The sequence below is a fragment of the Monodelphis domestica genome, chromosome 4 (genome assembly GCF_027887165.1).
Source record: "Monodelphis domestica isolate mMonDom1 chromosome 4, mMonDom1.pri, whole genome shotgun sequence".
NCBI lineage: Eukaryota > Metazoa > Chordata > Mammalia > Didelphimorphia > Didelphidae > Monodelphis > Monodelphis domestica.
This window is the reverse complement of record NC_077230.1, coordinates 34,477,955-34,607,689: the sequence shown is the minus strand read 5'-3', so window position 1 is coordinate 34,607,689 and position 129,735 is coordinate 34,477,955. Positions and strand designations below refer to the sequence as shown.

General features: G+C 34.2%; 2 protein-coding genes and 1 long non-coding RNA gene across 3 annotated transcripts; all 3 read right to left on the bottom strand.

Moving 5' to 3' along the window:
- Nucleotides 1–10,187: 10,187 nt before the first annotated feature.
- On the bottom strand, nt 10,188–37,928 carry LOC103104116 (uncharacterized). Its single transcript, XM_056793274.1, has 10 exons — nt 37,772–37,928; nt 35,647–35,754; nt 35,093–35,198; nt 31,574–31,656; nt 24,038–24,134; nt 22,746–22,878; nt 13,351–13,453; nt 12,457–12,553; nt 12,105–12,242; nt 10,188–10,862 (listed from the first exon to the last, which is right to left on the bottom strand). Exons 5-10 carry the CDS (start codon nt 24,107–24,109, stop codon nt 10,782–10,784), a joined length of 624 nt encoding a protein of 207 aa, XP_056649252.1. The 5' UTR covers nt 24,110–24,134; nt 31,574–31,656; nt 35,093–35,198; nt 35,647–35,754; nt 37,772–37,928; the 3' UTR covers nt 10,188–10,781.
- An 11,532-nt stretch (nt 37,929–49,460) lies between these two features.
- Nucleotides 49,461–59,079, bottom strand: LOC130453623 (uncharacterized). Its single transcript, XR_008911064.1, has 3 exons — nt 55,463–59,079; nt 53,241–53,451; nt 49,461–50,143 (listed from the first exon to the last, which is right to left on the bottom strand). It is a non-coding gene; the product is annotated as an uncharacterized LOC130453623 (long non-coding RNA).
- A 43,348-nt stretch (nt 59,080–102,427) lies between these two features.
- On the bottom strand, nt 102,428–112,582 carry LOC130453622 (neurabin-1-like). The gene is made up of 5 exons (XM_056793273.1): nt 110,217–112,582; nt 109,970–110,081; nt 109,069–109,165; nt 106,096–106,275; nt 102,428–103,263 (listed from the first exon to the last, which is right to left on the bottom strand). Exons 1-5 carry the CDS (start codon nt 110,245–110,247, stop codon nt 103,162–103,164), a joined length of 522 nt encoding a protein of 173 aa, XP_056649251.1. The 5' UTR covers nt 110,248–112,582; the 3' UTR covers nt 102,428–103,161.
- Nucleotides 112,583–129,735: the final 17,153 nt, after the last annotated feature.

The following is a 129,735-nucleotide window of genomic DNA, read 5'->3' as shown; positions in this document are numbered from 1 at the left end:
AATTGACCATTGATCCTTCTTTTTTTGTCAGTCAGTTGTATCTGACTCTTTATGACTTGATTTGGAATTTTCCTCGTGAAGCTAATGTTCCAGTTTCTTCTCCAGCTATCTCTTCATTACAGAAGAGGAAACTGGGGCAAACAGGATTAAGTGACTTGTCCAGCATTTCACAACTAGCAAGTGTCAGAGACATGTTTCTTAAACTACACTAAATAATTTAGACAATTTCTGCTTTGTAGACTATTTTGAGTTGTGAAATAGCTAATATCTTTTCTTCCTTCTAAGCTTTGGATGCAGCACTATTTTCTTCTGATTTTAAGTCTTCCCGGGCAACAAAATTTCTTTCTATGGTTGAGGGTTTTTTGTTATTGTTGTTTGCTCATTTTCTGTAACTATGTAGAAAGAAGTATGTTCCAAGATTCAGGTTCTTTGTGCAGCTTCATTGAGAGTTCTTAGTGTCCAATTTTTTTTTTAATTCTTTCAACATTGTATAATGTAATGACAAGTGTGTTTAATACTCTCCTGGCCTGTGGTCAGGTCAATGAGTAACCATGTGAATTCTTTTCCATCTGGTAACTGTGACCAGGGTCCTCTTGTCCTCTGAGGTTGCAAGAATTGGGATGTGCTAAGTGCTCCCAATAAGGTCTGCCACAACTGCTGCCTGGATCTGTGTATGGGTACTCCGTCAAGGCAGCAAAGGGTTGTGGCTGGGAGCTCTGGCAGCCCCTGTTGATGATTCAGGAGTGTCCAAGGACTCTTTAATTATCGGAACCTGCCTCGTTCTGTTGTTTTTGCACTCCTCTTCAATCAAAGAACTTTTCTAATGGCTTTCTAAGTAGTTTTAAATAGAAAAATTATTTCACTCCATTTTTCTGTAGATTATGGTGCTCCAATATTTCTTTTTAGGCATTTTATCCTATTTTAATTTGGTACGTAGAGGAGAGATGAGTCTGTGTAGCTTCTCCACCATCTTAGTTCTGCCCTCCCTACATCCACCTTTTGTATTGATGAATAGAATTCTAAATAAACTATCATATTATCCATAAAAGGCAACGATTTTATTCTTACTATGCTTTTACAGATTATTCCTTAAAATTTTTTGCCTTATTGCTATAACTCACCTTTTTGACACTATTTTAAAAGTCATGATATCAAAAATATTTATCAGTTAAAAATACACTCTTTAATCTTCACTTGGGAGTTATTCCTAATATTTTTAATATTCTCTAATTGATGTTTATTGATATGAAAAACAATCTTAATTAAAATAAAACTGATGAAGAATGGCATACATGTATGAAATAAGCAATTTTATAGTTAAAGCTTACCTTTGTCTATTTGACAGGAAAATAAATCGAGGTTCTGGACTCTTCTTTGCATCATTTTTTCACAGAGATGATTAAAAGCTATCAACAAGCTTCTTGAACAAGAAAAATTTCTATCTTTATTTGAAAAAAATAAAAAAAAATTTAAAGTGCATGGTCAACAAAATATAAATAATTTCAAAGTACAGTGGTGTATTAATTTTATTAAGAAAAATTAGTTTTCTTGATCAGTCTTTTGACATTAATTGATATCCTCCTTAAAAATTCCTTTTATCTTAGTGTTCAACCCCAATATACACAAGAATAATATTTCCTCACACAATGTATCTCATATCTTCAAATTTACTCCTATATATTCATTAAATTTGAGGGGGAAAAATCAGCATTATACCTAATGGAAGGGGAGGAATTCTAAAGGTATATACAATTTTGCTATAGCCTAAGTAATGTTTATGGTAAGTGGTACAAGGCACATTGACTAACATTCTTTTCTTTATATTCTTTATATTTAAAACAATCCTTTAACATTAATTAAATATTAATATTAGTTAATGAATTAAATTATTAATGATCATTAATTAATTATTATTTTCAATTAATCAGAATTTATAATAAAATAATTATGTTATACGTATACTTATACAATATAACATACTGTATTATAATAATTTAATTATTATATAATCAAATACTAATAATTCATCATTAATAATTGGTATTAATTGACTATTAATCCACAATATTAATTAATGATTGATATTGATTACTTATCATCATTAATTATTATAAAGAAATTATTGATTAATTATCATTACTTAATAACCAGTTAATTAATAATTAATACTAAAGATTAAAGTGATGGTCACTAATTAATAATTAATATCAATCAATATTTAATGATTAATACTTTAATATTTTAATAATTTAATAAATAATTTATATAAATTGATTTAAAAGTTACATTAAATAAATTTATAAATAAATAAATTTAAATTTAAAAATAAAAAATTTAGTAAAGAAAATATATTTATGTATACATATATAAAAATAAATTTTTTTTAAAAATAAATTAATTAATTAAATAAACACTAAACTACAAAAATTAAATAATCAATAATCAATAATTAATATTAATCAATTATTAATTAAGGATAATTACCATTTGATGATCGTTAATTAATCAATTTATTAGTGACAATTATTAATTGATGATCATTATTAATTATTATTTAACCATCATTATTAATTAATATTAAACAATTATTTATTAAAGATTAATTGATGATTATCAATAATCTGTTAATAGTAATTATTAATCATTATCACATAATAATTGGTTAATATTTGTTCACCAAATAAATCAATAATTGTTTGATGTTATTAATAATAATGAGTATAAAATAATTAATATCAATTATCATTAATAAAAATAACCTAATATTACTTAATAATTATTATAATTAATAACCATTATCAATTATTAATTAATGATCATCCATTAAAAATCACTTAATTTAATTATTAATCAATGACCAGGAATAGATCCATTAATGTTCATTAATTACTAATTGATTAAGATTAATTATTAATCAATCCTGATTAATCAATAATTGTCTAATATTAATTAATGGTGGTTAAAATAATAATTATTATCAATTATTAATTAATGATCATCAATTAGTAATTGTCATTAGTTAATAATCGATTAATTAATGATCATCAATTGGTGGTTGTCACTAATTAATATTTAATATTAAGTAGTATTTTAATATTTTAATAATTTAATTAATTTCAATTAATTTTAAAAATTAAATTAAATGAATTCATAAATAATTAAATTAAATTAAAAATTAATAAATTAATAAATAAAATATATGTATATAAATAAATAAAAATAAAATGTATTAAAATAAATAAATATATTAAACATATATAAATAAAAATAAAATAATTCACTTATTTAGTGATTTATAATAAATAATTGATTTTAACCAATTATTAATTAAGGATAATTACCAATTGTTGATCAATAATTAATCAATTAATTAGTGACAACTACTAATTGATGATCATTAATTAATAATTCATTTTAATTGTATATACTATTTATATTCAGACTTATATATATTTATTTAAATGTAGTACATATATATATATATATATAGATATAGATATAGATAGATAGATAGATTGGTTTATGTGTCTAAATATTTATATAAAGAAGAATTTCCTCCATTTATCCCACTCCTTCTTTCCCCAATATTCTTAGATTTGTTCACTAGAGGACTGACCAAAATTGTGAAAATCATATGAAACAGAAAACTTGAAATGATGTTTAAAAGTTAAAAAGAAAAATAATTAAAAGAAAAAAGAAAACACGTTAGAAGATATTGGTTAGGATATATTTTCCCCCTGGAACCTCCTATAGTATTTTATAATATTTATAGATTCCTCAATATTCTTAAATTCCTTTGAAAATGGACAAAATCTCTGAGGTCCCCTTTAGAATTCTGTTTATCAATATTTTTTAAAAATGTATACATCAAAAATCACCAATTCCATATCAAACCATTCCACAACAAAAAGAAATTCCCAGCAACTACTCTAAAACAAATAATTCCACAATTTATCAAACTGCCACCCTTCCAACCCTTAACACATCCTACCTCCTTGGTTTCCTTTGCAGGAATGACCTCCCCAGTCTCCTCCCTTTATTTATAATCCTCCTGATACCTTGGTAACCTGACAGTTGTTCTATGTTCTATGATCTCTTATTGGCTGTTGAGTGTTTGGCCCTCTTAAGGGAACCACCAGTCATTTCTTTTGAATCAACTCTTCAGTTGCCTTGAAACTCAGAATGGTCAGCCAGCAGTCAAAAAGCAGCAGTAAAAGTTAACAGATACCTCACTTAGGCCTACCAATCTTTCCATTTTACCACCTTTATACATTTAATATTTAGACTTCTTTCTCTTTCTTGAGACTTACATAATTTTACTTCCTAAGTTTCAAAACAAGCTCCCCTAGCAATGAGTGTGTAAACAATTCCATTTATCAATCCAGTTAGCCAACAAGTATTTATGGTGGGCACCGAGCTTGAGAGAAACAACCAGCCCTCAAGGAGGATAATATGGCTTAGCCCAGAGGTAGCAAGTACAGAACTGTCTCTGCTTCCTCAGACATATCATATATATAGAAATATGTGTTCTTACAAATTCATGGACTCCTTTTTCTGGCATTCTTTAGAATCTGCTGTTATTGTTTCCCCACAGGTGACTGGGTAAGTTTCTAGGGAACATTTTTCTCATGTTAGCTTCAGTTCCTCAGAAACCATCTAAAAGAATTTATGAGTTTCAGGGATACTTGGATGACTGGAATCATTCATGTAACTCATCAAAAGAAAAGTAACTTTTTTCAATTTTCTTTCAAGAATGAACCAGTTTGGAGGCAGTTGGGTGACTCGGTGAATTGAGAGCCAAGTCCTGGGTTCAAATGTGTCCGCAGACACTTCCTAGCTTGGTGACCCTGGGCAAGAAGATTAAACCCCATTGACTAGCCCTTACCACTCTACTGCTGTGGAAACTATACACAGCATTGATTCTAAGTGAGAAGGCAAGGGTTTTTTGTTTGTTTTATTTTTTAAGTGAACCAGGGCTTTTAAACTAAGGCTCTTGTAACTATGTAAAATTAAAAAGAATAAAAACCTTTTATGTAAATGTGAAAAGTGTTGAGAAAAAGATTTTTTAAAGGAATTTTTTAATGTAATCAACTCAGGGACCCAAACCACTCTCACGTTTCCACATAGCTCCACTCCCAACAGCTAATGTGAATTATTGCTGACATCAAAAAGCATGTTTTCTCTAGCTCTATGACAGCAGCAGTAGACAGAGTGGTGAAGGAAGATCAGTCCTGATCAGAGGACAGTGAAAAAGAAGTATATTGGGGTGGGTTGTTTTGTTTTTTTTTTTGGTTCTCCAAATATTTGGGCTTTAATCTTTGGGTGTTGAGATTGTGGTAAGCTTTCCAGATCCCAGTCTAGAATTTTTGGTAGGTAATGCCTCTCTAAATTATACCATTGTCCTATAAACATCTGATATTCAGTATTTCCAAAGCTGAAATTCTTATTTTCTAATCAGAAAATCTCCCCTCTTCCTCTTCTCTCTCTCACTATTTCATCACCCTGCCTCATCAAATATTGTCTTCTTCACAGGCTCAGTCCATCATTCCTCCTCCATCCAGCCAGTTGCCAAAGCTTATCTGTGGAGACGTTTCCAACATTTCTCTCTAACATGGCCTGCCCTTCTTTCACACAAAACTTCTTAGCAGGTCTTTCTCCCCTGAAGCCTGCATTATTGCTGCAAAATCTGCCATATCCTTCCCTAATCCAGTGCTTCCAGCATTGAGCTTTCAAAGAAAGGTATAACTATGTCACCTTATGTCTGTCTTTCTACACAGTAGTCTGTAAAGATTTCCTATCTCCTCCTAGATTTAGTATTAAATATTGTTTGCAATTGAAAATGATTCAAAACACACACACACACACACACACACACACACAAAGCTGCCACCTTAACTTCTTATTAAACTTACCTTTGTGACAGAATTTATTCACATGTAAAAGGGAATCAGGCATTCTTGAATCTCCTATTGTTTTAGTCCTGTTGAACTGAAATTTGATTCTTCTTCCTAGGCCACATCATGCCTACAGAAGTCGGTCCCTTTAGAAATACACAAGTCCCTATCTCTGGCTTTAGCCTTTAGAATAAAACTGTCATTGGGTTCTCAAGTTTGTCCTTACTTTCAGCAGCAGCAGTCAATGGAGATCTTCCTGTGGATTATTATTCTCATGGACATTCTCAGATCCCAAGAAATTATCTTGGATCATTTATATTTCCATATGCACTAGGGAAACTTAGATGACACATATGATCCTCTAAACCAAGTAACTTTTCCTATTTTCTTTCCTAGTGCACATGGCTCCCTCAGGCCACAGGTCTAAAAACAGAACTAAAACAAATGATCCTTGTGTCTATTAAAAGCTTATAGTAAGAATTAAAAAACAAAAAGATTCTAAAGCTAAATAGCTCAAGGGTGCTATAGCATATAGTCCATGCATGTTTCTATAGTTCTTCACTCTTTACAACTATTGCTTCATGTTGTCGATGTCCTAAAGCACGGTTTTCTTTTATCTCTTTGGGAGCAGAAGTGGGCAGAGTTGTTAAAGAGTATTGTCCTGGGAGAGGACAACAAAAGGACCTCGTTGGCCATTGGTTTTCAAAGTGGCTCCAGTGAAAGTGGGATAGTTTTTAACTTTTTTTCTTGTTTCCATTTGGGAATTTTTGGTTGGTCCCATATATATCGGAAACTCAATATTTATAAAAACAGAACATGTCTTCCTCTCCTTTCAGTCCTCCCTCTCAATAAATAATCTAAATTATTCCCTCTTTCTAAATTCTCTCATTGTTGAGGGCACTGCCATGCTCCCAGTGCCCCAGAATCACAACCTAACCCAGCCTGCACTCCTCATATCCAATCAGTTGCCAAGCATGCCAGTTGATTTGTCCTTTGTAACATATCTCCTTCATGCCTTTTCCTTTTCTGACACACTGCCCAAACCCTGGAGCAAGTCTTCTACTGCTCCAGTAGGCTGCTGGTTGTTCTACCTGCCACAAGCCTCTCTTCCCCTCCAGTGCATCTTAGTAATCCTGCAGAGTACCCTTCTCCTCATGTCTGCCTTTCTTCATAAGCCCCAGAGATTCCCTAATTCCTCCAAGGTTATCTGTGAAATATTATTGGATGTAGAAAAGACTTGTAGCATCCTACCCATGTGTACCTTTACAGACTTACTTTTCTTAGATCCTAACTCTCCAGTCCTACCCAAAAGCTCTTATCACTCAAATGTTTTTGTCTTCTAGTGATTCTGGTCCATTTCTTGTCCTTAAAAGATGATTCATCAACTGACTAAGCATTTTTCTTGGCTGTCTCCTCATGCCTAGAATGATTTCCCCCTCATCTCTGCTGCAGATCTCCCCAACTTCAGCATGCAGCTTCACAAACCCACTTTGAAATGCACCTTCTGCAGGATCCCTTCTTTCTATCTGTTGATTGACTTCAAACTCATGCTCTCAGCAGCTTGTTTATGTGAAATTTTTACATATTGTGTCCCCCGATAATCTTTGAGCACTTCACCTCTAGGAACTGTCTTTGACCTTCCTTCCTGGCCACAGTGTTTATCACTGTTCCTGTCAAGTTAGTGACTTAATAAAGGTTTATTGGCTGGCTGACTGATTGACAAATAGAACTATTAAATCTATTTCGTAGCTTGAAATCTTACTGGAAATACTGCCTCAGTTGCTTGGTTGATTTGCCTGTACTTTTTAAAGTAAGTATCATCAAGAAATGGATCTAATATTTTCTCCTCTACAATTTATTTAATATCCTTAAATCTTTTTATCTCTCCTTAAGGCATTAATAACTCATATGGAATTATGTAAGATAAAATATACTAGATCAACTTCACCTTTCCATTCCTCATACTGAACAACTAATTTTCTAGTATTTTCTTATGTCAAACCCGCCAACTCCTATTAAGATACTGTTTAACCGTTTTTTTCCAAAAATTGTAAACTTTTGCTCCATAGAGTTTTTTTACTTTGCCAAAGACTTAAAATATTGGTTGAGATAAATGTGATTTGGGTGTCTCATTTTAAATATTTTAATCATATAAATTGTTTTCCAAATGTCAAATTTTTACATCTCAGGTACATATCCAAATCAAATCATTTTCAATGCTTTTGGGGGTTAAATTGATATAGCTTTCCCCCCAAGAATTTAATTGAAATTTTTAAAAATCAGTATGTATGAATAGTATTAATTAGTCTATAACTTACTTGCTTCATCATTCCTATAAAGTTATCTGGAAAAACTATATTTTCTGAAAAAAAAATTGGAAAATGAGGGGATGCCCTTCAATTGGGGAATGGCTGAACAAATTGTGGTATATGTTGGTGATGGAATACTATTGTGCAAAAAGGAATAATAAAGTGGAGGAATTCCATGGAGACTGGAACAACCTCCAGGAAGTGATGCAGAGCGAGAGGAGCAGAACCAGGAGAACATTGTACACAGAGACTAATACACTGTGGTATAATTGAATGTAATGGAGGTCTCCATTGCTGGTGGTGTAATGGCCCGAAACAATCTGCAGGGATCTAGGAGAAAAAACACTATTCATAAGCAAAGGATAAACTATGGGAGTGGAAACACCGAAGAAAAGCAAATTCCTGACTACAGCAGTTGAGGGGACATGACAGAGGACAGACTCTAAACGAAACTCTAATGGAAATATTGACAATATGGAAATGGGTTCGAATCAAGAACACATGTGACACCAACTGGAATCACGTGTCGGCTATGGGGAGTGCGGGGAGGAAAAGAAAATGATCTTTGTCTTTAATGAATAATGCTTGGAAAGGATCAAATAAAATATTATTTTTAAAAAATCAGTATGTATGAATAGCATTAATTAGTCTATAACTTACTTGCTTCATAATTCCTAAAGTTACCTGGAAAAACTATATTTTCTGAAAAAAATTCATATGGAAAAAAATGATCTCTTTTTGAAATAATAATTTTTTGTTACTTTCTCCAGAAATCAGTTCTCTTTTCTGAGTTAGTTTGTTTCAGATTTGTAAAGAGTATTACATACATTTGGATCATTTATGTGGTTACTGGTAGGTAATGTGTCTCTTGGGTTTTCATTTGTTTTGGCAGGAAACAAAGGTAATCTGGGATACAACCAAGTAATATCAAGGAGATATAGGGATGATTTTTATGGCTTCTGACATTCCTGTTCTTGTTTCTTATTCAATTTCACATTTTATTCCACATCACTTTTGGTTTGTTAGGGCTCAAGATCTAACCTTTTTTCTGGCACTTTTGAAGAATCAGTTTTTCATTTTGTTTACCACTTTGTGGAACATTTTGTTTCTCTGTGTCTTTTCTAATTAAAAGTTTTTGTACATGTTAGGTTTAGCTAACATGTGTATTGATTTTCTATTTTTAATGTGCTGTCCACTTACTTCATCTTAACTCTCTGTCAATTTTAGGACATAATTTTTTCAGTGAGAATCATCCAAGCATCATCAATGCAGAAATTTTGCTATGCTATTTTATTATCATCATTATCCATCACCCTATACTTAAATCATATAATTTGTTGTTTGAGGGGCCTCCCTTTATTGTGTACTTTGCTTATAGTCCTTTAATTATTATTTTGATTGTGTTATGGTGTCATAAAGGAAGTTATGTTAGAAATTGCTGAATCCCAACTACAAAAACAATGCTTTCAATTCACATATGAAGAAACTAAAAACCAAGGAGATAGTTCATTGTAACAGATAGTAAACAAGCTTCAGATACAACATTTGGACCCAGGCATACAGTACATAGAACAATCATTGTTTTCAATATGTCCTGTTCCTTTGTTGTTTTCATTATTGAATTATTCTAAGAAACAGAGAAAGGCAGAAGTAAAAATAGATACTGAGAGAGGCATGGAGACATTCTTGATAAGATGAGAGCTAGAAACAACCATAGAGCTAGAAACAATCAACTAATGTAGTTGCTTTCATTTTAGAGATGACTTTACTGACTCTCAGAGGTATTCACTAAAATGTTTAAAATTGCATATACTTAAAACAAATTGCAGACCTCTTAATTACTTGTCAAAGAATTATTCTATAAGGTTACTGTCCTCTATGTATATTTAACAATTTAGTTGTAGTTCCTGAAAATTTCTTATAATTTGAACCATTTTTCTGAAAAAAAAACAAGATATAATGTCAATGAGTCATGAAAGTTTTATGAGATTGCAGCTCTTTTTTTCTTTTTCTATGATTATAATTCTACTGATTGATTTTTGTTATTTGGGCAACAAACGTTGATATTCTTTTTTCTGACCCAATTCTATGTGGATTGGGGTAAATCAACTTTCTCTCCTAATGGAAGGTAGGCATCAAAGAGCAGACAGAGTTTTTATTTTCAAAATTGCATAGTGAATTAATTGGGGATATACATCATGGTAATTATTCTCTAAGGTATACACAACATAAGAATTGGTAGACAAAGGCTGAAAAGCCTAGGTCCAAAGATAAAAAAGGAATCCAGAGTGCAACAAACAGGATGCTCTTTCTCAGGCTAAGGCAGAAATGAGTGAATGAATGATCATCTTTGGAACACCTTGATCAGTGGTCCACCAAAATCTCTTGGCTTATATGGTCATTCCATCCATCACTGCTCCTCAGTAAATGTGTGCTAGATTCATGGCAGAAGAATCAGAAGGTTTCAATAATATGTTGAAGTAGTAGAGTAAAGGTAAATATCATGTAATTATATTTTTCTCATTTTTGCTGTATCTTCCAGAATTATCTTTTTGATATATTTAATTGTTAGATTGTATTAATTTTTTTCTGTCTGTTGAATTTTCTTAATTCCCTTAAGGATTTTCTTGCGATCTCTCTTCTTAGTGATGCCAATGCACTTTGGAAAAAAAATTAAAGCTGTTACTTTACATGCATGCATTCAAATGAATATATTTTATAACTCTTTACATAATGAACCTGAACATTAAATTAAGTATCATTTCTGAAGAACTCAGATTTTACAACATTAGGAAAATATTCCATATCTCTGAATGAAGTAAAAAAATTACATTGTAGAACTCTAAAAGGCATTAAGGAATTCACATAAAAACTATCTTTTCTAAGAAGAGTGTTGGTACTTCTTATTGGTATCATAATTATACTTGAAGCTACATTTCTCATCTATTAATTTTTATTTGCTTAACTGGTTGGGAGCCCAGAGATGGTAGCATTTGAAACACTATATATTTTTTTATTATTTTTAATTGCATAATTTTCATTTGTCTTCAAATTGAAGAACCCAGAATATCAGAAATTTACAGCTTAGAGGTACTTAAATAGAATACATTAGGAACATTTTAGAAATAATTGTGAAAGAAGCTACATTTTAAAAAATCCTCCTAATATTTTCTTATGTGGCAAATGAATCCAAGTAGAATATATTTCAGGGTTTTGTGTAGTCAATTATCATATTCCTCTAGTACCTCTGGTCAATGACAAAGATGTTATTCTAACCAATATTTGCTATTTAAAGCTTAAAATATTGATATTTTATTTACTATAAATGAAATGAAAGCTTGCCATTTCCCATGATTACTGTTTTTTAATCTGTTTCAGTGAAGTTAATCTGCCTGGTACAAAATTAAAATATTGCTTTTCTGCTTTCCAGTGTTTGTTAATAGATAGAATTCTAAAAAAAGAAAAAAAAGAATGGTGGCTCAATAGATTGAGAAGCAGACCTAGAGAAAAGAGGACCTGGTTTCAAATGTGACCCCCTAGAAGTATGATGCTGAGACAGTCACTTGCCTCACATTGCCCACCCCTTAAAATTCTTTTTCTTTGGAAACTTACATGTTATATATTCTAAGATGGAAGGTATAAGGTTTCAATAAATAAATAGAAATGAAAAGGAATATGGCCTGAATACTAAAAAAAGGGGGAGCAAATCACATTAAAAAACATTTCTTGAAACTACATTCAAAAAGGTAGTTAACATGTTTTCCTTAAAACCATAAGGTTGTCAAATGGGCCATATATAGGAATCCCATTATTTGTACTGTTTTTCATCCAATGCCCACCATAAAAGAAGTTAATATATAATTGTATGTAGCATATATAAAGAGCCAATTCTGAAGCTTACTTTTAATGCATCATTGTCTAATTCAAGAAGTTCTTGACCTCTTATTCTTTTATAATCAAATTTCAGGATATATTTTTTCATTCCAATACTCTTTAACCAATGGCCAACTTGAGTTTCTGTCCAGTCAGACACCAGCAGCTTTGGGGTATAAAAGAAGCAGAGGCGTCATCAAATAGCTAGAGATCAAGAGAGACAATATTTAAAAGCTTAGATTGGCCTATGTTAATATAACCCTTGACAGTGAAAACTGCGAAAGGGTCTTAGAGATTATGTTAAAAGCTCATTCCCTAGTAATTAAAATGGAGATACGCACATAAATCTTTATGACAAATTTCACATAATGAAAATTTACCTTTAGGTCAGTTTCTTCCTGCTTGCGCACATTCTTTACTTGTTTATCATGTTTTTTAAAACAAAAGAAGTTCCTCCAATTGTATCCTTGGACATTGCTAGAATCATCCAAGATTTGAGAGGGAAATAATTAAAGCACAAAATACATTCTATTATGATGCAAAAAGTTACCTAAAGAGAAACACACTATAAAAATTCATAAATTTCAATTCCATAAGAAAGATAAAGCCATATGTTAAAGGAACATTAGTTTTTTATAGGGCACATGTCTATGTTGGAATATATCGAAGAGAATAGGTATAACCTAACCTGACTTTTATGTTAAAAAAAAGAAACAAACAAGAAATGGAAGTCAATTAAGTTAAAAGTTTTGTGCATGTGGCATGGTATCATCTCTCTACCGCTTCCTCCTCTACATTAAACACAACTAATACATGATTTGTCTTGTAAGGAGTTGAAGTTTCCCTGATGTAGATTTGAAAGTAACACTGGATGTCAACTTGTGCCATCCCCTCATTTTATATAGATGAGAAATCTCAAACGTATTGATCAGAAATCACATAACCTCAATCACACAAGTTGAAGTGACAAAGCTCCAATTTGACCCTAGATACACTCTATGTCCTATATTTTTTCCTCTATGTTGGTGTTATCAAACTCAAAAAGAAATGGATCTCTTGGGGCCACATCCATAGGTTGTGAGTTGGATACCTCTATGCCAGAGTCCATTTGAGGAAGATGTGAACAACTGAGAAACCATATAGAAATAATGAGGTTCTTTTATATAAAGGAAAAACACTGCAAAATGGTAGCCAATGGGGTAAAATCCAGCAGAAATAAATTATTTTGTCTGTTAAGAACTTTGTTATCCATTTATAAAAAGCACATCTCTTACCAAAACCAGGAAAACTGCATTATAGCTTTTCCCATTGCAGGTTTGCCACTGCTGATCTCCTCTTCTACTAATTCTTCTACTGGTTCTTTTTTAATTGTGATATCTAAGAATATGAATAATTCAATGAGTAGAACAGTATAAGTTTCTTCCTAGGTTTAACCAGAGGCAACAGCAACCTTTAATTGCTTCCTATTGCTAATGACCCTCTATATTATCATGCAGAGGTAAGAATATAGAGCATTGGATTTAGAGGCAAGACACTTGAAGTCTTAGCAGGGGAGCTAGTCATCTATATGTATTCTCTGGGCTTCATTTTCCTCACCTACAAAATGAGTGGATTAAATAGATAATTTTTGAGCTTCCTCCTGAAAAACTGATCATTTGGAATCTACAAGAAAATATTAGCCAGCTGCAAGGGCAGTTTAAAACAAAGCTAGATTTAAGAAGATAAAAGGATGATTCAGTCAATAAAAAATATGTTCCATCAATTGGTGGTGGTGGTGGTGACCCTTCATTTCAAAGAATACCAGTGACATCACAGGGTAATATATTAACTTATGTGTGAATTGGATTTAAGTGAGTTGCCCAGAGTTGTCAGCCTCACTCTTTCTTCCAGAGTCATCTAAATCCTGTGGCAAGACAAAAGTCAGGATGACTGAAAATGCACCTAAATGATGTCAGTGTCTCTAATAACCATCCAAGTTTTAAGCACTCGAAAGTGTTTGCTTCAGCCACCTTCATGGCTACTGAAACAAATTGCCTCATCCATCTGTTCTCGCAGGAGAGGTCTTCACAAGGCTAGGGTTAGACATAAACCCAAGCTTAACGCATCTGCCTGGACAGCTTTAACAGCCTGCTGCTGAAAACTATAGCTTGGAGCCACAAGTAAGAGCTGGGAAAGAGGTAGACACCAAACGGGGATAAGCAGCCCTGAAAAGCATTCAGCAAGCTCTCACAGTAGAGGTCCTAACCCTCCCTGAACACCAACTGAACATATCACCATAATAATGGTACTCAGCAGCCAAAAAAATAACAGCCCCTGATGTGCATCATCCACTTTCCCACTGTGACTCATTCACCCCAGACTCAAAAGGCTGAACCAGATTGCCTACTGTTAGCAATGGCAATGATGCTCCAAAAGTTGTCATATTCACAATACCAGACAAATTCAGGTAAATGATGACACCCAAGAAAGTGATTTCTAATGAACCTTCTATATAGATAGGTTGTCTAACATCTATATAGGTTGTCTAACATCTATAGCTAAGAAAGGAAGCCATCTCTAACTTATTTGCCAACAGTTAAATTAAATGGACAGTCATATAGATCGAAAGAGATAGATACAGATATATCTAAAATAATATTCATTTAAAACATTCAAAAATATATTTTCCATAGTACTAGGTTTGGGAAAATTATAGCTAAAACAAATTATTTGCAAATTTCATATGGAATCTATTATTTCATCTATGTCAGTGATTAAAATGTTTATTAATATCAAACACTGATGCTTATAACATCATCACTGTTCCATAATATCCTCTCTGTTCCATTACAACCACTTTTTCATGATCTTTTCCTCTTCTTGGCACCTGGGCATTTGTTGTTCCAAATTCACCTGTACTTTTAAGCCTTTGCCAGAGTCAAAATAGGATCCATTTCTCTTTTCTCTATTGTGTCATTTTTGTTCTGAAAGAACTGTATTCTTTGGAAACTTCACTAGTTGGTATGTAGAACTCGTTCTTTTCCAAATATGTATATATGTATATGTATATGTAAATGTATATATAATATTTCATTATTTTATTTGTCCAATATTTTTTCCAAGCATTTCTCCTTTGAAACTATGTACACCAAAAGGTCAGATTGGTGTTCTCACAGTAATACTTTTCATATGAGATTTAAAGAACATGAGTAGTTAAGTAAGTTGTTCAAAGTTCCAAACAGCTAGTAAATGGTATAGTCAAATCTGCAGAAGGTGAAATAGACTGAATCCTCCCCCACCTCACTTTTCTCAAAAGAATCTTGACCTGCCTCACTTTCTGCATAACTCTGACAAAGGTGATGGTGAATCTCATTAGAAAGGCAGCTAGAGACTCAAGCTAGAATTTACACATTCAGTTTAAGTAGGGAATTAGAGTGAGTCCCACTCTTAATAAAATCTTAGGGTGACACAGATTAACTAGGGAGAGAATGTATTCCATTCCTTCTTACAATTTGGATTCTGTAATATATCTTTAAAGTGACAATGCATTCTTTCTACAGAATCTTGGCTTGTCCATTTACTAGCTGGGTGTACTTGAACAAGTACTGTCTTTTTCCCAGAATCTTCCTTTTTTTTTGTTTTCTGTAAAATCTGGAAAGTATTATTTATGTAACCTTCACCACAGAGTTGTCATGAAGATAAAACAAGATAATAAGCCTTACAGAGAGTATTTTACATTAAAAGATATCAGATACATGTGACATTGTATAATGCACATCCCTTAAGAGTATGGCAGCGTTGATCTTAACGATAGGTAATTTATAAATTTATGAGTAATTTTCTGTTTTTGCAATCTTTTCCCCCCTCACTAGCTTCAGTTCTTGCAGCAGCCTAGATACCATTTGTATGTGTATTTGTGTTTTGTCTGTATGTGTGTGTGTATGTCTATATGTTTCTTTTTCCTAGAAAATTTACTTATAATCAGGCAGAGTATAAACTTGGTGGTAAGGCACATGGGATTATTCTTGGCACAGAAACATATAAGCCAAAGGTAATCATCATCTCTGATTCTTAGGTTCCTCTTGTAGTAATAGGGATAATAAAGTGTCCTATCTCATCCTTTAGTGTTATAGTTCAAAAACTTGAAAGTCTTTGAAAAATGCACATTCTTCTTTATATAGATAATATATCTTAAAAAAATAAATTCTAGGTTTTGAATAAGTCAACAATCATTAGTAAGTGCCTCAAGTGTTCCAGGTACAGCACCAAGGATACAGAAAAAGACAAAAAAGTCAATCTCTGCTCTCAAGGAATTCTTGGTAAAAAAAAAACATTTTCAATGTCTATGAAAAAAATCTTTAAAATGCGGAAGCCATTCTATGTTCACACATGCATACATGTACAGACATATAGATATGTATATATGGATGTATATATGTGTACATATGTGTATATGTGCATTTATATGTATAGATACCTCAGCAGCTTCCTCTCTTTAGAACTGCCCTCTTCAGTTTTATTCAGATTTTGCATGAAGACAAAAGTTGCATGCTGAAAGATAAGATGTAGGAAGAAAAGGCACTCCATTTCCTCAATGCAAAAACTAAAGAAAACAAATTGCCTCAAAACAAAGAAAAGCTGGAGCAACATCTCACTTTAGGTAAGAGAAGAGAGCAATCTGATAGTACTGGCAGATCTTGGAACCCAGCTGGGGTCACTCTATACAGGTAGAGAAGGTAAGGAACCTTCAAACTCTCATGTGACATCAGAGCCTTGGGACTCCAAAGGAGTAAAGATGGAACTAGAATTAACAATGAACTATCCACTTCCAAATAGCAAAAGAATCTTGAGGTTACAGGGATGCAAGAAGGGGGAACTAGAACTACAGTGAAGTAATTTGCTTACTTACATGTGGTGGGGTAAAGCCTGGGGCAGTAGAAATCAAAGCAGGGAGCCTTCTCCACCCAGGCTACTTGGTAGGGGCAGTGAAGTAGCATAGTGGGGACCAGACTAACCCACAAAACAATGGGGGAACTGGTAAGTCATTATGCTAAATATAGTTGAATGAAACAGTTGCCAACCACCCCAGAACATGCCAGTACTGCTGTCTCCGTGACAGACAAACCACGAGGAACAAGGGCAGCTAGTCCTACACCAAATACCAGAGAAGAGTACTCTGTAATCTTAGAGCAATATACCCTTTTACTCCAGGAACAGAGAAGGATCTCAAAAGATAAATATGGTTACAAAGGAAAGAAAAAATTGAAAAACAAGTAAAATAAGAAAAAACTGACCTGGGAAAGGTACTTTAGTGACAAGGAAGATCAATATATGGACCCAGAAGAGGACAACAATGCCATAAAGGAGACATGTCAAGCCTCAAAAGAAAGTGGGCAAGGAGTTTAGATCTTAAAAAGAATCCCTGGAAGAAGTTAAAAAATATAAGGGAACTAATTGAAAAACTCAATATCTGGGGGAAAAAATCATTGAAGAAAAAAACTTCCTAATTAATTGAATCCACCAAATGGGAATAGAGGCCAAAAAAAAAACAACAACCCAAAACCAAAACAATAAAAATCAAAACGAAACAAAACATGAAGAAAACAACCCTTTAAAGAAAAGACAGCCAAGTAGAAAAGGAAACCCAAGAACTCAAAGAAGAAAACTCCTTAAAATTAGAATTGGACTGATGGAAGTTAATGAAACTATAAGCAAGAAACAATAAAACGAAATCCAAAATTTAAAAAAAAAAAGAAGAAAGTCTGAAATACTTCAATTGTAAATATGACCAGCCTAGAAAATAGACCCAGGAGAAGTCATCTAAGGATCATCAGAATACCTGAAAACCACGATCAAAAGAAAATCCTGAATTCCATAGTAAAAGAAGTCATCAGGGAATATTACGATATCCTCAAACAAGAGGGGGAAATAGAAATAGAGAGAATCCACCTATCTCTTCCTGAAAGAGAACCCAAAATAAAATACCCCAGTACTACTATAACCAAATTCTAGAACTCCCAGGCCACAGAAAAAGTGGTAGAAGCTGCCAGAAGGAAACATTTTAAATATTGAGGAGCCATAGTCAGGATTCTCCAGGACATAGCAGTTTTTACATTAAAGGACTGGAAGGCACAGAATATGACATTCTGAAAAGTAGATTCTAGGACTGAAACCTAGAATTATACACTGAGTAAAACCAAGATTAATCTTCCAAAAGGTAACAATTGCTCTTTAATGAAATAGAGAAATTTCGGACTTTTCTCACGCAAAAAAGTTGAAAGCAAAATTTGATACTAAGTTCAATACTCAAGAGAAGAAGAATACTTGATAGTTTTGCAAAAGTTGAATTGAGTTCATTCATACCTGGCAAGATGATCATTGAAATAATTAAGACATCTATAATATTTCAAAGGCAAGCTAAAGCTAAAGAATCTAAAATACTTAATATTGAAAATAATACTTAAGATTAAAGTATCTAAAATACTTAATATTGGAGCAATAAAAGGGGTATGCATCAAAGAAAGGAAGCTAAATAAGATGGGATGATATTAAAAGGGAGGGAATGGGAAAGAGGAATAAATGGAGAAGAGAGAAAAGGAGATCTAGAAGTGTAACAGTTAAAATTTAGGGGAGATGGGGAGACTGAGGCAGGTAGAAATTAGTTTCTCTCTGCAAGGAATATATATTTTTTAGAGGTTTATTAAAGGTTAAAGATTAAGAATATACAAGTAAGAAACATGTGCCTAGGCCAGAGGCCTAGACAAAATAACCTCACATCATGGAAGAGACGCCTCTGCTCCAAAAACGGAAGTCCAAAAAGCCGAGCCCTTCAAAAGCCTTTGCTTAAATATCTTCTCGATCTCGGCCCAGGTGAGATTACAAGGCATTCTGGGGAAGTGGAGCAAAGGCTCATGGGGATTGTAGTCCTGTATTCGAGTCTATTTTTTACAGAAGGAGGCAAACTATTTCTCCTTAACAGGCACATAAACAACAAATCCAGTGGAGGAGATGTGCTTTAACTCTGATTGGACCTTACTCTCATCAGAACTAGCTCAAAAAGGAAATAACAGCCATATTCATCTGTAGAAACTTATCTTACCCTATAGGGAAGTAGGAGGTTAGAGAGAATAAGGGATTGAGGGTGAACAAAAAAGGAGGGTTGAATTGGGGGAGGTGATAGTCAATAACAAAACATCTGTGAACATGGAAAAGCTAAGAAGAGAGAAAGAGAAAAATAAACGGGGAAAATAAGATGCATGAAAACACAATTAGTAATGATGTATGTGGATTCATGAATGGGCTGAATTTACACATGAAACAGAAAAGGATAGCAGAGTTGTTTAAAAAAACCAGAACACCACATTATTCTGCCCACAAGAAACACATTTAAAACATGGAGACAACACACACAGAATAAAAGAGGCTCGAGTAGCATATACTATGCCTCAAATAAAGTAATAAAAGCCAGGATAGCAAATCTGATTTCAGACAAATCAAAAGCAGACTGATCTGATCAAAGGAAATAAGGAAAGAAAGTACATAACGATAAAAGGTATGATAGATAATGAAAACAATATCATTATTAAACATTTATGCATCAAATGGCATAGCATCCATATTCATAAAGGAAGAATTAAAGAAGTTACAGAAGGAAAAATAAAATAAAAATATTACTAGTGGGGAATATCTCAACATTCCCCTCTCAAAAGTAGATAAATCCAACCAGAAAATAAACAAGAAAGAAGTTAAGAAGGTAAAGAGATCTTTAGAAAACCCAGACATGATAGACCTCTGGAGAAAACTGAAGGGAAATAGAAAGGAATGCACTTTTTCTCAGCAATATGTGTGACTTTCACAAAAATCAACCACATAAGTGGTCATAAAAGCCTCACATCCAAATGTATAGAAACAGAAATATTAAATCCATACTTTTCAGACCAGAATGCTAGAAAAGTGACACAAAATGCAGAAGTCTAAAAATAAATTAGAAACTAATATTTAGAATTAGAAACAATCTTTTCCTAAGAGCAAATGGATCAAAGATTAAATCATAGAAATAAATAACAATATCATTAACAACATTTATGGAATGTAAACAAAATTTATGGGATGCAGCCAAGCAGTACTCAGAAGGAAATTCATATCTCATTGCTCATATTAATAAAATAGAGAAACAGAACATCAAGTGGTTATGCAAGTAAAAAACTATGAAAGAACAAATTAAAAACCCATAATTAAACAGCAATTTGGAAATCCTGAAAATCAAGGGAGATATGAATAAATTGAAATAAAATTATAAAACTAACAAATAAGAAAAAAAAGTTGGTTTTGTGAAAAAATAAATCAAATATTATAAATCGTTGCTTACTTAATTTAAAAAGTATTTTAATTTAATTAAATTTAAAAGATTTTACTGAAATAAAACCAATGAGAAAGGAAACAACAAATCTGGGAAACAACAAATATGGGGGGGGCTTTATATCAAGTATCTGACTAAAGCCTCATTTCTCAAATATATAGAGAACCAAGTCAAATTTATAAGAATACAAAACATTCCCCAATCAAGAAATAGATATTAACAGGCAGTTCTCAGAGGAAGAGATTAAAATTATCCAGTTATATGAACTGTGACAAGGAAATCACTTTAAAAGACTGATATATATTAATTTAAGGTAGCCAAGGAATTCAGCTATGTAATTCCTAAATGAAAACACAAGTCAGCCTTCAACCTTTTATAGAGTTTAATTACAAACAGGAGGAAGAAAGGAATTAGAGATAGAGAGAGAGAGGGAGAGAGAAAGGGGAGAGAAGGGAATAGGGCTTAAATACCCCTTCTGTTTAGGCTGGGCCAAAAGGCTCAAGCCCTTAGATAGCTGAGGCAAAGAAAGGAGATCAGTCCCTATCACTCACGTGACCAAAATGGAGAAACAGTCTCAGGGGCCTCCACCTCCAGCTTCCTTCAGAGCAGCTTCCTTCAGAGCCAGCACAACCTCTCAGAGCCAAAACCTCTCCAACCAACCACCACCTCAGTCCTCAGACCCCTCTCTTTTTAAGGAAACCATTCAAGTTCCCTCCCCTCAGTTCTCACATCTACCAATCACTGTCCATGTCTTCCCTGTGCCAATGGTGGCTCTAGCTTAACCCAGGACCGCCCAGAGGTCTGTGGCTTTGCACATGTCTGTTGAAGGTCATATTCTCAAATAATTAAATCTTGACCCTTTGCTACATCCCTTCCTAAATCCTGTTACCCTGAGTAGGGTAGAGATTGGAATAATTAAATTTTGATCTATGCTGCAGCCCTTCCTAAATCCTGTTAGGACTGAGTGGGGTGGAAATTGTATTTTCCAAGACCTGGTTCTGTCATTCCAAGTATCTCTATTGTATCAATTCTAAAATCAATCATGAGTCAAAAGAAATTCCTCTTCTGTGCTTAAGCATAGGTCAAAGCCCTTTCCATTGTTCAGCAAAAGGTTTCTGTCCTAAAGTAATCTTAAGAAGGGAGGAGGAGGAACCTCCCATGCCAATGGGGTTCACATTCCAATAGAGTTTCCACTATCAATAGGAAATTTTTCAAGTATGAAATTTCCCAATGGTGAAATTTCCAACATTTATAAGTCTAAGGAATTTTAAGGTTTACAGAACAAATGGTCCAAATCACTACTGATGAGAGAAAGTTAAATTAAAACAATTCTGAGAAATGCCTTCTTAACTTTTATATTAGCTAAACTGACCTAAATAGAAAATGATAAATGTTGGGGGAGACATGGCAAAATTGAAACACTGATATGCTATAGGTGGAACTGTGAACTGATACAACCATTCTTGAGAGCTATAGGGAACCATACCCAAAGACAACTATGCATACCCTTTGAGCCGGTAGTCTCATTACAGGCTTAGTATCCCAAATGGATCAAAGATAGAATAAAAGGAATTAACTGTACCAAAATATTATTAGCACCTTTTTTTATAGTGGCAATGAATTGGAAACTATCGGGTTATTCATCACATGGGAGAAGAATGAACAAGTTCTTCTATATAGTTATAATGAAATACTATTGTACCATAAAAAAACAGTGAAAGAGTGAGTTCAGAAAAAAGAAAGCAGAACCAGAAGAACAATGTATATAGTAACAGAAATATTTTCCCATGATCAACTGTGAAGGACTAAAACCATTATCAGTAAAGTAAGTCTCCAAGATAACTGCAAGGGATTCATGAAGAAAATAGTGTCTGTAGCCAAAGACAGAACTATTAGAAGCTAAGGACAGATCAAAACCTGACATCTGCTCCTATAATATAACCTTCATGAGATTTTTATTGTAAGAGTGATATGTCTTCTATCATCTATGGACAGAAATAATATGGAAGTATGTATAACATACATACATGTAACATGTATAACACCTTGTCTGGGAGTTGGAGGAGGGTAAGTAGCAAATCTGAATTTTAAAACAGTAAAAAAAAAGTTGTCAAAAATTGTTCCTCCATGTAACATTTACATTTTTTTTTAATTTTTAAAATTTTTTAAATTTAAAATTAAAATTTTACAATTAAAAATTAAAAATATTTGTGGTAATAGACCAACAGAATGTTTACCAGCTAAAATTCCATATTTACATTATAACCTCTGCTGCCTCTTTTCTTGACACTAATTGATTCCTTTTAGCCTAATCAAGAATCAATCTCTTACCTAAACTGATATCCTCTGCGGCCAATAATTGCCCTGTTGTTATATCTTCTTTTACTGTCTCCTCAGGCTGATTTCCGATATTCACTTCAGATATGTTCACATATTTTTTAAGTTTCTCTATCAAGTTGTTAGTCTGAAATTTGTGCAACCATAATAATTCTATTAATTTCAATTTATTCAATCCTTTTTTTCTCCAGCATTCATAACTATTCTATAAATAACTCATTTGTACCTGCTAGCCACTTATCTGACCTCTCTACTCTCCAATTAACCCCTTAATACTATACATGAAAAATACTTATACACAAATTCCATGAATAGGTTGTCAGGGAATAATAATCAAAATAGATTTAAGGATTAACATGAAGTTAGGGATAGGGATAGATATTGGTATAGAGATCAAAATGGGAATAGGAAAGGGAAAGGGGATAGGAATAGTCATAGTAGATGAGGTTAGGGATAGAATTCAAGGTGAAAAGATCTCCCAGTGAAGAATTAACTTTTTCAAGGAAAGTGTCACTTCCATTGCTCTCTAGTTGCAGAGAGTTTCCCAGAGCACTAAGATGTTACCGACTTGGTGAGGTTTAGACATCCAGGATGGACATTAGAAGGAGGACTTCATTGTAGGTCTTCATTCTTAATATTATAAAATGAAACCTCTCTCTGTGTGTAGTATTGTATATGAAAGGGAAAAGACAGATTCTGTCTCCAGGGAGGTTATAATTTTGTAGCATGGACTAGTAAAGATGTTCAAAGACAAAATTAGTGAAAGTGCCATAAGAACTGGGAAATTACAGTGACCAGGCCATTTGCAGTTAGAATGATGTTAGGAGAGGTTTGATAAAAAAGTATCCTGGTCTTTGATAGAGGTGTATATATAGATGTAAGTTACACACACACACACATATATAAATGTGTGTATGTATATATTTATACATCTTGTCATGTGTATATAGAAAGAAAAAAATGACCTTTATTAAATGCTTTTTATGTGTCTGGTCCTTTGCTAAGCTGTGAGTATATGAGACTTATATGCATATATGTATATATAATAAGATTTATTTCAAGGTATGCTGGATATTAATTGTTAAACTCTCTGGTTTCAGTTTGGAAGTCACAGGATTTAGATTTTATTCACAAAGAAGAGGGAAAATATGTGAGCCAGACACTGGGTTTTTAATCATAGATATAGTTTATATATATATATATATATATATATATATATATATATATATATATATATATATATATATATATATATATATATATATATAAATGAACTGTACTCTCACCCTTTCATCAATTTCCTTGAGGTCTTTTTTATATTTCTGACCTTCTTCTTCTATTATTCTTTTCAATTCCATCTCTTCATTTTTTAATTCCAGTTCTCTGTGGAAGAAAAAGGGATAGTTTGATACAATGGACAATGAAATCATCTTGGAATTAAGGAGACATGACCTCTATTTCTAGTTCTAGAATCTAGTTGTAGTTTCCACTAACTATTTGTATTAATTTAGGCAAGTCATTTATAGCATTTCTGACCTTCAATTTACTACACTGATCAAATGAAAGCCTTGGACTTGAACCATGAGGTTTCTTTAAATTAAATGGCCATCACAAAGTCCAAGATATGAAAAAGGCAGTTTTCAAGAGAGTAGTCCATTTTAAATAGTCCAAAATCACTAAATAAGTAGAGAAGTATAAATTTAAGCAACTCTGAGCTTCTACTTCATATTATTCTGATTGACAAAGAATGACAATTGACAAATAAAAATGACAATTATTAGAGGGGTATTGGAAAGTAATAGTATTAATATTGGTAGAAATGTGGGTTTTTCTAGGCATTCAGTAAATACTTTGGTCCTAGGCCACATTAAACTGTCATTGAACTAACTCTTTGATTTAGCAATTGCATTTCTAGACCTATAATCCCATAGAAGTTCAACAATAAAAATAAAAAGGACCCAATAGATAGTAGTAGACTTTTATAATTATAGTAGACTTTTAAAAATTTTTTTCAAAGGTAAGAAATTGGAGACTAAGGATGTTCACCACTGGGAAATGGCTGAACAAATTATGCATAATAAGAAATTATTACCAGAATGGTCTTAGGAGAAACCTGGGCAGATTTCTGTGAACTGACACAAAGTGAATAGAACCAGAAAAAGCATTTGTCATGATCACATGAAGAAATTTCACAATATCATGAGGGTTTTACCATAATAACATCATGAAGAAAAAGAAATTTGAAAGATTTAAGAACTCTATTTAATGGACATTTATTTAATAGACTCTATTTAACCACAATATTTAACAATCAGCCACAATTCTAGAGGGTAAAGATTAAACAATGATACCCACCACATAAAAGGGGAAGTGATAGACTGATAAAGCAGAATGAGGTATACATCTTTGTTGGGCTAAATATATTTGATATTTTTCACCCTTTTAATGTTTTCCTCTTTATTTTTGGGGTAGGGGTGAAAGGCAAGAAGTGAGGATATAAGGGAAAGGGGTTGTTAGGTATAGTGTTTCAAGATTTAGTGTTCAGAGGCAGAGTCAAGATGGCCACTTAGAAGTAGCAAAATTTGAGTCCTCTGTGTAAACTCTTCCACATAATAAAAAACAAAGTGCTTCAAGGGCGATAGAAAAACAAATCAAACAAGACAGAGCCAGGGGACCCTCCTGCTCAATTCAATGTAAAAAGTACACAACAGAGAAGCCTGAATTCTCTAGTTTAAGGAAAAGAAATAAGGAAGATCCCCGGATTCCTCCCCTACCTACTGCGCTGAGATTTGGGTGATTGCTGGGATCTTGGGGTGAGAGCTCTGGCCTGGAGAAAGTGCTTGCCACCACAGTTACTTGAGATCCAGGACTCTGACAACTGGAAGGGACATAGCTGAAGGAGAGGGGCAGAGAGGAGGGCAGCTGGGTCACTGCCTTCAGCCACCACTCTCCATATCTTGGTCCTCTGCCTCTGGAGGTTTTGGCCTTAAGGCACATCCACATCCAGCTTTGCAGATCAGCTTGGCCAGGCTTTATCCCATCTACCAGTAGTGCAAATAAGAAGCCTTCAAAGGGCAGGGAATCTCAATCTCCAACACTCTTCCTCCCACTTACATGCTGAGACCCACAGTAAGAATCCAGCTGACTGGGATCCCAGGGTGAAGGCTATAACTGTGATAGAGTACCTTGGTACCACCATGGGAAGCTCAGAACTCTGACTGGGCAGCTGACAGGGAGGCTGCTGGCAGACAGGAGTAGAAAGGAGGATGAGGGTAACTACCTTCATCTTCACCTTCAGCTTCTGTTGGAAACTGAAGAAGATCTGGTCTCAGGGCTCATTTAATACTCCATCAGTCTAATCTAGTTAATCAGCAGAGCAGAGAAGAAGCCTCTTCAAGACAGAATAGCCCAAACTCCACAGATCCAACAAATAAACAAAAGTGTATGATTACAGCCAACAATGGGGAGGGGGGAGAGGAGAAGGAATATAAGTAAACAACAGAAAAAGAAAAAAGAAATTACAATCAACAGTTTCTATATGGGTACTGAACAAAGAACAAATGGAATGGAGGAGGACCAAGAAACACCAAGCAAAAACTTAGGAACTCCAGAGAACTGGACATAGGCTTTGGAAGAACTCAAAACACAATTCCAAAAACAATTAAGAGAGGCTGAAGACAATTGGGAAAAGATCTTAAAAAGCAAAATAGGTCATTTGGAAACAGAGGCACATGAACTAAAACAAAAAAATAGTGTTTTAAAAGGCAGAATTTACCAGCTTGAAAATGAAGCAAGGAAAATGAAAGATGAACTACAAAGAAAAAAAGACCAAAAGGAAAAGGATAACCAAAAATCCAACAACTAGAAGCAAATGAGTTCACAAGGCAATAAGAGTCTATAAAACAAAGTCAAAAGAATGAAAAATTTGAGGAAAATATGAAACAACATGTTGGAAAAAAAAGACCAAGAAAATAGATCCAGAAGAGATAATTTAAGAAACATTGGACTACCAGAAAATCATGACCAAAGAAAAAAGTCTGGATATCATTCTACAGGAAATTATTCAAGAAAACTGCTCAGGCATTCTTGAACAAGAGGATAAAGTAGAGATTGAAAGAATCCACAGACCACCTGCTGCATTTAATAGCTAATTGACAACACCAAGGAATGTTATAGCCAAGTTCAAGAACTTCCAGATTAATGAAAAGATGCTACAAAGAAACCATTCAGATATCATGGATGCACAGTTAGGATAACACAGGAACTGACTGCATCCACTCTGAAGGACTGCAAGGCAAAAAATATGATATTACAGAATATGAGGAAACTGGGTCTACAACCAAGAATCAACTACCCAGCAAAATTGATTATAGTCATGCACTGGAAAGTTTTGTAATTTAATTTTAAAAAGACTTCCAAGCATTCCTAAAGAAAAGACCTGACTTATACAGAAAATTTCATACCCCAAAACAACTCAAGGGAATCACCAAAAGGTAAGAAAGGAAAAAAAAGAAAACAAAACTTTTTTAAGGGACCCAATGAGGTAAAAATGATTTGTATTTCTATAAGGAAACATATTGATAACTCTTAAAAATTGTTATTTTCATCAGGTTAGCTAGAAAAATGGTACTTAGAGGGTACAGTGACAAACTGTATAGGATAATATATCAAAATGTATTTAAAACACTAGGTGTAAACATAGGTTAATACTAAGAGAAATTGGAAAAGAGATAAAATGGGGTAAATATATTTTTCATAAAGAAGCTCATGGGGGAGGGGGAGAAGATCAATTCAATGGAAGAATGGAAGAGTTTGGCAACATATAATACTTAAATCTTACACACACTAAAATTGACTCAGAGAGAGAACAATCAGATCCATTGGGGGCAGAGAATTGTATTGTTTCCTATGGAGAAGTAGAAGGATAATAAATGGGCATGTGGGGAGGGGAGCTACACAAGAGAGGGAGAGGTTGGGGGGTCATTTAAAAGGCACTATAGTAAGAGGGGAATAAATAAGAGGGGAGGACATTGGAAAAGGAGTAACATTAGGGAGGGGAAAAGAGAGAGACTGACTAAAATTGAAAAGTTAGGGGGAAGAGTAAGAAGGCTATTTGGAAAGGAAACAAGACTGATAGTTGGTGGGGGAAGGGGCAACTGGGTCTTGTGACTTGCACTTCCTTCCTGCCTGGTTGTTACTTCCTTCCTGGTGTTGGAGGTGGGAGGAGTGTTGGCTTCCCAGTCCTGATTCCGAGTGCCTCTTCTCAATTCAGCCCAAAGACACAGGCCCAACCAGTTTCTGAAAGTTAGAACTGTTCTTGTTTGCTTTCTATCAACTGCTAAGATTCTGAAATCAACAAAAGTAGCACAGAGGATGGGAGTGGGAGAAACCCTCTGCCAGCCTGTGAGGCCTGGCCTCAGCTCCAAAAGCTGAAACAGAGAGGTCTCCACTCTTCTCTATATATACTGAAAGACCAAACCTTTCGGTCATTACAATCTTAGTCCTGCCTATAGAATAATTCATTATGGAGAATATTTCCTAAATACCTGAATGAATTCTATATTTCATGCATAGAGACAACCTAGTGTGTGTATGTGTGTATATGTATGAAATCATACCTAGAGAGTCAGCTTTACATAGCATATAAAGAGCAAGTCAAGAAAATCTGAGTTCAAGTTTGTTTATCAATACTTTTAATCAATTAAGTTGCAGAGGTGTCAGCCAGCATTGGTAGGGGAAGTTTCATTACCTATGAGCATTTCCTATATATCAATGAAATCATGAATCCTTCCCATATCTGTACTTACCCAAATATGATTTAATGAACCCTAAAGATAAAATAAAAACACACAATTCCAAATTTATGCCATGTGATTCTCCTAGCAATATTGAGCATTATAATGTAAGGCATGACAGTACTTTAAATTGTAAGTTCAATAAAGAACTAAGCTTGCATTTAAAAGAAATGTGATCAATGAATTTCACTTAAAAGGCTTTTATGTATTTATGTCTACCTGTCAGACTCTCTTTTCATGTCAATGGGGACGGTAATGGGGATGGAACATTCTTAGAGCTGCCCTGTCTACTTCCTCTGGACCACATATGTGGCTCAGTCCCACAGAGAACCAGCGCATGGAACCTTGGTCCTTTCCCCAACCTGTCAGAGAGGAAGGTGGTGGTGGGGTGTTGTATCTGTTAAAAAGGAGAGGCTCCTTCTGGCTTGTTCTCTTTGGTTTTCTATGGCATGTGGCAAATAATTCTCTTTTGAGCAGTAGGAGGATGGGCTGCCCTCACCATCCTAAGGGTTTGGCAGTTTCTTCCATGAGGTTGTGGTTTTAGGGATCAATTAGGCAAACTTGAACCTAATCCTCTGACTGCCTGTCCCTGCAGACATGATCAAACATCAGTCTTAAAGTTGTGTTCTGCATAAAATCAACATTATGAATTTCAGAGGTCCAGAGATCCTGAATTGAAATCAGATCTTGTATTTATTAAGCCCATCTTTTGTAAAGAGGAAATAAGTAGCTGTCTCACAGAGTAGACTGAGTACCTTTCTAGTTCCTTATTTAGCCAAATTTTCCTGTTTAGTTTTCTCTTGAGACACAGGGTAGAGGAATAAAGAGTCAAAGGCTGTGAGATAGATGCTTGACCTTTCAGGTCTCTCCAAGGCTAAAGCTGGTCATTATGTGCTTAGATCAAAACCAGAGAGACTCCTTAGTGGAAAGGGAGAGGGCACAAACAGCATCATCCCAATCCTCTTGATTGGAACATCCCTTGTCATTGTTATCCTATTTTGGAAATTCCTATCACTATACCATAGGTAAATGGCTGAGGTATATTTTATTGTTCCTCCTTACATTGCAAATACTAATGGCAGTTAGGGGTAGTTAGGTGGCCCAGTGGATAGAGTACGAAGCCCAGAGTCAGGGAGGTCTCATCTTTGTAAGTTCAAATGCAGTAAAATCAAAAACTAGCTGTGTGACCCTAGGCAAGTCAGTCAGCCCTATTTACCTCAGTTCTATTCTTGTCAAATGAGTTGAAGGAAATGGCAAACCACTCCAGTATCTGTGTACATAAAATCAGAGCTGGACACCATAAATACATGTGAAGAGTATAAAATATATTGGCCACTTTTTTTAAACCCTTACCTTCCTTCTTGGAGTCAATACTGTGTATTGGCTCCAAGACAGAAGAGTGGTAAGGGCTAGGCAATGGGGGTCAAGTGACTTGCCCAGGATCACACTACTAGGAAGTATCTGAGGCCAGATTTGAACCCAGGACCTCCCTTCTCTAGGCCTGGTTCTCAATCCACTGAGCTACCCAGCTGCCCCCTTGTATTGGCCATTTGAAAAAATTTGGTTCAACACTCTTAGTAACCTAAAGATTAAGCATCATACTTAGAGATTCTAGTCTTTTTATCCTGTTTATTTTGAACATTCATTTATATATTACCAAAGTCAGATAAACATTCTCCAAAATGACTTACATTTTAATATTCTCTTCTTGCCTATTGTTTTTTACTCATCCATTTATCTTTATAGAGTTTTCCTTTTAATTCTTGAAAATATATTCTCAGGGGCACCTAGGTGGTTCAGTGGATAATGAGCTAAGTCTGGAGATGGGAGGACTTGGTTTCATATCTGGCTTTAGACACTTCCTTCCTATGTGATCTAAAGTAAGTCACTTAGCTCTTACTGCTCTTCTACCTTAGAACTGATACTTAGCCCCAATTCTAGGACAGATGATAAAAAATTTTGAATTCCCTCTTGTAGAGTTATTTTGGGGGCAGTATTTGCTTTACATCAAAGTTCATTAAATTGTTTCCAATTCCTGATATTTACTGATTTTAGGGCATTACATTATTTCATTGTATTTATAAGCCAGAAACGGTTCAGCCATTCCTCATTTGTCACACTATTATAGTAATGACAATAATAAGAATCATTTATATCCTTTTAATACATGCCAGGAATTGAGTGAAGTGCTTGACTATTATTATCTCATTTGTTCCTCATATTGCTGGGACTTCTATTCAGATCCCTATTTTACAAATGAGGAAACTAAGACAAACAGGAGTTGAGGCTTGCCCTGGATAAATAAGAAAAAATATTATACAATAAATGCCCCAGAACATATATTTTTAAAATTTTCTGATTACAAAACATTCTCGGTAAGTGGATTATAGGATTAAAACCTACCATTATTTTATTATTAAACTTTCATTTTGTGTAGCTGTCCAGCAGCTACAAAATATTCTAACATGGGTTGACCACCTGAAAAGGGAAGTCGAGGACTGAGGGAATTTGGGTTGAAGTGTTTAAAGATTAAGAATGGAGAAGACATAGAGCAGGTAAAGAAACAGAGAGATGCGGGATATTTGAGCATGGCATTCAGTCTGTCTGTGCTCTTCTGATGGTATGAGAGAGCCAATTACAGGTGAATACAGTTTTTATTGAAGTTCCAAGGAATGGGGAATGGGAGATAGTTAGTCAAACATGTGACATGGTAGAGAACTTAACATTAGCTTAGTAAACAACAACAAAATCAAAGAGGTGAAGGCTAAGACAATGTCATAGCCAGCGCTTAGCGCAGAAGTTCGTTTTACCTTTGGTCTTCAAGTGTGGGAAATAGTCAGAATACTACAAAATATGAGTCCCAATTCAATTCAAGGATCCAGAAGTCTGGTACATGAGCACATTGCTCATAAGAGTCAGCTATTGAATGCATCTTTAATACTTTCATGATTTGTTCATACCTGGAATTTTACATTTTGTCTAAAAAATCCACTACTTTACTTTCCCAGTAGAAACTTATTGATATACCAGGTGATCCAGAGCCATGATATTTTCGGAGTTTTAGAATTTCTTGCTTTTCCTTTCACAATTTTGATATCTCCAACTTTTTCCTTTAAGGGGAGAAAATGTTTAGAAATGTAATTACAATGTGGACCCAAAGCTAATCAATTATAAGAACATGCTTAAAATAAAGAAACAAAATCCACTCCTGTTGTTTGCTCATATTTATGATTATATAATTGAACACAAATGATGTTTTAAGGGTGCCATACTGAAATTCTTTTACATTTTTCCCCAAGATGAACTATATGCAAGCATATATATGTATGTATATATATATATATATATATACATATATATATATATGTATTTTTTTTGGAGAATATATACTTTGATCTTGCTTCCAAAGATTTTTATTATAGTATATGAGATAAAGAATAGTCAGTTCAAAATGAGTGTATATATATTAAAGAATTCACCAAAACACAAAGCTAAATAGCAGTTAAAACAATTGAAAACAAGAGCCTATTATGCATCTACATAAGTATATAGCTCAATGCAGCTAGTTCTATCAGAATTTTTTAAAGCATCTATTAAATGTTAGTCCTGTGTGTTATACTTGAGATGAAATTAAAACACTTCCTGACTCCAGGAGCTTACAATGTAGAGAGGTCTGTTGGGGATAACATTAGGGTTAGGGTAGAGAAAGACACAAAAAAAATGATTGTTAGTAAGAGATTATTGTGAAAAGGTAAATAATACCTTAAATTTCCATTAAATAAAAATAAGAATAAAAGAGGTCTAGCATTAGCAGGTCTGAAACTGAACCTTCAAAAATTGATAATTATTCAAGATTACTTAGTAGTGGTTTAAAAGAAAACTAAGTTCATGGAATAGACTATATAAGGAAGTCCCAGAAGAAACTGAAATCAGCAAGCAATAAACCCAAAAACAAAAATGAAGAAAGGATTCTTTATTTTAGAAGAACTTCAAAGAAAACAGATAATCAGTGTGACAGAAATGAGGTTTTCAACAGTATATTAATTAGAATCTTGTACCCTTGGACTTCATTCCCTAGAAGTCCTTCAGTATTTCCCATAATTACTCTCCTCTCTCCACCACATTTGCAATGTCATGCTTGTATATAGTTTGCTGGAAGCCACACACTCTCTCTCTTCTCTTGCAACCTGAGCTGCGTTAGGCAGGTTTTACTCTAGCTTTTTATTTCAAGTTATTATTAATAAAACTTTTAAAATATAATAGTTATTGTATATTAATTTAAAAAACCCACATTCTGGCTTACCAAAAAGAGATAGAATTCTCAAATATTTTTTAAGATAGAATAGATGCATTTTTTCAAGCCTGCACTCCTGCCCACCCTCCTGCTTTAACCATTATGGTCACTGTTGCTGCTACTGCTGTTCCCAAGCGACTGTGGTTTCTTTTGCCTTAACTCCTCACTGAAGTGTGCTGGGAAGCCTAAGGAGCTACTCTGCTGCCACCTCTCACTCTGAGTCGAGTCTCTGTGCAGAGGGTGACATATAAAAATCTTTCCACCCAAATCCCTTTCCTCACACCCCAAAAAAGAAACCGCGTTATTTAGGCTGATTTTTAAAAGCTAATTCTGGGCTCCTGGTTTAGAAGGTTGTTATTCAAGGTTTTTCACAGGGAAGGTAGTTAGTCCAAATCAGTGGATTTAAAGTCAGTTTGGGGGAATAGACCTGCTTTTTCCTTCTTTCTATTGCCGAAAACACCAAGGAGGAGTACTCTTTCTCTCATATGTAAATACACTATTGTTTTCCCTCAAAGTTTTGCCCCTAATGAGGAGGTGAAAGAACAATACTCTTCCAAGCCTCTTAACTAATTCCTTTCCATTCCACTTTTTTTTTTTTGGAGGAAAAATGCTATTCCAAACCATGCTTCAAACTCTCAGAGAACAGTTTGAATCGCTTGAGCTAACAAAGTGCATATTAGCTCTGCTTGATTTTCTTACTAGCAGTTTGAATTTTCATTGGCTATTTCTCCTCTTGTTTATTTCTCCTCATAAATATGCAATAGGCTGGGGGCTGCTTAAACTATAAACCAAACTGAAATATTTTGACAAAGTTCTAAAACATGCAGAGTGGAGATTCTTCCCAGTGCTTCTATCAGAAACTTCAAATCTCTGACAAAAGAAATGCAAATGGATGATAAATCCTGGGGGAGGGGAAAAAAGAGATCAGGACATTTAGTGATGTTAACCTTTTGAGTTTTATTCCCCCTCAAGATAGTAAACATGTATGTTTGGATTAGAATAAAGGATATTTTGACTGCACTGCCTATTCAATGTCATGAATCTTTATATTTCCTGATTGTTGTAAGATCTAATTTCCTTTTAAGTTCATATATTATTAATCTAATCAATACTGTTTTGTTATATCATTCTTTATTTTGTACCTTTGCTGAAGAACAAAATATCATTGTAAAAGCCTATGAACATCTTGCCCCAAACCTTGTCACTAGATCCATCAAAGATCATGTTGCCTAAGATCACGTTGCCTTAAAAGCCTTTTCTGCCTTTTTGCCTTTGTTAATTATCACATAGATGATGATGGATGAACTTCAACAAAACTGGTTACATCTTGTATACAACCTTTAGAGAATCTAACTTTTAATTTTAATGGGTCTTCAGAAATGATTTTAGATAACTAATGGTTTCTGAATGGAAGGTTTATATCTATCTATCTATCTAAAATATAGAATGTTTTATTAAAGGTAGAGAACCAAATAGAAGTTCCTGCCAGAGAAAAAAGTGTTTATATAAAGCAGAAAGCCAAAAAAGAGATTCTGCATAACTCTTCAGCAGTTAACTTTACTTGAATCAGAACAATCTAGATTTCTTGGTTATGTTATAGACCCCCAAAAGATTTTCCTCATCAATATAAGAGGTTTGGTTTTTTTTTTCTGGACTCTTCTGCCAAATTTTGAAATAATGGCAGTTATTAAACAAAATGACTTTGTTTAAAAATATCTTTGCCAACATTGAAAGAATATCTACATCTGCAAAAATTGTGACCTAGAGGCCTAGAATCCATCAGTTCATAGGTTTTTAAAAATGTCACATAGCAACTCATGTAAAATATGATAGTGGATTTGTTTCCTATTTAAATTAACTGGACCATTGTGAATTTTGGGGACTTTGGTACTTTCTTTGATTATGCATTATCTACTCTACTACTGTTTTATTCTGAAAATCATTCACACTCACACAGTGGTTCATGTCCAAGTTAAAAAGGGACATGGTTCTCATTTTTTAGTGAGTAACCTTTGTGTTCTACCTCTCTTTGGCTGGCGGAGTGTGTCACTTATTGCTATATATTTTTTATTTTTAAAACTTTTTTATTATTGTTTTTCTTTGCATGTGCAATATAGTATTTGAGTTTTATTTGTTACCTCTGAGAAAGGAAACTATATTTAAATGTATATTTTTTAAAAATTTTGCTATCTTGTGATGGAATAAGTAAGAATTTTGAGTCTTTACATCTTTGTATTTGGTTGATATCATACCTGAACTATGACTGAATCTGTAAAAAATTTCTTCCTTTCCTCTGACAATTCAAGGAGTATGATGAGTTCTGTCTTGACTTCAGGTGGCTCTCGTCCAATTTCAATCCTAGGTTCAAAATATCCACATTTAATTTATGTATTTTGAAATAAGACATAGTTCATGCAAATAAACTGAGTGGGCAAATGCACCTAATCATTCTCTCTTCCAAAAAAACTCTTTAGGTTCAAGTAGCATTATTTGCCACGGAAATACTAATTCATTAACTAGAAATAAATCCAAATGGAAGTCAGGAGTTTGAGATTTGATAGGGCAATCCATTCAGAAGGGAAAGTGCAACTGGATCATAAAACATTCTCTGAACCACTGTACAGAAAAAAGAGGATTATTTCTATTTAGGAAATGAAGGTGAAAAAAGAAATTAATGTTTTGTTTAAAATTTGTCTTGTTTTCTCCCCAATTTTTCTGTGTGAACACCATTGCTCTAGAAATTTCCAAATAAAAAAATGGAGATCTAGAAATCACTGTATCTTAAAGAAATATACAATTTACTCACCGGAAAACACAATTTTCCATTTTTTTAAAAGTAGAGAAGATTTCTTCTTCATCTAATCCAATTAGATTGGTTTCACCTATTTTAATAATCTGGTCAAATAAATGGATACTGAAAAAGAGAATTGCAGGGTAATTAAAACTACAAGTAAAAAATGTTATGACCAAACAGACCAATGCATGTATGTGATTAGAAGACCAAAGGATGGTATTTAAGAGACAGACTTCAATGACTCATTATACCATAAGTATAACTTCTACCCCTTACAAATATTCCAACTGTTACCTCTTTACAAATTGATATGATTTAGAGGACTGGTGTGTCTAAATAAATTCATCATCCTGCAGCCTGTTTGGAGATCTTGCTCTTCCCTGGACTTTTAAAGCAGATTTCAAAGATGGTAGACAAAGTATTCATCACTTACTCCATACTCCAAGACTTTCTGGTTTAGGACTTATCCAACTAAAGACCACCTCCATTCTCCAGTAAGGCAATAAGGAAATGAGATTGGAAAAGGAAAGGATATTGGTAGAGATTGGAAAACAGGGTGAGACAGATCCAGGAGAAATTGTCCACAAACACAGAATCAGTGTGTTGTTCCAAATTTAAAATTCTTTGGAAATGGGCAATTAGAGTTAATGATTCCACTGAAGTGTCAGACAGTGTGCCTTTGAGAATTTGGGGATTGGGTCAGGAGACAAAATCATTCAAAAACAGACTTCCAGTTGATACATTAATTATAGATACTTTGGGTGACAATTAACAGATAAATGCCATCACATAAACTGAGGAAAAGACAACAATGTTGAGAGGTTGGGAGGAGAAAATTTCTACCATTTATTTGGGATATTCAGGGTGGGCAGCTAAAGAAATAGATTTTCTTACAGTCTAGGAAGCAGGAAAGGTTCTAAAAAGTGGGGGCTGGAAGAATTGACATCAAGAAGCAATGATATCAGGCTTAGAAACAAAATACTTAAGTTTTCCTTCCTTAAGAAGAAGTAAACTGAAGGTTAGATTCTGCTTAAGGTTTTTGCTTTTGCTTTTGCTTTCAGTTCTAAATAAAAGTGTAAATCTCAGGAAGAATTGTACTATAGAGTTCAAAATTGTATCATGAGCAAGGACTTCGAACATATTTCATTGCTGTTGTTTATCAAATTCTTACATTTTTAAGCTTACGAATTGACAATCTGTTGTCATTTCTTATTTTTTTCTATCTCAGGGCCCTTTATTACAGCAATTTGTAAAAACATTTTTAATGTACATTCCTATATCTAGGAAGCCCTATCTTGATTCAGGAGCTGGTTTATAATATTGACAAATTTCAGTGATCTTTGAAGATAGTTTCTAGGGACTCGTGGCTCCCATTTGTTTGTAAGGAAATCAAAGTGGACCATATACCCCCACTGAGATTATTTTTCATTGAACTTGTATAAGTAATTTCTATACACAATAGTAATTTGTTTGTTTCCTAGCCAATTTGTTTATTCATTTCTCCAGATTAAGGATTATTTCTCCCTATCTTTATATCCTTTCATGTGATAGCACACAGGGCTGGGAACTGTGTAGGCTGATAAATTCTTGTTGACTTGGAAATAGCTGAACCCCTGTTTAGAACACACTTATTATGGCAATTATTAATGATCAATGATAAAGTCAGGGACTGTTGCCCATGTGTTGTACAGACTACTTTTGATTGGCATAATTGGGATTATAGAATCTGTGGCAGGGTCAATTCCATTTTATTGCTAATTTGGTCATGGACATATTTTTAAAGGTGATATATTTCTGTGTTTTTCAGAGATTTTTATTTTGTAAATTATTTGTCATGCTTACAATATTAATACCATTTAGAATGATATTAAATCCTCTCTACAAAGTCAATTCTTTTTTTTTTAAACCCTTACCTTCCATCTTGGAGTCAATACTGTGTATTGGCTCCAAGGCAGAAGAGTGGTAAGGGCTAGGCAATGGGGGTCAAGTGACTTGCCCAAAGTCACACAGCTGGGAAGTGTCTGAGGCCAGATTTGAACCTAGGACCTCCCATCTCTAGGCCTGACTCTCAATCCACTGTGCTACTCAGCTGCCCCCTACAAAGTTAATTCTTATAAAATTATAAATTCAAACTCACCATCCAAGTTTGTGGGCTGCACCCCCTTCAGCAATTTCAGTAATAAAAACACCTGGATCCTTTTCATCCTCATCTGCTGGATCAAAGAAGATACGAGTACAAAGCCCTAATTCATTTTCACCTACAAATACAACAATAATAATAATAATAATAATAATAATAATAAAGCATCTAAAGCAACAGTAAGAATAAAATGTCCTCCCTGTACAGTTAGTTGTCCAGACTAGTCTGTAGTTTTGCACTGGAATTATAAGCCACCCACTGATACTCTCCCTGCAACTTTTCCTTAATAATTAGTTATATCTGATTCCCTTATAATGTCCTTAGACCAATGATTTTGCTGAACTTGCCACCTTCCAGCATTTAAGCCCATTTAAAATGTTTTAAGTATTTTATTCTTTTCTAATTACGTGTTAAAGCAATATTAAGTTCCAAATTATTTCCCACTCTCCCTCATCCCCCCACTGAATAGACAAACAATTTGATAAAGATTATACATATGCAGTCATGCAAAGCATTTTTCCATACTAGTAATGATGAGAAAGAAAAAAGAAAAAAACAAGAAAAAGTGAAAAATGTTTCCCTCTATATTCAGTTTCAATAACTTTTTCCTCTGGAAGTAGATAGGATTTTTTAGTACTTCAGAACTGTCTTTTGAACTTTGTATTTTGGGAAATAGCTAAGCCATTCAAAATTGCTCATTTTTGCTGTTCCTGTGCCCAGCGTTCTCCCACTTCTTCTTGCTTCACTTTGAATCAGTTCATTTAAGTCTGTCATGTTTTTTTTTTCTTTTTTTAAAGCATTTATAAAACCTTTATTACAGCCATATGAGAAGTAAAGAAACCAAAGGAGGTTAAAACAAAACAAAACAAAACAAAAAAACAGAAGGGTGCCATGGACTGTATCTGGTCATCTCTATGGTTGCAAGAAGTCCACCATTATGGAAATGCAAGTTATATCAAATGAGAATGTATACCATTAACAAAGAAAACAATAAAAATATTTCCAAGAATGTCACTTGTTACAAGCCAATGAAGTAGAGAATTTTTTAATGTTATCGTTATTTGACCAATTAAGAATCAGGATCATAAAGATTAAATGATTTCTCTTGCACTTAGTACATAATAAACATTTATTAAATTCTTATTGAGTGGTTGTTAACTGCCTGGAGTGAAATAGCAGGTAAAAAATGAGACAATATGTTATAATGCAAAATGCTCCTGAATAGAGCTGAGTACCTGGGTTCAAATCCCAGCTTTTTACATGCTACCTTTCTTACATTAGCCAAGTTACTTAATCTCTCTAGGCTTCATCTGTCCTCTAGTCTACCCTCATCTGCGAAGAGTATTGAACAAGAGGACTTCTAAGGTTCCTGCCAGCTCTAAAGCCATGAGTCCTCTGAGTGTTGGTGGATAGATTTGAACCTTCATCACAAATACTCTTTCTATGATACTACATGACCCATGACAGAATTTAATAAGGCAGAGAAAATAATGGGTATATCCCTGGTAAGAATAACAGCGTTACCAAAGGCAGATGAATATGCCCCAGGGTTGGAAGTATCATGATGGATTCTTAAGAAATATTTAGGTTGGGATTTTTTAACCTTTATTTTTTAACAGTATGATTCCTTTCCATCCAAGGACAATTACTTCCAAGTTCTTCCTCCTTTGAGTTTTTTTTCTTTTCTTTTCTTTTCCATTTTTTTTTTACTAAACTCTCACCTTCCATCTTGAAATTAATATTGGGTATTGGTTCTAAGGCAGAAGGGCTAGGCAATGGGAGTTAAGTGACTTGTCCAGGGTCACACAGTTAGGAAGTATCTGAGACCAAATCTGAACCCAGGATCTCCCATCTCTGAGCCTAACTCTCAATCCACTGAGCCACCCAGCTGCCCCCATTTCAGGTTTTTCTGAAAGCATCCTGATTGTCATTTGTTACATGTAGCACAATAACATGACATTGTGACAATCTATTCCACAACTTGTTCAACCATTCCACAATTGAATGAGTTCAATGGTTGGATTGGTTCACACCACCACCAATACATTAGTGTCCCAATTTTCCCACATCACCTACAACAGTTCTTATTTTATTTTCCTGTCACATTAGACAATATGAAAGGTGTGCGGGGGTAAGTCAGAGATGTTTAAATTTATATTCTTCATAAGAATTTAGTGAATTTTTATGTGGCTATAGACAGTTTTGATTTATTTTTCTGAAAACTAGTTATTCTTGAAAACTAGTAACTTGAGAATGACATACTTATAAGTATACTTATAAGACTTAATCTTATACTGTTGATTAAGTTTTCTTTATTTTTGAGAAATGAGGCCTTTATCAGAGAAAGTTATAAAAAAGTTTTTCCCAGTTTTTTGCTTTCCTTCTAATCTTGGCTATCTCCATCTTGTTTGTGTGAAAACTTTTAAAGGTAATCAAAAGGATCCATTTTATTTCCTGTAATGTTTGGTAATAATTTATTCATTAATCCATAGATTTGACAGATATTCGATTCCAGCTCCCCTAATTTGATTATGACATAAATCTTTATGTATAAAAGCATGTGCCCATTTTGACTTTATCTTGGTATATGGATATAAGGTATTGATCTACATCTAGTTTCTGCCAAAATGCTTTCCATTGCTTCCAACAGTTTTTGTTCCAATGAGTTCTTGTCCCCAATGCTTGGGTTTTTGCTTTTGTGAAACATGAGATTAATAAAGTCATTTCCTACTCTGTGTATGGCATACCTAATCTATTCCACTGTTCCACTGCTGGGAACCATCAGGCCATGATATCGTGACAAAGTCACTTGTAGTAGCTAAGGAGGCTACAAAGTGGCCCTTGGCAAGATGTGACTGCCCACTCTATCCCCTTTGCATAACCTCTCTCATTAACATCCCTTACCTAAGGAATTGACATGATTATTATTCCCCCTAGTCTCAGAAGGAATAATGCAAGAGCAAAAAATACTAGTATCCTAATTCTCTAAAACATCACCAAAAAATCAGACCCTCAAACCCGATCCCAAAAGACTATCATGGGTTAACTTTTACTCAGGTACATAATTCCCAGCAAAACCATAGCTACAAGTCAAGCCCAGAACTTTCCCATTTACAGAAACATATTCTCATGAAACCAGCATTCAAATCAATCATAAAGGCCCATACAAAACGTATAGGTACACCAAATTTCATCATGCCTCAGTGACTTGATTCTTCCCCTTGAGAAACTCCCTAGTAAATCCTGAAAAATGATCAATCTAATATTAAGTATGAATTGTGTTCCCAGTACCTCTCAACCTCAATAGTATGATTGTTGAATTGTCTTTAGGAATTTCTGATTAATTATTCCCTTTTACTAAAAATAATAAGTAATTTTCTTGATTGTGAGCTCAAAACTCCTCACAGGGTAATGAGAAAATTAAGCCACCTGTGACAAAATCATCTATCTTGTGTGAAACCCTTATGCTGTCAAGAATCTGTAACACAATATAAGAATAGAGAATGCTAATCAAGTGATTTGTTAAAAGTTGATGTATTACTTTTTCAATTATCTCTATTTAGACATATGTGATAGGTAATGTACCTGCGTTCCAAGAAAATGGACATAAAAATAAACACCAAGCCTGGGGATGGCAGAGCAGCTATCAGATGCAAAGCATACCCATGGCCATAAATATACAGCTGTCTTCTGTTTGTCATTTTCTTGAATGATCTTTACCACCTGTCAAGAACCCCTGGAGTCTCAAGTGAGGCTGGACCTTGCCTGTGGCACTCCCCTACTCTTTCTTCAACAGTAGAATATAGATGATCAGTATTTTATTATACAACTGAGATCAGGTCATCTTCCATTTTTTAAAAAAATTTCCTTGGTATTTTTGGCTTTTAGTTCTTCTAGATGGATGTTAATTATATGCGTGTGTGTGTGTGTGTGTGTGTGTGTGTATAAATATATATATATATATATATAAATATATATATATATATATTTACTATTTCTGGCTATATAAAATATTTTTGTTAGCAGTTTGATGGTTATAAAAATGAATAAGTATTTAATTGGGATAAAATTGTCATTTTTAGGATATTGTCTCAACCTTCTCATGAGCAATTAATATTTGTCCAGTTGTTTATTTCTTCCTTTATTTGTGCCAAGTGTTTTGTAATTTTGTTTATCTATCTATATATTCATCCATCCATCCAGGATCCATCCATCTATCCAACCTGGATTTGCCTTGGCAGGTAGACTTCCAAGTGTTTTATATTAGCCTTCATTTATTTTAAATGAGATTTCACTCTCAATGCTTTATTTGTGTTTATTTAAGATTCATATCCTACAATTTGGCTAAAGTTGTTAATTTCTACTTGTTTAGTTGATTCTTTGAGGCTCTCTATACATATCATTATATCTGCAACCAGTGATAGCTTTCTTCCTCATTGCAAAATCTAATTCCTTCAATTTCTTTTCCTTTTATTCTATTTGTATCTAACATTTCTAGAAGAAATAACAGTATTATGAATGGGTATCCTTGATTCATCCATGATCTTATTGCAAAGGCTTCTTAACATCCTCAGTACACATAATATTTGCTATTCATTTGAGTAAATGCCACTTATTATTTTAAAAGAAAGTTCCGGGACTTCCGATCAAGATGGCGGCTTAGAGAAAGCTAAAGTTCAGATCTCTGGAAACCCTTCCTTACCAATCTCAAACTATATGCTTCTAGGGCACCCAAATTCAAAACGAACAACAGCATAGACCCCAGGAACCCTCCTCCTGGACCTGGATCAAAAGGTATGGCCCCCCAAAAGCCAGAACCCAAGATCATACGGACCTAAGGGGTAGGCAGAAGGAAGGTCCCAGGACCCATCCCCCCCAAACCAGAGAGCTGAGTCCAAAGCAGTAGCGGGAACCTAAGAGCTTGCAAAAGGACCTCAGGGTCGGCTATTCTGAAGGCTGCATCCTGAAACAACCTGACTCAGTCGCTGGAGCACCCAACACAGACAGCAGGGAAACAGAGAGAGACGGGGGAATCCTGTAGCCCACTGGCTGGATCCTTCCATCTGAGTCTCATGGAAGGTGCCTGCTTCAGGGCATACTCAGTCCAACCAGCTGAGGTTAATCCTATCAGGAGCCCTCAGAGCTCCGGGAAGCCACGGCCCAGCCCCTCTCAGAGTGCAGGCTCTTCTGAGACAACAGTAACCCTCAGGGCCAGCAAAAGGACCTCAGGGCCGGCTGTACTGAAGGCTGCATCCTGAAAACAACCTGACCCAGTTGTGGGGGCACCCAGACAGCAGAGAAACAGAGAGAGATGGTGCGGGGGGGGGGGGGAGGCTCTAATAAAAAAAGGAAAGAAGAAAAGCAAATTAATAGCATCAAAGATGAAAAAGGGGACATCATCTCCAAAGAGGAGGAAATTAAAGCAATCATTAAAAATTACTTTGCCCAATTATATGGCAATAAATACACCAATCTAGGTGACATGGATGAATACATACAAAAATACAAACTGCCTAGACTAACAGAAGAAGAAATAGAATTCTTAAATAATCCCATATTTGAAAATGAAATCCAACAGGCCATCAAAGAACTTCCTAAGAAAAAATTCCCAGGGCCAGATGGATTCACCAGTGAATTCTATCAAACATTCAGAGAACAGTTAATCCCAATACTATACAACTATTCAACATAATAAGCAAAAAGGGAGTTCTACCAAACTCCTTTTATGACACATTATTATTCTGCTCAATTTATGACACTTATTATTCTGCTCAATTGGACCCAGTAGCAGCAGGAGCACCACCATGTCTTAGAGGAGTAGCTGCTACAGCCTTAATAGTGACAAAAACTGTTGATCTAGTATTGGGATGTCCATTAACAATTATGTGGGCGACTTCCGGTTAAGATGGAGGCTTAGAGAAAGCTGAAGTTCAGATCTCCGGAAAACCCTTCCCGACCGATCTCAAACTAGAAGCTCCTAAGGCGCCGAAATTCAAAACGATCAACAGCACAGACCCTGGGAACCCTCCTCCTGGAAATGGACCCGGTTCAAAAGGTACGGCTCCCCTTAAAAGCCAGAACCCGAGATCCCTCGGACCTCAGGGGTAGGAGCGCAGAGTCCAAGGCTCCCGGAAGCGGCAGCCGCGCCGGGCTCAGAGAGCAGGGTCTGAGGAACAACAACCCTCAGGGTCTTCTACCCAAGTCCCAGTCCGGGTGAAAGTTACTGCCTGGGGCTTCCGCTGCAAAGAGCCAGTCGGTCAAAGAGCCGGTCGGTCCGGGTGAAAGTTACTGCCTGGGGCCTCCGCCACAGAGAGCTGGTCAAAACAACAGCAACCCTCAGGGCGGGCAAGACAGCCTCACGGGCTGGATCCTGCTATCCAAGTCTCAGTGAAAGTCTGTGCTCTCGGAGCTTGGGGAAGCTGCAGCCCATCCCCCCGCAGGCCGACGAAACAGCCTCACGGCCAGGGATTCTGAAGGCAACTTCCGGAAATCGAGCCAGGGGGAAGAGTGTGGCCTCGTGGTCCGACCCTTCCATTCCAGTTCCAGTGAGGCATATTCAGTTTAACCCAGGGAAAGCTCATAGAACCATCTGCCCAGGACTGCCTCTGAACACCAGACAGAGGCAAGAAAAACTAATCCTCCACATTCAGAAATGGCAAACTCCACAGAACCACAGAAGCCCCAAAATACCAAGAAAAATAAGAAGAAAGGGGCGACTCTGGACACATTCTATGGAGCCAAAATACAAAATACAGAGCAGATAGAAGAAAATATACAAGAAAATTCTCCAAAATCTTCCAAAGGAAATAGAAACTCTCCACAAACCCATGAAGAATTTGAATCAGAAAGGACCAAAAAGATGGAAGCCCTCTGGGAGGAAAAGTGGGAAATGATGCAAAAGAAATTCACGCATCTACAAAACCAGTTTGACCAAACTGTAAAAGAAAACCAGGCTTTAAAGCAAGAACTAATAAAGCAAAGCCAAAACACCAAGAAATTAGAAGAGAACATAAAATATCTCACCGACAAGGTGATAGATCTGGAAAACAGGGGGAGAAGAGAAAATTTAAGAATAATTGGACTCCCAGAAAAGCCAGAAATAAACACCAAACTGGACATGGTGATACAAGATATAATCAAAGAAAATTGCCCAGAGATTCTAGAACAAGGGGGCAATACAGCCACTGACAGAGCTCACAGAACACCTTCTACACTAAACCCCCAAAAGACAACTCCCAGGAATGTAATTGCCAAATTCCAAAGCTATCAAACAAAAGAAAAAATCCTACAGGAAGCCAGAAAAAGACAATTTAGATATAAAGGAATGCCAATCAGGATCACACAAGACCTTGCAAGTTCTACGCTGAATGATCGTAAGGCATGGAACATGATCTTCAGAAAGGCAAGAGAGCTGGGTCTCCAACCAAGAATCAGCTACCCAGCAAAACTGACTATATACTTCCAAGGGAAAGTATGGGCATTCAACAAAATAGAAGACTTCCAACTTTTTGCAAAGAAAAGACCAGAGCTCTGTGGAAAGTTTGATACCGAAAATCAAAGAGCAAGGAATACCTGAAAAGGTAAATATTAAGGAAAGGGGAAAAATGTTATCTTCTTTTACTCAAACTCTCTTCTATAAGGACTACATTTATATCAATCTATGTATACTAATATGTGGGGAAAATGTAATGTATAAATAGGGGGTAAAGAAAGACCAAATAGAATAATGGTTCTCACACAAAGATTCACAGGGGAAGGGGAGGGGAAGAAAACTCCTATAAGAAGGAGAGGAAGAGAGGGGGGGGGGGTTTACTTAAACCTCAATCTCAGGGAAATCAACTCGGAGAGGGAAAAACATCCAGATCCATTGGGATCTTGAATTCTATCTTACCCAACAAGGGTAAGGAGAAGGGAAAACCAAGGGGGGGAGGGGGAGAGGGAGAACAAAAAGGGAGGGAAAGAGAGGGGGGAGGGGGAGGGAACAAAAAGGGAGGGACTAAAAAGGGAAACATCAAGGGAGGGGACAAGGGGGACTGATTCAAAGTAAATCACTGGACTAAAAGGTAGAGCCAAAGAAGAAAAGGTTAGAATTAGGGAAGGCAATCAAAATGCCAGGGAGTCCACAAATGACAATCATAACTTTGAACGTGAATGGGATGAACTCACCCATAAAACGTAGACGAATAGCTGAATGGATTAGAATCCAAAACCCTACCATATGTTGTCTTCAAGAAACACACATGAGGCAGGTTGACACCCACAAGGTCAGAATTAAAGGATGGAGTAAGACCTTCTGGGCCTCAACTGATAGAAAGAAGGCAGGAGTGGTAATCATGATATCTGATAAAGCCAATGCAAAAATAGACCTGATCAAAAGGGATAGGGAAGGTAATTATATTTTGTTAAAAGGGACTCTAGACAATGAGGAAATATCATTAATCAACATGTATGCACCAAATAATATAGCACCCAAATTTCTAATGGAGAAACTAGGAGAATTGAAGGAAGAAATAGACAATAAAACCATACTAGTGGGAGACTTAAACCAACCATTATCAAATTTAGATAAATCAAATCAAAAAATAAATAAGAAAGAGGTAAAAGAAGTGAATGAAATCTTAGAAAAATTAGAATTAATAGACATATGGAGAAAAATAAATAGAGATAAAAAGGAATACACCTTCTTCTCAGCACCACATGGCACATTCACAAAAATTGACCATACATTAGGTCACAGAAACATAGCACACAAATGCAAAAAAGCAGAAATAATGAATGCAGCCTTCTCAGATCACAAGGCAATAAAAATAATGATTAGTAATGGTACATGGAAAACCAAATCTAAAACCAATTGGAAATTAAACAATATGATACTCCAAAACCGTTTAGCTAAAGAAGAAATCATAGAAACAATTAATAATTTCATCAAGGAAAATGACAATGGCGAAACATCCTTTCAAACCTTTTGGGATGCAGCCAAAGCGGTAATCAGAGGCAAATTCATATCCCTGAAAGCTCATATTAACAAACAAGGGAGAGCAGAGATCAATCAATTGGAAATGCAATTGAAAAAACTCGAAAGCGATCAAATTAAAAACCCCCAGCAGAAAACCAAATTAGAAATCCTAAAAATTAAGGGAGAAATTAATAAAATCGAAAGTGATAGAACTATTGATTTAATAAATAAGACAAGAAGCTGGTACTTTGAAAAAACAAACAAAATAGACAAAGTACTGGTCAATCTAATTAAAAAAAGGAAGGAAGAAAAGCAAATTCACAGCATTAAAGATGAAAAGGGGGACAGCACCTCCAATGAGGAGGAAATTAAGGCAATCATTAGAAATTACTTTGCCCAATTATATGGCAATAAATACACCAATTTAGGAGAAATGGATGAATATATACAAAAATACAAACTGCCTAGACTAACAGAAGAGGAAATAGAATTCTTAAATAATCCCATATCAGAAATTGAAATCCATCAAGCCATCAAAGAACTTCCTAAGAAAAAATCCCCAGGGCCTGATGGATTCACCTGTGAATTCTATCAAACATTCAGAGAACAGTTAACCCCAATACTATACAAACTATTTGACATAATAAGCAAAGAGGGAGTTCTACCAAACTCCTTTTACGACACAAACATGGTACTGATTCCAAAACCAGGCAGGTCAAAAACAGAGAAAGAAAACTATAGACCAATCTCCCTAATGAATAAAGATGCAAAAATTTTAAATAGGATACTAGCAAAAAGACTCCAGCAAGTGATCAGAAGGATCATTCACCATGATCAAGTAGGATTCATACCAGGGATGCAGGGCTGGTTCAACATTAGGAAAACCATCCACATAATCGACCACATCAACAAGCAAACTAGCAAGAACCACATGATTATCTCAATAGATGCAGAAAAAGCCTTTGATAAAATACAACACCCATTCCTATTAAAAACACTAGAAAGCATAGGAATAGAAGGGTCATTCCTAAAAATAATAAACAGTATATATCTAAAACCAACAGCTAATATCATCTGCAATGGGGATAAACTAGATGCATTCCCAATAAGATCAGGAGTGAAACAAGGATGCCCATTATCACCTCTACTATTTGACATTGTACTAGAAACACTAGCAGTAGCAATTAGAGAAGATAAAGAAATTGAAGGCATCAGAATAGGCAAGGAGGAGACCAAGTTATCACTCTTTGCGGATGACATGATGGTCTACTTAAAGAATCCTAGAGATTCAACCAAAAAGCTAATTGAAATAATCAACAACTTTAGCAAACTTGCAGGATACAAAATAAACCCACATAAATCATCAGCTTTTCTATATATCTCCAACACAGCTCAGCAGCAAGAACTAGAAAGAGAAATCCCATTCAAAATCACCTTAGACAAAATAAAATACCTACGAATCTATCTCCCAAGACAAACACAGGAACTATATGAACACAACTACAAAACACTCGCCACACAACTAAAACTAGACTTGAACAATTGGAAAAACATTAACTGCTCATGGATAGGACGAGCCAATATAATAAAAATGACCATCCTACCCAAACTTATTTATCTATTTAGTGCCATACCCATTGAACTACCAAAATACTTCTTCACTGATTTAGAAAAAACCATAACAAAGTTCATTTGGAAGAACAAAAGATCAAGGATATCCAGGGAAATAATGAAAAAAAACACATATGATGGGGGCCTTGCAGTCCCAGACCTCAAACTATATTACAAAGCAGCAGTCATCAAAACAATTTGGTACTGGCTAAGAAACAGAAAGGAAGATCAGTGGAATAGACTGGGGGAAAACGACCTCAGCAAGACAGTATACGATAAACCCAAAGATCCCAGCTTTTGGGACAAAAATCCACAATTCGATAAAAACTGCTGGGAAAATTGGAAGACAGTGTGGGAGAGACTAGGAATAGATCAACACCTCACACCCTACACCAAGATAAATTCAAAATGGGTGAGTGACTTAAACATAAAGAAGGAAACCATAAGTAAATTGGGTAAACACAGAATAGTATACATGTCAGACCTTTGGGAGGGGAAAGGCTTTAAAACCAAGCAAGATATAGAAAGAATCACAAAATGTAAAATAAATAATTTTGACTACATCAAACTAAAAAGCTTTTGTACAAACAAAACCAATATAACTAAAATCAGAAGGGAAACAACAAATTGGGAAAAAATCTTCATAGAAACCTCTGACAAAGGTTTAATTACTCATATTTATAATGAGCTAAATCAATTGTACAAAAAATCAAGCCATTCTCCAATTGATAAATGGGCAAGGGAAATGGATAGGCAGTTCTCAGATAAAGAAATCAAAACTATTAACAAGCACATGAAGAAGTGTTCTACATCTCTTATAATCAGAGAGATGCAAATCAAAACAACTCTGAGGTATCACCTCACACCTAGCAGATTGGCTAACATAACAGCAAAGGAAAGTAATGAATGCTGGAGGGGATGTGGCAAAGTAGGGACATTAATTCATTGCTGGTGGAGCTGTGAACTGATCCAACCATTCTGGAGGGCAATTTGGAACTATGCCCAAAGGGCGACAAAAGAATATCTACCCTTTGACCCAGCCATAGCACTGCTGGGTCTGTACCCCAAAGAGATAATGGACACAAAGACTTGTACAAAAATATTCATAGCTGCGCTCTTTGTGGTGGCCCAAAACTGGAAAATGAGGGGATGCCCATCAATTGGGGAATGGCTGAACAAACTGTGGTATATGTTGGTGATGGAGTACTATTGCGCTAAAAGGAATAATAAAGTGGAGAAGTTCCATGGAGACTGGAACAACCTCCAGGAAGTGATGCAGAGCGAGAGGAGCAGAACCAGGAGAACATTGTACACAGAGACAAACACACTGTGGTATCATCGAACGTAATGGACTTCTCCATTAGTGGTGGTGTAATGTCCCTGAACAACTTGCAGGGACCCAGGAGAAAAAAACACCATTCATAAGCAAAGGGTAAACTATGGGAGTGGAAACACCGAGAAAAAGCAACTGCCTGAATACAAAGATTGAGGGGACATGACAGAGGATAGACTCTAAATGAACACTCTAATGCAAATACTATCAACAAAGCAATGGGTTCAAATCAAGAAAACATCTAATGCCCAGTGGACTTACGCGTCGGCTATGGGGGGTTGGGGGGGGGAGGAAAAGAAAATGATCTATGTCTTTAACGAATAATGCTTGGAAATGACCAAATAAAATATATTTAAAAAAAAAAAAGTGAATAACCTACCTATGGTATTGCTTTTAGAGCCAGAAGCCATGAAGTCACCGCTGGGAAGGTAACTATCTGAATATCTTCTCTGTGCCTCTTTTTTCACACCTTCAAAATGAAGGGATTAAAGTGGGTGGTCTTTGAGGTTCCTTCTAAGACTGATAATCTAGGATAACTATCAAGAAAATACTAGTCCCGCTGCAAGGGCAGTTAAAAACAAATAAAGCTAGATTGAAGAAGACTTAAAAGGATGAGACAGTCAAAAATGTTGATTAATCAGTTGGCAGTGGTGGTGGTGATCCTTATGTTTGAAAAGTACCAGTGACATCACAGAGTAATATTTTAACTTGTGTATGAATTGGATTTAAGTGAGTTGCACAAAATTGACTTTAGTGTCTTAGATGTCCAACCAAACTCTACGCACTCCACAGTGCTTACTTCAGCTACATTCATGTCTACTGAAGCATATTTTCTCATCCACCTATTCCAGGAGGAGGTCTTCACAAGCCTGGAGTAGATATCAACCTAACTTAACCCATCTGTTCAGTTTTAACAGGCTGCTCCACATGCTACAACTTCTTGGAACCACAGGTGAGAGCTGAGTGACAACTAGACACCAAAGGTAGATAAGCAGCCCTCAAAAGCGTTCAGCAAGCCCTCACACTAGAGGTTCTAATATTCTCTGAACAACAATCATATTAATTGTTGGTACTTGGCAGCCAAAAAAAAGTCAGCCCCTGAAGTACAGCATTCATTTTCCAACTGTTGCTCAATTCACCAGTATTCATTCTTGCAGATATCAGATTCATAAGGCTGAACCAGATTTCCTTCTGTTAGCAATGACAGTGATACTCCAAATGTTCACAGATTCACAGTGCAAAAGGAATGCAAGTAATGGATGGCACCCAGGAAAAAGGTGTTTTCTAATGAACAATTTATACAAGTGATATTTATAGCTAAAATAGGAAACCTTCTCTATTTGCCAATAAATAAATTTATGGCGTATGGCATATGATAGATATAAACAAATTTTTGCCTAAAGAATAAATGGGTCTAAGAATGAATCATAGAAACAATCAATAATTTCATTAAAGACAATGATTATAAGGAAACAACATATCAAATTTTTTAGGATGAAGCCAAAGCCGTACTTAGAGGAAAATTCACATCTCTTATTGCTTATATCAGGTAAAGTAGAGAAAGAGCAGGTCATAAGCAAATTGGTGATACAACTAAAAATCCTAGAAAAGGACAAATTTAAAAATCCTCAATTAAACAGCAAATTGGAAATCATGAAAATCAAGCAAGGGTAGAATAGATTGAAAGTAAGAAAATCATAGAACTAATAAAATAAGACAAATAGTTTGTTTTATGAAAAAATAAAATAAATAAATCATCGACATACTTGATTAAAAGGGAATTTTGATTTCATTAAATTAAAAAGGTTTTGCACAAATAAAACAAATGTACTTAAGATTAGAAATGAAAAAACAAATTCTGAGGAAAAATTTATAGCAATTTTTGACAAAAGTCTCATTTCTTAAATATATAGAGAACTGAGTCAAATTTATAATATACATCATTCCTCAATTGAGAAATGGTCAAAGGATTTGAATAGGCATTTCTCAGAAAGAGATTAAAACTTTACATAGCCATATTTTAAAAAATTCCCAATCACTATTGATGAAAGAAATGAAAATTAAGCCAACTCTGCAAAATGATCTCATACCCTTCAGATTAGCTAACATGACCAAAATGGAAAATGATAAATGTTGAAGAGGAGGTGGGAAAATTGGAAAACTAATAAACTTCATTGGTGATAGTGTGAATCGATACAACCATTCTAGAGACTTATATGAAACAATACCCAAAGGTCTATACAACAATCTCACTAAAGGTTCAGGATCCCAAATGGATCAAAGATAGAATAAAAGGAATTAACTGTGCCAAAATATTATTATCAACTCTTTTTATAGTGGCAAATAATTGGAAACTGAGGGGTTGTCCATTATTTAGTGGTTGAATGATCAAGCTGTGGAATATGGTTGTAATGGATTACTATTATGTCATAAGGAACAATGAACAGGATGAATTCAGAAAAAGTGAGCAGAACAACTATAACTAGAGACTATAACAGAAATATTATACAATGATCAACTGTGAAGAACTAAACCATTATCATAAAGCTTCCAAGGTAACACATGAACATACTATCAATGGTCAAGGAAGCTACAAAAAAAAATCTGAGTGTAGATCAAAACTTGACATCTTCCACTATAATAGTTATATTATAAATTATAAGTTATATTATAAATCTTCATGAGATTTCTATTGAATATGTGTGTTATGTGTCTATCATGATGGGAACCATATGGAAATAGGTATTACATAATAGTATGAGTATAACCTATATCAGATTCTTCACCCCCTCAGGTAGGGAAAGGGAGATGGGGGTATCTGAATTTTAAAATGTCAAAAGAAATGGCCAAAATTATTCCTATAAGTAATTGAATTAAAAAAAAAAGATTTTGTTGCAATGAGACCAACAGAATGTTGATAAACCAAAATGGATGTCATTAAAGTAGGATGGATAATAGACTCTAAACAAAACCATGTCCAAACGATGTAATAAGAAATCATATAAAGATTGTCTTCAGGCTAAACATGATCATAGAGATTAAAAAAAAAGTCTTAGGTGGAAAATAAGTTGATTTTATAGGTCAAATGGATAGTTATAGGGAAAGAGGAACAAGATCTTTTTCTGTATTATTTCAAAAGAAGGGAAAAGGACTAAATTATAAAAAAAAGCCTGAGCAAAAAAAATTGTACTGAAATCTTTTCTAAAAGCTTAAGTAATTTAGCAATAGTGTGGCCTGGATGTTGAGAAAATGAGTTTCCTATCACTGCATATTTTGAGGCAGAAGCTAAATGACATTCTGACATACATATAGGATAGATTTCTATAGCAATTAAAATGTTATAGTAGAATATTTCCAAGGTCCCATATAGTTCAATCACCAAGAGAGGGATCACCAATAGTTGAGAAAGCCTTATAAAGCAGCTAGCATTCTCATTATTAGAGATATGAAGGGAAAAGGAATAGACACCAGAGATTCGGTGAGTGATGGAAACATTTGTTGCAAATTTCTCTTTTCTATCAGAAAACTTTAGGGTCAAATGTTTTGAGCAAGGATATATGTCTTACCTGAATTGAAATCCCCTTGGGCTAATAATTGCCCTGGTGATAAATCTTCATTTTTTATCTCGTTAGGTTTTATTTTAAATTGTTCTAGTAATAATTCTTCTTCTGGGGCCAATGGTAAAAATGTGCCTTCTTTATTTGATTCATCAGGTTTCTGTTCCATATTCACTTTGTATGTGTTCATGTCTTTATATTTCTCTTGAAAAATGTTAGCCTGAAATTTACCAAATGAACCAACATAAATCTATTAATTACACGCTATTCAATCCTGTTCCTCTCCAACAGTCACAACCATCTCATTTATTCCTGCTAGCCACTTATCTGACCTCTTTATTCTCAAATGACCCCTTAAGATCTATTACATTCAAAAACATATGCACAAATTCCATGACTAGTAGCTATTGAGTAAAACCAATCAGGATAGGACGAGAGATTTACATGAGATTAGAGACAGGGATAGGTTTGGGAATTGAGATGGGGACATGGATGGGAATGGAAAGAAGGAAAGAGATAGGCATGTAGATAGGAATGAGGTTAGGGATAGAATCCAAAGCTTAAAAGCTCTCCCAGCTAAGAATTGTGTTTTTCAAGGCAAGGTGACACCTTCACTGCCATTTAGTTGCAGGAAGCTGCCAAAAGCAGTAAGATGTTACTGACCTGGTGAGCTTCAGACATCCAGGATGGACATCAGGGGGACCACTTCAATACATATCACTTCCTAACACTACAAAATGAAGCCTCTCTTCCTGCATAGTTCTGTATATACAGGGGGAAAGACAGTTTCTGCTTCTAGGAGGAGTATTATTTAGTAAAATGGACTCCAAGAGATGTTCAAAAACAGTCAGTGGAAATACCATAATAGCTGAGAAATTACAGTGACAAGCCCTTTTGCAAACTAGAAGAATGTTAGGGCAGGTCTGATGAGTAAGTAACCTGGCCTTAGATAGAGGTATAGATATCGACACATACACACATACACATATATAAATAAATGTGTGCATGCATTTATGTGCATATATATGTATATACTGACACACAGATTTACATGTGTATAGAAAAAAGGAAAAATGATATTCACTACTAAGAGCTTCTTCCATGTCTGGTCTTCTGGTCCTCAGCTAAGCTCTGGGTATATAAGATTTATATGACTACAAAGATATAGATATAGATATATGCATATATATATATATATATAATAAAAAATTTATGTCATGGTACTCTGGGAATTAAGTATGGAACCCTCTGGTGTCAGAATATGGAAGGTACTGGGTTTAGACTTTATCCAATAACAACAGGAAAGCCTTGATAATATGTGACCGAGACACTGGGTTTAATCCTCAAATACAAAAAGAATTTACTGATGTGATAGATGGCAGAACCAGTCTAACTAATCTTTGTGAAATCATTGCCAAATGGCTCTTGCTATCCATTCCATCCATTCTACCACTGAGACCCCAGGACTTCTGAAGCATTCCATCTTGTGCTTCAGCTGAACCTTATTTTAAATGTTGTACTTTCCACTTAGAGTATCGAGTAAGAGTGTCTCAAGATCAGGAAATGTTTCATTTTTTCTATTTATAACTCCAGAGCTTAGCAGCCTTTTGCACACATCCAGAGGTACTTCAATTAGTAGTTACAATGATAGCATAAAAGTAGGGGAAATCGATTGTAAAGCCTACATTCTAGCAGACTTCAGAGGCACATTCACAGAGAAAATAATAATAAAAAAAGCCTGGTGGGTCTTCTTCATTTCAGAAGGAAGAAAGCTACTGATTCACATCTTAAGACCTAAGAGTAGTTAATAGCTGCAACGGAGTAAGGGAAGCAAGGAAGAAGGATACCCCAGCCGATGATCCTTTCTCTTGATCAAGTAGACACAATTCATGGATTAGTAGTAGTAGTAGGCTGGGGTTCCCAAATGATTTCCATACTGGATTTTCTAAAGAGTGATAAGTAGAAGTAGGCAGAGAGTAGTGATATGGGAGTTTTGGTCAATTCACCTATCATAAAGCAGTCCTCTTAGGCCAAGAAGAGTTTAAGTAAGATTGAAAAGTTTTGTTTGGAATGATCAAAAGAATGGATGAATGAAATAGGAAGCATTTATTTCATGCATTATTATGGGCACCATTCTCACTGACTGCTTTGCTTTCCACCACTTTTATCACTGTGAACACAACTAACATTCAATAAAACTTGATTAATGGGGAGGAACTGTGCTGTCTTACCTGCTCAAAGATAGCTTGGATGTTTTTTCTACATCCCTGATCTTCTTCTATTAATATTTTCAGTGCCCCAATAACAAATTTCAGGTCACTGTAGAAGAAAAGGTAGCAGTTTCATACAACTGGCAATCAAACCATCTTGGAATTAAAGAGATTTGGACTCAAGTTCTAGTTCTAGAACCTAGTTGTTAGTTTCCACTAATTAGTTGTATTAACTTGGGCAAGTCACTTAGCCTTTCTAGGCTAGGTAGGAACATCTATTTGGTTCTCTACCTTTTAGTTCAACATTTTTTAAAATATATGTATGCATATATATTTTAAATATCATTCCAGAAATCTCCTAGATATCTAAAGTAATTTCTGTAGACCTCTTAAAATTGCAATTGAAATTCTTAGCTCATTAAATTCTCTAAAGGTTGTATACAAGTTGTAACCAGTTTTGATGAAGTCCATCCATCATTATCTATGAGACAAATGCAGCACACCCCTAATGAGTTATGATTTTGCCACTGAAAAAGGTGTTTATGGGCTTTCATAATGATGTTCTTCAGTACAGTCAGAGGGGAAAGGTACAAATACAAAAATCAATATAATAGAATATATCTAATAGGCAAAAACATTAGCTTGAAATGATTCAGTATATCAGAAAGATATTGATTAGATTAACATATGATCTTTAAAAAAATTAACTCTTAACACAAGCAATCAGCAAATAAAATAAGCGTAACAAAGACATAGTCAGGGACGTCAAAAATCCTTTTCTCCAATTCCAATAGACTTCTTTTACTCTCATGGAGTTTAATAAATTAAAGTAGTTAGGAAACAATAAACTTCCAGATCTCTTTTAAAGTTCATTCCCCTCCGCACTATTTATTAACTATTTGCACTTCATTTGTCAGAACTCGGAAATTTCTGATAGAAGCAATGGGCAGAATTCTCTACTCTGTGTGTTGAGAATATTTAAGAATATCAAAATTTTTGACATGGGCACTGTACCCCCAGAAACTCAGGCAAACTATTTTGGACAGAGACACATCTCCAGGCTACACCTAGATCCTATCAGGCTATATCTCAAGATATTTTTTTGTTAAGGAATCTTTATGCCTCCAAGCAGACCCAATTCAGATGACCACCTCAACCCCACCAAATGCCTGAGTGATTATTAACACTCTAGGTCATGTCCACACCATGACATAGCATCTGTTGTAAAGAGTATAAAATCCCCAGAACTGATGTCGTCTGGGGGGACAGCTTTTACATCTATACTGTCCTCAGGGGAGCAGCCTTTCCATTCATGCTGTCCTCCCAAGGAACTGCTCCCCATCTTGCTGCTCCACCTTGCTATCCTCCTGGCCATTCTCAACATTGCCTCCCAAACTAATAAATTTCTCTTTTTGTTTTTAAGCTAAGTTTTGGAGTCTTGCATTCTTGCCAAAGGTATCCTTCCTGAACCCCAGGGGTACACATCTGAACCCCATAACACTTTGTCAGAATATTTCAGTTTGGTCTCTAATTTAAGCAGTCTAGCCTGTTGCATATTCTTTTTTTTTTTAAACCCTTACCTTCCTTCTTGTAGTCAATACTGAGTATTGGCTCCAAGGCAGAAGAGTGGTAAGGGCTAGGCAATGGGGGTCAAGTGACTTGCCCATGGTCACACAGCTGGGAAGTGTCTGAGGCCAGATTTGAACCTAGGACCTCCCGTCTCTAGGGCTGGCTTGCAATCCACTGAGCTACCCAGCTGCCCCCTAGCCTGTTGCATATTCTTCAGAAGCAAACAAAATGGAAAATATGCAGTGCAAATACAAACTGCTGGTAAAAAAAAAAAACAAGAACTAATATGCACTAGTTAGAGATCAAGCAATTCAAACTGTTCTGTGAGAGTTCCTAGCATGCTTTGTAAAAGCATTTTTCCTCCAAAAAAAAAGGGAAGAATGAATGGATTTTATTTAAAGAGTAAACTCAAAGAAGGGCAAAACTTCAAGGGAGAACAATAGCATATTTTCATATGAAAGAAAGATTAGTCCTCGATGTTTGGGGTAGGAAGGAGAAAAATAAAATCTAAAATCCATTGATTTGTGTTGTGCCCTCAAAAAATAAAAACAGCAGAGGGGTCCCCTTTCCTGTGAAAAAAATCCTGAGTTGCAAGCCGGGTGCCAAGGGTCAGTTTAAGAAATTCAGCTTATAAACTAGAAGGGGGTGGTGCTGAATAGCATGGTGTCACTTTTCCTCACTGAAAAATGGCTAGCACAGGCTCAAAAACCCACCTGGAGTGGGGAAAAGACTGGCCAAAAATTGGGGAATCTCACCCTCTGTGCAGAAACTTGAATCAGAAATAGCAGTGGGAGACTGCAGCTGAGCACTCTTCCCAAGAGCATGCAGGGGGAGGAGAAACCACTCCCAAGATCTGGTGGTGGGTGGCAGCAGCAGTAGTGGGAGGAGAGCTGGTTCAAGCAGATGGTGGGGAAAGCAGGTGGGCGGGCAGAAAAGCATGCTTGAAAAAATTTATCTATTCTATCTTAAAAAAATATTTGAAAATTCTCTTTGTGGTAAACCAAAATGTAAAGATTAAAATTAATATTCTATAAATTTTATTTTTAAACTTTTATTAATTAATAACTAAAATAAAAGAACTACCGATACCCAGGACCAGTCATGAAAGAAGAGAGCAATTGAGAGGAGCTACAGAACTTATAAACAGTTATGTGAATTGACTCAAATGTGCACAAAGGGAAAAGTATTCTGGGTAATGTAGTAGGGTTTCAAGATTTTCTAACTATACACATGAGTATTCCCTATTTCAATGAAATTATACATCTAGCCTATATCTCTACTTACTCAAATATTATTTAATGAGCTCTAAAGATAAAATAAAAACACACAACTCCAAAATTATGCCACATGATTCTCCCAATCACTGTATCAAAAGTAATCACAGCTCACTTGAATTGTGATTTTTCTCATATTAGAGGTGCAAGAAAGGCCTAAACTTGCATTTAGAAGAAATGTGAATAATGAATTTTGCACTATGTCTGCCTGTCTATCTGCCTGTCATGATAATGTCATGTCATGATAATGGAGATGGAACATGCTCAGAGCTGTCCCAGCCCTGTGACAGGAGGAGGTATGTGTGTGTGGGGTGTTATCGCATCTCCTCCTTTGATTCTCCAGGGCAGTGATGGCAAAACTTTTAGAGAGCAAGTGACCAAACTGAAACCCTCATGATGCATGTAAGAACAACTGACTTTACTCCAGACAGGGGAAGGAGGAAATGTTCCCATTTGACTGCTAGGCTGAGGGGCAGGTGATATAAGAATTGTCCTTGCGCACATGGAGAGGGGAAGGGAGCAGCCCCTCCAGCACACCTGCTATAGGTTCACCAAAAAGGCTCTAGGATAGTGATGGCAAACCTTTTAGAACCTTTTAGAGACCATGCCACCCAGCAACCAAGTGTCCTCTGCCCTTACTCAGACAGGGGAGGGAGAAAGAGAGGAGAGTAGCCTGAGCACTCCACTCAGGAATGGGAGTGAGTACTGAGGGGTAAGGATGCACAGTGGAGAGAGGGGAAGGGAGCAGTCCCCCTACCCCAAGTTCTTCTACCTTTCAAGTAATTAACTCTTCCATGGAAGTCATATGTGTGTCCACAGAGAGGTCTCTCTGTGCCATCTTTGGCACATGTGCCATAGGTGTACCATCATGACTGTAGGGCATTTGGCAAATAATTCTCTCCTGAACAGAAGGAGGATGGGCTGTCCTCCCCACTCTAAGAGTCTGGCAGCTTTTTCCATGTGGACACAAGATCTTTAGGGCTCAATTCAGCAAACTTGAACCTCTAACTGCCTGTCCTACATAAATAATCCAACATCAGTCTTGAGGTTATTGTGTTCTGCATAAAATCTACATTCTGAATTTCAGAGGTCCAGAGAGCCTGAACTGCATTCAGACCCTGTGTTTATTAAGCCTATGTTTTATGAAGAGGAAATACATAGCTGTCTCACAGAGTAGATCAAGTACTTTTGCACTTCCGTATTTGACCAAATTTTTCTGTTCAATTTTCCTTGGAGCTACTGGGTAGAGGCAAAAGGAAGCAAAGACTGAGAGAAATGCCTGATCTTTCCTTCAAGTGGTCTGGTCTCCCCAAGACTAAAGTAGTCATTACATGCTTAGGTCGAAAACAGGAAAGACCTTAATGGAAAGGGAGAGGACACAGCATCATCCCAATACTCTGGACCCCAGTATCCTGTGTAAAGGGAATTCTTTACTGTCTATCCTGAGTTAACACTATTAAGTACCCCTATTTAGTACCTTCACTAGATGGAAAAAGCGGATTAACTCTCCTTTGTCTCCTTTTAAATTGAACCAACAAAAGATTAAACACCATACTTAGTACTAGATGAGAATCTAGCAAGGTACTTAGAGAATTCACACCTCAGTCAGCCAGGAATCTGTGAAGCTTTTTGATGAGAATTTAACCTTCAGAAGGTGAAAAGTTGATCCTACCCATACTGCCCCATGGGCAGGGCTAGACAATTTGGAAACTGTGACTGACCCCTGAGAAGAGGGGAGGGGACAAGAAGTCACCATAAAAAGCAAACCCTGAACTTCTTTAGGGCAGAGTGATTGTCTTTGAGAAGATAGTCTGAAGAGATTGTCTTCTGGAGATAGTCTTAGATAGTCTTCAAGGGAGCTTTGCTGGAGACTTGCTTGGATCATGGGTTTGGAACTACGCTTCTAATTGGACTCTGACTCTAGGATTATTCCCTTGGGTGAGTAAAAGGCTGATCCCTCTCCTAGATTTTAGAGAGCCTAACTTCCATCTTGGAGGAGGCTGCAAGGTTCCTGGTTAGAGCTAATTAATCTCTTCCTGGATTAAGCAGACCCAGAGAAAAGCATTTAGATTGATAGGATAGATAACTCCTCCATCCCCCTTACATTTCTCTTCTTTATTGTTTCCTCTCTATTTGTAAATAAATTCTGACTCAAGTTGTAATAAGTACTGGCAATCACATAATTTCATATAATCATCATCCAACCGCTAATTTTAAACTTTACAACCCTTTGTCACTGTTATACTTCTTTGGGAAATTCCTATCCCTATTTGATATCACAGGAACACAGCTGAGTTATATTTTACTCTTTTCTCTAGGTAATCCAACTCAAAATGTGAATATTAATGGCAGCAAGGATAGGTAGGTGGCACACTGGATGTGTCAAGCCTAGAGTAAGGAAAGTCTCATCTTTTAAGTTAAAATTCAGTCATCAAATCAAACACTTATTAACTGTGTAACACTAGGCAAGTCACTTAATCATGTTTGCCTCAGTTTCCTCACCTGTTAAATGAGCTACAGAAGGAAATAGCAAACCACTCTAGTATTTTTGCCAAGAAAACTCTGAAGAGTGTCCTAGGAAGAATTATACAACTGAACAACAATATGACAATAAGTTGTGACTCTAGGAAACTACACTGTCTTAACTTTGCATCTATCTTGTAGTGACCATAGATATTTGAAAAAATTCATCCTTCTATATGTTCAATAATGCTAGAAAGCAATGAGTGCAAAAAACTCTGAATTTTTCACTAAAACAGTGTCAATATTTAAGAAGTCCTGGAGAGATACAATCAGAACTGGACATTATCACTAGATGTATGAAGAGTCTAAAATATATTGTGCATTTGAAGAAACCTAGGGAGTTTCATGCTTGATTCAACACTTTTAGGAACTAAGGAACAATCATCATGCTTAGGAGACTCTAGCCTTTTTGTGCTATTTATGTTGAACATGAATTTACATAATAGGGAGTCAGTTAAACACTCTAAAATAACATTTTTAAATCTATTCTTCTGCCTAACATTTTTTTGCTTATCCATTGCTCTCTCTAGATCTTTTTTTGTCTTAATTCACAAAAAATATATTCTCATGAACAGCTAATTGGCTGAGTGTATAGAGAGATTCTGGAGATGGGAGGTCCTGCATTCAAATCTGGCCTCAGGTTCTTCTTTGCTATGTGATCCTGGGCTGGTCTTTTGACCCCAATGCCTAGCTCTTACTGCTCTTATGCTTTGGAACTGACACTTAGCTTCAATTATAGGACAGAAGGTAAAGTTTAAAAAATCATTCTTTTTGTTTTTGTTTTTATCTGTTCTATTTGCTTTACATCAAAGTTTATCAAGATGTTTCCAGATTTCTTCTATTCCTGATATTTACTTATTTTAATGCATTATATTATTTCATTCTATATATTTATGAGCCAGAAATGATGAGGCTATTCCTCATCAGGAAAATATTATCCAAAAAACCCACTGAATATATACATTTTTTAAATTGAGTCTCCAATATGGAAATCTTCCCAGTAAATGGAATTTAGAGGCAAAAGTATATTTTTATATTATTATTAATCTTTCACTAAGTTTTGTCTAAAAAAACCACTAGTTTACATACTCAATAAAAGCTTACATATATATTTTTATACCTATATATATGTATATATATATATATATATATATATATACCTGGCCATCCAGTACCATGGTACTCTTGGACTTCTACAAATACTTGTTTGTCCTCTCACAATAGTGATATCTCCAATTTTTTCCTTTAAATGGAGAAAATGTTTAGAAAGTGTAATTACAATATAGGCCTAAAGCTAAGAAATCTCAAGAACATGCTTAAAATAAACAAACAAAATCCACTCTCCTAATGTGCTAATGTTTAAAGATTTCATAATTGGATAGGAAAGAGGTTTTAAGGAGGCAGTAGTAAATACTTTTATACTTTTTGCAAAATGAAATATATACCAATATACCCATATACACACTTTGAAAGATTAAATATATTCTTTGATCTTTCTTCCAAAGACATTATCATTATTAGAGGAAGGATGGGCATTTCAAAATTATAGTAAAACATTTTAAAGGGTTTGCCAAAACATCTAGCTAAATAGCACAGAATAAAAAGCTAGAGCCTGCTTATGCATCAGCATAACAACATGAGCAACTAATTCAATCATAATTTCTTAAGCATCTAAAAAGTGCAAGCCCGTGTGTTGTCCTGGGGATATAAAGATAAAACATTCCTTCACCTCCAGGGGCTTACAGATTTGTAGACCAGCATTTTGGGGAAAGCCTTAGAGATAGGATACAGAAAGACATAAGGAAAAAGATTGTTGGTCAGAGATTGTTGTGAAAAGGAATCTTAATGGAAATGTTAAAAACGAGAATAATAAAAGAGGTCTAAAATTAACTGGTCCTCAAACTGAACCTTCAAAATTAATAAAATTACTCAGGATTACTTGACAATAATTAAGAGTTCATAAAATATTCTACCATGAGGAAGTCCCAGAAGATAATTAACTCGGCAATCCAGGGGTTCAAAAACCCAAAAACAAAAATGAGAGAGGAAGGATTCTGTATTCTGGAAGGCCTGAGAAAAACTGGAAATCATGTGATACAAATGAAGGTTTGAATAGGAAAGGGCTATATAATTTACCATAATGTATTCAAGTTGCATATACAACCTTAATATCAACTAATACCCATACAGCATTCAAAATTAGAAAAACAACAGGAATAAGACCTCTTAGACCAATATTTGTGAGGCATATTGATGGTAAAAAACTAGGGGGTTTGTGATCATAATAAAAGAAAAAATAGGAATTTTGCCCTACTGAGAAAGATTTAACATGAACAAAATCAATGCAACTAGAATAGAAGTGAAACCCCAAAGTCATCAAAGGCAGGAAATCAAGGGAATATGTGTACACTTACACATTCTTTGTCTGAATACAAAGTGTCCGTTAATTTGGGAAAACCTGAACAAATGCTGTGATATATTATATAATGAGATATTATTAAGTTTTTGAAATTAACAATAAGAATTCTACAAGACATTAAAAAAACCCATATTAAATAATGTAAAGTAAGCAGAAACAGAAGGCTCTTTAAAACTAAGGTAAATTAAAGCAGCATTAAAAGATTGCCATCCTCTGACTAATTGTAATGGAAAATCTTAGACTGGGACAAAAGCTAGAGATATAAAAATGTACATACACATACACACATGTATATATCTCCGTTGTTCAGAAAGGAGCAAAAACTATCAGATTCAGTTGCTGTATTTATTGTTCAGTTTTGCTTAATTCATTCTCTATACTACAAATGATAATTCAGTGGTGAAGGTTGGAGTGCATCAGAGAAGACTAGAATGGAAATCTCAGAGACATTGATAAAATTGCATAAAAGAGCAACAATAAAAAAGTATGTAATAAATTAAGATGAAGTTACTCAAGAGTAGGAAAGGAAACGTTTTAAAGAACAAAAATTTTATTTTAATATTGTTATGATAAAAAAGAAAGAATTTTGCGTTTCTGCACTTTTTTATTTGGTTCACATAATACCTGTACTATGAGCGAATCCATAAAATATTTCTTCCTTTCCTCTGACAACTCGAGGAGTTCGATAAGTTCTGACTTGACTTCAGGTGGTTCGCGGCCAATTTCAATCCTAAGTACAAAATATCCACATTTAATTTATGTACTTTGGATTAAGACATAGCCATGCAAAAAGCAGAATGGGGAAATTCAGCTAAGCTGTCATTCTTACAAAAACAAAACAAAACAAAACAAAACAAAAAAACCTCTTCAGGTTCAAGGAGCATTATTTGCCAAGAAAATAAAAATTCATTAACTAAAAATAAATGCAAACGAAAATTAAGGGTTTGCTTGAGATGTGATAGAGTATTCAGAAAGGAAGGTGCAAATGGGTCCTAAAATGTCTTGTGAACTGCTGAACAGAAAAAAAGAGGGTCATTTCCTAGCAAAAGAAGTCAAAAAGAGAAATTATTTAAACATGTTAATTAGGCTATCTTTCTCCCCAATTTTTCTGTTTGAACACATTGCTAAAGAAATTTCCAAATCAAAAACAATGACCTAGCAATCTCTGCATCTTTTTTTTTTTTTTTTTTTTTTTTTTTTTTAAATATATTTTATTTGGTCATTTCCAAGCATTATTCGTTAAAGACATAGATCATTTTCTTTTCCTCCCCCCCCCATCCCCCCATAGCCGACGCGTAAGTCCACTGGGCATTAGATGTTTTCTTGATTTGAACCCATTGCTTTGTTGATAGTATTTGCATTAGAGTGTTCATTTAGAGTCTATCCTCTGTCATGTCCCCTCAATCTTTGTATTCAGGCAGTTGCTTTTTCTTGGTGTTTCCACTCCCATAGTTTATCCTTTGCTTATGAATGGTGTTTTTTTCTCCTGGGTCCCTGCAAGTTGTTCAGGGACATTACACCACCACTAATGGAGAAGTCCATTACGTTCGATGATACCACAGTGTGTTTGTCTCTGTGTACAATGTTCTCCTGGTTCTGCTCCTCTCGCTCTGCATCACTTCCTGGAGGTTGTTCCAGTCTCCATGGAACTTCTCCACTTTATTATTCCTTTGTGCGCAATAGTACTCCATCACCAACATATACCACAGTTTGTTCAGCCATTCCCCAATTGATGGGCATCCCCTCATTTTCCAGTTTTGGGCCACCACAAAGAGCGCAGCTATGAATATTTTTGTACAAGTCTTTGTGTCCATTATCTCTTTGGGGTACAGACCCAGCAGTGCTATGGCTGGGTCAAAGGGTAGATATTCTTTTGTCGCCCTTTGGGCATAGTTCCAAATTGCCCTCCAGAATGGTTGGATCAGTTCACAGCTCCACCAGCAATGAATTAATGTCCCTACTTTGCCACATCCCCTCCAGCATTCATTACTTTCCTTTGCTGTTATGTTAGCCAATCTGCTAGGTGTGAGGTGATACCTCAGAGTTGTTTTGATTTGCATCTCTCTGATTATAAGAGATGTAGAACACTTCTTCATGTGCTTGTTAATAGTTTTGGCAATCTCTGCATCTTAAAGAAATGTGGGAAAATTTACTTACTGGAAAGGAGAATCGTCCATTTTTTTAAAAGTAGAGACGATTTCTGCTTCATCCAATCCAATTAGATTGATGTCACCTATTTTAATAATCTGGTCAAATACACGGATACTGAAAAATAGAATTGCATAGTAATTAAAATTACATTGAAGATTTTTATGACCTAAAAGTCCAATGCATGTGTATGATTAGAAGATATGGTACTAATTTAAGAGATAGACTTCAATGACTCATCATACCATTACTATAATGGCTGCCACTTACAAATTTTTCAGTCACCACTTCTCTACAAATTAATCAGAAGACTTAGAGGGCTGGTGTGTCTCAATAATTTCATTACCGTGCAGCCTGTCTGGGGATTCTTCCAGGGATTCATCCCTGAATATTTTTTTTTTTTAAGTAGGCTTCAAGGATGATTAGTGTTCATTACTGGGTCTGTACTCCAAGCCTTTCCAGCTGGCTAAGTCTCAATAATGAAATGAGATTGAAAAAGGAAAGGACTTTGGCAGATCTTGGAAAACACAGTGAGAAGGATCCAAGAGAAATCATCCACAAACACAGATGCCCTCCTACAAACAATTATCAGAGTATTGTTTCAATTTTAATATTCTTCAAAAAGTCAATAGGATCTGCAGAAACTAAAACAAATGATTCTTCTGAGGTATCAGACAATGCCCCCACTGACTGAAGACTGAGTAAGGAGACGATAATTCAGAAGGAAACTTCTAGTTGATATTTTTATTGTAGAGACCTTGGGTGATAATAAACAGATAAATGTCATCATAGAAACTGAGGAAAAGAAAACAACTTTGGGAGGTTAAGAGGAGAAAATTTCCACCATTTATTTGGGATATTCAGGATGGGCAGCTAAAGAAATCAATTCTGTTACAATCTAGGAAGCAGGAAAAAATTCTAAAACCATCTGGGCTAAGTGAGTTGGGGATGAAGAAGTAATGAGCCTCAGGCTTTGAAACAGAAAGCCTGATGGCGTTTTTTGCTTTCAGTTCTATGTAACAGAGTGTCATCTCAGGAAGAATTCTATTTTAAAGTCCAAAATTACATCATGAGCAAGGACATAGAGGGTACCATTTGACCCCAGTTGCATAGTAAATTCTTACAAGGTTAAAGTTATGATTTGGCAACCTATTTGCATTTCTTATTTTTTTCCTTTCTCAAGGATTCACTTTGGGCAGTTTATAGTAATATTTTAAATGTATATTCCTACATTCCTATATCTAGGAAGCCCTCTCTCAATTCAGGAATTATTTTATTGTATAGTCAAATTTCAATAATCTCTGAAGATAGTTGCCAGTGTCTCATGGATACCATTTTTTCTAATACAACCAAAGTATCCACCACACCCAGATTTTCTCACATTTATTTAGTATAGATCTTTTCTGCACACAATAGTAATTTGTTTGTTGCCTAGTCAATTCAGTTTTTCATTTCTCCAAATCAAGAACTATTTTCCCACTTTCTTTATATCCCTTCATGGAGAGCACAGGTTCTGGAATGGTATAGATTTATAAATACTTGTTAATTTGACCTGATTTGGAAATAGCTGGGCACATGTTTACAATGGGCTCATTATGGCAATTATTAAAGACCTTCTCAATGATCAAGAATAAAGTCATAGTTTACAGACCAAGTTGGAGTGGAATTATAGAATCTTTGTTTCCAAGCCAATTCCATTTCCTTACTAGCTTGGTCATGACAATATTTTTAAAGTTGATATTTCTGTATTTTTCAGAGATTTTATTTGTGTAGTCACTTTCCATGTTTACAATATTAACCCTTTTTAGAATGATGTTAAATCCTCCCTACAAAGTCAATTCTTATAAAATTACAAAACCAAACTCACCATCCAAGTTTGTGAACTGCACCTCCTTCAATAATTTCAGTTATAAAAACCCCTGGTTCCTTTCCATCCTCATCTGCTGGATCAAAGAAGATACAAGTACAAAGCCCCAGTTCGTTGTCACCTATAAATACAAAAATAATAATAGTAATAATAATGAAAGCCTAAAACATCTGAAGCAACAGTAAGAATAAAATTTCCTCCCAGTACAGTTGGCCTGGTCACTCTAGCTTTGCAATGGAATTATAAGCCATCCACTTATACTTTACTGGTATCTTTTCCTTAATAATTAGCTATATATATATATATATATATATATATATATATATATATATATATATATATATATATATATATCTGACTCTGTTTACAGTCTGCCCTAGACCAATGATTTTGCTGAACTTTCTAACTTTCAGCATGTAAGCACATTAAAATATTTTTAATGATTAAAATTTTTTCTAAGGACATATAAAATCTATTTTAAGTTCCAAATTCTTTCCTGCTCACCCTGGTCTCCAACCTCATTAAAAAGGTAAGCAATTTGATAAAGATTATACATATGCAGTCATGTAAAAAATATTTCCTTCCTTATTCATCATGTTGAGAAATAAAACATACCAGGAAAAAAGGAAAATAAAGTAAAAAAAATATGTTTTGCTCTGCATTTAGATTCCATCACCTTTTCCACTGTCAGTGGATAACATTTTTCAGTTCTTCAGAACTGTCTTTCAATCTTTGTATTTCTGGGCATAGCAAAGTCATTTACAGTTGATCATTGCATAGCATTGCTGTTCATGCACCCATTGTTCTGCTTCTGTTCCCTTCATTTTGCATCAGTTCTATATAAGTGTTCCAGGTTTTTTGAAATCATCTTAATCATCATTTCATGTAGCACAATAATATTGTTGCAATCACATACCACAAATTTTTCAGCCATTTCACAATTGAATGTTATCCCTGAAATTTTAAGTTCTTCAACACAAAAAAGAAGTGCCATAAATTATTTTGTACATATAGGGATTTTTGTTTCATCTTTTAAAAATTTCTAATCTCTTTGGGATACTGTCTTAGTCGTGATATTGCCAAGTCAAAGAATATGCACAATTGCATAGCTCCTTGATCATATGTCCACATTGTTCTCTAGAATAGATGAATCAGTTCACAATTCCACCATCTGTACCTTAGTGTCTCAAATATTCCCCCATCACCTCCAACATTTTTCATTTTCCTTTCCTGTCTCGTTAAGAAAATTTGATAGGCATGAAAAGTAAGAGTTGTTTAAATTTGTATTCTTCATAGTGATTTAGTGCTTTTTTATGTGGCTAGAGACAGTTTTTATTTCTTCATCTGAAAACTGATTATTCATATAATTTTAGGATCTATGAATTGGGGAACAGCCTGTATTCTTCATAAAGTTGATCCAGTGCTCTATATCTTTGAGAAATGAGGCCTTAATCAGATCTTTAAATTTTTCCCCATTTTTCTTCTTTCCCTCTAGTCTTAGCTATATTGGTTTTGTGTGGAAAACTTTTAAAGGTAATGAAAATGATCCATTGCACCTCCTATAATGTTCTCTGTCTTTATTTGATAATTCTTTTCCCCCTAATTTAAATCTGGCATTACCCTGAATGCATAAATCGAATGCCACTTTGACCTTATCTTGATACATGATGTGCGGCATTGGTCTACATCTAGTTTCTGCCAAAATGCTTTCTGGTTTTCTCAGCAGTTTTTGACCCAGTGAGTTCTTGACCCTAACATATGGATTTTTGCATGTAAGAAACACAACATTACTAAAGTCATTTCTACTGTGCATATTGTGTGTACCTACTCTATTCCACGGATCCACTACTCTTTCTTCATCAATAATAGATTAGTTTGAAGATAAGTACTTTATAATAATACACTTTGGTATCTGGTATGGTTAGATCATCTTCTATCATATTATTTTTCACTAAACAAGGACAAGAATATCAATGGAAATAGTGCCTTATTGCTATAACTCACCTTTGTGAAATTATTTTAAAAGTTATGATATCAAAAATATTTATCAGTTAAACTTACACTCCTTAATCTTCATTTGGGAATTATTCCTAATCATTTAATATTTTCTATATTTGATGTTTATTGATGAGAAAAACAAATTAATAAAAATAAAATTGATGAAAAATGGCATACATGTATGAAATAAGCAATTTTATAGTTAAAGCTTACCTTTGTCTATTTGACAAGAAAATAAATCGAGGTTCTGGACTCTTCTTTGCATCATTTTTTCACAGAGAAGATTAAAAGCTATCAACAAGCTTCTTGAACAAGAAAATATTCGATCTTTACTTGAAAAAAATAAAAAAAAAATTTAAGTGCATGGGCAACAAAATATAAATAATTTCAAAGTACAGTGGTGTGTTAATTTTATTTAGAAAAATTAGTTTTCTTGATCAGTCTTTTGACATTAATTGATACACCCCTTAAAAATTCTTTTTATCTTAGTGTTACACCCCAAGATACACACTAATGATATTTCCTTTCACAATGTATCTCATATGTTCAAATTTACTCCTGTATGTTGATTAAATTTGAGGGGGAAAAATCAGCATTATACCTAATGGAAGGGGAGGAATTCTAAAGGTATATACAATTTTGCTATAGCCTAATTAATGTTTATGGTAAGTGGTACAAGGCACATTGACTCACATTCTTTTCTTTATATTCTAAAACCATCCTTTAATGTTAATTAAATATTAATATTAATTAATGAATTCTAATTATTAATGATCATTAATAAATTATTATTTTCAATTAATCAGAATTTATAATATAATGATTATATCCTATCCTATCCTATCCTATCATATTATTATATTTATACAACATAACACATTATATTATAATAATTTAATTATTAAATAATCAATTATTGATTGATTATCATTAATAATTGTTATTAATTAATAATTGTTATTAATTGACTATTAATTCTCAACCATTAATTAATAATTGATATTAATTACTTACAATAATTATTAAGAATCAATCATTAATTATTCTTAATTAATTAATAATAAATACTAAAAGATTATTAATAAATAATAATTAATTAGCAATTGTTATTAATTAGTAATAATATCAATCAATATTTAATTATTAATTCTTTACTATTTTAATAAGTTAATAAATACTTTATATAAATTGATTTAAAAGTTAAATTGAATAAATAAATAAATAAATAAATTATATTAAATTTAAAAATGTATAAAATATATTTATATATACATATATAAAAAGAAAATGTATTTAAAAATAAATAAATCAATTAAATATACTCTAAAATACAATAATTTAATAATCAATAATTAATATTAATCAATTATTAATTAGGGACATATACTAATTGATGATCATTATTAATTATTATTTTCCACAATCATTATTATTTTTTATATTAAACAATTATTTAATAAGGATAAATTGATGATCATCAATAATCTGTTAATATTAATTATTAAACACTATCAAATAATAATTGGTTAATATTAATTCATGAAATAAATCAATAATTTTTTGATGTAATTAATAATAATGACTATAAAATAATTAATGTCAATCCTCGTTAATCAATAATTACTTAATATCACTTAATAATTATTATGAATAATAATCATGATCAATTATTAATTAATGACCATCCATTAAATTCACTTAATATAATTAGTAATCAATGATCATGGATAGATTCATTAATGATCATTAATTATTAATTGATTTAGATTAATTATTAATCAATTCTGATTAATCAATAATTGTTTAATATTAATGATGGTTAAAAATAATAATCATTGCCAGTCATTAATTAATGATCATCAATTAATGGCTGTCACTAATTAATAAATAATATTATATTGTATTAATTATTTTAATAAATAATTGAATTAAATTAACTTTAAAAATTAAATTAAATGAATTAATAAGTTATGTTAAAATAAATTAAAATAAACAATTTAATAAATAATATATAAATATATAAAAATAAAATTTATTAAAAATAAATAAATTAATCAAATGTATATAAATAAAAATAAAATAATTCAATAATTTAGTGGTTTATAATAAATAATTTATATTAACCAATTATTAATTTTTCATTATTACACATTGATGATCATTAATTAATCAATTATTGATTAGTGACATTTACTAATTGATAATCATTAATTAATAATTGATATTAATTGGATATAATCTTTATATTCAGACTTATATATATTTATTTAAATGTAGTACATACATATAGATTGGTTTCTGTTTCTAAATATTTATATAAAGATGAATTTCCACGATTTATCCCACTCCTTCTTTCCCCAATATTCTTATATTTTTTCACTAGAGGACTGACCAAAATTGTGAAAATCATATGAAACAGAAAACATGAAGTAATGTTTAAAAGTTAAAAAGAGAAAGAATTAAAATAAAAAAGAAAACACGTTAGAAGATATTGGTTAGGATATATTTCCCCCTGGAACCTGCCATAGTATTTTATAATATTTATAGATTCCTCAATAATCTTCAATTCCTTTGAAAATGGACAAAATCTCTGAGATCCCCTTTAGAATTCTGTTTATCAATATTTTTTAAAAATGTATACATCAAAAATCACCAATTCCATATCAAACCATTCCACAACAAAAAGAAATCCCCAGCAACTACTCTAAAACAAATAATTCCACAATTTATCAAACTGCCACCCTTCCAACCCTTAACACATCCTACCTCCTTGGTTTCCTTTGCAGGAATGACCTCCCCAGTCTCCTCCCTTTATTTATAATCCTCCTGATTCCTTGGTAACCTGACAGTTGTTCTATGTTCTATGATCTCTTATTGGCTGTTGAGTGTTTGGCCCTCTTAAGGGAACCACCAGTCATTTCTTTTGAATCAACTCTTCAGTTGCCTTGAAACTCAGAATGGTCAGCCAGCAGTCAAAAAGCAGCAGTAAAAGTTAACAGATACCTCAGCTTAGGCCTACCAATCTTTCCATTTTACCACCTTTATACATTTAATATTTAGACTTCTTTTTCTTTCTTGAGACTTACATAATTTTACTTCCTAAGTTTCAAAACAAGCTCCCCTAGCAACGAGTGTGTAAACAATTCCATTTATCAATCCAGTTAGCCAACAAGTATTTATGGTGGGCACCGAGCTTGAGAGAAACAACCAGCCCTCAAGGAGGATAATATGGCTTAGCCCAGAGGTAGCAAGAACAGAACTGTCTCTGCTTCCTCAGACATATCATATATATAGAAATATGTGTTCTTACAAATCCATGGACTCATTTTTCTGGCATTCTTTAGAATCTGCTGTTATTGTTTCCCCACAGGTGACTGGGTAAGTTTCTAGGGAACATTTTTCTCATGTTAGCTTCAGTTCCTCAGAAACCATCTAAAAGAATTTATGAGTTTCAGGGATACTTGGATGACTGGAATCATTCATGTAACTCATCAAAAGAAAAGTAACTTTTTTCAATTTTCTTTCAAGAATGAACCATTTTGGAGGCAGTTGGGTGACTCGGTGAATTGAGAGCCAAGTCCTGGGTTCAAATGTGTCCGCAGACACTTCCTAGCTTGGTGACCCTGGGCAAGTCGCTTAAACCCCATTGACTAGCCCTTACCACTCTTCTGCTGTGGAAACTATACACAGCATTGATTCTAAGTGAGAAGGTAAGGGTTTTTTGTTTGTTTTATTTTTTAAGTGAACCAGGGCTTTTAAACTAAGGCTCTTGTAACTATGTAAAATTAAAAAGAATAAAAACCTTTTATGTAAATGTGAAAAGTGTTGAGAAAAAGATTTTTTAAAGGAATTTTTTAATGTAATCAACTCAGGAACCCAAACCACTCTCACGTTGCCACATAGCTCCACTCCCAACAGCTAATGTGAATTATTGCTGACATCAAAAAGCATGTTTTCTCTAGCTCTATGACAGCAGCAGTAGGCAGAGTGGTGAAGGAAGATCAGTCCTGATCAGAGGACAGTGAAAAAGAAGTATATTGGGGTGGGTTTTTTTTTTTCTTCTCCAAATATTTGGGCTTTAATCTTTGGGTGTTGAGATTGTGGTAAGCTTTCCAGATCCCAGTCTGGAATTTTTGGTAGGTGATGCCTCTCTAAATTATACCATTGTCCTATAAACATCTGATATTCAGTATTTCCAAAGGTGAAATTCTTATTTTCTAATCAGAAAATCTCCCCTCTTCCTCTTCTCTCTCTCACTATTTCATCATCCTGCCTCACCAACTATTGTCTTCTTCACAGGCTCAGTCCATCATTCCTCCTCCATCCAGCCAGTTGCCAAAGCTTATCTGTGGAGACGTTTCCAACATTTCTCTCTAACATGGCCTGCCCTTCTGTCACACAAAACTTCTTAGCAGGTCTTTCTCCCCTGAAGCCTGCATTTTTGCTGCAAAATCTGCCATATCCTTCCCTAATCCAGTGCTTCCAGCATTGAGCTTTCAAAGAAAGATATAACTATGTCACCTTATGTCTGTCTTTCTACACAGTAGTCTGTAAAGATTTCCTATCTCCTCCTAGATTTAGTATTAAATATTGCTTGCAATTGAAAATGATTCAAAACACACACACACACACACACACACACACACACACACGCACACACACACACACACACACACACACACACACACAAAGCTGCCACCTTAACTTCTAATTAAACTTACCTTTGTGACAGAATTTATTCACATGTAAAAGGGAATCAGGCATTCTTGAATCTCCTATTGTTTTAGTCCTGTTGAACTGAAATTTGATTCTTCTTCCTAGGCCACATCATGCCTACAGAAGTCGGTCCCTTTAGAAATACACAAGTCCCTATCTCTGGCTTTAGCCTTTAGAATAAAACTGTCATTGGGTTCTCAAGTTTGTCCTTACTTTCAGCAACAGCAGTCAATGGAGATCTTCCTGTGGATTATTATTCTCATGGACATTCTCAGATCCCAAGAAATTATCTTGGATCATTTATATTTCCATATGCACTAGGGAAACTTAGATGACACATATGATCCTCTAAACCAAGTAACTTTTCCTATTTTCTTTCCTAGTGCACATGGCTCCTTCAGGCCACAGGTCTAAAAACAAAACTAAAACAAATGATCCTTGTGTCTATTAAAAACTTATAGTAAGAATTAAAAAACAAAGATTCTAAAGCTAAATAGCTCAAGGGTGCTATAGCGTATAGTCCATGCATGTTTCTATAGTTCTTCACTCTTTACAACTATTGCTTCATGTTGTCGATGTCCTAAAGCACGTTTTCCTTTTATCTCTTTGGGAGCAGAAGTGGGCAGAGTTGTTAAAGATATTGTCCTGGGAGAGGACAACAAAAGCACCTCGTTGGCCATTGGTTTAACTGAATAACATTCTTTAACAGATTGATAAATGTAAAACAGTATTTTGGAGCACTTGAGCTATGATTTGGAGAGTATTATGACCAAAAAACTATGGAGAAGTCAATGTAGTAGTTAATGGGAGAAGGTAAGAAGGAGGTCTCATGGGCAATATATATGTATGCACACACACATATCATATATACCTTATAGATATATATTTATTATATGTATACATTTTTATATACATTTATTTCTTTTGTTCATATTTGGATTCTGAAGCAAAATTAACAAAGAATAGAGAGGGCTGGACTTGGAGAGAAGAACATTAAGGTTCTGCAATTAATGTCTATTAAGGACTCTGGGACAATAAGAAAGCAACAATTCAATGTTTGAGGCAGATTTTTTACAGGTGGTCTAGGCAGAGGTAATGAAAAGTTGAACAAGATTGAAAACATCTAAGAGTTTCTGTTATACTAGGAAAATTGCTTTTAGCACTATTCCTTCAGTTGTACTGAGGAAATTCCATATCCATTTCCTACAAAAATGAGAGCATATGTGTATATTATAATCAGTTTATTCAGAAATACAGTATAATATGTGTAATGCTTATTATGGATGATATTAATAATTTTTCAACAATGAAAAATTATTCTATATCAAAATAATATGTTGAAGTAGTAGATTAAAGGTAAATATCATGTAATTATATTTTTTCTCATTTTTGCTGTATCTTCCAGAATTATCTTTTTGATATATTTAATTGTTAGATTGTATTAATTTTTTTCTGTCTGTTGAATTTTCTTTTTCCCTTAAGGATTTTCTTGCAATCTCTTTTCTTAGTGATTCCAATGCACTTTGGAAAAAAAATTAAAGCTGTTACTTTACATGCATGCATTCAAATGAATATATTTTATAACTCTTTACATAATGAGCCTGAACATTAAATTAAGTATCATTTCTGAAGAACTCAGATTTTACAACATTATGAAAATATTCAGTATCTCTGAATGAAGTAAAAAAATTACATTGTAGAACTCTAAAATGCATTAAGGAATTCACATAAAAACTATCTTTTCTAAGAAGAGTGTTGGTCCTTCTTATTGGTATCATAATTATACTTGAAGCTACATTTCTCATCTATTAATTTTTATTTGCTTAACTGGTTGGGAGCCCAGAGATGGTTGCATTTGAAACACTATACATTTTTTTTTTATTATTTTTAATTGCATAATTTTCATTTGTCTTCAAATTGAAGAACCCAGAATATCAGAAATTTACAGCTTAGAGGTACTTAAGTAGAATACATTAGGAACATTTTAGAAATAATTGTGAAAGAAGCTACATTTTAAAAAATCCTCCTAATATTTTCTTATGTGGCAAATGAATCCAAGTAGAATATATTTCAGGGTTTTGTGTAGTCAATTATCATATTCCTCTAGTACCTCTAGTCAATGACAAAGATGTTATTCTAACCAATATTTGCTATTTAAAGCTTAAAATATTGATATTTTATTTACTATAAATGAAATGAAAGCTTGCCATTTCCCATGATTACTGTTTTTTAATCTGTTTCAGTGAAGTTAATCTGCCTGGTACAAAATTAAAATATTGCTTTTCTGCTTTCCAGTGTTTGTTAATAGATAGAATTCTAAAAAAAGAAAAAAAAAGAATGGTGGCTCAATAGATTGAGAACCAGACCTAGAGAAAAGAGGACCTGGTTTCAAATGTGACCCCCTAGAAGTATGATGCTGAGACAGTCACTTGCCTCACATTGCCCACCCCTTAAAATTCTTTTTCTTTGGAAACTTACATGTTATATATTCTAAGATGGAAGGTATAAGGTTTCAATAAATAAATAGAAATGAAAAGGAATATGGCCTGAATACTAAAAAAAGGGGGAGCAAATCACATTAAAAAACATTTCTTGAAACTACATTCAAAATGTAGTTAACATGTTTTCCTTAAAACCATAAGGTTGTCAAATGGGCCATATATAGGAATCCCATTATTTTGTACTGTTTTTCATCCAATGCCCACCATAAAATAAGTTAATATATAATTGTACGTAGCATATATAAAGAGCCAATTCTGAAGCTTACTTTTAATGCATCATTGTCTAATTCAAGAAGTTCTTGACCTCTTATTCTTTTATAATCAAATTTCAGGATATATTTTTTCATTCCAATACTCTTTAACCAATGGCCAACTTGAGTTTCTGTCCAGTCAGACACCAGCAGCTTTGGGGTATAAAAGAAGCAGAGGCGTCATCAAATAGCTAGAGATCAAGAGAGACAATATTTAAAAGCTTAGATTGGCCTATGCTAATATAACCCTTGACAGTGAAAACTGCAAAAGGGTCTCAGAGATTATTTTAAAAGCTCATTCCCTAGTAATTAAAATGGAGATACGCACATAAATCTTAATGACAAATTTCACATAATGAAAATTTACCTTTAGGTCAGTTTCTTCCTGCTTGCGCACATTCTGTACTTGTTTATCATGTTTTTTAAAACAAAAGAAACTCCGCCAATTGTATCCTTGGACATTGCTAGAATCATCCAAGATTTGAGAGGGAAATAATTAAAGCATAAAATATATTCTATTATGATGCAAAAAGTTACCTAAAGAGAAACACACTATAAAAATTCATAAATTTCAATTCCATAAGAAAGATAAAGCCATATGTTAAAGGAACTTTGGTTTTTTATGGGGCACATGTCTATGTTGGCATATATCGAAGACAATAGGTATAACCTAACTTGACTTTTATGTTAAAAAAAAGAAACAAACAAGAAATGTAAGTCAATTAAGTTAAAAGTTTTGTGCATGTGGCATGGTATCATCTCTCCCTACCGCTTCCTCCTCTACATTAAACACAACTAATACATGATTTGTCTTGTAAGGAGTTGAAGTTTCCCTGATGTAGATTTGGAAGTAACACTGGATGTCAACTTGTGCCATCCCCTCATTTTATATAGATGAGAAATCTCAAACGTATTGATCAGAAATCACATAACCTCAATCACACAAGTTGAAGTGACAAAGCTCCAATTTGACCCTAGATACACTCTATGTCCTATATTTTTTCCTCTATGTTGGTGTTATCAAACTCAAAAAGAAATGGATCTCTTGGGGCCACTCCATAGGCTGTGAGTTAGATACCTCTATGCCAGAGTCCATTTGAGGAAGATGTGAACAACTGAGAAACCATATAGAAATAATGAGGTTCTTTTATATAAAGGAAAAACACTGCAAAATGGTAGCCAATGGGGTAAAATCCAGCAGAAAATAAATCATTTTGTCTGTTAAGAATTTTGTTATCCATTTATAAAAAGCATATCTCTTACCAAAACCAGGAAAACTGCATTGGAGCTTTTCCCATTGCAGGTTTGCCACTGCTGATCTCCTGTTCTAGTAATTCTTCTACTTGTTCTTTTTTAATTGTGATATCTAAGAATATGAATAATTCAATGAGTAGAACAGTATAAGTTTCTTCCTAGGTTTAACCAGAGGCAACAGCAACCTTTAATTGATTCCTATTGCTAATGACCCTCTATATTATCATGCATAGGTAAGAACATAGAGCATTGGATTTAGAGGCAAGACACTTGAAATCTTAGCAGGGGAGCTAGTCATCTATATGTATTCTCTGGGCTTCATTTTCCTCACCTACAAAATGAGTGGATTAAATAGATAATTTTTGAGCTTCCTTCTGAAAAACTGATCATTTGGAATCTATAAGAAAATATTAGCCAGCTGCAAGGGCCACCAACTGAACATATCACCATAATAATGGTACTCAGCAGCCAAAAAAATAACAGCCCCTGAAGTGCATCATCCACTTTCCCACTGTGACTCATTCACCCCAGACTCAAAAGGCTGAACCAGATTGCCTACTGTTAGCAATGGCAATGATGCTCCAAAAGTTGTCATATTCACAATACCAGACAAATTCAGGTAAATGATGACACCCAAGAAAGTGATTTCTAATGAACCTTCTATATAGATAGGTTGTCTAACATCTATATAGGTTGTCTAACATCTATAGCTAAGAAAGGAAGCCATCTCTAACTTATTTGCCAACAGTTAAATTTAGATGGACAGTCATATAGATCGAAAGAGATAGATACAGATATATCTAAAATATTATTCATTTAAAACATTCAAAAATATATTTTCCATTGTACTAGGTTTGGGAAAATTATAGCTAAAATAAGTTATTTGCAAATTTCATATGGAATCTATTTTTTATCTATGTCAGTGATTAAAATGTTTATTAATATCAAACACTGATGCTTATAACATCATCTCTGTTCTATAATATCCTCTCTGTTCCATTACAACCACTTTTTCATGATCTTTTCCTTTTCTTGGCACCTGGGCATTCGTTGTTCTAAATTTACCTGTACCTTTGCCAGAGTCAAAATAGGATCCATTTCTCTTTTCTCTATTGTGTCATTTTTGTTCTGAAAGAACTGTATTCTTTAAAAAACTTCACTGGTTGGTATGTGGAACTCATTCTTTTCAGAATATGTATATATGTATATGTATATGTAAATGTATATATAATACTTCTTTATTTAATTTGTCCAATATTTTTTCCAAGCATTTCTCCTTTGAAACTATGTACACCAAAAGGTCAGATTGGTGTTCTCACAGTACTACTTTTCATATGAGATTTAAAGAACATGAGTAGTTAAGTAAGTTGTTCAAAGTTCCAAACAGCTAGTAAATGGTATAGTCAAATCTGCAGAAGGCGAAATAGACTGAATCCTCCCCCCACCTCACTTTTCTCAAAAGAATCTTGACCTGCCTCACTTTCTGCATAACTCTGACAAAGGTGATGGTGAGTCTCATTAGAAAGGCAGCTAGAGACTCAAGCTAGAGTTTACACATTCATTTTAAGTAGGGAATTAGAGTGAGTCCCACGCTTAATAAAATCTTAGGGTGACAGATTAACTAGGGAGAGAATGTATTCCATTCCTTCTTACAATTTGGATTCTGTAATATATCTTTAAAGTGACAATGCATTCTTTCTACAGAATCTTGGCTTGTCCATTTACTAGCTGGGTGTACTTGAACAAGTACTGTCTTATTTCCAGAATCTTCCTGTTTTTGTTTTCCGGAAAATCTGGAAAATGATATTTATGTAACCTCCTCCACAGAATTGTCATGAAGATAAAACAAGATAATAAGCCTTACGGAGAGTATTTTACATTAAAAGAAATCAGATACATGTGACATTGTATAATGCACATCTCTTAAGAGTATGGCAGCGTTGATCTTAACGATAGGTAATTTATATATTTATGAGTAATTTTCTGTTTTTGCAATCTTTTCCCCACTCACTAGCTTCAGTTTTTTCACCAGCCTAGATACCATTTGTATTTGTATTTGTGTTTTCTATGTATGTGTGTGTGTATGTCTATATGTTTCTTTTTCCCAGAAAATTTACTTATAATCAGGCAGAATATAAACTTTGTGGTAAGACACATGGGATTATTCTTGGCACAGAAACATATAAGCCAAAGGTAATCATCAGCTCTGATTCTTAGTTTCCTCTTGTAGTAATAGGGATGATAAAGTGTTCTATCTCATCCTTGAGTGTTATAGTTCAAAAACTTGAAAGTCTTTGAAAAATGCACATTCTTCTTTTTATAGATAATATATCTTAAAAAAACAAATTCTAGGTTTTGAATAAGTCAACAATCATTAGTAAGTGCCTCAAGTGTTCCAGGTACAGCACCAAGGATACAGAAAAAGACAAAAAAGTCAATCTCTGCTCTCAAGGAGTTCTTGGTGAAAAAAAAACATTTTCAATGTCTATGAAAAAAATCTTTAAAATGCGGAAGGCATTCTATGCTCACACATGCATATACGTACAGACATATAGATATGTATATGTATATGTATATATGGATGTATATATGTGTACATATGTGTATATGTACATTTATGTGTATAGATACCTCAGCAGCTTCCTCTCTTTAGAACTGCCCTCTTCACTTTTATTCAGATTTTGCATGAAGACAAAAATTGCATGCTGAAAGATAAGATGTAGGAAGAAAAGGCACTCCATTTCCTCAATGCAAAAACAAAACAAAACAAATTGCCTCAAAACAAAGAAAAGCTGGAGCAACATCTCACTGCAGGTAGGAGAAGAGAGAAATCTGATAGTACTGGCAGATCTTGGAACCCAGCTGGGGTCACTCTATACAGGTAGAGAAGGTAAGGAACCTTCAAACTCTCATGTGACATCAGAGCCTTGGGACTCCAAAGGAGTAAAGATGGAACTAGAATTAACAATGAACTATCCACTTCCAAATGGCAAAAGAATCTTGAGGTTACAGGGATGCAAGAAGGGGGAACTAGAAATACAGTGAAGTAATTTGCTTACTTACATGTGGTGGGGGAAAGCCTGGGGCAGTAGAAATCAAAACAGGGAGCCTTCTCCACCCAGGCTACTTGGTAGGGGCAGTGAAGCAACATAGTGGGGACCAGACTAACCCACAAAACAATGGGGGAACTGGTAAGTCATTATGCTAAATATAATTGGATGAAACAGTTGACAACCTCCCCAGAACATGCCAGTACTGCTGTCTCCTTGACAGACAAACCACGAGGAACAAGGGCAGCTAGTCCTACACCAAATACCAGAGAAGAGTACTCTGTAATCTTAGAACAATATACCCTTTTACTCCAGGAACAGAGAAGGATCTCAAAAGATAAATATGGTTACAAAGGAAAGAAAAAAATGGAAAAACAAGTAAAAAAAGAAAAAACTGACCTGGGAAATGTACTTTAGTGACAAGGAAGATCAATATATGGGCTCAGAAGAGGACAACAATGCCATAAAGGAAACATGTGAAGCCTCAAAAGAAAGTGGGCAAGGAGTTTAGATCTTAAAAAGAATCCCTGGAAGAAGTTAAAAAATATAAGGGAATTAATTGAAAAACTCAACAGCTGGGGGAAAAAATCATTGAAGAAAAAAACTTCCTAATTAATTGAATCCACCAAATGGGAATAGAGACCAAAAAACAACAACAACAACCAAACAAACAAAACAAAAAAACAAATCCCAAACCAAAACAAACAAAACAGAACCTGAAGGAAACAACCCTTTAAAGAAAAGACAGTCAAGTGGAAAAGGAAACCCAAGAACTCAAGGAAGAAAACTCCTTAAAATTAGAATTGGACTGATAGAAGTTAATGAAACCATAAGCAAGAAACAATAAAACAAAATCCAAAATTAAAAAAAAAAATAGAGGACTTCCGGTTAAGATGGCGGCTTAGAGAAAGCTGAAGTTCAGATCTCCGGAAAACCCTTCCCGACCGATCTCAAACTAGAAGCTCCTAAGGCGCCGAAATTCAAAACGATCAACAGCACAGACCCTGGGAACCCTCCTCCTGGACCTGGACCCGGTTCAAAAGGTACGGCTCCCCTTAAAAGCCAGAACCCGAGATCACTCGGACCTCAGGGGTAGGAGCGCAGAGTCCAAGGCTCCCGGAAGCGGCAGCCGCGCCGGGCTCAGAGAGCAGGGTCTGAGGAACAACAACCCTCAGGGTCTTCTACCCAAGTCCCAGTCCGGGTGAAAGTTACTGCCTGGGGCTTCCGTTGCAGAGAGCCCGTTGGTCCGGGTGAAAGTTACTGCCTGGGTCCTCCGCTGCAAAGAGCTGGTCAGTCCGGGTGAAAGTTACTGCCTGGGGCCTCCGCTGCAGAGAGCTGGTCAAAACAACAGCAACCCTCAGGGCGGGCAAGACAGCCTCACGGGCTGGATCCTGCTATCCAAGTCTCAGTGAAAGTCTGTGCTCTCGGAGCTTGGGGAAGCGGCAGCCCATCCCCCTGCAGGCCGACGAAACAGCCTCACGGCCAGCGATTCTGAAGGCAACTTCCGGAAATCGAGCCAGGGGGAGAGTGTGGCCTCGTGGTCCGACCCTTCCATTCCAGTTCCAGTGAGGCATATTCAGTTTAACCCAGGGAAAGCTCATAGAACTATCTGCCCAGGACTAAAGCCCCTGAACACCAGAAAGAGACAAGAAAAACTAATCCTCCACATTCAGAAATGGCAAACTCCACAGAACCACAGAAGCCCCAAAATACCAAGAAAAATAAGAAGAAAGGGGCGACTTTGGACACATTCTATGGAGCCAAAATACAAAATACAGAGCAGACAGAAGATAATATAAAAGAAAATGCTCCAAAACCTTCCAAAGGAAATGGAAACTCTCCACAAACCTATGAAGAATTTGAATCAGAAATGACCAAAAAGATGGAAGCCTTCTGGGAGGAAAAGTTAGAAATAATGCAAAAGAAATTCACGCATCTACAAAACCAGTTTGACCAAACTGTAAAAGAAAACCAGGCTTTAAAGGCCAGAATCAGGCAGCTGGAAGACAATGATCGTGTAAAAGAGCAAGAATCAATAAAGCAAAGCCAAAATACCAAGAAATTAGAAGAGAACATAAAATATCTCACCGACAAGGTGATAGATCTGGAAAATAGGGGGAGAAGGGATAACTTAAGAATAATTGGACTCCCAGATAAGCCAGAAATAAACACCAAACTGGACATGGTGATACAAGATATAATCAAAGAAAATTGCCCAGAGATTCTAGAACAAGGGGGCAATACATCCACTGACAGAGCTCACAGAACACCTTCTACACTAAACCCCCAAAAGACAACTCCCAGGAATGTAATTGCCAAATTCCAAAGCTATCAAACAAAAGAAAAAATCCTACAGGAAGCCAGAAAAAGACAATTTAGATATAAAGGAATGCCAATCAGGGTCACCCAAGACCTTGCAAGTTCTACTCTGAATGATCGTAAGGCATGGAACATGATCTTCAGAAAGGCCAGAGAGCTGGGTCTCCAACCAAGAATCAGCTACCCAGCAAAACTGACTATATACTTCCAAGGGAAAGTATGGGCATTCAACAAAATAGAAGACTTCCAACTTTTTGCAAAGAAAAGACCAGAGCTCTGTGGAAAGTTTGATACCGAAAATCAAAGAGCAAGGAATACCTGAAAAGGTAAATATTAAGGAAAGGGGAAAAATGTTATCTTCTTTTACTCAAACTCTCTTCTATAAGGACTACATTTATATCAACCTATGTATACTAATATGTGGGGAAAATGTAATGTATAAATAGGGGGTAAAGAAAGACCAAATAGAATAATGGTTCTCACACAAAGATTCACAGGGGAAGGGGAGGGGAAGAAAACTCCTATAAGAAGGAGAGGAAGAGAGGGGGGGGGGTTTACTTAAACCTCAATCTCAGGGAAATCAACTCTGAGAGGGAAAAACATCCAGATCCATTGGGATCTTGAATTCTATCTTACCCAACAAGGGTAAGGAGAAGGGAAAACCAAGGGGGGGAGGGGGAGAGGGAGAACAAAAAGGGAGGGAAAGAGAGGGGGGAGGGGGAGGGAACAAAAAGGGAGGGACTAAAAAGGGAAACATCAAGGGAGGGGACAAGGGGGACTGATTCAAAGTAAATCACTGGACTAAAAGGTAGAGCCGAAGAAGAAAAGGTTAGAATTAGGGAAGGCAATCAAAATGCCAGGGAGTCCACAAATGACAATCATAACTTTGAACGTGAATGGGATGAACTCACCCATAAAACGTAGACGAATAGCAGAATGGATTAGAATCCAAAACCCTACCATATGTTGTCTTCAAGAAACACACATGAGGCGGGTTGACACCCACAAGGTCAGAATTAAAGGATGGAGTAAGACCTTCTGGGCCTCAACTGATAGAAAGAAGGCAGGAGTGGTAATCATGATATCTGATAAAGCCAATGCAAAAATAGACCTGATCAAAAGGGATAGGGAAGGTAATTATATTTTGTTAAAAGGGACTCTAGACAATGAGGAAATATCATTAATCAACATGTATGCACCAAATAATATAGCACCCAAATTTCTAATGGAGAAACTAGGAGAATTGAAGGAAGAAATAGACAATAAAACCATACTAGTGGGAGACTTAAACCAACCATTATCAAATTTAGATAAATCAAATCAAAAAATAAATAAGAAAGAGGTAAAAGAAGTGAATGAAATCTTAGAAAAATTAGAATTAATAGACATATGGAGAAAAATAAATAGGGATAAAAAGGAATACACCTTCTTCTCAGCACCACATGGCACATTCACAAAAATTGACCATACATTAGGTCACAGAAACATAGCACACAAATGCAAAAAAGCAGAAATAATGAATGCAGCCTTCTCAGATCACAAGGCAATAAAAATAATGATTAGTAATGGTACATGGAAAACCAAATCTAAAACCAATTGGAAATTAAACAATATGATACTCCAAAACCGTTTAGCTAAAGAAGAAATCATAGAAACAATTAATAATTTCATCAAGGAAAATGACAATGGCGAAACATCCTTTCAAACCTTTTGGGATGCAGCCAAAGCGGTAATCAGAGGCAAATTCATATCCCTGAAAGCTCATATTAACAAACAAGGGAGAGCAGAGATCAATCAATTGGAAATGCAATTGAAAAAACTCGAAAGCGATCAAATTAAAAACCGCCAGCAGAAAACCAAATTAGAAATCCTAAAAATTAAGGGAGAAATTAATAAAATCGAAAGTGATAGAACTATTGATTTAATAAATAAGACAAGAAGCTGGTACTTTGAAAAAACAAACAAAATAGACAAAGTACTGGTCAATCTAATTAAAAAAAGGAAGGAAGAAAAGCAAATTCACAGCATTAAAGATGAAAAGGGGGACAGCACCTCCAATGAGGAGGAAATTAAGGCAATCATTAGAAATTACTTTGCCCAATTATATGGCAATAAATACACCAATTTAGGAGAAATGGATGAATATATACAAAAATACAAACTGCCTAGACTAACAGAAGAGGAAATAAAATTCTTAAATAATCCCATATCAGAAATTGAAATCCATCAAGCCATCAAAGAACTTCCTAAGAAAAAATCCCCAGGGCCTGATGGATTCACCTGTGAATTCTATCAAACATTCAGAGAACAGTTGACCCCAATACTATACAAACTATTTGACATAATAAGCAAAGAGGGAGTTCTACCAAACTCCTTTTACGACACAAACATGGTACTGATTCCAAAACCAGGCAGGTCAAAAACAGAGAAAGAAAACTATAGACCAATCTCCCTAATGAATATAGATGCAAAAATTTTAAATAGGATACTAGCAAAAAGACTCCAGCAAGTGATCAGAAGGATCATTCACCATGATCAAGTAGGATTCATACCAGGGATGCAGGGCTGGTTCAACATTAGGAAAACCATCCACATAATTGACCACATCAACAAGCAAACTAGCAAGAACCACATGATTATCTCAATAGATGCAGAAAAAGCCTTTGATAAAATACAACACCCATTCCTATTAAAAACACTAGAAAGCATAGGAATAGAAGGGTCATTCCTAAAAATAATAAACAGTATATATCTAAAACCAACAGCTAATATCATCTGCAATGGGGATAAACTAGAGGCATTCCCAATAAGATCAGGAGTGAAACAAGGATGCCCATTATCACCTCTACTATTTGACATTGTACTAGAAACACTAGCAGTAGCAATTAGAGAAGATAAAGAAATTGAAGGTATCAGAATAGGCAAGGAGGAGACCAAGTTATCACTCTTTGCGGATGACATGATGGTCTACTTAAAGAATCCTAGAGATTCAACCAAAAAGCTAATTGAAATAATCAACAACTTTAGCAAAGTTGCAGGATACAAAATAAACCCACATAAATCATCAGCTTTTCTATATATCTCCAACACAGCTCAGCAGCAAGAACTAGAAAGAGAAATCCCATTCAAAATCACCTTAGACAAAATAAAATACCTAGGAATCTATCTCCCAAGACAAACACAGGAACTATATGAACACAACTACAAAACACTCGCCACACAACTAAAACTAGACTTGAACAATTGGAAAAACATTAACTGCTCATGGATAGGACGAGCCAATATAATAAAAATGACCATCCTACCCAAACTTATTTATCTATTTAGTGCCATACCCATTGAACTACCAAAATACTTCTTCACTGATTTAGAAAAAACCATAACAAAGTTCATTTGGAAGAACAAAAGATCAAGGATATCCAGGGAATTAATGAAAAAAAACACATATGATGGGGGCCTTGCAGTCCCTGACCTAAAACTATATTACAAAGCAGCAGTCATCAAAACAATTTGGTACTGGCTAAGAAACAGAAAGGAAGATCAGTGGAATAGACTGGGGGAAAAAGACCTCAGCAAGACAGTATACGATAAACCCAAAGATCCCAGCTTTTGGGACAAAAATCCACTATTCGATAAAAACTGCTGGGAAAATTGGAAGACAGTGTGGGAGAGACTAGGAATAGATCAACACCTCACACCCTACACCAAGATAAATTCAAAATGGGTGAGTGACTTAAACATAAAGAAGGAAACCATAAGTAAATTGGGTAAACACAGAATAGTATACATGTCAGACCTTTGGGAGGGGAAAGGCTTTAAAACCAAGCAAGATATAGAAAGAATCACAAAATGTAAAATAAATAATTTTGACTACATCAAACTAAAAAGCTTTTGTACAAACAAAACCAATATAACTAAAATCAGAAGGGAAACAACAAATTGGGAAAAAATCTTCATAGAAACCTCTGACAAAGGTTTAATTACTCATATTTATAATGAGCTAAATCAATTGTACAAAAAATCAAGCCATTCTCCAATTGATAAATGGGCAAGGGAAATGGATAGGCAGTTCTCAGATAAAGAAATCAAAACTATTAACAAGCACATGAAGAAGTGTTCTACATCTCTTATAATCAGAGAGATGCAAATCAAAACAACTCTGAGGTATCACCTCACACCTAGCAGATTGGCTAACATAACAGCAAAGGAAAGTAATGAATGCTGGAGGGGATGTGGCAAAGTAGGGACATTAATTCATTGCTGGTGGAGCTGTGAACTGATCCAACCATTCTGGAGGGCAATTTGGAACTATGCCCAAAGGGCGACAAAAGAATATCTACCCTTTGACCCAGCCATAGCACTGCTGGGTCTGTACCCCAAAGAGATAATGGACACAAAGACTTGTACAAAAATATTCATAGCTGCGCTCTTTGTGGTGGCCCAAAACTGGAAAACGAGGGGATGCCCATCAATTGGGGAATGGCTGAACAAACTGTGGTATATGTTGGTGATGGAATACTATTGTGCTCAAAGGAATAATAAAGTGGAGAAGTTCCATGGAGACTGGAACAACCTCCAGGAAGTGATGCAGAGCGAGAGGAGCAGAACCAGGAGAACATTGTACACAGAGACTAATACACTGTGGTATAATCGAACGTAATGGACTTCTCCATTAGGGGCGGTGTAATGTCCCTGAACAACTTTCAGGGATCCAGGAGAAAAAAAAACACCATTCATAAGCAAAGGATAAACTATGGGAGTGGAAACACCGAGAAAAAGCAACTGCCTGAATACAGAGGTTGAGGGGACATGACAGAGGATAGACTTTAAATGAACACTCTAATGCAAATACTATCAACAAAGCAATGGGTTCAAATCAAGAAAACATCTAATGCCCAGTGGACTTACGCGTCGGCTATGGGGGATGGGGGGGAGGAAAAGAAAATGATCTATGTCTTTAACGAATAATGCTTGGAAATGATCAAATAAAATATATTAAAAAAAAAAATAGAAGAAAGTCTGAAATACTTCAATTGTAAATATGACCAGCCTAGAAAATAGACCCAGGAGAAATCATCTGAAGATCATCAGAATACCTGAAAACCATGATCAATAGAAAATCCTGAATTCCATATTTTAAGAAGTCCTCAGGGAATATTACGATATCCTCAAACAAGAGGGGGAAATAGAAATAGAGAGAATCCACCAATCTCTTCCTGAAAGAGAACCCAAAATAAAATACCCCAGTACTACTATAACCAAATTCCAGAACTCTCAGGCCACAGAAAAAGTAGTAGAAGCTGCCAGAAGGAAACATTTTAAATATTGAGGAGCCATAGTCAGGATTCTCCAGGACATAGCAGTTTTTACATTAAAGGACTGGAAGGCACAGAATATGACATTCTGAAAAGCAAAGATTCAAAGGACTGCAACCTAGAATTATACACCGAGTAAAACCAAGATTAAACTTCCAAAAGGTAACAACTGCTCTTTAATGAAATAGAGAAATTTGGAATTTTCTCATGCAAAAAAGTTGAAAACAAAATTTGATGACTAAATTCAAAACTCAAGAGAGGAATAATACTTGATAGTTTTGCGAAAGTTGAATTGAGTTCATTCATACCTGGCAAGATGATCATTGAAATAATTAAGACATCTATAATATTTCAAAGGCAAGCTAAAGCTAAAGAATCTAAAATACTTAATATTGAAAATAATACATAAGATTAAAGTATCTAAAATACTTAATATTGGAGCAATAAAAGGGGTATGCATCAAAGAAAGGAAGCTAAATAAGATGGGATGATATTAAATGGGAGGGAATGGGAAAGAAGAATAAATGGAGAAGAGAGAAAAGGAGATCTAGAAGGAGGCAAACTATTTCTCATTAACAGGCACATAAACAGCAAATCCAGTGGAGGAGATGTGCTTTAACTCTGATTGGACCTTACTCTCATCAGAACTAGCTCAAAAAGGAAATAACAGCCATATTCATCTGTAGAAACTTATCTTACCCTATAGGGAAGTAGGAGGTTAGAGAGAATAAGGGGTTGAGGGTGAACAAAAAAGGAGGGTTGAATTGGGGGAGGTGATAGTCAATAACAAAACATCTATGAACATGGAAAGGCTAAGAAGAGAGAAAGAGAAAAATAAACGGGGAAAATAAGATGCATGAAAACACAATTAGTAATGATTATGTGGATTTATGAATGGGCTGAATTTACACATGAAACAGAAAAGGATAGCAGAGTTGTTTAAAAAAACCAGAACACCACATTATTCTGCCCACAAGAAACACATTTAAAACATGGAGACAACACACACAGAATAAAAGAGGCTCGAGTAGCATATACTATGCCTCAAATAAAGTAATAAAAGCCAGGATAGCAAATCTGATTTCAGACAAATCAAAAGCAAAGACTGATCTGATCAAAGGAAATAAGGAAAGAAAGTACATAATGATAAAAGGTTTGATAGATAATGAAAACAATATCATTATTAAACATTTATGCATCAAATGGCATAGCATCCATATTCATAAAGGAAGAATTAAAGAAGTTACAGAAGGAAAAATAAAATAAAAATATTACTAGTGGGGAATATCTCAACGTTCCCCTGTCAAAAGTAGATAAATCCAACCAGAAAATAAACAAGAAAGAAGTTAAGAAGGTAAAGAGAACTTTAGAAAACCCAGACATGATAGACCTCTGGAGAAAACTGAAGGGAAATAGAAAGGAAAGCACTTTTTCTCAGCAATATGTGTGACTTTCACAAAAATCAACCACATAAGTGGTCATAAAAGCCTCACATCCAAATGTTAAGAAACAGAAATATTAAATCCATACTTTTCAGACCAGAATGCTAGAAAAGTGACACAAAATGCAGAAGACTAAAAATAAATTAGAAACTAATTTTTAGAATTAGAAACAATCTTTTCCTAAAGAGCAAATGGATCAAAGATTAAATCATAGAAACAAATAACAATTTCATTAACAACATTTATGGAAAGCAAACAAAATTTATGGGATGTAACTAAGTACTACATAGAAGGAAATTCATATCTCATAGCTTATATTAATAAAATAGAGAAACAGAACATCAATTAATTGCTTAGGCAAGTAAAAAAACTATAAAAGAACAAATTAAAAGCCCATAATTAAACGGCAATTTGGAAATCCTGAAAATCAAGGGAGATATGAATAAATTGAAATAAAACTATAGAACTAACAAATAAGAAAAAAATTTGGTTTTGTGAAAAAAAATCAAATATATAAATCATGGCTTACTTAATTTTAAAAAGTATTTTAATTTAATTAAATTTAAAAGATATTACTGAAATAAAACCAATGAGAAAGGAAACAACAAATCTAGGAAACAACCAATGGGGGGGGTTATATAAAGTATCTGACTAAAGCCTCATTTCTCAAATATATAGAGAACCAAGTCAAATTTATAAGAATACAAAACATGAAGAAAATAGTGTCTGTAGCCAAAGACAGAATTTTAGAAGCTAAGGACAGATCAAAACCTGACATCTGCTCCTATAATATAAACTTCATGAGATTTATATTGTAAGAGTGATAGGTGTCTTCTATCATCTATGGACAGAAATAATATGGAAGTATGTATAACATGAAAGTATGGGTATATCCTCCTCTCTCCTATTAATCATCTTGTCTGGGAGCGGGAGGAGGGTAAGTAGCAAATCTGAATTTTAAAACGGTAAAAAAAAAAACTTGTCAAAAATTGTTTCTCCATGTAACATTTAAATTTTTTTTAATTTTAAAAAATTTTTTAATTTAAAATTAAAATTGTACAATTAAAAAATTAAAAATATTTGTGTTAATAGACCTACAGAATGTTTATCAGCTAAAATTCCATATTTACATTATAACCTCTGCTGCCTCTTTTCTTGACACTAATTGATTCCTTTCAGCCTAATCAAGAATCAAACTCTTACCTAAACTGATATCCTCTGCGGCCAATAATTGCCCTGTTGTTATATCTTCTTTTACTGTCTCCTCAGGCTGATTTCCGATATTCACTTCAGATATGTTCACATATTTTTTAAGTTTCTCTATCAAGTTGTTAGTCTGAAATTTGTGCAACCATAATAATTCTATTAATTTCAATTTATTCAATCCTTTTTTTCTCCAGCATTCATAACTATTCCATAAATAACTCATTTGTACCTGCTAGCCACTTATCTGGCCTCTCTGCTCTCCAATTAACCCCTTAATACTATACATGAAAAAGACTTATACACAAATTCCATGAATAGGTTGTCAGGGAATAATAATCAAAATAGATTTAAGGATTAACATGAAGTTAGGGATAGGGATAGACATTCTTATAGAGGTCGAAATGGGGATTGGAAAGGGAAAGGGGATAGGAATAGACATAGTAGATGAGGTTAGGGATAGAATTCAAAGGCAAAAAGATCTCCCAGTGAAGAATTAACTTTTTGAAGGAAAGTGTCACTTCCATTGCTCTCTAGTTGCAGAGAGTTTCCCAGAGCACTAAGATGTTACCGACTTGGTGAGGTTTAGACATCCAGGATGGACATTAGAAGGAGGACTTCATTGTAGGTCTTCCTTCTTAATATTATAAAATGAAACCACTCTCTGTGTGTAGTATTGTATATGAAAGGGAAAAGACAGATTCTGTCTCCAGGGAGATTATAATTTTGTAGAATGGACTAGTAAAGATGTTCAAAGACAAAATTAGTGAAAGTGCCATAAGAACTGGGAAATTACAGGGACCAGACCATTTGCAGTTAGAATGATGTTAGGAGAGGTTTGATAAAAAAAAGTATCCTGTTTTTTGATAGAGGTGTATATATAGATGTAAGTTACACACACAGAGACACATATATAAATGTGTGTATGTATATATTTATACATCTTGTCATGTGTATATAGAAAGAAAAAAATGACCTTTATTAATGCTTTTTATGTGTCTGGTCCTTTGCTAAGCTGTGAGTATATGAGATTTATATGCATATATGTATATATAATAAGATTTATTTCAAGGTACACTGGATATTAATTGTAGAACCCTCTGGTTTCAATTTGGAAGTCACAGAATTTAGATTTTATTCACAAAGAAGAGGGAAAATATTTGAGCCAGACACTGGGTTTTTAATCATAGATACAGTTCATATATATATATATATATATATATATATATATATATATATGAACTGTACTCTCACACTTTTATCAATTTCCTTGAGGTCTTTTTTATATTTCTGACCTTCTTCTTCTATTATTCTTTTCAATTCCATCTCTTCATTTTTTAATTCCAGTTCTCTGCAGAAGAAAAAGGGATCGTTGGGAAAAAAGACCTAAAAAATAGATCCAGAAGAGACAATTTAAGAAACATTGGACTACCAGAAAATCATGACCAAAGAAAAATGTCTGGATATCATTCTATAGGAAATTATTCAAGAAAACTGCTCAGGCATTCTTGAACAAGAGGATAAAGTAGAGATTGAAAGAATCCACAGACCACCTGCTGCATTTAATAGCTAATTGACAACACCAAGGAATGTTATAGCCAAGTTCAAGAACTTCCAGATTAAGGAAAAGATGCTACAAAGAAACCATTCAGATATCATGGATGCACAGTTAGGATAACACAGGAACTGGCTGCATCCACTCTGATGGACTGCAAGGCAAAAAATATGATATTACAGAATATGAAGAAACTGGGTCTACAACCAAGAATCAACTACCCAGCAATATTGATTATAGTCATGCACTGGAAATTTTGGTAATTTAATTTTAAAAAGACTTCCAAGCATTCCTAAAGGAAAGACCTGACTTATACAGAAAATGTCATACCCCAAAACAGAACTCAAGAGAATCACCAAAAGGTAAGAAAGAAAAAAGAAAGAAAACCAAACTTTTTAAGGGACCCAATGAGGTAAAAATGATTTGTATTTCTATAAGAAAAGATATTGATAACACTTAAAAAATGTTATTTTCATCAGGTTAGCTAGAAAGAGGGTACAGTGACAAACTGTATAGGATGATATGTCAAAATGTATTTAAAAAACTAGGTGTAAACATAGGTTAATACTAAGAGAAATTGGAAAAGAGATAAAATGGGGTAAATATATTTTTCATAAAGAAGCTCATGGGGGAGGGGGAGAAGATCAATTCAATGGAAGAATGGAAGAGTTTGGCAACATGTAATACTTAAATCTTATACACACTGAAATTGACTCAGAGAGAGAACAATCAGATCCATTGGGGCAGAGAATTGTATTGTTTCTTATGGAGAAGTAGAAGGATAATAAATGGGCATGTGGGGAGGGGCGCTACACAAGAGAGGGAGAGGTTGGGGGGTCATTTAAAAGGCACTATAGTAAGAGGGGAATAAATAAGAGGGGAGGACATTGGAAAGGGAGTAACATTAGGGAGGGGAAAAGAGAGAGACTGACTAAAATCAAAAAGTTAGGGGGAAGGGTAAGAAGGCTATTTGGAAAGGAAACAAGACTGATAGTTGGTGGGGGAAGGGGCAACTGGGAGTGGCATTTGGGTCTTGTGACTAGCCCTTATTCCTGCCTGGTTGTTACTTCCTTCCTGGTGTTGGAGGTGGGAGGAGTGTTGGCTTCCCAGTCCTGATTCCGAGTGCCTCTTCTCAATTCAGCCCAAAGACACAGGCCCAACCAGTTTCTGAAAGTTAGAACTGTTCTTGTTTGCTTTCTATCTACTGCTAAGATTCTGAAATCAACAAAACTAGCACAGAAGATGGGAGTGGGAGAAACCCTCTGCCAGCCATATTTCCAACAACAATTCAGCAGCAAGACTTAGAAAAAGAAATTTCATTTTAATTGCCCTAGACAATATAAAATATTTAGCAATCTACTTGCCAAGACAAGCAGGAATTATATGAACCCAATTACAAAACACACAATTAAAACTAGATCTAAATAATTGGGAAAGTACAATGACTCATGGCTAGGATGAATTAACATAATAAAATGATACTTCCTACCTAAAAATTAATTTACTTTTTCAGTACCATATTAATAAAACTACCAAAAAAACTATTTTATTGAACTCGAAAAAATAATTACAAAATTCATCTGGAAGTACAAAGGAATATCAAGGGGACTAATGGGGGAAAAATGTGAATGGTGGGAGCCTACCAGTACCAGATCTTAAACTGTACTATAAAGCAGTGATCATCTCAACATTATGGTACTGTCTAAGAGACATTGGAGACTCAGTGGTATAGATTTGGGGTAATTGATCAAATATTGGGTTCTTATAAAAAAAAAAAACCTAGGATCTCCATAAAAGATAACAGAAGGAAGCCCAGAATTAACCTTTTTATAAACCATAGAAACAGGATAAATTTGAAAGAAACATTTTGAATGTATTATATACCAATAAAAATAATTCTAGCTCCATATGGTAGAGATTCTTAATTCTATATACAAACCACTTTTCTACTTTGAGACATGCTCACTTTATGTAATGCTTAAGTTCAGAATAAAGAAATATTTTCAATCATTCTATGACACACTAGATGAATAATTTTAAATAAAAAACTAAATAATTGAATTTTTCACTTAAAATGCCCAACATTAGATCTTGTGACAGAGGCAGGCACTAAACAAAAAGTGCCAGGCTGAAGAGTGTGTGGATCTGATCACTTCATTGGGGAAGGGGCGCCAGGAGCAGGAGGTTGGAATCTTGAGGAAGAGAAGGTTATCTTCAGAAGAGCAATTGGTCTTTCAGTGGGGAGAAGCTGAAGAGAGAAGGTGGAATAAGACTTTATCCTGAGGGTTACCCACTTTTTCCTGCTTGTGACAGGAAATTTCCCCCCAACACTTCTCAATTGAAGGGACTGAGGGAAGAGAAACCTGAAAAAAGGCATTTTGATTCTGTCAGGCTTTACCTCAGCTCCTGTTGCCCTGTTTCTGAACTGTGGCCAAGGGGCCAAACCCAGGGTCAGTCAACTTGACTAGCAAGGGACTCAGGATGCCAAAGCTTGAGTTCCCCCAAACTTGAGTAGGGAGAGAAAAGGGTTTTATTTTTATTTATTTTTTAATTTTTATTTGGTCATTTCCAAACATTATTCATTGGAAACAAAGATCATTTTCTTTTCTTCCCTCCCCCACTCCCACCACCTCTCCCACAGCCAACACGCAATTCCACTGGGTATCACATGTGTTCTTGATTCAAACCAATTTCCATGTGGTTGGTATTTGCATTAGAGTGTTCATTTAGAGTCTCTCCTCAGTCATATCCACTCCACCCCTGTAGCCAAGCAGTTGCTTTTCATCGGTATTTTTACACCCACAGTTTATCTTCTGCTTGTGGATAGTGTTTTTTAGATCCCTGCAGATTGTTCAGGGACATTGCATCTCCACTAATGGAGAAGTCCATTACCTTCGATTGTACCACAATGTATCAGTCTCTGTGTACAATGTTTTCCTGGTTCTGCTCCTTTCCTTCTGCATCACTTCCTGGAGGTTGTTCCAGTCTCTATGGAATTCCTCCACTTTATTATTCCTTTTAGCACAATAGTATTCCATCACCAACATATACCACAATTTGTTCAGCCATTCCCCAATTGAAGGGCATCCCTTCATTTTCCAATTTTTGGCCACCACAAAGAGTGCAGCTATGAATATTCTTGTACAAGTCTTTTCCCTTATTATCTCTTTGGGGTACAAGCCCAGTAGTGCTATGGCTGGATCAAAGGGCAGACATTCTTTTATTGCCCTTTGGGCATAGTTCCAAATTGCCCTCCAGAATGGTTGGATTAATTCTCAACTCCACCAGCAATGAATTAGTGTACCTACTTTGCCACATCCACTCCAGCATTCACTATTTTTCATAGCTGTTATGTTAGCCAATCAGCTAGGTGTGACGTGATACCTCAGAGTTGTTTTGATTTGCATCTCTCTGATTATAAGAGATGTAGAACACTTTTTCATGTGCTTATTAATAGTTTTGATTTCTTTGGCTGAGAACTGCCTGTTCATGTCCCTTGCCCATTCATCAATTGGAGAATGGCTTGGTTTTTTGTACAATTGATTTAGCTCTTTGTAAATTTGAGTAATTAAACCTTTGTCAGAGTTTTTATGAAGATTGTTTCCCAATTTGTTGTTACCCTTCTGATTTTAGTTACATTGGTTTTGTTTGTACAAAAACTTTTTAATTTGATGTAGACAAAATTATTTATTTTATATTTTGTGACTCTTTCTATGTCCTGCTTGGTTTTAAAATCTTTCCCTTCCAAAAGGTCTACCAGGTATACTATTCTGTGTTCACCTAATTTACTTATTGTTTCCCTCTTTATATTAAAGTCCAGAAGTCTGTGAGGAAGGGATCTTGGAGTTTGGACTTCCCTGACCTCTGAAGACTTTTGATGGGATTAAATTCAGCTGGGTTCTACTGGATATGTCCTGAGGCCAAAACCTCCTGGAAGGCTAGAGCAATATGTGGAGTCTTTGTAGCTCTGTCCAGGTTGCCCTCTCGGTGCTGTAAACCTTAGAAATACTCAGAACCTACTTCATAAGGTTAGGATTGTAAACCTTAAAAAATTCCCAGAAGCTACTTCATTTAAATGTTATATTGTCCGAGTTTATTTGAGCAAAATTTGAACCAAGACACAGACAATATAACATTTAAGCGATTTGCCCAGGATATGAGTAATTGAAACTAGATCTGAACTTGTGTCTTCTGACACCATGCCCGGCATGCTAACCACTTCTTCCCCTAATTGCCTCCAACAACGTAAAGGATATAATGAATATTTAGATGTCAGGGGGACCTTTTTAGTTTTTTTGTTTCTTGGGAATGTATGCTTGAGAGTAAAATATTCAAAGGGCATAGACATTTTAAGTCACTTTTTCAAAATTATAATTCCAAATTGTTTTCCCAAATGGATATGCCATGTCAAAGGTAGAACAACTCATTGTGCTAATTTTTATATATCCTCTCCAAAATTGGCAGTTCTGACCTTTTGTAATGCTACCTCCTGAGGTAGAGCCCCCATTCTGTTAATGCATACAATTTTATTAATGATTTGCAATCATGTTTAATAAAGTTGATGATAACTTACAATTTTTCTTTTGAGAACTGTAGTTTCAGTCCCTTGATGAAGGATTTTCCATCATGAAATAGTGGTTAATCTTAGGCATTTGGGGTACTTTTCTTATTTCAGAAACATTTATTGTGATCATAATGGAAAGCCAACCAAACAGACCCATCTATGAACTGGCATAGGTTGATCTCCCTGCAGGCTGTGGAGTATTTGCAAGGTATTTGTTTTGGGTCCTCTGACAATGTGGTGAAGAGGAGCCTTTTTGATGGGCTGTAGAACTGGGGTATACTCAAAAGTATCCAACGGGAAACATGGTCAAGGCCCTTCCCTTCCTGTAGAGTGTGTGAGGATGGCCAGTTGCCATAGGGCTCTCAGATCATGTCTTACCTGGATTTGAGCTAAAGTTGGGAGTACATGCCATGCTGTGACTTTTGTCATTTTGTGTCTTTTTTGTCTTCTTTTAGGTGAAAGAGAATGCAGATGGCCAGGCCTTGTGCATTTTAAAAGTTCAGAAGCTCTAGCCACTTACAGAAAGTCTGGGGCCTGGGGTCCAGGCTGGGCTATGCTTAAAAGCAAAAAAAAAAAAAAAGAGAGAGAGAGAGAGAGTCTTCCATTGTTCAGTGAGAGATTTGTAAGTAAATTTGGTGGATCAAATCCAAGTTAAGAATGATCTCATCCTTGCCTGTGATTGTGTTGAAATAGGAGAAAAGGTATTGGGGTAATATTTGGAATTCTTTTCTTACTATATTGTTGAAGCAAATATCTCTTACCAAAGTCTAATTGATGTTCATAGTGTTAAAGTAACCAGCTCCTAATCACCTAATAGGGTAAACATAACACACTGATATGATGGCTGAAGACTTTATTATTAAGGGATCATACCAGGACAGCTGGGTTTTTCAATGGTTAGAGAGCCAGACCTACAGACAGGACCTGCATTCAAATTTGGCAACTTTGCCTAGACCTTACTGTTCTTCTGCCTTGGAACTTTTTACTTAGTATTGGTACTAAGATATAAGGTAAAAGTTTAAAAAGTATAAAAAAGGATACTACCCCCTTAGAACTCATAGTGAGAGATGTAGCTGGCCTTACTGTGGGAAAATGGGGTAATTAGAGGGAGGCCAGAGGAAGGGAGTGATAGTCATATACATAAAGATATATATCACATATATGTATTTGCATACATATTTTAAAATATATTATATACCTTTTTAATGTGGCTAGGGATAGAAATTTGAAGGCAAGCCCACAAATTGGGGAATGGCTGAAAGTTATGTGATGGAAATATGATAGAATGGTATTGTATTTCAATAAATAACGGAAGAAGGTTTGAGAAAATAATGGGAAGACTTGTAAAGTGTGAAGGAGAGACAAGTAAACAGAGCCAAGGAGAACAATATGGTAATGACAAAAACATTGAACAAATTAGGAATTCTAATCAGTGTAATGACCAACCATCATTCAAGATGCTTAATGAAAAAGCATACTATTTACCTCCTGATGAATTAAAGACTCAAGAGTACAGAATAAGACATTCGTATTTTTTCAACATGGCCGATATAGAAATTTGATTGACAATATAAATTCATAAAAGAGTTTATTATTCATTTCCCACATTTTATAGGAAAAAGAAAAGACAATTTAAAAAATTTGAAATAATATAAAACAATTTTAAGAGACATAACTTGGAAAACCAACATGACTTTTTAATTGATAAACTTTTAGGTAAAACAGGAAATGCAATTGGAAATTGTAAGGATGAAATAACATACTAAAATATCTGAAACGCAGCTAATAAATAGAAAATATAGAAAAATGAACTATGAAAAATTAGAGAAAACTAAGTAAAAAATCCACTTTGCAAATGATGAAAATAATGCATAAAACTACAAGTTGATTTTTTGAAAAAGATGAACAAATTTGACAAATCATCAACATGATTAGAAAGATGGAAGAAAATCCAATTAAGAATCTAGAAAATATAATAAAACACAAAACTGGAATCAAATAATTTCCAACTTTATATGATTTTATGATGATAAAACTGAAAATACAAAATAGAGAAAAATCTTCGAGCATGTTAAATATCCAAACTAACAGAATCCCATATAAAGTTCTTTAATAATCAAATTGAGAGAAAGAAATCAAAGTATAAATGAAATGCCATGCCAAAGTGGGAATTCAGGGGATATTGGTGAAAAATTCCTAGTCTTGAATTGAGTCAAACTTTCAAAGAATAATTATAGTATTACTATACACATAAAATATTTTCAAAACATTGAGAAAGCACTATTAAATTTCACTGAATAATTATAATCCTAACACTTAAACAAGGGAAGGAAAAATTACAGAAGTCCAGACTTTTAATGAATTTTAATTTAACAATTTTTAGTAAAATTCTGTCAACAAAATACAGTGATTGATCCAAAAACCAATCTGTGATTAAAAAAATTAGATTTATGCGGGGAATACAAAAGATAGTTTAACATAAGGAAAAGAGTAAAGACAATCATATAGAAAAGAAAAACGACCTAAACCACATAATTTTTTGATATAGAAAAAAGCCTTTGTCACAATACAACAAACATTTATGCTAAACCACCCTTCACTGACTATATATACAAAATTTCATTTTCAATATTTTAATCATTAGAGTATGGCTTTGGTGATTGCTTCCATATAACAGTATGAAGTCTGGACTCAGTATTTAATTTACAGACTTTATATTTCCCAGTCTTCATTCATTATTCCCCTTTATATATATTTTTTTAATTTGAGTTGTTATAATTCTATTGAATTTCATAATGTAACCTTTAAAAATCTGATTGCCATAGCACTAGAAATTGGTTAAGTAGAGTAGCACTGACACTTCCCCTAAATTATGATCACCAGTCATGAATAATGAATATTCCCCTCCAGCTATTTACAGTTTTCTTTTCTTCCTGAAGGATCACTTTATAATGTTGTTTATACAATTAGTTTGTATATTTCAGTAGTTTGTTCCTAACATGTTATTTGCAGCTATTTATAGTTATTTACAATGTGATTTTTATCTCTATTACTACCCATTGAATCTTTTTGGCTATTATATAGAAATAGAATTGATTTTTGAGGGTCTACTTTGTAGAATGGAAATTTGCTATAAATTCTCATCTCAGTTACAATATCTCCTGATTTTTTAGGATTTTCTAAGACATCTGTCAGTTATAAGCAAATAAGAATAACTAGATATACTCCTGTTTTCATCCCTTTAGGTCCTGGATTTGTCTTTCTTATTACTATTGGATTTCCAGAAAAATTTCAAATAGTATTGGGGAGAGTTGGTATTTTTTCGTTACTCTTATATTTATTGGTATAACTGCTAGTGTTTCTCAGTTTCATATGATGCTTATTTTTTAGTATAGATTATTGTATATATGTGTATACACACTTAAATGGAAATACATATGTGTGTGCAAGTATCCATATTAAAATATTCCCTATCAGGAGGAAGGGTCCTGTCCAGTCAGTTTTATGATTACATCTAGGCTGCTCACTTAACATCAATGGATGCCTTACATGTTACAATGTCCTTAATGAGGATAGTTTTGGGATATCTCTTAGCTCTAATTTCATTGCCCTCCAACGTGTTCTGTTCACCCATGTCCCAAAGCATAAGTGCTGCCTGTATTCCTATAGAGGTATCCTTATTCCACTGAGCTTTTATACCTTTATGAGAGAATGAACTGAAATTTTAAGGGGGAAAGTTTTATGAAGTTATTTTCATTGTTATTTAAAATACTTTGATAGAAATTTAAACTAAATTCTATAAGAGAGTGATGAATATAAAACTATACTTTGTAGCTCTTAAAATATGATTTGGAGAGGATTATGACAAAAAAGTAAGGTAATAAGGAGATTCTCATGAACAATATGTATCCTTACAGGAAATCTATAACATGTACAGATTTTTATATGCATTTCTTTTGTTTAAATAGATTCTGAAACAAAAGTAAGAGAGCATCATGAGGGCTTGACTAAAGCCTATTGAGTTCTCTGGGATGATGAACTAATAAAGAATACTTGAGACAGATTCTTTAAAGCTGGTGGCAGTGGCAATGAAAAGTTGAAAAGGAAAAATAACTAAATATTTTGTTAGATTAGAATGATTGCTTTTTACATTATGGTCATATGGAGGAAATTCCATATTGGTTCTTATAAAAAAGTATACGTGCATATTATAACCATTTTTTCAAATTTTATATGTATGATACTAACAATTATTAACCTGTGCAAAAATTATCCTCTATCAAAATAATACTTACTTAAAAATGAAATAATTAAAAGTTAATAATGAAACAAAAGAAACATAGAAGTGAAATGATTAATAGTTAATAATAACAAAAGTAACGGTAATAAAATGATTAAAAGTTCATATAACAAAAGTAACATGGAAGTAAAATCCCTTAAAAGTAAATATAACAAAATTAACAATGGAAGAAAATCCCTTAAAAGTTCATATAACAAAAGTTACATGGAAGTAAAATCCATTAAAAGTTCATATAACAAAGGTAACATGGAAGTAAATCACTTAAAAGTTCATATAACAAAAGTAACAAAGAAGTGAAATGATTAAAAACTTAGTAATAAAAAAAGTAACATGGAAGTAAAATCTCTTAAAAGTTCATATAACAAAAGTAACATGGAAGTAAATCCTTTAAAAGTTCATATAACAAAAGTAACATGGAAGTAAAATCCCTTAAAGGTTCATAGAACAAATGTAACATGAAAGTGAAATGATTAAAAGTTAATAATACCAAAAGTAACAGTAATAAAATGATTAAAAGTTCATATAACAAAAGTAACATGGAAGTAAAATCCCTTAAAAGTTCATATAACCAAAGTCAACATGGATGTAAAATCCCTTAAAAGTTCATATAACAAAAGTAACATAGAAGTGAAATGATTTAAATTAATAATAACAAAAATAACATGGAAGTAAATCCCTTAAAAGTTCATATAACAAAAGTAACATGGAAGTGAAATGATTAAAAGTTAATAATAACAAAAGTAACAGTAATAAAATGATTAAAAGTTAATAATAACAGAATAACAGTAATAAAATGATTAAAAGTTTATATAACAATAGTAACATGGAAGTAAAATCCCTTAAAAGTTCATATAACAAAAGTAACAAGGAAATGAAATGACTAAAAGTTAATAATAACAATAGTAACAGTAATAAAATGATTAAAAGTTAATAATAACAGAATAACAGTAATAAAATGATTAAAAGTTCATATAACAAAAGTAATATGGAAGTAAAATCCCTTAAAAGTTCATATAACAAAAGTAACATAGAAGTGAAATGATTAAAAGTTCATAGAACAAATGTAACATGTAAGTAAAATCCCTTAAAAGTTCATATAACAAAAGTCAACATGGATGTAAAATCCCTTAAAAGTTCATATAACAAGAGTAAAATAGAAGTGAAATGATTAAAAGTTCATATAACAAAAGTAACATGGAAGTAAATCCCTTAAAAGTTCATATAACAAAAGTAACATTGAAGTGAAATGATTAAAAGTTAATAACAACAAAAGTAACAGTAACAAAATGATTAAAAGTTAATTATAACAGAATAACAGTAATAAAATGATTAAAAGTTCATATAGCAAAAGTAACATACAAGTAAAATGATGAAAATTCAATATAATAAAAGTAATTGCATTTTCCATTTTTGCCATATATTTCAGGTTCTGTGTCTTCTTTCCATCAATTTCTATAGTAAGACCCAAATATGATTTTTTTCCAAAAAATCTCTATTTTTCTTAATAGCCTTAAGTATTTTCCGGCGGTCTTTCTTCCTGTTGACTTCGATTTCCTTTGGAAAGAAAAATTAAAAGTGTAATTTTGCATCTACTTATTCAGATGAATAGATTTTCTAATTCTTTACATAATGAACCTGAAAATGAAGCTGCTATAGGATCATTTTAAAGAACACAGATTTTCCAACAATAGAAAAATATTCCCTAGGTCTGGATGAAGTAAAAAATTACATCGTACAATCCTAAAATACATTAAGGAACTACCATAATAGTTTGCCTTTGTGAAACATTTTGGGATTTCATGCATTAATTGTTATTTATCTAGATGGGAGTCCAATGATGCTTGTGCTATTGAAACAATCCGGAATTGAAAAAAAATTAAATGGAAAATTAAATTAATTAAAACATTCCTGTTTACTTAAGTAAAAGAATGAATAATAAAATCAATCAATACTTAAATGTATTATTAATTTATTTTTAAAATTAAAAATTAAATTAAAATTGAAGGCTCAGAATATCAGACATTTACAGCTTAAAGGAACTTAAATCAAATACTATATTTTAGGAAAATCCTAGAAACATGTTATGAGAGAAAGTATATTTTAAAACCCTAAAAATTCTATTCTCTTAGGAAATAAATGAATCCAAGAAGAATTTTTTTTGTCTAGTAAGTTATCATATTTCATGGATCAAGTATCTCTAGTCAAAGACAAAGGTATCATACTAACCAGGATTTGCAATTTAGGCCTTATAAAATATGAGATTCTATTTACTATAAATTAAATGAAATTTTGCCATTTTCCATGATTAATGTTTTTTAATCTGTTTCAGTGAAATTAATCTGACTGTTCAAAAACTACAAAACTGCTTTCCTGGTTAAGAGTGGGTTTTTTTTTTTAAATGCACAGAGTTCTAAAAAAGAATGACAGGTGGCTTAGCAAATTGAGAGCTAGGCCTAGAAACAAGAGGTCCTTAACTCAGATATGGCTGGGGAGGTAGACTCTAAATGATCATCATAATGCAAACACCAACAACATAGAAATTGGTTCTGATCAAGGATACATATAATACCCAATGAAATTGAGCAACAGATTCAGGAAGGGTGGGGAGAGGGCAGGGAGGGGAAGAATATAATTCTTGTAACCAAGGAATAATGTTCTAAAAATTGACTAAATAAATTAAATTTTTTAAAAAGTCATTAATTCAAATGTGGCCTTATATACTCTTTTTTTTTTCATTTCATTTCATTTTATTTATTTTTTAATTTGGTCAATTTCAAACATTAATCCTTGGTTACAAAAATCATATACTATTCCTCCCTCCCCTCCCCCTTCCCACCCTTCCCATTGCTGATGCTCAATTCCACTGGGTATTACATGTGTCCTTGATCATAACCTGTTTCCATGCTGTTGATGTTTGCACTAGGATGTTCCTTTATGGTCTACATCCCCAAACATATCCCCCTAGACCCATGTAATCAAGCAGTTGTTTTTCTTTGGTGTTTCTACTCCTACAGTTTTTCTTCTGAATGTGAATAGTGTTCTTTCTCATAGATCCCTCTGGGTTCTTCAGGATCACTGAATTGCCACTAATGGAAAAATCCATTACATTCGATTGTACCACAGTGTATCAGTCTCTGTGTACAATGTTCTCCTGGTTCTGCTCCTTTCACTCTGCATTACTTCTTGGAGGCTCTTCCAGTTCCCATGGAATTCCTCTATTTTATTATTCCTTTGAGCACAATAGTAATTCTATCACCAACATATACCATAATTTGTTCAGCCATTCCCCAACTGAAGGGCATCCCCTCATTTTCCAATTTTTTGCCACCAAAAAGAGTGCAGCTACGAATATTCGTGTACATGTCTTTTTCCTTATTATCTCATTGAGGTACAAACCCAGCAGTGTTATGGCTGGATCGATGGGCAGACAGTCTTTTAGCCCCTTTTGGGCATAGTTCCAAATGGCCCTCCAGAATGGTTGGATCAATTCACAAGTCTACCAGCATTGCAAATATCCCAACTTTTCCACACCCCCTCTCCCCATCATTCATTACTTTCTTTTGCTGTCATGTTAGCCAATCTTCTAGGTATGAGGTGAGTTGTTTTGATTTGCATTTCTCTGATTATTAGAGATTTAGAACACTGTTTCATGTGCTTATTAATAGTTTTGATTCCTTTGACTGAAAATTGCCTATTCATGTCCCTTGCTCATTTATTAATTATAGAATGGCTTGATTTTTTTGGACAATTGATTTACTTCTTTGTCAATTTGAGTAATTAGACTTTTGTCAGAGATTTTGTTATGAAGATTGTTTCCCAATTTGTTACTTCCCTTCTAATTTTTGTTGCATTGATTTTGTTTGTACAAAACTTTTTTAATTTGATGTAATCAAAATTATTTATTTTACATTTTGTCCCAAAAGCTATGATGTTTGGGCTTGTCATAGACTGTCTTGCTGAGGTCACTTAACCCATGTCTATTCCACTGATCCTCCTTTCTCCCTCTTAGCCATTACCAAATTGTTTTGATGACCACTGCTTTATAGTATAGTTTGAGATCTGGTACTAAAAAGGCTACCATAGTTTGAGATCTGGTACTACAAAGGCCACCTTCCTTTGCGTTTTTTTTTTTCATTATTTCCCTGGATATCCTTGATCTTTTGTTCTTCTCCAAAAGAACTTTGAGCTTTTCTTTGATGTTTGATAGAATTCCCTTGTTAATTCATCTGGCCCTGGGGATGTTTTTCTTAAGGAGATCCTTGATGGCTTGTTCAATTTCTTTTTCTGATATGGGATTATTTAAGAATTCTATTTCTTCATATGTTAATCTAGGCAATTTATATTTTTGTAAACATTCATCTATATCACCTAGATTAGCATACTTACTTTTAGCGAGCGATTGTCCAGTATAAGGAGTTTTCCACCATTTATTCCTTTACAATAAAATTTTACAACATACTCCTCCATTCCAATGCTCCATAACCAATTACCAACTTCAATATTTGTCCACTGTGTTGGCAATGTTTTAGGGGCTTCAGTAGAATAAGGACAGTAATCATCCAATACCTAGAGATCAAGAGACACAATATTTAAAAAGCTTCCATGGCTATATGTTAATATAACCATAGACAGCAAAAACTCAAAGGAGCCTTAGAGACCATTTTTCCAAAATCATCCCTCCTTTCACAGTTCGTTTTTTTATAATTTTTGCTTTTCAAGGCTGCTGTATTTCTTATCCCCACCACCCTTTTCTTTCATCTGTATGTCAAAAATTCACAGAACAACAAGAGATCTGAAGTGAGTTTTGTAAACCAGGAAAAAACTTTATTTTTTGCAATGAAAATACTTTGGAGCCTTTTTAAAAATAGCAGTATTCTAAAACAGGCAAAATACTCGATATATTTTCACTTAAGGAGTGATGACTTTGTAAGGGAATGTATTAATACTAAAATGTTTCCACCTAATCCAAGTTAAGACAAGATGAGAGGAAAATTATCTACATCCAAAGTGTATTCAGTTATTCTCCATGGCCAAAATAAATTGAACTAAAATCTACCTTTACCCAGGTAGTTTTGTCTCTTCTTTGGCCAGGAACACAGGCCACTTTACCCAATATCCACCCAGGAAGGAAGTTGAGGCAACTTGGCCTGGTAGGAGCTGCTGGGGTTTCTGGGTCATGGGAGGCAGAGGAAGAGTCATCATCAGGTTCTAAGACTAGAAGTTAGATTAGCTAGGTGTTAGCTAACTTTAGAATCTAGTGATGGTTCTTATAAAGGCAAAGAACCCTCAAGTCCCCAATTCCATCTTCCAGTGTCTGATATCCATAACTTTCCAATTGAGGTTACCATATCAGTTGAGAAACTGGTCAGGAACTATTAAAGTGCATCCTAGTTTTTTGTCTATTTCTACTGATGGGTAATATTTCTAGAAAGTAAATGGAAACAAATCTTACTTTTTTTACAAGATTTTGGCAATTTGACCATCATGATTACAAATACTAAATATATTCAATGTTGTCACCTTTAGGTTTGGAGGAAAGCTTGTATTTTATTGCCATTCATTATTTTATAAGTAAAAGAAAATTGAAAAAAATATGCCCATCTCCATTAGACAGTGTGGTGGGGGTCCTTTTTCAGTATCTATTAAGAGATGGGACCATCCTTGGAGGATTCAAAAGAATTCCAAATGTGAGGCAATTCAGAATTTTATTCTTGCTAGCTAGAGCACAAACAAAATTGGGCAGGTCAGAAATACCTCCTAATGCCTGGTGGGTGATGAAATCTTTAGTTGGACTTAATCATATGTACATGTGTATCTATTTATTTATGTATGTGTAAAAATATGTGTGTGAAGATCAATAGATATTTTCTCAATTGACCTCATACCTCATATTCTTTTTTTATTTTTAATATTTTTTCAAGTTTATATGATTCATTTTCTTTACCTTTTCCCCTCCCAGAAGCAATAAGCAATTCTACTGGATTGTACAAATGTTATCCCTTGATATCTAATTTTATATTATTCATTTTTACCATAGAGCTCAAACCCCAAATCATATATTCATATAAACAAGTTCTAAGTGTTAAGTCTTAAGTTTTTCTTTTTCATTTCTATTCCCATAGTTCTCTCTCTGAATATAGATAGGATTCTTTCTCATAAGTCCTTCAGCAATGTCCTGGACTATTGTATGCTGCGAGTAGTAAAGTTCATTATGTTGGATAGTTCTACAATGTTTCACTTTCAGTGTATATCATTCGATTGGTTCTGCTCATTTCACTCTGCTTCAGTTCATGGAGGTCTTTCCAGTTCATATAGAAATCAAGTAGGTCATCATTCCTTATAACACAATAGTATTCCATCACCAACATATACCACAATTTGTTTAGTCATTCCCTAATTGAGGAACATCCCCTCATTTTCCAATTTTTGCCACCACAAAGAGCTCAGCTATGAATATTTTGTATACGCATTTTTCCTTATTATCTCTTTGGAGTACAAACCCAGCAGTGGTATTGCTGGATCAAAGGATCAAATGTGTTCTTTTAGAGCCCTTTGCTCATAATTCCAAATTTCCCTCCAGAATGCTTGTATTAATTCACAACTCCACTAGCAATGCATTAGTGTCCCAATTCTGCCATATCCCCTTCAACATTTATTATTTTCCTTCATTGTCATATTGGCCCATCTGTGGCTCTCATGTTCTTTTTTTGCTCAGTAACACAGGCACAGTCAATCAAGACATACACATGCAATCTCTCCTCTTATTTTGCCAACAACCGACAGTGGTATTTCTTGGTAAACTTTTACCATTTTACCTACCTGTTATTTTTTAAATATTGTACAGCCCCTTCAGAGACCCCTTCTGTCTCATGGAGGGAAAATTATCCTAATATGTTATCACTTCCTACCTGCATCAGCCCATAACAATTCAACTTGCACTTTTCTCTAGGTTAAGTGTATTTCAATACTCTGTGCCATCATTTTAGAAAATTTTCAGCCAACAATATTCTGAGGCCAAAAGTTGAATCAATTATCCTTTGTCCTTAGAACATCCAAATACAGAGAATTCAAATGTTTTAAGAGTTCTTAATCATTCCCTTTTCTTGAGAGAGGTTCTTGAATGATCTCTGGGAACAAAAAAGTGACTTCAAGGCCAAACAGTTGCCGCTATGGTACTTTGGCTCCTTACTCGGGTAATTTTATTCCTGATTAATACTGATTATTAATTATGACAGAATGTTAACTCCTCAATCCAAGGTAAATTATAGTTTTCTAATTCAAGAAAAAGCTCACTCTCTAGTAATTTAAATGGGGAAACAAACTTAAATCTTTGATAAATTTAACATAATGAAAATTTACCTCTTGATCAATTTCTTCCCACTTGTGCACATTCTTTACTTGTTTGTCATGTTTTTTAAAATGAAAGAAGTTCCACAGCTTGCGTTCTTTGATATTGCTAGAATCATACAACATTTGAAAGGGAAATAATTATTAAAACACAAAAATACATTCTACTATGACACAAAAAAAGATCTTAAATAGATGCACACTATAAAAATTTCATGAATTTCAATTCTGAAAAAAAAGACAAAGCTACATGTTCAAAGAGTTTGGAGTTACACTTTTTGTAGGATACGTGCTATGTCAGCACATGTATTAGAGAAGGGGCAAGATCAAATTTGGCGCTATAGGTAAAAATATAAAACTAGATATGGAAGCCAGTTAAGTTAAATATGTGTGCGTATGGCACAATATCATTTCTCTACTTCTTCCTCCTCCACATTAACCACAACTAATACATGATTTGTCTTGTAAGGAGCGAGGGGGTCACTGATTTAGATCTGAAGTAACGCTAGATGTCAACTTGTAATATTTTATAGATGGGAAGTCTGTAACCTATTGATCAGAAAATACTTGAATTTGAACACATGACTAGGTGATAAAACTCCAGTCTGAATGCAGATAACTCAGATTCCATGTCCTATACTTTTCCCACTAAGTTGTTATTATCAGACTCAAAAAGAAATGGATCTCTCTGGGTCACATCCATAAACTGTGAATTTGACACCTTTACTCTATGCCAGCACCCATTTGAGGAAGATGTGAACAACTGAGAAAATTCATATAAATAATGAAGTTCTTTTGTAGAAAGGGGCAAAAAACATAGCAAACAGTAGCCAAAGAGGTAAATTCCAGGAGAAATAAAATGTTTTGTTTATTAAGAATATTGTTATCCATATATAAAAAGTACATCTCTTACCGGAACCAGGAAAATCCCTTTTTAGCCTTTCCCTCTGTAGGTTTTCCAGTGCTAATAATCTCTTCCTCCACTACTATTTCTTCTTCTTCTTTTTCTTTTTTTATTTGGGTCTCTAAGAAAAATAAATAATTCAATGAGTACAACAGTACACAAATATTTTACTAGGATTAGCAAGGGACAACAGCAATCTTTCATTGGTTACTATTGCTGACCAAGGCTTAGACATCTTATAAAGTGAAGAACCTACCTTTGGCCTTGATTTTAGAGCCAGAAGCCATGAAGTCACCGCTGGGAAGGTAACTATCTGAATATCTTCTCCGGGCCTCATTTTTCTCACCTACAAAATGAAGGGATTAAAGTGGGTGGTCTTTGAGGTTCCTTCTAAGACTGATGATCTAGGATATCTACCAAGAAAATACTAGTCCCGCTGCAAGGGCAGTTTAAAACAAGTAAAGCTAGATTGAAGAAGACTTAAAAGGATGAGACAGTCAAAAATGTTGATTAATCAGTTGGCAGTGGTGGTGGTGATCCTTATGTTTGAAAAGTACCAGTGACATCACAGAGTAATATCTTCACTTGTGTATGAATTGGATTTAAGTGAGTTGCACAAAATTGTCAGCCTCACTCTTTCTTGCAGAATCATCTAAATCCTTTGGCAAGACAAAAGTCTGGATAACTGACACTGAACCTAGTTGATTGACACTGAACCTAAATGACTTTAGTGTCTTAGATGTCCAACCAAACTCTACGCACTCCACAGTGCTTACTTCAGCTACATTCATGGCTACTGAAGCAAATTTTCTCATCCACCTATTCCAGGAGGAGGTCTTCACAAGCCTGGAGTAGATATCAACCTAACTTAACCCATCTGTTCAGTTTTAACAGGCTGCTCCACATGCTACAACTTTTTGGAACCACAGGTGAGAGCTGAGTGACAAGTAGACACCAAAGGTAGATAAGCAGCCCTGAAAAGTGTTCAGCAAGCCCTCACACTAGAGGTTCTAATATTCTCTGAACAACAATCATATTAATTGTTGGTACTTGGCAGCCAAAAAAAAGTCAGCCCCTGAAGTACAGCATTCATTTTCCAACTGTTGCTCAATTCACCAGTATTCATTCTTCCAGATCTCAGATTCATAAGGCTGAACCAGATTTCCTTCTGTTAGCAATGACAGTGATACTCCAAATGTTCACAGATTCACAGTGCAAAAGGAATGCAAGTAATGGATGGCACCCAGGAAAAAGGTGTTTTCTAATGAACAATTTATACAAGTGATATTTATAGCTAAAATAGGAAACCTTCTCTATTTGCCAATAAATAAATTTATGGCGTATGGCATATGATAGATATAAACAAATTTTTGCCTAAAGAATAAATGGGTCAAAGAATGAATCATAGAAACAATCAATAATTTCATTAAAGACAATGATTATAAGGAGACAACATATCAAATTTTTTAGCATGTAGCCAAAGCCGTACTTAGAGGAAAATTCACATCTCTTATTGCTTATATCAGGTAAAGTAGAAAAAAAGCAGGTCATAAGCGAATTGGTGATACAACTAAAAATCCTAGAAAAGGACAAATTTAAAAATCCTCAATTAAACAGCAAATTGGAAATCATGAAAATCAAGCAAGGGATGAATAGATTGAAAGTAAGAAAACCATAGAACTAATAAAATAAGACAAATAGTTTGTTTTATGAAAAAATAAAATAAATAAATCATCGGCATACTTGATTAAAAGGGCATTTTGATTTCATTATATTAAAAAGGTTTCGCACAAATAAAACAAATGTACTTAAGATTAGAAATGAAAAAACAAATTCTGAGGAAAAATTTATAGCAATTTTTGATAAAAGTCTCATTTCTTAAATATAAAGAGAACTGAGTCAAATTTATAATACACAACATTCCTCAATTGAGAAATGGTCAAAGGATTTGAATAGGCATTTCTCAGAAGAGATTAAAACTTTACATAGCCATATTTTAAAAAATTCCCAATCACTATTGATGAAAGAAATGAAAATTAAGCCAACTCTGCAAAATGATCTCATACCCTTCAGATTAGCTAACATGACCAAAATGGAAAATGATAAATGTTGAAGAGGAGGTGGGAAAATTGGAACACTAATAAACTTCATTGGTGATAGTGTGAATCGATACAACCATTCTAGAGACTTATATGAAACAATACCCAAAGGTCTATACAACAATCTCACCCAAATGGATCAAAGATAGAATAAAAGGAATTAACTGTGCCAAAATATTATTATCAGCTCTTTTTATAGTGGCAAAGAATTGGAAACTGAGGGGTTGTCCATTATTTAGTGGTTGAATGATCAAGCTGTGGAATATGGTTGTAATGGATTACTATTATGCCATAAGGAACAATGAACAGGATGAATTCAGAAAAAGTGAGCAGAACAACTATAACTAGAGACTATAACAGAAATATTATACAATGATCAACTGTGAAGGACTAAATCATTATCATTAAGCTTCCAAGGTAACACATGAATAACATACTATCAATGGTCAAGGAAGCTACAAAAAAAAAATCTGAGTGTAGATCAAAACTTGACATCTTCCACTATAATAGTTATATTATAAATTATAAGTTATATTATAAATCTTCATGAGATTTCTATTGAACATGTGTGTTATGTGTCTATCATGATGGGAACCATATGGAAATAGGTATTACATAATAGTATGAGTATAACCTATATCAGATTCTTCACCCCCTCAGGTAGGGAAAGGGAGATGGGGGTATCTGAATTTTAAAATGTCAAAAGAAATGGCCAAAATTATTCCTATAAGTAATTGAATTAAAAAAAAAAGATTTTGTTGCAATGAGACCAACAGAATGTTGATAAACCAAAATGGATGTCATTAAAGTAGGATGGATAATAGACTCTAAACAAAACCATGTCCCAACGATGTAATAAGAAATCATATAAAGATTGTCTTCAGGCTAAACATGATCATAGAGATTAAAAAAAAGTCTTAGGTGGAAAATAAGTTGATTTTATAGGTCAAATGGATAGTAATAGGGAAAGAGGAACAAGATCTTTTTCTGTATTATTTCAAAAGAAGGGAAAAGGACTAAATTATAAAAAAAAAGCCTGAGCAAAAAAAATTGTACTGAAATCTTTTCTAAAAGCTTAAGTAATTTAGCAATAGTGTGGCCTGGATGTTGAGAAAATGAGTTTCCTATCACGGCATATTTTGAGGCAGAAGCTAAATGACATTCTGACATACATATAGGATAGATTTCTATAGCAATTAAAATGTTATAGTAGAATATTTCCAAGGTCCCTTATAGTTCAATCACCAAGAGAGGGATCACCAATAGTTGAGAAAGCCTTATAAAGCAGCTAGCATTCTCATTATTAGAGATATGAAGGGAAAAGGAATAGAGACCAGAGATTCGGTGAGTGATAGAAACATTTGTTCCAAATTTCTCTTTTCTATCAGAAAACTTTAGGGTCAAATGTTTTGAGCAAGGATATATGTCTTACCTGAATTGAAATCCCCTTGGGCTAATAATTGCCCTGGTGATAAATCTTCATTTTTTATCTCGTTAGGTTTTATTTTAAATTGTTCTAGTAATAATTCTTCTTCTGGGGCCAATGGTAAAAATGTGCCTTCTTTATTTGATTCATCAGGTTTCTGTTCCATATTCACTTTGTATGTGTTCATGTCTTTATATTTGTCTTGAAAAATGTTAGCCTGAAATTTACCAAATGAACCAAAATAAATCTATTAATTACACGTTATTCAATCCTTTTCCTCTCCAACAGTCACAACCATCTCATTTATTCCTGCTAGCCACTTATCTGACCTCTTTATTCTCAAATGACCCCTTCAGATCTATTACATTCAAAAACATATGCACAAATTCCATGACTAGTAGCTATTGAGTAAAACCAATCAGGATAGGACGAGAGATTTACATGAGATTAGAGACAGGGATAGGTTTGGGAACTGAGATGGGGACATGGATGGGAATGGGAAGAGGGAAAGAGATATCATGTAGATAGGAATGAGGTTAGGGATAGAATCCAAAGCTTAAAAGCTCTCCCAGTTAAGAATTGTGTTTTTCAAGGCAAGGTGACACCTTCACTGCCATTTAGTTGCAGGAAGCTGCCAAAAGCAGTAAGATGTTACTGACCTGGTGAGCTTCAGACATCCAGGATGGACATCAGGGGGACCACTTCAATACATATCACTTCCTAACACTACAAAATGAAGCTTCTCTTCCTGCATAGTTCTGTATATACAGGGGGAAAGAGAGTTTCTGCTTCTAGGAGGATTGTAATTTAGTAAAATGGACTCCAAGAGATGTTCAAAAACAGTCAGTGGAAATACCATAATAGCTGAGAAATTACAGTGACAAGCCCTTTTGCAAACTAGAAGAATGTTAGGGCAGGTCTGATGAGTAAGTAACCTGGCCTTAGATAGAGGTATAGATATCGACACATACACACATACACATATATAAATAAATGTGTGCATGCATTTATGTGCATATATATGTATATACAGACACACAGATTTACATGTGTATAGAAAAAAGGAAAAATGATATTCACTACTAAGAGCTTCTTCCATGTCTGGTCTTCTGGTCCTCAGCTAAGCTCTGGGTATATAAGATTTATATGACTACAAAGATATAGATATAGATATATGCATATATATATAATAAAAAATTTATGTCATGGTACTCTGGGAATTAAGTATGGAACCCTCTGGTGTCAGAGTATGGAAGGTACTGGGTTTAGACTTTATCCAATAACAACAGGAAAGCCTTGATAATATGTGACCGAGACACTGGGTTTAATCCTCAAATACAAAAAGAATTTATTGATGTGATAGATGGCAGAACCAGTCTAACTAATCTTTGTGAAATCATTTCCAAATGGCGCTTGCTATCCATTCCATCCATTCTACCACTGAGACCCCAGGACTTCTGAAGCATTCCATCTTGTGCTTCAGCTGAACCTTATTTTAAATGTTGTACTTTCCACTTAGAGTATCGAGTAAGAGTGTCTCAAGATCAGGAAATGTTTCATTTTTTCTCTTTATGTCTCCAGCGCTTAGCAGCATTTTGCACACATCCAGAGGTACTTCAATTAGTAGTTACAATGATAGCATAAAAGTAGGGGAAATCGATTGTAAGGCCTACATTCTAGCAGACTTCAGAGGCACATTCACAGAGAAAATAATAATAAAAAAAGCCTGGTGGGCCTTCTTCACTTCAGAAGGAAGAAAGTTACTGATTCACATCTTAAGACGTAAGAGTAGTTAATAGCTGCAACGGAGTAAGGGAAGCAAGGAAGAAGGATACCCCAGCCGATGATCCTTTCTCTTGATCAAGTAGACACAATTCATGGATTAGTAGTAGTAGTAGGCTGGGGTTCCCAAATGATTTCCATACTGGATTTTCTAAAGAGTCATAAGTAGAACTAGGCAGAGAGTAGTGATATGGGAGTTTTGGTCAATTCACCTATCATAAAACAGTCCTCTTAGGCCAAGAAGAGTTTTAGTAAGATTGAAAAGTTTTGTTTGGACTGATCAAAAGAATGGATGAATGAAATAGGAAGCATTTATTTCATGCATTATTATGGGCACCATTCTCACTGACTGCTTTGCTTTCCACCACTTTTATCACTGTGAACACAACTAACATTCAATAAAACTTGATTAATGGGGAGGAACTGTGCTGTCTTACCTGCTCAAAGATAGCTTGGAAGTCTTTTCTACATCCCTGATCTTCTTCTATTAATATTTTCAGTGCCCCAATAACAAATTTCAGGTTACTGTGGAAGAAAAGGTAGCAGTTTCATACAACTGGCAATCAAACCATCTTGGAATTAAAGAGATTTGGACTCAAGTTCTAGTTCTAGAACCTAGTTGTAACTTGCCACTAATTAGTGGTATTAACTTGGGCAAGTCACTTAGCCTTTCTAGGCTAGGTAGGAACATCTATTTGGTTCTCTACCTTTTAGTTCAACATTTTTTAAAATATATGTATGCATATATATTTTAAATATCATTCCAGAAATCTCCTAGATATCTAAAGTAATTTCTGTAGACCTCTTAAAATTGCAATTGAAATTCTTAGCTCATTAAATTCTCTAAAGGTTGTATACAAGTTGTAACCAGTTGTGATGAAGTCCATCCATTATCTATGTGACAAATGCAGCACACCCCTAATGAGTTATGATTTTGCCACTGAAAAAGGTGTTTATGGGCTTTCATAATGATGTTCTTCAGTACAGTCAGAGGGGAAAGGTACAAAAATCAATATAATAGAATATATCTAATAGGCAAAAACATTAGCTTGAAATGATTCAGTATATCAGAAAGATATTGATTTGATTAACATATGAACTTTAAAAAAATTAACTCAACACAAGCAATCAGCAAATAAGCGTAACAAATACATAGGCAGGGACGTGAAAAATCCTTTTCTCCAATTCCAATAGACTTCTTTTAACTCTCATGGAGGTTAATAAATTAAAAGTAGTTAGGAAACAATAAACTTCCAGATCTCTTTTAAAGTTTATTCCCCTCCGCACTATTTATTAACTATTTGCACTTCATTTGTCAGAACTCGGAAATTTCTGATAGAAGCAATGGGCAGGATTCTCTACTCTGTGTGTTGAGAATATTTAAGAATATCAAAACTTTTGACATGGGCACTGTACCCCAAGAACCTCAGGCAAACTATTTTGGACAGAGAGACGCACCTCCAGGCTACACCAAGATCCTATCAGGCTATATCTCAAGATATCTTTTTGTTAAGGAATCTTCATGCCTCCAGGCAGACCCAAGTCAGATGACCACCTCAACCCCACCAAATGCCTAAGTGATTATTAACACTCTAGGTCATGTCCACACCATGACATAGCATCTGTTGTAAAGAGTACAAAATCCCCAGAACTGATGTCGTCTGGGGGGACAGCTTTTCCATCTATGCTGTCCTTAGGGGAGCAGCCTTTCCTTTCATGCTGTCCTCCCAAGGAACTGCTCCCCATCTTGCTGCTCAACCTTGCTATCCTCCTGGCCATTCTCAACATTGCCTCCTAAACTAATAAATTTCTCGTTTTGTTTTTAAGCTAAATTTTGGAGTCTTGCATTCTTGCCAAAGGTATCCTTCCTGAACCCCAGGGGTACACATCTGAACCCCATAACACTTTGTCAGAATATTTCAGTTTGGTCTCTAATTTAAGCAGTCTAGCCTGTTGCATAGTCTTTTTTTTTTTAAACCCTTACCTTCCTTCTTGGAGTCAATACTGAGTATTGGCTCCAAGGCAGAAGAGTGGTAAGGGCTAGGCAATGGGGGTCAAGTGACTTGCCCATGGTCACACATCTGGGAAGTGTCTGAGGCCAGATTTGAACCTAGGACCTCCCGTCTCTAGGGCTGGCTTTCAATCCACTGAGCTACCCAGCTGCCCCCTAGCCTGTTACATATTCTTGAGAAGCAAACAAAATGGGAAATATGCAGTGCAAATACAAACTGCTAGTAAAAAAAAAAACAAGAACTAATATGCACTAGTTAGAGATCAAGCAATTCAAACTGTTCTGTGAGAATACCTAGCATGCTTTGTAAAAGCATTTTTCCTCCCAAAAAAAAAAAAAAGGGAAGACTGAATGGATTTTATTTAAAGAGTAAATTCAAAGTAGGGCAAAACTTCAAGGGAGAACAATAGCATATTTTCATATGAAAGAAAGATTAGTCCTCGATGTTTTGGGTAGGAGGCAGAAAAATAAAATCTAAAATCCATTGATTTGTGTTAATGTGCTCTCAAAAAAAAAACAGCAGAGGGGTCCCCTTTCCTGTGAAAAAAATCCTGAGTTGCAAGCCGGGTGCCAAGTGTCAGTTTAAGAAATTCAGCTTATAAACTAAAAGGGGGTGGTGCTGAATAGCATGGTGTCACTTTTCCTCATTGAAAAATGGCTAGCACAGGCTCAAAAACCCACCTGGAGTGGGGAAAAGACTGGCCAAAAATTCGGGAATCTCACCCTCTGTGCAGACACTTGAATCAGAAATAGCAGTGGGAGACTGCAGCTGAGCACTCTTCCCAAGAGCATGCAGGGGGAGGAGAAACCACTGCTAAGATCTGGTGGTGGGTGGCAGCAGCAGTAGTGGGAGGAGAGCTGGTTCTTATGCTTTGGAACTGACACTTAGCTTCAATTATAGGACAGAAGGTAAAGTTAAAAAAAACATTCTTTTTGTTTTTGTTTTTATCTGTTCTATTTGCTATACATCAAAGTGTATCAAGATGTTTCGAGATTTCTTCTATTCCTGATATTTACTTATTTTAATGCATTATATTATTTCATTCTATATATTTATAAGCCAGAAATGATGAGGCCATTCCTCATCAGGAAAATATTATCCAAAAAACCCACTGAATATATACATTTTTTAAATTGAGTCTCCAATTTGGAAATCTTCCCAGTAAATGGAATTTAGAGGCAAAAGCATATTGTTATTTTATTATTAACCTTTCACTAAGTTTTGTCTAAAAAAACCACTAGTTTACATATTCAATAAAAGCTTACATATATATCTTTATACCTATATATACACATATATATATACCTGGCCATCCAGTACCATGGTACTCTTGGACTTCTACAAATACTTGCTTGTCCTCTCACAATAGTGATATCTCTAATTTTTTCCTTTAAATGGAGAAAATGTTTAGAAAGTGTAATTACAATATAGGCCTAAAGCTAAGAAATCTCAAGAACATGCTTAAAATAAACAAACAAAATCCACTCTCCTAATGTGCTAATGTTTAAAGATTTCATAATTGGATAGGAAAGAGGTTTTAAGGAGGCAGTAGTAAATACTTTTATACTTTTTGCAAAATGAAATATATACCAATATACCCATATACACACTTTGAAAGATTAAATATATTCTTTGATCTTTCTTCCAAAGACATTATCATTATTAGAGGAAGGATGGTCATTTCAAAATTATAGTAAAACATTTTAAAGAGTTTGCCAAAACATCTAGCAAAATAGCACAGAATAAAAAGCAAGAGCCTGCTTATGCATCAGCATAACAACATGAACAACTAATTCTATCATAATTTCTTAAGCATCTAAAAAGTGCAAGTCCGTGTGTTGTCCTGGGGATATAAAGATAAAACATTCCTTCACCTCCAGGGGCTTACAGATTGGTAGACCAGCATTTTGGGGAAAGCCTTAGAGATAGGATACAGAAAGACATAAGAAAAAAGATTGTTGGTCAGAGATTGTTGTGAAAAGTAATCTTAATGGAAATGTTAAAAACAAGAATAATAAAAGAGGTCTAAAATTAACAGGTCCTCAAACTGAACCTTCAAAATTAATAAAATTACTCAGGATTACTTGACAATAATTAAGAGTTCATAAAATATTCTACCATGAGGAAGTCCCAGAAGATAATTAACTCGGCAATCCAGGTGTTCAAAAACCCAAAAACAAAAATGAGAGAGGAAGGATTCTGTATTCTGGAAGGCCTGAGAAAAACTGGAAATCATGTGATACAAATGAAAGTTTGAATAGGAAAGGGCTATAAAATTTACCATAATGAATTCAAGTTGCATATACAACCTTAATATCAACCAATACCCATACAGCATTCAAAATTAGAAAAACAACAGGAATAAGACCTCTTAGACCAATATTTGTGAGGCATATTGATGGTAAAAAAACTAGGGGGTTTGTGATCATAATAAAAGAAAAAATAGGAATTTTGCACTACTGAGAAAGATTTAACACGAACAAAATCAATGCAACTAGAATAGAAGTGAAACCCCAAAGTCATCAAAGGCAGGAAATCAAGGGAATATGTGTACACTTACACATTCTTTGTCTGAATACAAAGTGTCCGTTAATTTGGGAAAACCTGAACAAATGCTGTGATATATTATATAATGAGATATTATTAAGTTTTTGAAATTAACAATAAGAATTCTACAAGACATTAAAAAACCCATATTAAATAATGTAAAGTAAGCAGAAACAGAAGGCTCTTTAAAACTAAGGTAAATTAAAGCAGCATTAAAAGATTGCCATCCTCTGACTAATTGTAATGGAAAATCTTAGACTGGGACAAAAGCTAGAGATATAAAAATATACATACACATACACACATGTATATATCTCCGTTGTTCAGAAAGGAGCAAAACTATCAGATTCAGTTGCTGTATTTATTGTTCAGTTTTGCTTAATTCATTCTCTATACTACAAATGATAATTCAGTGGTGAAGGTTGGAGTACATCAGAGAAGATTAGAATGTAAATCTCAGAGACATTGATAAAATTGCATAAAAGAGCAACAATAAAAAAGTATGTAATAAATTAAGATGAAGTTACTGAAGAGTAGGAAAGGAAACGTTTTAAAGAACAAAAATTTTATTTTAATATTGTTATGATAAAAAAAGAAAGAATTTTGCGTTTCTGCATTTTTTTATTTGATTCACATAATACCTGTACTATGAGCGAATCCATAAAATATTTCTTCCTTTCCTCTGACAACTCGAGGAGTTCGATAAGTTCTGACTTCACTTCAGGTGGTTCGCGGCCAATTTCAATCCTAGGTACAAAATATCCACATTTAATTTATGTACATTGGATTAAGACATAGCCATGCAAAGAGCAGAATGGGGAAATTCAGCTAAGCTTTCATTCTTACAAAAACAAAACAAAACAAAACAAAACAAAAAAACCTCTTCAGGTTCAAGGAGCATTATTTGCCAAGAAAATAAAAATTCATTAACTAAAAATAAATGCAAATGAAAATCAAGGGTTTGCTTGAGATGTGATAGAGTATTCAGAAAGGAAGGTGCAAATGGGTCCTAAAATATCTTGTGAACTGCTGAACAGAAAAAAAGAGGGTCATTTCTTAGCAAAAGAAGACAAAAAGAGAAACTATTTAAACATGTTAATTAGGCTTTCTTTCTCCCCAATTTTTCTGTTTGAACACATTGCTAAAGAAATTTCCAAATCAAAAACAATCATCTAGCAATCTCTGCATCTTAAAGAAATGTGGGAAAATTTACTTACTGGAAAGGAGAATCGTCCATTTTTTTAAAAGTAGAGACGATTTCTGCTTCATCCAATCCAATTAGATTGATGTCACCTATTTTAATAATCTGGTCAAATACACGGATACTGAAAAATAGAATTGCATAGTAATTAAAATTACATTGAAGATTTTTATGACCTAAAAGTCCAATGCATGTGTATGATTAGAAGATATGGTACTAATTTAAGAGATAGACTTCAATGACTCATCATACCATTACTATAATGGCTGCCACTTACAAATTTTTCAGTCACCACTTCTCTACAAATTAATCAGAAGACTTAGAGGGCTGGTGTGTCTCAATAATTTCATTACCGTGCAGCCTGTCTGGGGATTCTTCCAGGGATTCATCCCTGAATATTTTTTTTTTTAAGTAGGCTTCAAGGATGATTAGTGTTCATTACTGGGTCTGTACTCCAAGCCTTTCCAGCTGGCTAAGTCTCAATAATGAAATGAGATTGAAAAAGGAAAGGACTTTGGCAGATCTTGGAAAACACAGTGAGAAGGATCCAAGAGAAATCATCCACAAACACAGATGCCCTCCTACAAACAATTATCAGAGTATTGTTTCAATTTTAATATTCTTCAGAAAGTCAATAGGATCTGCAGAAACTAAAACAAATGATTCTTCTGAGGTATCAGACAATGCCCCACTGACTGAAGACTGAGTAAGGAGACGATAATTCAGAAGGAAACTTCTAGTTGATATTTTTATTGTAGAGACCTTGGGTGATAATAAACAGATAAATGTCATCATAGAAACTGAGGAAAAGAAAACAACTTTGGGAGGTTAAGAGGAGAAAATTTCCACCATTTATTTGGGATATTCAGGATGGACAGCTAAAGAAATCAATTCTGTTACAATCTAGGAAGCAGGAAAAAATTCTAAAACCATCTGGGCTAAGTGAGTTGGGGATGAAGAAGTAATGAGCCTCAGGCTTTGAAACAGAAAGCCTGATGGCGTTTTTTGCTTTCAGTTCTATGTAACAGAGTGTCATCTCAGGAAGAATTCTATTTTAAAGTCCAAAATTACATCATGAGCAAGGACATAGAGGGTACCATTTGACCCCAGTTGCATAATAAATTCTTACAAGGTTAAAGTTATGATTTGGCAACCTATTTGCATTTCTTATTTTTTTCCTTTCTCAAGGATTCACTTTGGGCAGTTTATAGTAATATTTTAAATGTATATTCCTACATTCCTATATCTAGGAAGCCCTCTCTCAATTCAGGAATTATTTTATTGTATAGTCAAATTTCAATAATCTCTGAAGATAGTTGCCAGTGTCTCATGGATACCATTTTTTCTAATACAACCAAAGTATCCCCCACACCCAGATTTTCTCACATTTATTTAGTATAGATCTTTTCTGCACACAATAGTAATTTGTTTGTTGCCTAGTCAATTCAGTTTTTCATTTCTCCAAATCAAGATCTATTTTCCCACTTTCTTTATATCCCTTCATGGAGAGCACAGGTTCTGGAATGGTATAGATTTATAAATACTTGTTAATTTGACCTGATTTGGAAATAGCTGGGCACATGTTTACAATGGGCTCATTATGGCAATTATTAAAGACCTTCTCAATTATCAAGAATAAAGTCACAGTTTACAGACCAAGTTGGAGTGGAATTATAGAATCTTTGTTTCCAAGCCAATTCCATTTCCTTACTAGCTTGGTCATGACAATATTTTTAAAGTTGATATTTCTGTATTTTTCAGAGATTTTATTTGTGTAGTCACTTTCCATGTTTACAATATTAACCCTTTTTAGAATGAAGTTAAATCCTCCCTACAAAGTCAATTCTTATAAAATTACAAAACCAAACTCACCATCCAAGTTTGTGAACTGCACCTCCTTCAATAATTTCAGTTATAAAAACCCCTGGTTCCTTTCCATCCTCATCTGCTGGATCAAAGAAGATACAAGTACAAAGCCCCAGTTCGTTGTCACCTATAAATACAAAAATAATAATTGTAATAATAATGAAAGCCTAAAACATCTGAAGCAACAGTAAGAATAAAATTTCCTCCCAGTACAGTTGGCCTGGTCACTCTAGGTTTGCAATGGAATTATAAGCCATCCACTTATACTTTACCGGTATCTTTTCCTTAATAATTAGCAATATATATATATATATATATATATAGATATATATATATATATATATATATAGATATATATATATCTGACTCTGTTTACAGTCTCCCCTAGACCAATGATGTTGCTGAACTTTCTACCTTTCAGCATATAAGCACATTAAAATATTTTTAATGATTAAAATTTTTTCTAAGGACATATAAAATCTATTTTAAGTTCCAAATTCTTTCCTACTCACCCTGGTCTCCAACCTCATTAAAAAGGTAAGCAATTTGATAAAGATTATACATATGCAGTCATGTAAAACATATTTCCTTCCTCATTCATCATGTTGAGAAATAAAACATACCAGGAAAAAAGGAAAATAAAGTAAAAAACAATATGTTTTGCTCTGCATTTAGATTCCATCACCTTTTACACTGTAAGTGGATAACATTTTTCAGTTTTTCAGAACTGTCTTTCAATCTTTGTATTTCTGGGCATAGCAAAGTCATTTACAGTTGATCATTGCATAGCATTGCTGTTCATGCACCCAGTGTTCTGCTTCTGCTCCCTTCATTATGTATCAGTTCATATAAGTGTTCCAGGTTTTTTGAAATCATCTTAATCATCATTTCATGTAGCACAATAATATTGTTGCAATCACATACCACAAATTTTTCAGCCATTTCACAATTGAATGTTATCCCTGAAATTTTAAGTTCTTCAACACAAAAAAGACCTGCCATAAATTATTTTGTACATATAGGGACATTTTTTTTTCATCTTTTAAAATTTTCTAATCTCTTTGGGATACTGTCTTAGTCGTGATATTGCCAAGTCAAAGAATATGCACAATTGTATAGCTCCTTGAGCATATGTCCACATTGTTCTCTAGAATAGATGAATCAGTTCACAATTCCACCATCTGTACCTTAGTGTCTCAAATATTCCCCCATCACCTCCAACATTTTTCATTTTCCTTTCCTGTCTCGTTAAGAAAATTTGATAGGCATGAAAAGTAAGAGTTGTTTAAATTTGTATTCTTCATAGTGATTTAGTGCTTTTTTATGTGGCTAGAGACAGTTTTTATTTCTTCATCTGAAAACTGATTATTCATATAATTTTAGCATCTATGAATTGGGGAACAACCTGTATTCTTTATAAAGTTGATCCAGTGCTCTATATCTTTGAGAAATGAGGCCTTAATCAGATCTTTAAATTTTTTCCCATTTTTCTTCTTTCCCTCTGGTTTTGTGTGGAAAACTTTTAAAGGTAATGAAAATGATCCATTGCACCTCCTATAATGTTCTCTGTCCTTTATTTGATAATTCTTTTTCCCCTAATTTAAATCTGGCATTACCCTGAATGCATAAATCAAATGCCACTTTGACCTTATCTTGATACATGATGTGCGGCATTGGTCTACATCTAGTTTCTGCCAAAATGCTTTCTGGTTTTCTCAGCAGTTTTTGACCCAGTGAGTTCTTGATCCTAAAATATGGATTTTTGCATGTAAGAAACACAACATTACTAAAGTCATTTCTACTGTGCATATTGTGTGTACCTACTCTATTCCACGGATCCACTACTCTTTCTTCATCAATAATAGATTAGTTTGAAGATAAGTACTTTATAATAATACACTTTGATATCTGGTATGGTTAGATCATCTTCTATCATATTATTTTTCACTAAACAAGGACAAGAATATCAATGGAAATAGTGCCTTATTAATATAACTCACCTTTCTGAAATTATTTTAAAAGTTATGATATCAAAAATATTAATCAGTTAAACTTACACTCCTTAATCTTCATTTGGGAATTATTCCTAATGTTTTTAATATTTTCTATATTTGATGTTTATTGATGTGAAAAACAAATTAATAAAAATAAAATTGATGAAAAATGGCATACATGTATGAAATAAGCAATTTTATAGTTAAAGCTTACCTTTGTCTATTTGACAAGAAAATAAATCGAGGTTCTGGACTCTTCTTTGCATCATTTTTTCACAGAGAAGATTAAAAGCTATCAACAAGCTTCTTGAACAAGAAAATATTCGATCTTTACTTGAAAAAAATTAAAAAAAAATTTAAGTGCATGGGCAACAAAATATAAATAATTTCAAAGTACAGTGGTGTGTTAATTTTATTTAGAAAAATTAGTTTTCTTGATCAGTCTTTTGACATTAATTGATACGCCCCTTAAAAATTCTTTTTATCTTAGTGTTAGACCCCAAGATACACAAGAATAATATTTCCATTCACAATGTATCTCATATGTTCAAATTTACTCCTGTATGTTGATTAAATTTGAGGGGGGAAAATCAGCATTATACCTAATGGAAGGGGAGGAATTCTAAAGGTATATACAATTTTGCTATAGCCTAATTAATGTTTATGGTAAGTGGTACAAGGCACATTGACTCACATTCTTTTCTTTATATTCTAAAACCATCCTTTAATGTTAATTAAATATTAATATTAATTAATGAATTCTAATTATTAATGATCATTAATAAATTATTATCTTCAATTAATCAGAATTTATAATATAATGATTATATCCTATCCTATCCTGTCATATTATTATATTTATACAACATAACACATTATATTATAATAATTTAATTATTACATAATCAATTATTGATTGATTATCATTAATAATTATTATTAATTAATAATTGTTATTAATTGACTATTAATTCTCAACCATTAATTAATAATTGATATTTATTATTAATTATTGTTAATTCATTAATAGTAAATACTAAAAGATTTTAATTAATAATAATCAATTAGCAATTGTCATTAATTAGTAATAACATCAATCAATATTTAATGATTAATACTTTACTATTTTAATAAGTTAATATATACTTTATTTAAATTGATTTAAAAGTTAAATTAAATAAATTAATAAATAAATAAAATTAAATTCAAAAATGAATAAAATATATTTATATACATATATAAAAAGAAAATGTATTTAAAAATAAATAAATTAATTAAATATACTCTAAAATACAATAATTTAATAATCAATAATTAATATTAATCAATTATTAATTAGGGACATATACTAATTGATGATCATTATTCATTATTATTTTCCACAATCATTATTATTTAATATTAAACAAGTATTTATTAAAGATAAATTGATGATCATCAATAATCTGTTAATATTAATTATTAAACATTATCAAATAATAATTGGTTAATGTTAATTCATGAAATAAATCAATCATTGTTTGATGTAATTAATAATAATGACTATAAAATAATTAATATCAATCACCATTAATCAATAATTACTTAATATCACTTAATAATTATTATGAATAATTATGATGATCAATTATTAATTAATAACCATCCATTAAATTCACTTAATATAATTAGTAATCAATGATCATGAATAGATTCATTAATGATCATTACTTATTAATTGATTAAGATTAATTTTAATCAATGCTGATTAACCAATAATTGTTTAATATTAATGAGGGTTAAAAAAATAATCATTGCCAGTTATTAATTAATGATCATCAATTAATGGCTGTCACTAATTAATAAATAATATTATATTTTATTTATTATTTTAATAAATAATTGAATTAAAATACCTATAAAAATTAAATTACATGAATTTATAAGTTATCTTAAAATAAATTAAAATAAACAATTTAATAAATAATATATAAATATATAAAAATAAAATTTATTAAAAATAAATTAATTAATCAAATGTATATAAATAAAATTAAAATAATTCAATAATTTAGTGATTTATAATAAATAATTTATATTAACCAATTATTAATTTTTGATTATTACACCTTGATGATCATTAATTAATCAATTACTGGTTAGTGACAATTACTAATTGATAATCATTAATTAATAATTGATATTAATTGGATATAATCTTTATATTCAGACTTATATATATTTATTTAAATGTAGTACATACATATAGATTGGTTTCTGTTTCTAAATATTTATATAAAGATGAATTTCCAGGATCTATCCCACTCCTTCTTTCCCCAATATTCTTATATTTTTTCACTAGAGGACTGACCAAAATTGTGAAAATCATATGAAACAGAAAACATGAAATAATGTTTAAAAGTTAAAAAGAAAAAGAATTAAAATAAAAAAGAAAACACGTTAGAAGATATTGGTTAGGATATATTTTCCCCCTGGAACCTGCCATAGTATTTTATAATATTTATAGATTCCTCAATAATCTTCAATTCCTTTGAAAATGGACAAAATCTCTGAGGTCCCCTTTAGAATTCTGTTTATCAATATTTTTTAAAAATGTATACATCAAAAATCACCAATTCCATATCAAACCATTCCACAACAAAAAGAAATTCCCAGCAACTACTCTAAAACAAATAATTCCACAATTTATCAAACTGCCACCCTTCCAACCCTTAACACATCCTACCTCCTTGGTTTCCTTTGCAGGAATGACCTCCCCAGTCTCCTCCCTTTATTTATAATCCTCCTGATTCCTTGGTAACCTGACAGTTGTTCTATGTTCTATGATCTCTTATTGGCTGTTGAGTGTTTGGCCCTCTTAAGGGAACCACCAGTCATTTCTTTTGAATCAACTCTTCAGTTGCCTTGAAACTCAGAATGGTCAGCCAGCAGTCAAAAAGCAGCAGTAAAAGTTAACAGATACCTCAGCTTAGGCCTACCAATCTTTCCATTTCACCACCTTTATACATTTAATATTTAGACTTCTTTTTCTTTCTTGAGACTTACATAATTTTACTTCCTAAGTTTCAAAACAAGCTCCCCTAGCAACGAGTGTGTAAACAATTCCATTTATCAATCCAGTTAGCCAACAAGTATTTATGGTGGGCACCGAGCTTGAGAGAAACAACCAGCCCTCAAGGAGGATAATATGGCTTAGCCCAGAGGTAGCAAGTACAGAACTGTCTCTGCTTCCTCAGACATATCATATATATAGAAATATGTGTTCTTACAAATTCATGGACTCATTTTCTGGCATTCTTTAGAATCTGCTGTTATTGTTTCCCCACAGGTGACTGAGTAAGTTTCTAGGGAACATTTTTCTCATGTTAGCTTCAGTTCCTCAGAAACCATCTAAAAGAATTTATGAGTTTCAGGGATACTTGGATGACTGGAATCATTCATGAAACTCATCAAAAGAAAAGTAACTTTTTTCAATTTTCTTTCAAGAATGAACCATTTTGGAGGCAGTTGGGTGACTCGGTGAATTGAGAGCCAAGTCCTGGGTTCAAATGTGTCCGCAGACACTTCCTAGCTTGGTGACCCTGGGCAAGTCGCTTAAACCCCATTGACTAGCCCTTACCACTCTTCTGCTGTGGAAACTATACACAGCATTGATTCTAAGTGAGAAGGTAAGGGTTTTTTGTTTGTTTTATTTTTTAAGTGAACCAGGGCTTTTAAACTAAGGCTCTTGTAACTATGTAAAATTAAAAAGAATAAAAACCTTTTATGTAAATGTGAAAAGTGTTGAGAAAAAGATTTTTTAAAGGAATTTTTTAATGTAATCAACTCAGGAACCCAAACCACTCTCACGTTGCCACATAGCTCCACTCCCAACAGCTAATATGAATTATTGCTGACATCAAAAAGCATGTTTTCTCTAGCTCTATGACAGCAGCAGTAGGCAGAGTGGTGAAGGAAGATCAGTCCTGATCAGAGGACAGTGAAAAAGAAGTATATTGGGCTGGGTTTTTTTTTTTTTGTTCTCCAAATATTTGGACTTTAATCTTTGGGTGTTGAGATTGTGGTAAGCTTTCCAGATCCCAGTCTGGAATTTTTGGTAGGTGATGCCTCTCTAAATTATACCATTGTCCTATAAACATCTGATATTCAGTATTTCCAAAGCTAAAATTCTTATTTTCTAATCAGAAAATCTCCCCTCTTCCTCTTCTCTCTCTCACTATTTCATCACCCTGCCTCACCAACTATTGTCTTCTTCACAGGCTCAGTCCATCATTCCTCCTCCATCCAGCCAGTTGCCAAAGCTTCTCTGTGGAGACGTTTCCAACATTTCTCTCTGACATGGCCTGCCCTTCTGTCACACAAAACTTCTTAGCAGGTCTTTCTCCCCTGAAGCCTGCATTTTTGCTGCAAAATCTGCCATATCCTTCCCTAATCCAGTGCTTCCAGCATTGAGCTTTCAAAGAAAGGTATAACTATGTCACCTTATGTCTGTCTTTCTACACAGTAGTCTGTAAAGATTTCCTATCTCCTCCTAGATTTAGTATTAAATATTGTTTGCAATTGAAAATGATTCAAAACACACACACACGCGCACACACACACACACACACACACACACACACACACACACAAAGCTGCCACCTTAACTTCTTATTAAACTTACCTTTGTGACAGAATTTATTCACATACAAAAGGGAATCAGGCATTCATGAATCTCCTATTGTTTTAGTCCTGTTGAACTGAAATTTGATTCTTCTTCCTAGGCCACATCATGCCTACAGAAGTCGGTCCCTTTAGAAATACACAAGTCCCTATCTCTGGCTTTAGCCTTTAGAATAAAACTGTCAT

What these genes read in the sequence shown, in the direction of transcription:
- LOC103104116 (XM_056793274.1), bottom strand. Translation starts at nt 24,109, where the DNA reads ATGGAATTGAAAAGAATAATAGAAGAAGAAGGTCAGAAATATAAAAAA. An exon ending in TCAAGGAAATTGATGAAAGG is followed by an intron (nt 22,879 to 24,037) that starts GTGAGAGTACAG and finishes CACAAATTTCAG; the next exon opens with ACTAACAACTTGATAGAGAA. An exon ending in TAGACAATGATGCATTAAAA is followed by an intron (nt 10,863 to 12,104) that starts GTAAGCTTCAGA and finishes TTTTTTCCAAAG; the next exon opens with TGCATTGGCATCACTAAGAA.
- LOC130453622 (XM_056793273.1), bottom strand. Translation starts at nt 110,247, where the DNA reads ATGGCTTCTGGCTCTAAAATCAAGGCCAAAG. An exon ending in AAGGGATTTTCCTGGTTCCG is followed by an intron (nt 109,166 to 109,969) that starts GTAAGAGATGTA and finishes GTATGATTCTAG; the next exon opens with CAATATCAAAGAACGCAAGC. An exon ending in TGGACAATCGCTCGCTAAAA is followed by an intron (nt 103,264 to 106,095) that starts GTAAGTATGCTA and finishes TTCTTTCCAAAG; the next exon opens with GAAATCGAAGTCAACAGGAA.